Genomic DNA, 144,179 nt, shown 5'->3' with positions numbered 1-144,179 from the left:
CATTTGCATAGTTCCATTTTTACCAGTTTTCAGGGTGTGAAGTGAAATACTAGTTGTTTTAGTTTGTATTTCTCTTATTAGTGACTTTTTTCATGTGCTTGTGAGTACTTTGCAGTTCTCCATATCCTTTGGCCATTTATACCTTTATTAATTGTTTATGTAGTTGTATACCAAACCCTTCTCAAAGAAATTTGATATGAAGAATTTTTCTTCTGTTTTGACCACTTCCCTTCCCATCCTAAACGCATTAATGTTGTGCTTAAAGAAATTTTTTGGTTTCAGATAGTCAAAGTTATCTCGTCTTTTACAATTGCCTGTCTGTTATTTGGTTAAGAATATTGTCACTGTTTTAATATCTTCCTGACTTTACCATTTGCTATCTCTCTGTGCCTTCCAGAGCCTGGGGAACTGCCATTGCTTGTTCATGGGCCATAAGGACACCTGGGCCTTTCCATTCACCTTGGGATTTCTGGCCTTTCCGTCCACCCTATGGCTGAACTTTCTTTCATATGTTCCCTTCCAGCCTTACTTTCTTCTCCCTAAAACCTCCAGGCCATCCTAGAATATCTAGGAAGGCCCACTACTACTATGGGTATTCTTTCCCTTTTGCCTTCCCTCTTTGCTCCTTTCCCTAACTTTGGCCACTTACAACCCATCTAGGTTCCTTGATTTCTCATATAGCTTGGGTAAATTAGGAATCACCATCTCTATTCTGTCCGGTAAGATGGAGGACCACTAGGCCATACGAGTTGCCCTGCCTCTCTACCTTGCAGGCCCAAGTACATCTTCAGAACTTCTAGGTCTTGGCATCCTCTCTGTTACTTCACCCTTAGGGGATTTGGACCTTTCCATCTGCCCTGCAACAGAACTTCTGTTCATATATTATCTACTCTTAATAGATTGTGAGCTTTTTGAGTTTAAGGACCATCTTTTTTCCTTTTCCACCCCCAGTACTTAGCACAAATGCTTGGCACAAAGTAAATAATCAACAAATGCCTTTTTCATTCATTCATTCATTTGTCCCAGACACCATCTGACATAGATCTGACATAAGACTTTCTTTGACTTGTCATGAATGTGAATTTTGAGCCAGAACAAAAGGCAGTTTAAAGAGTCAATGTCATTATTTTCCATCTATCTGCCCACCTTTCTGAGTTTATTATGTATATCTGTCAGCAGCAGAATCTTGTAGCTTTAATATCTTATTTAGGATGACAAAAAACCTCACTGTCTCCCTATATTGTTGTTATTATTACGTAGAGAGAAGGAGAAGGAACGATTACTCTGAATCACTTAATTCTAAATCAGTGCTGTAATTGTTAAGGTAACCATATAAGTGATTTGAACATCCACAGCTTTGGGATCTGGTGGCCAACCTCCCAAGAGAGGGATAGGGAATACAACTGGCAGTTTGCCTTGCATTGTATTTGTCTAGCTACATCTAAATAGCTATTTTTCCTATTTATATCTAGACTCCCTACAATCATAGAAACTCTATAGCTGGAAGGTCCTTAAAGAAACAGGGATTGGTAGTCTGATTTCAAGAAAAGAAACTACTTTTAACAAGGATTGGTAAGAAATGTTCTTTATCAAATGATATGTATGGGTTTTGGTTCAGGCATATATAGAAATAGGGATAAAGAGAGTCACCAAATCTGTAGGTCTAGAGATAACAGGGCACGGCAGATGGAAAGCTAGCTTTGAAGTCAGTAAGACTTGATTGGATTCAAGTCCCTATTCTGTTAAAATGATCAAGGTACTAAGATCTCTCAACTCCCCAAGTAACCCTCTGGGGTTATAGATGAACTGCTGATCTGCAGTGGTGAAGGGAATTCCCACAGTAAGAGTTTATCACACCAAGAAAATCTTGCTCTGAACCCCTCTTCCCCATGAAAAGTTAATCTGTAGATCACCCAAGCTTGGTTTTGAATTCTTTAAATGAAGCCTGGTTCACTTCTTCATTTCTTCCAAACGTGAGAAGGGATTAGTGATAAGAAAGTGAAAACAAGCATATTATAGGATCAAAATAGAGTTAGGTCTGGAGAAGACCTTAAAGGCCAAAGAGTCCCTCCCTTTTCACTTTAAAGATGAGGAAACAGGCACAGAGAAGTTGTAACTTGCCTGGAATCACACAACTGAAAAATGAGGCGATACTTGAATACAGATTTTCCTGATTCCAAACCTAGCATTCCAATCCAACTCTATTATACTGCCTATATATAGACCCAACATGTAATAGTGTCTTTACGTTTCAAAACATTTTGGCATCTATCAGCTCAGCCTTGGAATAGGTAGGTAGGTCTGGTATTATCATCTTTATTTGATAGATAGGGAGACTAAAACATAGGGACATGAAATGATTGGTTAGAGTCCAAACATGTTACCTGCAGAACAAGATGAATACATCGTACAAGGGGAGAAAGTTGATTCTTGAGAGGCAGTAGCATCCATGCAATTGGAAGGACATTCAGACCCTATTCAGGTCTCAGGTAATTATGAAATTGATACTTCCCATAATTAATCCATTTCTGTCTCTCCCAAGTGCCCACTGATCCAGCCACACCTGAAGCATTAGATCTTATGCTCTATATGCAGATGCTCTGCAGTGGACCATTGCAATTACATATATCCCGTACTTCAGTGGATCTGTGATTTCATTGACATAAATGTCTTCGTCGGTGCGGATCACTACATGTCCATTTTTTTGGTTCTCTACACTTTCTGTTCATGTTCTCAAAGATCCTTCATAGAAGGACTCTAGTGTATTGAAGACCTTGTAGAGATGTGTATGGTTTGTAGGTAAAAGGGTAGATAAGACTTGGACTGTCTCTGTTTTACCACATGACCAGTTTATTTTTTTTTTAAAAGCCAGTTATATAAAGGAGCATATATTTTGAGCTAGAATAGATCATTAAAGTCATCTAGTCCAATTCCCGTATTTTGCAGATGAAGAATCCCGGATAGGTTTAATGATTTTACATAGATAGCAAATGAAAGATGCAGGGTTCAAAATTAGTTTCTCTAAGTTCAAATCCAGGATGTTTTCCATGACACCATGCTACCTTGTCTCTTTAGTAATATCCATTAAAAACTTCTTATGTAATTTTTCATTGGCAGTGTGTTGTACCATACTTGATATCCAACACATACCTTTTCATTACACTTAAGGTGATCCTTAAATTTAATTCTTCAGAATCTGTTATTCCATGAGTCACAACCATAAAACATTATTGGAATAATATAGTTGGAAAGATAGGCCACTGACATTTTGTAGTGTTGGTGGAGCTATGAAATGGTACCACCATTCTGGGATGTGATTTGTAGCCATGTCCCCAAATTCATTAAACTATGTCTGTCCTGTGACCCAACAATACCACCACAAGGCCTGTACCCCAAAGATATCAAAGAAAATAAAGGACTCACATGTACAAAAAAATTTTAGCAGCCCTTTTTGTTGTAGCAAAGAACTAGAAACTAAAGGAATGCCTATCTTTTGGAGAGTGCCTGAACAAATTACAATATGTGAATGTAGTAGAATACTATTATACCATCAAAAAATTAGAAAAACCAGTTTCAGATAAACCTAGTCTTCATGGGAAAACATGAGATGATACCTCTAAACAGACAAGTTTATGTCCGTGTATTTTTTTCCTTGGGTATTTATTCCAGAAGCTGGAGCACTGAAATCTAGTGCCTGAAACTAGTTGTTTTAATTTGAAATCCAGCCCATTGTGTTCTAGTCAGACAGATCAGAGTGACATAATCAGTCAGGTTCACCAGCCTCTCGTTAGAATAGGTCCACCTCTCATTTTAGTATTTATTCTCTCATTAATTGTTAACCAAGCAAAGTTGACTGCATTATGTTGGAAATGCCCACTCTTCCAAGGTCATATAAGTGTGAATAGGCCACCATGATCCATCTTAGGTTCATAAGTGCTGGCCAAATGACCAGTCTTGTTATTATTTGCTGGCCATAATGAATAAAATGATAAGATATATCACCACTTACACACACACACACACACACACACACACACACACACACACTCACACACTCTCTCTCTCTCTCTCTCTCTCTGATATGGTAACTTTGTCTCTTTGCTGTTTCATAAACAAGAAATTCTGTCTCCCAACTCTGGACATTTTCATTGTCTCCCATCCTTAGAATGCTCTCCTTCCTCATAGCTTCTCTTTCTTCCAGTCCCAGATAACATCCCACCTTCTATAGTAAGCCTTCCCAATCCCTTTTGATTCTAGTGCTTTCTCTCTGTTGATTATTTCCAATTTATCCTGTTTGTGGCTTGCTTGTACATTATTGCTTATTGTTTCCCCTCATTAAACTGGCACTGTCTTTTGGCGTTCTTTGTATTCCAGTGCTGTATTACACAGTACCAGGCTTTAGATGGCACTTAATAAAGGTTTGTTGACTGACAGGCTGAACTTCACAAAGCCTTTGCTAGGCTTTCTTAATCTTAGTGCTTTCCTTTTGAGACTAACCTCCATTTATCAGATACCTGATTTTTTTCATGTAATTAAACAGTACAATACACATTTATTCAAAATGACACATAAAAGCTTCAAAAGATATCAAAGGTTTTTACACAATGAGATCAGGAGAATGATGGTTGGATATACATTGTATCCAATTTGAGATAAAAATAGTAATTAAATATTTGTTTCTTAGTTGTCTGTTAATTCCTGTTCTCCTTTATAAAATACTATGGGTTTTAGATGAAATTTATCCCTTATTTGGTATATTTGGGTATCTTTCATGGTTTTTAAAATTTTAAATTTCATCCCATCTCCAGCTTTTTGTACATAGTTATTTGTATGCTATCTTCCCTATTAGAAGGTTGGTACTCTGAAGCCCATAGATTGCACAACAATAGGTCCCTGCCCAAGCTCCACTTAATGACTGTTCTCTGGACCCTCCTGGTTTGAGAGATTATCAGTAGTAACTGTTTCCCCTTCCCTTTCAGCCTGATTTAGTTATTTTTTTCTTTTCTTCCTTAAAGGGACCATTCCCTGACTACTTCTTTAAGAGGCCTATTTACTGAATTGGCGTTACCTCCCTCTGAGTGAGTACCTGAAAAGATCTTAGCCTAAAAAGGCCAAGGTCTCCATTGCATCCTGGGCCATCTCCAGGCATCCTAATGAATATCTGGTCACTGGATTCAGATGACTCAGAAGGAGGAAGTGAGGCTGGTGACCTTGCGCAGCCCTCCCTCCCTCAAAACAAAGTCAAGTTCAAGTTATGTCATCATTTCTCTGATGTCATGGTCTTTGAAAATGAAGGACGAACAAAAGACTGTGAGCTCCTTCAGAACGGGCTGTGTTTTTGCCTTTCTTTATATTCCTAGTGCATTCCTGGCACACAAGTAGCCACTTAATAAATGATGCTTGATTAACTGACTCTAAATTCTGTGCTTTGTCTACTGCATCATCTAATTTCACCCACCTGGTTTTGACTTCCTTTGATACGGATGCATCTCTTTAAAATGTTATTCATCATTGTACAGAGCAACAGTAATATTGTGTGATGACCAACTTTTAGCTCTTCTCAACAATGTGACGATCTAAGATAATTCCAAAAGATTCCTGATCTAAAATGCAATTCTTGTCCAGAGAAAGAACTGTGGAGTCTGAATGCAGCTCGGAGCACAGTATTTTTGTGGTGGTTTGGGGTTGCTGGGAACCCTGCAACATAAGAATATATTTATATATATAATATGTATATTTTATATATATATATATGTGTATATATATATATATATATATATATATATATATATATATATATATGTGTATATGTCTGCCTAGAAAGAATTTGTACACTCAAACCTTCTTCCAGTCAAAATGATAAGGTTTATTGTAATGCCAGTAGGAGCCAGCAGGGTTCCCAGTGAGTCTGAAGCTTGATGGGGTTGAAATTGATACTTATATACAAAAAAAGAACAGTGAAAAAATCTGGGTGGCTTTAAGGAATGATAAGTAGTCTGGGGTGGGTCAGGTGCAAACAATGAAAAGAATGTCAAATACGCAAGGAGCAGAACCTGAAAGGAGATCCAGAAGCTTATGGAAGAAAAGAAGGGCAGAGTAAAAGCTGACTTACTTGAGCTCTTCCCCAAACCCCTCAAAATACCTGTAAAAAATGGCTCCAAACAAATTCTAGAGTTGCAGAACTCACAAAATGATGGACTGAAACAAGTCTCCAGCCCAGGACAGCCTGGAAGGTTGATAGGGTCCGTCACACCAGGCTAGGAGCAGAGCACAGTCCAGCATGGGCTACACCATCATAGACAGGGCTGGAGCGGGCTTCATGGGACTGAATCACTGGCAGCTGGGACAGTTTCCAGACTTTTTGGCCCACAAACACTAAAGAGGTCAGTGGGAAAACTCTGTTGGGCCTGAGTAGGGGAGGTGCACAGTCTGACCCCAGCCCTGGGTTGGCACAAGTGGTAGAAGCAGTAGCAGCAGCAACAGCAGTAGCAGCACCTGCCAGAGGTCACAGCCCACAGACGGTGTAAGGATCAAGCAGCTGATCAAACAACTATTGTAGGGATCTCTTTGCTGGCACTGAGGCAGGATTCTCTAGCTTTGCCCTGCTTGGATCTAGGTCGAAGTCCTAGGTGGTGGTCTTGGGGCAAGGAGGAGCACTGATATGGTGGAGCTTGTGGTGCAGTGGAGAGGGAATCCTCCTCACCATTCCAAGGCAGAAAAGAGTGCTTGTGGTCACTCACAGACCAGGGCACAAGCCAGAAAAGGAGGAAACACCTCCCCTTTGATCATACCACATGGGAAGAACTGAAAACTTACAGGCCCCTAAAAGTAGCTCTGAAAACAGCTGGATAAAACCCCTGAAGTTTGGGACAGTACACTATCCCTCCCTCACTGGAAGCAAAGTCATACCTTGACAAAGAGTTAGAAAGTCAAGTACTGGTCTGGGAAAATGAGCAGACAGCATAAAAAAATCTCTGACTATAGAATCTTACTTTGATGACAAAGATCAAAACATACAACCAGAAGAAGACAACACAGTCAAAGCTCCTACATCCAAAGCCTCTAAGAAAAATATGAATTGGTCACAGGCCAGGAGTTCAGAAAGGATTATGAAAATCAAGTAGGAGAAGTAGAAGAAAAATTGAGAAGACAAATGAGAGTGATACAAGAAAATCATAAAAAATGAGTCAACAGCTTGCTAAAGGAGACCCCCAAAATACTGAAGAAAATAACACCTTAAAAAATAGACTAACCCAAATGACAAAAGAGTTCCAAAAAGCCAGTGAGGAGAAGAATTCCTTAAAAAGCAAAATTGACCAAATGGAAAAGGAGGTCCAAAAGCTCACTGAAGAAAATAATTCCTTAAAGATTAGAATGGAGCATATGGAACCTAATACTTTATGAGAAATCAATAAATTATAAAGCAGAACCAAAACAATGAAAAAGTAGAAGACAATGTGAAACATCTCATTGGAAAAACCACTGACCTGGAAAATAGATCCATGAGAGATAATATAAAAAATTATTGGATTATCTGAAAGCCATGATAAGAAAAAGAACCTGAACATTACCTTTCAAGAAATTATCAAGGAAAACTGCACTGATATTCTAGAAACAGAGGGTAAAATGGAAATTTAATGAATCCACTGATCACCTCTTGAAAGACATCCCCAAAGGAAAACTCTAGGAATATTGTAGCCAAATTTTAGAATTCCCAGGTCAAGAAGAAACTATTGCTAGCAGCCAGAAAGAAACAATTCAAGTATTGTGGAAGCACAATCAGGGATAGCACAAGATCTAGCAGCTTTTACATTAAGGGATAGAAGGGCTTGGAATATGATATTCTGGAGGTCAAAGGAGCTAGGCTTAAAACCAAGAATCATCTGGTCAGTAAAACTGAATATAATCCTTCAGGGGAAGAAATGGATATTCAATGAAGTAGAGGACTTTCAAGCATTCTCGATGAAAAGACCAGAACTGAATAGAAAAATTGGCTTTCAAATACAAGAATCAAGAGAAGCATGAAAAGGTAAACAAGAAAGATAAATCATAAGGGACTTACTAAAGTTGAACTGTTTACATTCCTACATGGAAAGATAATATTTGTAACTCATGTGACCTTTCTCAGTATTAGGGTAGTAGGAAGGAATACACACACGCACACACACACACATATAGAAAGAAGGCACAGGGTGAGTTGAATATGAAGGGATGATACTAAAAAATAAAATTAAGAGGCGGGAAAGGAAAATATTGGGAGGAGAAAGGGAGAGATAGAATGGGGTAAATTATTTCACACAAAAGAGGCAAGAAAAAACTTTTACAGTGGAGGGGAGAAGGGGGGGAGGTGAGAGGGAATGAGTGAACCTTACTCTCATCAGATTTGGCTTAAGGAAGGAATAACATAGACACACAGGTATCTTACCATGCAAGAAAGTATGGGGAAAGGGATAAGGGGGGAGGGGATGATAGAAGGGAGGGCAGATTGGAGGAAGGAATAGTCAGAAGCAAACACTTTTGAACAGAGACAGGGTCAAAGGAGAAAATATAATAATTGGGAGGCCAGATAGGATGGTGGGAAATATAGTTAGTCTTTCACAACATAACTATTATGTAAGTGTTTTGCATAATTACACATGTATAACCTATATTGAATTGCTTGCCTTCTCAATGAGAGTGGGTGGGGAGGGAAGAAGGGAGAGAATTTGGAACCCAAAGTTTTAAAAACAAATGTTAAATAATTGTTTTTCATGCAACTGGGAAATAAGATGTACAGGCAATGGGGTATAGAAATCTATCTTGCCCTACAAGAAAGTAAGGGGGAGGGATTTAGGGGGGTAATAGAGGGGAGGGAAGACTGGGGGAAGGAATAATCAGCATGCAAACTGTCTTGAGGTGTTGGGGAGGGGAGAGATGAGGAGAAAATTTGGAACTCAAAATCTTAATGGAAATGAATGTGGACTAAAATAAATTAATTAATCACTGTATTTATATCCCCAGGATTTAGGATGATGGCTGGAACACAGTCAATGCTTAATAGTGGATTATTTATTCTAAAGAAAAAAAAAAAAAGAATGTTAAATACGCTAATTCAGTGATCTAGATGGGCTGGAATGGGCCAGATGCCTTGGGCAGAGATGCCAGTGATCTGGGCTTCTGAAATGTATATTAAAATCCAGAGGCTGGATAGCTTTCAAAGACATGATCTTTTCCTTTTAGAGATCCAGGTCCCATCACCCCATTTTTCTCTCTCCCTTTTTTTTTTTGTTTCTTCTGTCTCATGGTTTTTTCCTTTGGTTCTAATTATTCGTTACAACATGACTAATGTGGAAATATGTTTAATATGATGGCCTATATCAGATTGAATGCTGTCTTGGGGAGCAGGGAGGGGAAGGAGGAGGAGAAAATTTAGAACTCAAAATCTTATAATAGTGAAAGTTGGAAACTAAAAATAAATACATTTTTTTTTAAAAAATAAGATATTCTTAAAATTTTTATCTTTGCCAAGAAAACCCAAAATGAGATCTTGAAGAGTCAGACATGACTGGAAAACGACTGAACAACAACTGAACAAAAATTACTCCATGCCAGGCACCATGCTAACAGTAGTGCTGGAGATACCGTATAAAAAAGGATTGTCTGAGGGACATGCTGAAGTGTGAATAACAAGTCTGATTGGATTGTATAGGACAATGGATTTCCCAAAGATGAATTTACTGGAGGCATGGTAAAGAACCAAAGAAGTTCAAAAATAAATTGTTTTTGTTGTTCATCCTTGCATTTTGAAGAGAACTGATGACAAGAAAGGGTGATGTCTTGACTTACAAATGAATTAGATTTAATTGAGGCAGAGCTATGCAAAGTCATTAGCCTCATTCTCTCCTCTGGAGTCATCAAAGTCCAGCGGCAAGACAAAAGTCAAGATGCTGGCCATGACCCAGGATGCAATTTTTAAACGGTTTTTCACAGGTCTCAGTTGGTGATTCAGGGCTAGGTAAGGATTGAGACAGAAGATGGCCTAGTTAGCTATCACAAAAGAATCAATATGGGAAGGGAAGACCCTCAGAATTTCTGGGGAGTACAGAAAATAATTGCTATTTACACTCAGAACCATCAAAACTCAATGAGCAAGAGAGGCTTAGGCTAGAACTTGTTATTGACTATCTAGTGAAAGACACAGTGATCTGGGTTTAAAGGTGTAATCAAGTAGCTCTATTTGAATCACAATAGGCTTTTGCACAGCCTGTTTTTTCAGAGCTATAGTTCAAGAAATCATAAAAACTGCATAAGGCAAAGAGTTAATTGTTCTAGCTTTTAAAAAAAAAAAGACAGAATAAATAAATAGGAAATTCAAAAAAATTTAGCCCCCATGCCCCAAGATATCTTACAAAATATAACTGACCAAAAAGCATATTCCTTTGGACAGAGCACCCGTATATAAGGGTATGACTTCTCATGTGGAAAGGGGAGCTACATGTGATGAAGGAAGAAGGATGAGGAAGAGGAGGAGGAGGAAGAAGAAAAAAAAGGAGGAGGAGGAGGAGAAGAAATAGTGGCAGCTACTACTATTCACGGATTGTCGTTCATCCTTCATGCTTGAAAAATCAGTGAATCAAGATGGAATATGAGGTTGTTGTGTTTTGTCCTTCATTCTTGAAGAGGATCATGACATCAAGATGATGACATGACTTTCAATTGACTTTGATTTGAGTGAGGGAGGACAAGAATATGAGGAGATATTTGAGGAGAGATTTAAGTATTGCCTTTGTTCATTGATTCCCTTGGACCTCTGGTTTTAAGTTTAGATTTACTCCTATAATATTGATCTACTAACGTGGTTGTTTCAGTAGAGCTATGGGCCCATGATATGGTTTACTGCATGTAGTGATTCAAATTCCAATTCATCTACATCTTTGCAAATTTTTCTGACCTTATAATCATCATTCACTCTGCCTCAAGTCTTTAAAACGCATACTGACTACTTTCCTCTATCTTAGTTTTATAATCCTATCAAGGAATATGAGCTTAGTCAGGGATGATTATTCCTTTAATAATAAATTTCAGAATTTTTCCAGGAATCATAGTCAAGCTATTGCTTCTAATGTGCAGACTCTATTCTCACCTCTTTTTTGAGAAGTCAGAGAATTTGCTTTTCTCTCATCCTATGGCACCTGTCTCCCCTTCTCCATATCCTTTAAAATCACCTTTCCTATTCTCCATGATCTTTTAAAATCAGTCACTGACAGGGTCCCAGCCATCACATTTGTCAGTTTTTTAGCCTCCTGATGATATAATTCATCTGGGCTGGGTGACTCGAACTCCTCAAAAGAAAGTAGGTATTTTTGTATCCTTACTTATCTTGGGTATTTCTCTTGATTAACCATTTTCTGTTCTATACTTTTGAGTCCATAAATTGTTCTCCTTGCCAGAGTTGGGTAACTCAGCTTTTTCTCTCTTATCCATTATTACTATCCAAATGACTTCTGGCCTATTTCTTCTTCAATCTTTCTCTTTTTCACCAACCTAACTTATAAATAAACCCTATTTGTTGTATTTGGTGTTCTTCACCAACCTCAGCTCTTACTGAGCCTTGGAAGTCTCGACATTTTTGCAGGACCATCCCATTCCTCATCCCCTGTAGTTTATATTTCCTTTATTTTTCTTCTTAAAATTTAATTTGACTAACAAGTTATTTGCGTATCCATTCTAGTTTCTTTATGTAACTTTCCCTTTTTATCTTAATCAGAATTGTTTCCCTTTGTATATTCAGAATTTCATTCTTGAGATGATGTGGTTGAAATGCTGGACCTGTAGTCAAGGAAGGCCAAGATTTGACATCCTGCCTCTGACATTTACTACCTGAGACCAGTCGTTCAGTTTCCTTATCTGTAAAATGTAGGTAATAATACCTGTCATACTTAACCATGTTGTTGTGAGTGTCAAATGAGATATATTATGTAAAACATTTTGCAAACTTTAAAGTTTTATCATTTTCTCTCAGGCTGACTTCCCCTGTAGAATTTTGGCCATGAAATACTTCTTTATCCTTTTTCTGAACCCTGTGAAATATATTCTCTTAAAATCTAGGGTGCATGTCAGACTGTACCTGGCTTTCTTCTCCTTTCAATATCACAAAATCTAAGAGGGAATCATTATTTATTCCTAAAGTTCCCCTCATTTCTACTCATTGATGGTGAGAATCAGATGTAGAAGAATGGTTCCCCTTGCTGTTTTCTCTACCTTCTTGAAGGATGAGATTATTATAGTCAAGACAGAAAATTATTGCTTCTCTGTTTTGTGCAGAGAAAGAGCTTCAGTAGATTTTCAGATGATTAAAATCCTTCATCATTCTATATCATGACTTCTCTCTCTCTCTCTCTCTCTCTCTCTCTCTCTTTCTCCCCGTCTTTGTCTCTCATTTTGTTTCTCTGTCTCACTGTCTCTTTCCCCTTCCCCATGTCCAGAAATTTTTGAATGAACTATGCGCATATTCTCTTCAAGAGCTATACTCTAGTTATTGGTCTCATTAAGTGTCATTGATATCCAAGAGATTACATTTTTACATTACCTTAAGATCTTTAGTTTAACTTGCTTTTCACACATACTTTGTGTATTTGTACATACATACACAACCTGGGTCATCCGTTGAGCAACTACTTGAGGAAGCTTATTCGTTGAATGGGTGTGTCTCACTCAAAGAGAGAATGCTGTAAGACCGTAGTCTGAAAGAGCCAGGGTCTCACATTGCATCCTGGGCCATCTCCAGTCATCCTGATGAATATCAGGCCACTGGATCCAGATGGCTTAGGAGAAGAAAATGAGGTTGGTGACCTTGCGCAGCCCTCCCTCACTCAAATCAAAGTCAGGTGCAAGTCGTGTCATCATCTTGATGTCATGGTCCTCTTTGAGAACAAAGGACAAACACAACATACAAACATTAAGTCCTGGGTTTAATTTCTTTCCCTTTTTTAGAATTTTTTTTCCTCCTCTGAAATCTCTTGATCTTTACTGTTACTTTTCTTCCTTTGATTGAAGTATTGTATAGTGTTGAAAATAGTATTTGTGTCCCAAAAGTCACCAGTTTTTTACCTGATACTTTTTATTCTTTAGCAGTGCTTTCTAGATTGCTTCTGGCAGTATTATTTGTACTGCTGTGAATGATCAAAAGTGGATAGTAGTCATTCTGATTGACTAGTTTTAGGAAGACAGCATGGCACTCTATTGTTGCTCTCAGGTTTTAAACTGTTTTATCTTTAAATGATGAGAAAGTTTTGTGGCTTCATGGTTCATTTTGGGAAAAAAAAATTTATCTGATTTATACCAAATAATGAGCTTAGTTTTCAAATAACGATCCTTATGTTGTTGTTGTTCAGTTGTATCCAACTCTTTGTGACTCTGGGATTTTCTTGACAAAGATGCTGGAATGATTTGCCATTTCCTTCTCCAACTCATTTTACAGATGAGTCAACTGAGGCAAACAGGATGAAGTTACTTGCCCAGGGTCACACAGCTCATAAGTGTCTGAGACCAGATTTGAACTTAGAAAGATGAGTCTTTTCTGCATCTTCAAGAGGTCAGTCAAATTCAGCTTCATTTAGTCTTACAAAGCTAAAAGAAATAAACAATTTAATTCAATGGATGTTGTTTTCAGTATATACTAGGTTCTAGAGATATACATATAAAAACAATGTAATCATTAGATCCTATTTGTGGGGGAAGAACATGTACACAGATAGCTGTTCCACAAAATGGAGTATAATTGATTCAATAGAGATCGAATTATCTATGAATACTTGAGGAAGGAGAGAAGACCTTCAGTAAGAGGGATTAGGGAAGGCTTCATGCAGTTAGTGGCACTTGAGAACCTTGAAATAAAAGAATGATTCTCAAAAACAGGATAAGCAATGCATGTAGGCATAAGGGATGTTCTGCATGAATGTGGAGATAGGAGAGAGTATGTCTAGTTTGAAAAACAGTTAATAGTCTACCTTGACCAGAATGTGGAGTCCATGAAGGAAAAAATGGAACATATAAAGAAGATTAAATTCCAATAAGACAAAAAAAATATAGAGTGGAACCAGAATATGAAAGATCTTAACTCCCAGACTAAAGGGTTTACATTTTTCTCTATGGGCAAAAGAAAGCCAGTAAAGTTTCTTGAACAGACAAGCCACTACATTAAGAAGATTATTTTGGTTGCTATGTAATGGATAAATTGGAAAGGGGAGAGACTGGAAGCAGGGTGAGTATATTTAATGCATTTCAGTGTTCCAGGTAAGATGTAAGGAGGGCTTGAATTAGGAGGTGACATAGTCTAAATGGAAAGATGAGAAACAGCCATGGGAGATGTTCTACAAACCATTAGACCTGGCAGTTGATTAAATATGAACAATTAGGGGAAAGGGGTGAGTCAAAAATGACTCTTGGGTTTTGATCCAGAATGACTGGGAGTATGGTGGTGTCATCAACGGAAGTAGAAAAGCTTTAAGGGAAATATGATGAATTAAGATTGGGATATGTTGATACTGAGGTACAAACAAGATCTATTCAGGTATAAATGTCCAGGCATTTTAGATGGAGGTTGAGGGGTGGAATGGTCGCTGAATCCATATGAACAGGTGAGGTCACCAAGGGAGAGAATATGGAGAGAAAATAGATGAGGGCCTAGGGCAGAACCTTGCAGAACACCCACACAGGGGGTGAGAAAAGGACCTCTAAACTGCTTAATCTGCTGCTCTTTTCTCAGTTCCCGTGCTTGGCAGGCTCAAATTAAAAAAAAAAAATTAAGCTAGGGGGAACTGGAGGATACTTGTATACATCAATGAAGGAAGAGGTAAGTAGGGATGGATAATGATGATGTGGCAGGGTTTTGAAGGAAATAGGAGGGAATGGGATGAGTGGCATAAATGACAAGGAGAAGCCAACCAGAACTTCAAGTTTGTACAACACTTCCTTCACAGCAAGCTGTATGGTAAGATCAGAAATACAAGTATTATCACCTTCATTTTTAAAATGAAGAAACTGTAGCTCTGAGAGATTAAGTGATTTGCCCATATCCACACAGATAGCAAGGCAGGATTTGAACCCTGGCCTCCTGATTCCAAGAACAGGATGTTTTACATTGTGTTATGCATGCTGCCTGCCATCCTGTGATATTGGGGTAACATAGTTAATTTTGGCATCACTCTTTCAGGGAGAGGCCTGTTACATCTTCCCCATCAGGGTTAAAAGTGTACTCTGAGACATTTCTGGGTATTTCTTATCATTGCTGTTGGCAAAAACCCCATTCCATTTCTTGAGGGCCAGTAATTAGCACTCTAGCTCAATTTAATACAGTTTAGCTTTTGGCTTGTTTCTTTTTTACAAAGGGATATTTACTTCACAGATATAGTAAGATATGTAAAAACATTTTACCCAAACACCTCAGAGGCATAATTTCCCCCTAGATCATTTCACCTCATTCTTTGGGTCTGGAGTGAAAGAAAAGATTAGGCTCAAAACTTAATTTGGTTCCTACAAAGTGCTGGCTTAACCAAGTTCATGTCCAGCTAAAGCACGACTGCCAGATGAGCTTACATCTCACTTACTTCTAAACTGGTTTCCTGAAGGTCATTCTCCAAAATTGCTCCTTGCTTCTCAGGGCATCAATGATGTGCTGGCTATGAAACCCAAATTCTGGAATCACAGAATGCATGGATCACCTCTGCACCTTTCAAACTCACACAGTCATAGGCTTTAGTCTTTTCACTAATCATGGAGCTAATGTATTAAGACAAGCAAATCGAAACTGAAGCTGACAGGGTTTTTTTTAATATCTCCACGGCCAAAGAGTCTCTTCACCATGTGGTTAGCTGTAGAAAGTCTTTGCCAGCTTCATAATCTGTCAACAACACTTTCCTTACACGTCATTGCAATATGGCTCAAGTCTCCATTTCTGTTCTTGTCTTGAATTGGACTGTTTTCTGTCTTGACTCTTTCTATATTTGCATGTTTTCTTTAACTCCTTTTCTTCTTATCTGGGGTTACATAATAGTAGTGACAGTAGTAACAATGACAGTGCACAAATTTGCCTGTTAGATGAATAATGCAAGTATTGTTATTCTTATTTTGCAAGTGGAGAAATTGAAACTCTAAGACTTGTTTAAGATATCCCAGCTGATTTTCAATCCCACCCCTACCTCACCTCCAATGTTCATCTTTTAAAATCTTCCTTTCTTTCTGTCAAGTCAACAAGCATTTATTAATATGTGAAGTAGCCAGTAGAGAGGGAGGGATTGAAGATTAGTGAGAGTCAGGCTGATAAAGGGAGGAAACTTTTGGGGAAGATGGATGGAATAGTATCATTTGTGCATGTAGAGGAGTTTGCCTTGGTGAGGAGTTTGCCTTGACAAGGAGAATGGCTGCCTCTACATGTGAGACAGGGTGAAGGAGGAATATTGGGGAAAGGCATATGAATATTGTGACATGAGAAGAAGGGGGAAAGAGGGGGATCTCAGAATGAACTTGGGTTTTTTTTTCCAATGAGATATTTCACATTATCTTCTATTTTTTCATTCTTTTGATTTTGTTTTGTGATTTCTTGGTTTTTCATAAAATCATTAGCCTCCATCTGTTCCATTCTAGTTTTTAAAGAACTGTTTTCTTCAGTGAGCTTTTGAACCTCCTTTTCCATTTGGCTAATTCTGCTTTTTAAAGCATTCTTCTCCACATTGGCTTTTTGAACCTCTTTTGCCAGTTGAGTTAGCCTATTTTTCAAGGTGTTATTTTCTTCAGCATTTTTTTGGTCTCCTTTAGCAAGGTGTTGACCCGCTTTTCATGCTTTTTTTGCATCTCTCTCATTTCTCTTCCCAGTTTTTCCTCCACCTCTCTAACTTGATTTTCAAAATCCTTTTTGAGCTCTTCCATGGCCTGAGCCCATTGAATATTTATTTTGGATGTTTGGGATACAGAAGCCTTGACTTCTGTGTCTTTCCCTGATGGTAAGCCTTGTTCTTCCTCATCAGAAAGAAAGGGAGGAGATATCTGTTCACCAAGAAAGTAACCTTCTATAGTCTTATTTTTTTTCCCTTTTCTGGGCATTTTCCCAGCCAGTGACTTGCCTTCTGAGTTTTCTTTCCACCCCCACCTTGCCTTCAGATCCACCCAGCCAGCGCTTGGGGTCTGAGATTCAAATGCTGCTTTCCAGCCTCAGGGCTTTTGGCGGGGGCAGGACTGCTATTCAGTGTGAGATTAAGTTCAGGTGCTCAGGTGGGGCAGGGCCGTCACACGGGGCTCAGTTCCCTCAGGGGATTTATGTGGAGACCTTCAACAATGAATCGGGCTCCTGCCTGCTTGGGGAGCTCCTGTCCGCTGCTGCCTCTGCTGCTGCCTCCCAAGGGGGCCCAAGCCATGGAGACACCCCGCTCCCCTCCTGGCGAGCGAAAAAGACTCTCTCATCAACCTTTGTCACCTGTGGGTGGAGGGACTTGCGTGGCTGCTGGAGATTCTGTCCCTGAAGTCTGCTGGGATCTGCTCCTCTCGGTGCCCTGCAGCCAAGGCAGGGCTAGGCTCCGCTCTGGGTCCAGTGCGTGAGGGACCTTTGGTGTCTGTTTTCAGGGCTCTCTGGAACAGAAATCTCCATTCTGTTGTTCTGTGGCTTCCGCTGCTCCGGAATTTGTTGGGAATTCTTCTTTACAGATATTTTATGGGCTGTGGGTTCAGAGCTAGCATATGTGTATCTTTCTACTCCACCATCTTGGCTCCTCCCTCCTTGGGGTTTTTTTTTTTCAGGGAAATATGTATCAAGGTTCTTAGCTCAGATGGTAGGAGAAAAGGGAGCTATGGGAGGTTTGAGAGGATAAAAATATCTGGAAAAGTCATTTAGGAAGGTGTTAGAGGATTGCCTTGCCACAGTGTGTAGTGGACCCAGTCAGCATGGTTTCATGAATTTCTCCACCTTTGTTCAGCAGTAGTTCAGAAAGTAGCCATGGTGCCAGTAACCAAAGATTGGGCTTGTCAGACAAGGGACAAGACATTTGAGAGAAGATAGTGTAGAGTTGGTCAGGTTGAGTAAGGAATCAAGATCAGGGAAGGGAAGATAGAATATCCAGTGCAGGGATGAGGCCCTGGGAAAGAACTTAGAAGTGGAAGTGACAAGATTTAGGGGTGTTGGAGACTCTGAAGTCCTGATACACAAGGTCCTGCTCAAATGAATTTGACTCAAGCCTTCTTAAAGTCAAAGAAAGACAAAGTTTATTAAAGATTCACCAAATTGGGTTGGCTTTTAAGGAGCCTAAGCGTTTGTAACGCTTGTGTTGCAAAGTGGCCAGATAGAATCTCAACTAGACAGAGTCTGTGCTGGATCCCACCTGAGCACTTTCATAGAGGCAAGATGGAACTTAAATACAGAAAAGACTATAGGAGGGATCTGGGGGTGGTATGGTAGTCTAGGGTGATGGGAGGAGGGGTTTAGGGAAGGTCTTGAGGAGAAGTCCAAGGAGGGAATGACTGGTGAAGGGTTGGAAACAGCTGGAGGCAATCAGGAGATATCAAACAGTAGAGGGGTTGGGTAGGAAGCAGGTGGGGCAATCCAGAGGTCTTGATAGGGGTGGTATGGGAATGACTGGAACTCTGGGGTGAATACAGATAGACTCTAGGGAGGATCTTGATGGGAGTGGTCAGCAGCCTGGGGAATGGGGTTTTGATGGGATCAAGAGTTGGGGGTGCAACAGAGACCGGAGCACAGTGATAATGAAAAGCCCATGGGCTTCCTGAGACTGCTGGAACAAATGGGAAGATTAGATTTGAGTAAGAAAGATCAGATTAAGTGGGAAGATTCAAGGGGAGCTCAAGGAGGATCCCAGAGTCTGAACCCCATCAGAAGAGTTCAAAGCCATGGATGAAGAATAGGGTTAGTGCTTTCAAGATGGAAGATAATATGGAATGATTAGAGATTATGATCAGATAAAGGAATTTCAGAGTTTATGAACATCAAAGTGGAACCTTTGTGGGTGTGTAGCTAAAGTGGGGTGGAAGAGGAAGCTGGGGAAAAAGGGAAGTTGAGGTGTTTAGGGGAGTATCAATATGTATATCCAAGCTAGAATGGGGGCTGTCATTTGGGACAAAGGAAAGACAATGAGCCAGGTGCTAAATCACTGAGGATCCAAAAAAGGTCAGTATAGAGCAGCTCACAGAGTCTTGACTGGGTAATAAAGATGGATTGAACTCCCTCAGAGTCTTCTCAGACATTCTTCTTTTCCTCTTCTCCTTTCTCCTCTCAGCAAGCTCAATGTACTCTCTTCATTCTCAGATTTCTCATTGCATGTAGTTTGGATCTCTCTGGTGTACTTACCACACTCAACCATGTAGCACTGCTGTTCCTTGGACTTCTTTTTTTCTCTTAGATTTTAGGCTCCCTAAGAGCAGAGTCTGGGGCAATAACTCAGTGTCCCCAATACCCAGTATAATGCCTTGCAAATAGTAGCCATTAAATAGATATTTGCTGAATTCAATTGAATTTAACTTAAAATAATCTTTCTTATAAAGATGTGGTCTAAGGTTCTGAATAGTATTCAGTGCTTTCTATAGTCTGATATCATTCCCATTTTACCTCATATTTTTATCCCTATATATTTGGGGCAGCTAGATAGAACAGTGAGTAGAATGTCAGTCCTGGAGTCAGGAGGACCTGAGGTCAAATCTGGCCTCAGACATTTACTAGCTATATGACCCTGGACAAGTTACTTAACCCCATTTATTTTAGTTCCTCATCTGTGAAGTGAGCTGGTTAAGGAAATGGCAAACCATTCTAATATCTCTGCCAAGAAAACCCCAAATGGGGTCATGGAGAGTTCAGACATGACTGAAAAGATTGAACAACAAAAAATTGGGGCTTGAGAATTGACATCCCGTCTTGGGTTTTGAGAGAACCATCCACTGGTTTTCATATGCACTGTGTATTCCATCAAAGATGAGCTACTGTCTGTATCTTGAAGACACCAAGTAGTATTGAACCTCTGCGTCTTTGCTTATGTTGTTCTCTTTGCCTAGAATTTCCTCCCCTTTTCACCCACTGAGATCCTATCTATCCTTTGAAATCCAACTCACATACCACCTCCTCTATAAAGCCTTCCCTGTTCTCTCCTGACTCCTGCGCTGGTACTCTATCCACTGCATCACCCAGTTGCCCAATTCTCTAATGTGTCATTTATATATGTGTGTATGTGTGTGTGTGTGTGTGTGTGTGTGTATGTGTATACATATTAGCTATCTGTTAACATCTCTCTGTCAGACTATATATGCTATGAAGATAAGGATTCTGTCTTAGCTATACTTTAGTATTGTATCCAATGCTTAAGTGTTTTGTACTATATTTGTACTTTGTAAATGTACTTTGTATGTGCTTAGTAAATATTTGCAATAGTTGAATGAATGTTGAAATAATTTGTGCACTAACAACTGTCCCTTATATTTTTAAAATCTCCAGTTATTTTAAAGTCATATTGCATAAAATATATAAATATATTTAAAATATATCAGTGGTCCTATGTTCTTATCAAATGTAGGCATTCCTTTATAAGATCAGAGATACCAAATAAATGGATTTGCAATTTTGTTACATTTCTTGGTACAAAATGTTCAAACCAACTGAAAATCTGCTATTGTATATAGGATTTTTCTAGGTACACTCTAATGTTAACTTACCTAAAAACTCATCAGACATTGCATTTGCAAACAAGTCAAGGTAAAGGGATGTTATTTCGTTTGTTTCAAAGCAACAGCACCTAAGAAAGCATCATATTTCTATTGTCTATATTGCAACTTACTTGTATTTGAATGAAATGTTAAAAATTTTACATTTAAAAAAAATGTAGGCATTCCCTATAAGGATTCAGATTACAACCCATCAATGTCTGTCCTTCCTGTGTAACTCTTTTGAGTAAGTCAGTTCATAAACTTTTATTAAGCATGTACTATATTCCAGGAACTGTGCTAAGCACTGGGATACAAAGAAAGGCAGAAAATAGTCCCTATTCTCCAGGAGCTGACAGTCTAATGAAAGAGACAGCATGCAGTCAACTATGTACAAACCAGCTCTATAACACAACAAATTGAAAATAATCAGCAGAGAAAGAGCACTAGAGTTAAAGGGCATTGAGAAAGGCTTCTTGTTGAAGGGTTGCATTTTGTTTGGGATTTGATGGTGCCCAGGAAAGATAGGAGGCAGATATAAAAAGGTGTAGATTTCCAGGGCTTGAGGACAACCAGTGAAAATGCTGAGATTTGTGGAACTGCAAAAGGAGGCCAGTGTCACTAAATAGGTATTTGGGGATATGGAGTGAGGTTTAAGAAGACTTGCAAGAGAGGAGGGGGTAGGTTATGAGAGTCTGAATGCCAAACAGGAGTTTATATTTGATCCTACCGATGATGGGGAGCCCCTGGAGTTCAATGAGTAATGGGGGTGACTAGATCAGAAATGAACTTTAGGAAGATCACTTTGATATCAGATGGACTAGAGTAGGAAGAGACTTGAAGCAGGACCTTCCTACCATTTTCTTCATATTTCAAGTTGTGAGGTAAAGAAGGGATATGAGGGAAATCTAAGAGGTATGCAAACAAAATATATCAATAAAAATCTGTTTTTCTAAAAGGTCCTTGATGATTTCAGAAAGAAACTTGGCATCATTAAAAGAACTGTGTATTTTGAAGATGTGGTATAAGTTTTAGAAAACCAATATAGTTTAAACCAAATATAAATACATAAATGTAAAAAATATGCTGAATACATCTTTACATTCTTCAGTGACCTCATGAAGTTCTCAATGTGGGCATTGTCTCTAACACCTAAAGGCACCAGCTATAACCCAACCATCCCTTCCCTTTCTGTGTGGTTTGTGTCCATGTCTTGCCACAAACCTTTCTTTTCTTTATATTTGTATACCTTTCTCCTGGTTGCTTGCAGAATTTGTTATTTATCATTAAATTCATTAAACTTAACTACCATAGAGTTTGAAATGTAAGGTTTTATTGTTGTTTTTCCTGGAGAAAAAAAATCTGTGAATTTTTTAAATTAGTGGTTTGTTTTCTGTATTCAGAAGTTCTAGGCAGTCTCCTATTATTTCTTGGATTATGATGGATAGACTTTTTGACTTGTAACTTTCTAGGAGTCTTATCATCCTTGAGTTATTTCCATGCCTCTTATCTTTGAGACCAATGTTTGTTCATATAGAGATCATGTGTTCTTTAAACATCATTGCTTCTTGCTTCTTTTTTTCCAGTTACTCTTTCATTTCAGTATGTTTATATTCTGAATCTGTTGTTTTCTCTTTTGTTTCTTTGAAGAAATTTTCTGTTATGGATTCACACTGTGGATTTTCTATTCTACTGATTATTTCTGTTATGGAAGTCATCAGTTTTGCTATGTGTTCCCTTCTTACTTCTTTCAAGATTCTTATTTCTCTTTTAAATCATTGGTTCCATGCTCTCTTGGGAATCCATAAGGTTTTGTTTTTTATTGTCTTAGTTCAATTTCTTTGTTATATAATATTTATTTACAGAAATTTGTAACCTTTTGAATGTTTTGGTATTCATCTCTTCTAATTTTAATCTTTTTTTTTTTTTTTTACTTATCCACTTGTGCTTTAGGATCTTATTTGAAATTTTCTTTCTCTTGATATCTTTGGCATTTTTAGCTTTTTTCTTTATATTTCCCCTTTGATCACTTTCTGATTTCTTTCCTGTGATGGGTTTATCCCTGAGACTGGACTATAAGCTTTGAGTCTCTCCTAACTCTAATCCATCTTCCGCTCAGCTACCAAATCAGAGATGTCTCAGCCTTATCTCACATTGGTGAACTTATTTGTCACTGGCCTTGGTCCCTGCCCCAAATCAAGTCAAGTAGGTTTAAGCACCTACAATGAATGAAAAATGCATTTATTAAGCCCTTAGTATATGCAAAGCACTGTGCTAATAGCTGCAGATACAGATAGAAAAATCTTTGCTGTCAAGGAGCTCACATTCTAATGGAGAAGACAACATTAAAATGAAGTTTCAGCTGCAGATCAGTGGAAGCAATAACAAAGCAGATGATGATGCCTCTTCTGTAATGTCATTTCCACTGATAAAATCATATTGATTTCTTCCTTTTTTTTAAGGAGGCAGTCAGGCTTAGCTTTCCCAGGGTCACACAGCTAATAAGTATCTGAGGTCAGATTTGATTTGAGGCCTTCCTGACTGTAGGGCTGATTCTGTATCTACTGTGCCTCCTAGCTGCTCCAAAATCATATCAGCTTCTCATGCTGAGCCATTTGACAGGGCCAAGCACTATGGTGGCCAGAACTTTCCTTTCCGAATCTTTAGTAGCTGTGACTATAACCTTCAAGAGCAATTGCCAGGGTGCATTTCATGGTTCAGGGCTGGCTTCATTGAGGTCTGAGAGGTCCTGTGGTGGTAGTTAGACTTGTCTAGCATATATCACTTCCCACTTTTCCTTCATGGTGCTTTGCGGCTTCAATGAGGCTACCCACGTGCTCTGTGGGTAGCAATTAATTGGTAGCTAGATGGGATGGCTGACCTCTTCTCCACCGGAGATGCTTCCCCAGAACTAGGAGCAGGATTGGGGTTGCTGCCACTCCTGTGCCTATCTATATACTAGGCTATGTGGATACAAAGAAAAGGCAAACAAACTAACTCAAACTAAACCAGTCCCTACTCAAGGAGCCCACCTTCTAATGAAAGAGACAACAGAATATTAAAGTAAGGGTCAAATCTTTAAAAAACAAAACAAAAAGCTAGGAACTGTCTAGGCAGAAGGGTACCCAGTTTTCTCCCCCAAATTCCTCTTTTCCCCCCACCTAGATGGGCAGAGTCAGTGTTTACTTATTGTTGCAGCAGGATTATGAGGAAAAGGAAAGGGTTGAGTAGACCATTAGAGTTCCATAGCAGGATGGAATTCTCCAAGTAGGCCCTAAAGCACAATCCTGCACCCTGCCAGAGTGTATATAGGTTAGTGCATTAGAGGTGCTGAGTGAGAGCATAATGAATTAATATTTTCCACTGTTAATTTATAATTCTATTATTTTATTGGGCTTCTTACTTATTCTGTGGAGTCAGCTGTAATTGCTCCATCTCTGACATATAATTCCTCTCTGTGTGTGTGTGCGTGTGTGTGTGCATGTGTATATGTACATGTGTATGTGTGTGTGTGCACGTGTGTGCGTGCGCGCGCGTGTGTGTGTGTGTTTAGGAGTTAGTGGAGATGAGAAAATTCTAGTTCTCTATCTTGTTCACACAACCTGGAAATCCATAATTTTTCCTTTCAGTATTCACTCTTTACACTGAAGGGTGTCTTTTAAATTTTGTTGGTAGCTGTGAAGCATTTGTGCTTCCATTGTATTCTCCATGGTACAGGATCTGTGCACTTCCCCTTGCAGTCATACATTTTTTGGCCATGTTTTATGTTAATTTTCTCTTATCCATTTACTTTTTTATTTCTACCAGAACACCTCTTACATCCATATTACCTACTTTCTACTTGCATGGCCATTGTTCTAATTCAGCCCTTAATGACCTATCAACTGTAGCCTTGCAATAGCCTCCTAAATGGTATGCCTACCTCACGTCTTTCTCTTCTCTAATTTGTCCTTCATATAGTGACCAGAAAAAGAAAATCCTGAAGCACAAATCTGACTATTTTCCTCTTCTGATCAAAAAGTACCAGTGGCTTGCTACTTACTTTAGGACCATATATAAGATCCTTTGTTTGGCATTTAAAGCTCTTCACTTAACTTCTCCAAAAAATTGAGAGAAAATAGTTGGGGAATGCAAATAGAGTATACTGAAATAAAGAACAATTTTGAAAAAGAGAAGCAAAAGTCAATACTTTAAAATTTTTTCCCACTTAATTTTCCCTCAATTATGTGTAAAGATAGTTTTCAGCATTCACTTTTATAAGATTTTGAGTTCCAATTTTTTTTCTCCTTCCCATCCTCCCGAAGACAGCAAGCAATCTGATATAGGCTATACATGTGCATTTACACTGAACATATTTCCACATTAGTCATGTTGTAAAAGGAGAATCAGAACAAAAGGGAAAAACCACAAGAAAGAAAAAAAGAGAAAATAGCATGTTTCAATCTTCATTCAGACTCCATAGTTCTTTCTGTGGATGTGGGTAGCATTTTCTATCATGAGTCTTTTGGAATTGTCTTAGATTATTGTATTGCCGAGAAGCACTAAGTTTATCAAAGTTCATCATCGTGCAATGTTGCTGTTACTGTGTACAGTGTTCTGGTTCTAAAGCAGTACTTGTTATGGAATATATGATATCTATATAAGCAAAACAGTTCAATCAAACCACATATTCCCCCTATAAAATTGCACTCCATTTCTTCACTGGCAAGAGCTTCTTCAGTACACCTGAGAAATAGACCAAGTCGTCTTTATAGAAGAACAACTTAGTGATATTGATGTTGGCTAATCCAATTACAAGGGATTTTCAGGTCCAGGAGAAGAAAAAACAACATTAAAGAGTCTATACTCAAAAAGAAGCATCATTTTAGAGTTATGGGATAGAGGGAGCTCTGAACTTTTTATTGGAGAATTGGAGTTCATGCCTTCTTTAAGCCATTTACCCTCTCTCAACCCATGTAATAATAATAGCTGTCATTTCTATAGCTCTTTAAAATTTAGAAAGCACTTTATACATGTTGACCCATTTGATCTTCATAATAATCCTGGGAGACAGATACTATTATTATCTTCATTTTACAGATGAGGAAACTGAGGGATAGAGTGGTTAAGTGATTTGTCTAGGGTCACACAGCTAGTAAATATCTGAAGCAGGATTTTAAGTCAGTTTTTCTTGTCTCTAAGTCCCACATTCCAGTCACTGTTACACCTAGCTGCCAATGTTCACTCACTTGTATGTGAAAGTAGGATATAGTATTACCTATGTCAAAGGATTGTTTTGTCAAATGAGATAATATACTTGAAGGGCTTTGCAAGTCTTAAAAATTCATATAAATACGAGTGATTATTTTATCATTGTGTTATATCATAGATACAAGTTAAGACTTGGTGTTGAGAAAATCCGGATTGGAATTCCATGCCCAACACTTTACCAGTTGTGTGACCTTATACAAGTTGCTTAACTTGTCTGAGTGAAGGCTTCTTCACTTACAAAATGAAAATAATAAAAACTACCTCATGGGATTATTAGAAGGGTCAAATGACACAATATGTTTGTATCAGGTTTTAAGGACCTGCACATGTAGCCTAAGCGGGGTCAGAAGTCTGTTTTGTACATTAGTGTAAAAATTTATACATATACATGCATATGTAAACTAAATATATAAATGTATGTAAATGTGTGTATGTATCTTCGCCGCTCTCTTCTAACTACTGGGTCATTTCTGTATTAGTTCTCTGCCTGGTTTTAAGGTAATCGACGTGTATGTTCTGGGATTGTCCTCATAAATTAATAGAAATGTACATTCTTTCCCATTAATGAATTAATTCTGAGCCCCCCACTCCAGCTCATAAGTAAATCAGAGAAGTATGCCTTCCCGTAAACTTTCTTTTCTCTCTCTGTCTCTGTCTCCATCTATCACTTTCCTCTTAGTCTCTTAGGTTTAAAGAAACATCAGCATTGCTTTATATACAATTTATTAAATATGTCACGTACAATACAGTCACATTTAAATTTTTCCACATTGTACATTTTCTACCTACTATGAGAAAAATCTCAACCAGATTCACCTCTAACTATCAACTTCAACAGCTGATTTCTTCATAAATATTGGAACTATTCTCTCTCTTTCTCTCTGTCTCTTTCTCTCTCTCTCACCTATATCCTTCATATTGTAATACCATGTTATGGTAACTAGTTCATTTTAAGTCTTAGGACAAGATAATGTCCCCTAAGTTCCAATAAATTCCCTGTTTTGAGGACATTGATTCTAGGTTGGCTGTAAAATTCATCATGGCCTCAACTCTTGGATTCTTGGACTTCACTTGGCTTCCTGTCCTGATCATTCAAATATCATGAGGTCATTGTCACCAGATTACTCTCCTTCACATGCAACAAAAAAGCAAAGAATGTATTCATGGGCTATATGTTGGGTCTTTGTGAACAAGGGCAAACAAGGTTCTTCTCTTACAGCATTGACTCTCCTTTCTCCTCTGAGCACTGGTGGTACAAGGTAGGATCCCCTCAGAGAAGAGGTTGATGGCCAAGTTTTTAAAATATATATATATATATATATATATATATATATATATATATATATATATATATATAATTAATATATTTATTTTTAGTTTTCAATATTCACTTCCACAAGATTTTGAGGTTGAATGTTCTCCCCACCCCAAGACAACATGCAATCTGATATGTAGACCAATAATTTTTAAATTGTCTCTTCTCGATCTATTTCGAGATCAGTTGTTTTATCAATGAGGTATTCTATGTTTTCTTCTATTTTCTCATTTTTTTGTTTCTGTTTGACTGATTCTTGATTTCTCAAAGAGTCATTAGCTTCCACTTGCCCAATTCTAATTTTAAACAAATTGTTCTCTTCTATTAGATTTTGTACCTCCTTTTCCATTTGGCCTATTTTACTTTTTTTTAATTAATTAATTTATTTTTGGTTTCCACAAGATTTTGAGTTCCAAATTTTCTCTCCATCTCTCCCCTCCCTCACTCCAACACATCCTGCATTCTAATTAACCTTTATCCCAGTATGCCCTCCTTTCTATCACACCCCTCCCTTCCCTTATCGCCATCTTCTCTGTTTTCTTGTAGGGCAAGATAGATTTATATACCCCATCACCTGTATTTCTTATTTCCCAAAAGCACGTAAAAACAAATTTTAACATTTGTTTTTAAAACTTTGAGTTCCAACTTCTCTCCCTTTCTCCCTCCCCACCCATCCCCATTGAGAAGGCAAGCAATTCAGTATAGGTTATATATGTGTAGTTATGCAAAAGACTTCCATAAAAGTTATGTTGTGAAAGACTAACCATATTTCCCTCCATCCTATTCTGCCCCCCATTTATTCTATTCTGTCTCTTGACCTTATCGCTCCCCAAAAGTGTTTACTTCTAATTACCCCTCCTCCTATTTGCTTTCCCTTCTATCATTCCCCCATACCCTACTTATCCCATTCTCCCCTACTTTCCTGTAGTGCAAGATAGATTTTCATACCAAATTGAGTGTTCATGTTATTTCTTTCTTAAGCCAAATGTGATGAGAGTAAGCTTCACTTTTCCCCTCTCACCTCCCCCCTTTCCCTCTCTATTGATAAAACTTGTTCTTGCCTCTTTTATGTGAGAGATAATTTGCCTCATTCTATTTCGCCCTTTCTCCTCCCAATATATTCCTCTCTTACCCCTTAATTTTATTTTTTTAGATATTATCCCTTCCTATTCAACTCACCATAATATATTATAATCCCTCCAACTACCCAAATACGGAGAAAAGTTTCAAAAGTTACAAATATTATCTTTCCATGTAGGAATATAAACAGTTCAACTTTAGTAAGTCCCTTATGATTTCTCTTTCCTGTTTACCTTTTCATGCTTCTCCTGATTCTTGTGTTTGAAAGTCAAAGTTTCCATTCAGCTCTGGTCTTTTCATCAACAATTCTTGGAAGTCCTCTATTTCATTGAATGACCATTTTTTCCCCTGAAGGATTATACTCAGTTTGGCTGGGTAGCTGATTCTTGGTTTTAATCCTACCTTCTTTGATCTCTGGAATATCATATTACAAGCCCTTTGATCCCTTAATGTAGAAGCTGCTAGAACTTGTGTTATCCTGATTATATTTCCACAATATTCAAATTGTTTCTTTCTGGCTGCTTGCAGTATTTTCTCCTTGACTTGGGAACTCTGGAATTTGGGTATAATATTCCTAGGAATTTTTCTTTTTGGATCTCTTTCAGGTAGTGATTGGTGGATTCTTTCATTATTTATTTTACGCTCTGGTTCTAGAATATCAGGGCAGTTTTCCTTGATAATTTCATGAAAGATGAAGTCCAGGCCCTTTTTTAGGTCATGGCCTCAGGTAGTCCCATAATTTTAAGCTTGTCTCTTCTGGATCCATTTTCCAGGTCAGTTTTTCCAATGAGATATTTCACATTGTCATTCCTTTGGTTTTATTTCATAATTTCTTGATTTTTCATAAAATCATTAGCTTCTATCTGCTCCATTCTATTCTTTAGGGAATTATTTTCTTCAGTGAGCTTTTGGATCTCCTTTTCCATCTGGCCATTTCTGCTTTCTAGAGCATGCGTCTCCTCACTGGCTTTCTGGATCTCTTTTGCCATTTGGGTTAGTCTATTTTTTAAAGTGTTATTTTCTTCAGCATTTTTTTGGGTCTCCATTAGCAAGTAGTTGACTCATTTTTCATGATTTTCTTGCATCACTCTCATTTCTCTTCCCAGTTTTTGCTCTACTTCTCTTACTTGATTTTCAAAATCTTTTTTGAGCTCTTTCATAGCCTGAGAGACCAATTCATATTTTTTCTTGGAGTCTTTTGATGGAGGAGCTTTGACTCTGTTTTCTTCTCTTTGCATGCTTTGGTCTTCCTTATCACCAAAGTAGGATTCTATAGTCTGATTCTTTTTCCAGTTTTTGCTCATTTCCCCAGCCATTTACTTGACTTTTGAGCTCTTTGTCAAGATAGTTCTCTGCTTCCAGTGGGGGTGGGAGGTATACTGTCAGCCACTTGATCCCCTTACAATCTGTGGACCTAGAGCTCCAGAAACAGTGGCTGCAGCTGCCCATGCTGCTGCTGTGGCTGCTGAGGGTTCCTTCGTCCCCTCCCTGCTCTGCAGCTCTGTGGCTGGAGCCAGACCACTCCACTCTCCTGCACTGGTCCCACAGGCTTTTCCCACTGATATTCCAATTTGTCCTTGGCATTTTGGGGTCCTGAAGTCTGGAAACTGCCACAGGTGTGAGAGATTCAGTCTCCCCAAGGCCTGCTCAGGTCCTGTCTGTGCTGGCACAACCAACGCTGAATTGTGCCCTACTCTTAGCATGACGTGATAGACACTTCCTGGTGACCTTCCAGGCTGTCTTAGGTTAGAGATTTGTTTCACTCTGTCATTCTGTGGGTTCTGTAGCTACAGAATTTGTTTAGAGTCATTTTTTACAGGTATTTGGCTGGACTTGGGGGCAGCACTCTAGAAAGTCCATGTTGTTACTCTGCCATCTTGGCCCCACCCCCCCACCCCCATTTTATTTTTTAAGGAGTTCTCTTCAGTGAGTTTTTGTGCCTCCTTTTCCATTTGGCCAATTCTACTTTTTAAGGACTTATTTTCTGCAGTCAATTTTTATCCTTCGAAGGTAATGACTCTTTTCAGGCATACCTCTCATTTTTTTTTACAGTTTTTCTTTTGCCTCCTATATTTGACTTTTAAAATCCTTCTTGAGCTGTTCTAAGAAGGCTATTTGGTCTTGAGACCAGTTCATATTCCCTTTTGAGGTTTTTAATGTAGGTATATTGACAATGTTGTTCTCTTCTGAATTTGTATTTTGATCTTCCCTGTCCCCATAATAAGAATCTATGGTCATTGTCCATTTCTGCTTTTTGCTCATGGTGTTTGCCTAATTTCTGGCTATTGAGAGTTGAGTTCTCCTGTTGGAGTGCAAGGGGCACTGACGTAAAGTTCTTGTCTTAGGAGCCTGACACCTGGTCACTGGTTTTGTGTGCTTGGGGTCTCAGGTACTGGCAGCTGGAGGCTTTAGGGGTCTGGCAACTTATCTGGTGGTAAACTGGGGTCAGCAACATTGGAGTTCTTAGGGTGAAGGTGGGGAGTCTAGTCCGTGGAGGACACCTGCTCATTCAGCCTTGCACTCCAATGTTTGGTGCTGGAGGATATCTGTCAGCCTGGTTTGCTGAAATGGGGCTTGTTGCTGGCTTGCTGGGACACCTCCCATCCTCCAATGCTCCCCCAGAGCAAGAGGGGCCTTTCTCATTAATCCCCAAAGCTTCCTGGGCTACAAGACTCCTGCACCCTGTCTTTCTGCTGGCTCAGCTGTTCCAAGTTTGTTCCTGGGGTGATATTTTCTGGTCTTTCAGCAGCAAATAAGGGAGGGTGATGCACTTCTTTCTCAGCCATCTTGGCTCCAGGAAATGCAACTCCAGTAGCAACGATTGCTATCCTATGACTTCTGACCTTAAAAATGTATCCATTCAATAAGTTGTTTGATTAATTGGCCGATGGCTTTGTGTAGACTTTCTCCCTGTCTTAGAATGCACTCCCTATAATCCTTGTTTCCTAGAATCCATAGCTTCCTTCAGAATCTAGCTCTAATGCCACATGAGGCCTTTCCTTATCCCCTCAGACACTAGTGCCTCCCCAGACCCCCCAAAATTACCTTGTATGTATTTTGTATCCCTCTATATGTTTACATATTATTACTCCCTATAAAATGTAAACTTTGGGAAACTTAATCACAAGCTGTCGTTGTTAAGGTAGAAATAGGTATGAAATGAACACAAGTTGTCTGTAGCCTTCTCCTCCTTCCTTCTTGCTTAAAATTTCTGTTTCCATATTTTGATTAGCTCCCAGATGTATGTTGTAAATTTCTGCGTATGTTTTCAAGATCATTATTGTTAGCTATGAATTTCATTAGCTTTTTTTAAATTTAAATTTATTTATTTAAGTTTTCAACATTCATTTCCACAAAATTTTGGGTTCCAAATTTTCTCCCCATTTCTCCCCTCCCTCACCCCAAAATGCCTAGCATTCTAATTACCCCATCACCAATCTGTCCTCCCTTCTAACATCCCTCCCTTCCCTTATCCCCATCTTTTGTCCTGAAGGGCAAGATAAATTTCTATGCCCCATTACCTGTATTTCTTATTTCCTGGTTGCAAGAACAATACTCAACAGTTGTTCCTAAAACTTTGAGTTGCAGCTTCTCTTCATCCCACCCTCCCCATCCATTCCCTTTGGGAAGGCAAGGAATTCAATATAGGCCATATCTATGTAGTTTTGCAAATGACTTCCATAATAGTCTTGTTGTGTAAGGCTAACTATATTTCCCTCCATCCTATCCTGCCCCCTGTTTCTTCTATTCTCTCTTTTGATCCTATCCCTCCCCAAGATTGCTCCCTCCTACCACTGCCCTCTCTTCTATCCTCCCCCCCACCCTGCTTATCCCCTTCTCCCCCACTGTCCTGTATTGTAAGATAGGTTTTCATACCAAAATGAGTGTGCATTTTATTCCTTCATTTAGTTAAATATGATAAGAGTAAGCTTCATGTTTTTTCTCTCACCTCCCCCCTTTTTCCCTCCACTGAAAAGTCTTTTACTTGCCTCTTTTATGAGAGATAATTTGTCCCATTCAATTTCTCTCTTTCTCCTCCCAATATATTTCTCTCTCACTGTTTAATTTCATTATTTAAAGATATGATCCCATCCTATTCAATTCACCCTGCGCTCTCTGTCTCTCTCTATGTGTGTGTATGTGTGTGTGTGTGTGTGTGTGTGTGTGTGTGTGTGTGTATGTATGTGTGTGTGTGTAATCCCACCAACTACCCAGATACTGAAAAAAGTTTCAAGAGTTACAAACATTGTCTCTCCCTGTAGGAATGTAAATAGCTCAACTTTAGTAAGTCCCTTATGACTTCTCTTTACTGTTTACCTTTTCATGCTTCTCTTCATTCTTGTGTTTGAAAATCAAATTTTCTTTTCAGCTCTGGTCTTTTCATCAAGAATGCTTGAAAGTCCTCTATTTCATTGAAAGACCATTTTTTTCCCCTGAAGTATTATACTCAGTTTTGCTGGGTAGATGATTCTTGGTTTTAGTCCTAGTTCTTTTGTCTTATGGAGTATCATATTCCATGCCCTTCGATCCCTTAATGTAGAAGCTGCTAGATCTTGTGTTATCCTGATTGTATTTCCACAATACTTGAATTGATTCTTTCTAGCTGCTTGCAATATTTTCTTCTTGACCAGGGAACTCTGGAATTTGGCCACAATGTTCCTAGGAGTTTCTCTTTTTGGATCTCTTTCCGGTGGTGATCGGTGAATTCTTTCAATATTTATTTTGCCCTCTGGTTCTAGAATATCAGGGCATTTGTCCTTGATAACTTCATGAAAGATGATGTCTAGGCTCTTTTTTTGATCATGGCTTTCAGGTAGTCCCATAATTTTTAAGTTGTCTCTCCTGGATCTATTTTCCAGGTCAGTTGTTTTTCCAATGAGATATTTCACATTATCTTCCATTTTTTCATTCTTTTGGTTTTGTTTTGTGATTTCTTGGTTTCTCATAAAGTCATTAGCCTCCATCTGTTCCATTCTAATTTTGAAAGAACTATTTTCTTCAGTGAGCTTTTGAACCTCCTTTTCCATTTGGCTAATTCTGCTTTTGAAAGCATTCTTCTTCTCATTGGCTTTTTGAACCTCTTTTTCCAATTGAGTTAGCCTATTTTTAAAGCTGTTATTTTCTTCAGCATTTTTTTGGGTCTCCTTTAGCAAGGTGTTGACCTGCTTTTCATGCTTTTCTTGCATCTCTCTCATTTCTCTTCCCAATTTTTCCTCCACCTCTCTTACTTGATTTTCAAAATCCTTTTTGAGCTCTTCCATGGCCTGAGCCCATGGAATATTTATTTTGGATGTTTGGGATATAGAAGCCTTGACTTTTATGTCTTTCCCTAATGGTAAGCATTGATCTTCCTCATCTGAAAGGATGGGAGAAGATATCTGTTCACCAAGAAAGTAACCTTCTATAGTGTTATTTTTTTTCCCTTTTTTGGGCATTTTTCCCAACCAGTTACTTGACTTTTGGGTCCTTTGTCAAGAGTAGGGTATACTCTGGGAATCTGTGAGATCTTAGTTCCTCCAAGGTGGCACAATCAAACGTGTATTGGTCTGGATGCAGAGAGGGATTTTTGTGCCCAGAATCTTAGCAGTTACCTCTCCACAGCCACCTGGCCTTCAGTTCCCAAGTCAACACTGGGGGCTGATTTTCAGATAAGCTGGATGGCCTGGCCTGCCATTCAGCGTGAGACAAAGACCAGTTCTCCCAGGGCCTCCACACAGGGCAGAGGCAAAGATCACCTCCTCAGTGCCCCCCAGGTTTTTACGTTGCAACCACGTATGTGGCTGCTGCGCCTGTGATGTAGCCTCTGAGGCAGCTGCCTGTTGCTGGAGCTATGGGAAGGCCCTTCTTCCTTCCTGGCCAGCTGAAAAAACCCCGTCACTGACCTTTGGCGCCTGTGGGTTGAGGGATCTTTGAACCCACTGCTGCTGGGACTGGGGATTCTGGGACTGGAGATTCTGCCCCTGAGGGCTGTTGGAGAGCCATGCCTTGAGGCCAAGGCTGGGCTGGGCTATCCTCCTCATCTGGTGCAACAGACATTCCCATGTGCCTTTCAGATCACCCTGGGCTGGAAATCTCCTCCATTCTGTTGTTCTCCACTTCTGCTGCTCCAAAATTTGTTGAGAGTCCCTCTCTACGGGTATTTTATGGGCTGTGTATGGAGACTTGTGGATGTGTGTTTTTCTACTCCGCCATCTTGGCTCTGCCTCTCATTAGCTTTTAACAAGCATTTCAGTTTTCTTTTAGGCCTTCCAAATCACAAAGCCTGATTGCTGTTTAATTTAGGATCACTGGAACAATAGTGTCAAAATCAAATGAAATTGGGGGCCACTAAGCTAGACAGAAGTATCCTTGCAGGCCACATTTTGACTTAGAAAACCACATTTTTACATTATCTATGTTGTACTGTATTTTTCTTTATTTTGTTAAGTATTTCCCAATGATGTTTTTATCTGATTCAGGCTCTGCTTGGGAGTACTTAGGACCATGCAACCCAAGTGTGTTTGACATCTTTGTCTTAGAAAAAAAGGTTTGAAGTCAAGATTATAGACTTTTTACTTCTTACCTTAAAAATTTCTCCATTCACTTTCAGTTGTAGTAGTCTGGCTGGGTTATTAAGGTTCTAACCACTAATATGATTTTTAAAAGTTATTCTGAATTTAAAAAGTTATTCTGAATTTATTTGCCAGATGCAACTCTGGGCATATCTTGTTTGTACAGTACAAAAGTTGTTTGCGTATTGTTTTTTCTATTCTGTGAACTTAAGACTGAGCTCTTTGTTGTTACTGTTGTTTTCTTTGCTTTTTCCTTCTCTGAACTCTTTGCTCTGAGTACCAAGCCTACCAACCCAGAAAGTTATCTACCTGAGAGCCAGAGTGACTTCAGAAAGGGTGGAAGAATGATCAATATGGTGTTTGCTGCCCAACAATTCCAAAAGAAATGCTAAGAGCTGATGAAGGCCTTTGATAATGTCAGTCGTGAGGGCATATAGAAAATTATGTCAAAATTTGGTTGCCTGGAGAAGTTTGTCAGCATTGTATGTCAACTTCATGACAGCATGCTTGCCTTGGTTCTGGATAACGGACAATGCTCTCAAGCTTTCCCAGTCACCAATGGAATGAAACAAGGCCGTGTGCTTAACTCCCATGCTTTTTAGCATGATGTTATCGGTCATGTTGTCAGCTGCACTAATGATAAATTCTTCAACTTGAAAAGGCTCTAAGCAAAGACCAAAGTGGAGGGAGTGTTGGTGCATGATTTTCTATTTGCAGATGATTGTGCACTTAGTGCAGCCTCTGAAGCTGAGGTGCAACAAAGTATGGATTGATTGTGCTTGTGCTAATTTTGGCCTAACTGTTAATACCAAGAAAACACAGGTGCTCCATCAGCCACCATCACACCATCCATGTGTGGAACCATTTAGTTATAGCAAGTGGAGAAATTTTGAATGCTGTGGATAAGTTCACTTACCTTGGTAGCATACTGTACACAGATGTACACATTGATGAGGAAGTTGGTGCATGAATTGCTGAGCTAGCTCAGTGTTTGGGAGTCTCAGAAGGAAAGTGTGGGAGACAAGAGGTATTAGATTGACTAGCAAACTGAAGGTCTACTGAACTGTTGTGCTGGCCACCTTGTTTGAATGCAAAACTTATTGCTTGCCAGAAAGACTATTTTATGGAGAACTCTCACAGGGAAAGCGTTCCCAGGGTGGTCAGAAGAAGTGATAGAAAGACACTCTCAAGGTCTCTCTTAACAATGTTGGAATTGATGGTATGACATGGGAGACACTGGCACAGGACTATTCAGCATGGTGTGGCCACATCAGAGAAGGTTCTGTGCTCTATAAGCAAAGCAGAATTGAAACAGTCCAAAGGATGTGCAAATTTAGAGTATCCACCCCAAATATTCACATGGGATATTTGTGCCCAACATTTTGAGCTAATATTCAATCAGTATAGCTGGTCAGCCACAGTGGGACACATTGAAACCGGACTCTTGCATAGTGATATCATTTTGGTCCTCTTGGAGAAGGAAGAACAACAGCCAATCAGTCAAGCTACTTAGCACTTAGTAAGTGCTTAATAAATGCTTGTTGATTAGAATAGAAGAGGATTATACATCTAACTCTGAATTTGTTATATGTTATAAATACAACTTGTTTTTCTTTTAAAATATATAATAAACTCAACTCGTTTTCAAAGCTGTTCAGCTCCTCAGTGATTCTTTCTTGCCTTTCTTCACATCTTTTCTGTTCCATCTAAAATGTTAATGGGTGTTAGCGCACATTTATTAAGCCCTGCTCTGTACTGTGCGTTCTGCTAGGTGCTCGATAGACAAAGAAAGACAGGTCCAGCTTTTGGGAGCTCCCTGTAATGACTGATAATGTGCTAATAACTATGTTTAAACAAGTGGGACAGTAATCATTTATTAAACGCCTACTATTTGCCAGGCACTGCGCTAAGGACTGGGGATACAAATGTGAAAAAGAAACCTTGACCTCAGGGAACTTAAAATCTAATCTGGGAACACAACACACAAAAGGGCGGTAGTGGATTAGGGGAAGGGATGAGCTTGGTTGAGAAGCCATAGAAGGCCAAAATGAATGTAGCCAGCTGCATATCGGAGAAGGTTATGAAGGATTTTAAAAAACAGAGGATATTTGATCCTGGAACCACTGCAGTTTTGGGGGATGGAATGGAAGGAATATGGTTAGACCTATGCTTTAAGATCAATTTGACAGTTTAAGGGAGACTAGACTGAAGTGGGGCTGGACTTGAAACAGGGAGATCAACCATCAGGAAATTCCAATAGTCTAGGCCTAAGGTGATGACAGCTTAATCAGGAGAGTTGCAGTGTCAGAGGAGAAAAAGGGATGGATGAGAGAGATATTATGAAGGTAAAATTGACAGGATTTGGCAACAGATTTGAGGAGTCAAGGATAATACCTAGGTTTTCTGCCTGGGTGACTGGGAGGTAGGTGGTACGCTAGGATAGCAGTAGGGGAAGTTAGGAAGAGGGGAAGGTTTGGGGGTAAATATAATGAATTTAGTTTTGGCTATGTTGAGTTTAAGATGTCTACAGGATATCTGACAGGTTAGGAGAGATTTTAGAACTGGACCTGTAGATCTGAAAGTCATCTGCATAAAAATAATCATTGAAAGCATGGAAGCTGATGAGATTTACGGGGTGAAATAGTGTAGAAAAAGAAGAGGAGTAGAGAGTCCAATTCACTGTCATAAAAACCTAGCGTATCAAGGAGAAGAGGGTGATAGTGGCAAAAGCTTCAGACAAGAAGAACTAGGATTGAGAAAAGGCTATAAGAGTCTTTGCAGGTCAGCATTGCTATAACCAGAGGAATTTCAGTAGTGGGAATCACAAGTAACTAGGTAGATTGGTGGAAAAGCTGTTTTTGTTTTTTGGATGGGGGAGAGAGTGGAGCTGAGTACTTTAAATAGAACCTTTCCTAAAGCCTAGCCTACAAAGGGGGATGGAGAAACTGGGACTTTCTAAGGGTGCTCAAATAAAAAAGCCAAGAAGTGACATAACCAGAAATAAGCAAATATTTTTAGAAGGCAACTGTAGTTTTGTCCAGGATGCTTCAAGTATTCATTCTAACCCTTCGCTTTGCTTTGTTTCTGTGCATTTGATGTTAATTAGGTCCCAGCAGTTAGAATGGGTCTGTTAAAGGGTGACTCACTTTTGGAAATAACTGCATTATTTATTCATCATCATAATAATAATAACATACATTGTAACAGTACTATGTATACACAATGCCTTATGGCTTTTTTTTTTTTATTACATCCAGGACAGGAAAATAAAACGTTTCTTTCTGTTTCTTGTTCACTCAAGGCGTGGTTAGAGGAGGTTAATTAAATAAGCTCAGGCTTTCTGATCAGGTGTCAAGCAAACACCTTTTCCAGAGACCTCCGCCAGCTGGAGCCCTGGAAAGCTGGGAGGGGGTTGGAGTCGCGCCCACAGGACTGGGAAGGCTTCCTCTGTGCGGATAAACTGATAAGATTTTCTGCTGGATGGGAGCGGCTGTATCGCGATGACCTCTGACTAAGATGTAAACTAGGTTGGGGCGGGTGGTGGGAGAGGAAGGCTCTTGACTCATCAGATAAAGCCGGCCTAGCTGGAAGGTTCAGAAAGACCTAGAGGAGAGGAGGAGGAGGAGGAGGAGCAGCAGCAGCAGCCGGAGGAGCAGGAGGGGCAAAAGCAGCAGCCACACCACCAGCAGAAGCTGCAGCAGCAGCAGCCACAGCCGCGGCAGAACAATAACACCAATTAACACCAAGTCGTGGCGGAGAGAATAGGAGGAATCCAGCCTGGGAGAGAGGCAGTTGGGTAACCAGGCCAGCCACCAGGCAGCAGCAGGCAGGCAGGCGGGCAGGAAGGAAGGGACTGGCTGCAGCCATGGCCGGGGACAGCGATCAGACCCTTCAGAACCACCAGCAGACCAACGGAGGGGAGCCTTTTCTGATCGGCGTCAGCGGGGGCACCGCCAGCGGCAAAGTAAGGGGGCTTCCCGCGTTTGGCTCTCCCCCCTCCAGGTTCCCAACCCCTTCCTAAGACCCCTGGGGTCCCGCTTCCCCTCCCCCAGGCGGCGCGTGTGGCGGGGGGAGGGGAGCTGGGCTGTGTCAGTTGCAGCAGGGACCGCGTGGCTCTTCGGAACGCGGTGTATCTGTTTCCCGGCCACGTTCCAAAAGAGATACTTCGGCTTCCATTTGCATTGGGAGCTCTCTTTGGCGCCCTGGTATTGGGGTGCCTTGCGAAGGCTCGGAAAGAGACCCCGATGAAAGGCTGTAAGCGGTCCTGGGGCCGCTGAGCACATGCCTCTTTTTTCCTAAAGGCAGTAACTTGGCCAGGGTCGTTCTTTGGGGGGATGTTGTTGAAATGCATCCCCCTTTTAGGTTTACGTGGCTTTGGAAAGCCGACGTGGGCGCAGGATCTAGGGGAGATCTGTCTTGTTGCCCCCACACATTCCTTTTCTCCGGGCCTTGCGTTAATCCCGCGCGCCGGAGCTGTGCAGCCCTGGTGCCATGGGCGGAGCGAGGCAGGAAGCTAGCCTGGAAAAGCTGCTGTGGTGGCGGGAATGGGGGGCAGGGGAGCAGGAAGGCCGGGCTTTTTATCTGGGTGTGATTGCAGATTTTGAGGTGAAACACCAGCGGAGCCAGGTGTGTGCACGCCCGTGTGCAGTGGCAGGTGAAAAACTGTATTTCGTGGTACCGGTTTTTTTTCTTATTGACTTCAAGAGGAAACGTGGTGGGCTCCGAGGGTAACGTTGGACGCACCTCTGGCGGATGCTCTCGTGGATCTCCCTGTGGTCCTCTTAGGAGGTCATCGCTCTACACGCCTCTTACATCCCCGCGAACAGCCAGCAGCTGGCTTTGTTTTATGCAAAAGGTCTGAGACTTATGGGAACCGCAATTCCCAGGTCGTGGGCACCGGGTTTCGTGCCCTGCAGGTGGAGACGAGTGGCGCGTTTGCAGATCCGCGCCTAGCTGTCTTTTGGGGATGTGCCTGCTAGTTTCCCCCACAGTTTTTCACTACCTCTGAACTTCATTTGCAACAATGAACCCCAGGCTGGAGCCTCTAACATGTGAGTGCGGTATTCCAGTTTGGGTGGGCGCTGGCGCCATGTGCTGTGGGCAATGAGAGTGTCACTCCTTGGTAGGCTTCACCAGTAACCCCTCCTCCCTCCATTTTGGTCCTTCATTTTTCCTTCCCAACGAGGAGGTAGATTGCTTTGGATTTGGGGCTCCCAGGCCTGGGTGCGGTGGCTGTGGAAGAGCTGATGGCTTCTGCTCGTCTCTGCGCTTCCCCAAGGCAGTATTTATTGCAGCCACTCCTTAAGCCAGCCCTAAGGCCCAGCCTCACTAGGTTGAAAGGAACACTTGTGTTCTTTTCACAGGGGATTTTATACATAGCCAGACCTAGAAAGGGTCCTTAGAGATACTCCAGAGCAACCCGCACATTTTACAGTTGAGGAAATTTAAGATTCAGATGGGGGGAATGAGCTTTTTTTCTTTGTTCTGAATCTTTCCCACAAATTTAGTTTTGCTTTTGTGACAGATGATTAGGCTTGGTGTAGTGGAAGTGCAGCGTAAAAAACACTAGACAATGTCCTGCAACTGGTTTGGAGAATCCTGGCTCCAATAGTTATTTCTCCTCTCAGCCTCAGTTTTCTTATCTGTGAAATGGGTATAATGATATGTGCCTTACCTCCCCCAGAGGGCTATTGTGAGGGAAAACACTTTTTAAATTAACTTTTATTATTACAGAATATTATAGAAATGAGAATTTATTGTTGTCATTAGAATGTAATTTTCAATTTGTAGTTTGATATTTAGAGTTGTGATGGGAAAAGCACCAAGAGGATTCATGCAGAGCTAAAGGCGGGAACTGCCTTTGTTAAAACTACATAGCACATTCTGGGTGCTTTTTAACGATTAAAGGTAATTCAGGAGTAGAAGATGAGGATTTGTAAAATGTGTTTTCATAGATTTATCTAATATTTCTTCATTACATTGTAATTCCTAATTTACATTTCTTTTTACCTTAGTACCTTTCTGCCAGGGAATTCAAAGATGTTTATAGACTGAATCCTTTGAATCATCCAGTTGGAAGGACACGAGATAGATCTCATGGATCTTATTTGAACTGGGAGAGGAGTAAGGAAAAAAGTTTAGAAGATAGGCTTCTGGAAGAAAGAAACTCAGATTGGTGTGGTTGTATAATTTGAAAGAATAAAGAATGAAAGCACCACTCTGAGGGGCTGGTGGAAGTCTTGGCTGCTGGGGGTTGTTTGAGAAAGCCTTTGTTGGGCTCCTCTTGTGCATGGAGCACTGTGCTAGGCCCTGGGGGAGAGGAAAAGTGTGTGTGACCCAGTACGCCTTCTGGTATCATACTCAAATGGAATAAGACATAAACCTGGGCAACTGTAGTAATGTTCCATGCTCGTTTTGAGCTCTGGAAAAGTGAGAGGTTACCACATAAGAAGGCGCAGAGAGTTGAGTAAAACCAAGTGCTATTTAAGGTCTGATGGAGTAGGGGTGGGGGTGGGGAGGAGGGGTATCTGCCTGGGGAGGGAGTGAAGGAGGGAGTGGGAACATTGGGGGAAGGGTGAACCTCATTCTGGCTTTCCCAGAGGAGGTGCAAGAGAGGGAGCCTCTTTCAGGCAGAACCCTGGGCTGTGAGAAAAGACAAGGTGAACTATGGAGTTTGGAAAGTTGCATAGGACTAGAAAAGACTCAGATTTGCAACACTGTGGCAGTATTTTATTGGTTTTTAATCTTATCTTGGCCCCATTGTGAATGGACTTGGTCTTTTCATGCTCGTGTTACAGCTGTAGTATCTCAGTGCTGTGAATGTCTTTGGTGCAAGTATTTTATCTCAGTCTAAACTTTTGGACTGTGAAGGCAGAAGCAATGATTTGTGGCTCCCATGTCCTTTTCTCTCCAGATTCCCCCCCCCCTTTTTTTTTTTTTATAAATTAATGAGTCAGAATCCTAAAGTGTCTGTCAACAGATAACATATCTCTGTTCAAAAGTCCATAAGAAAGTCAGTGCTACTGAAGGTGACAAGGATTTAATTCAACATGATTTTATTAAAAGCCTACTCTGTGCCACATATTGGAAACAAATAATTTTCAATAAGAATACTTAGTTTAAGATTTATAAAGTATTTTCTTCAATAACTTAGTGAAGTCATTGATACTAGCCAACTACTATTTTATTTCAGTAGGCATCTCTTAAAAAAAGTTGGCATTTCTAGAATGTTTTATAGTTTACAAAGTATTTTATACATTTTATGTATATCTTACGTGAGGTAGGTAGTAGTGGGTATTGTGCCCATTTCGCAGATGGGGAAATTGAGCCACGGAGAAATGGACCAACTTGCCCATGGTCAAGTTAGTTTTCTGTAGCAGAGACAGAATTAAAAACCAAGTTTCTTGGGTTCTATTGCTGCTCCTGTTCTTGTGAAACCTCACCTCAGGATTACTGGATGGTATTAGCCTCCTTTGCTTGTGTGATGTTGAAGAGAGCTAGAGGGAATCATAAAATCATGTTGCGTCCACTACAGATTTGTGTTATGTCTTTTCAGCTGGGCCTTTACTAAGGCTAAGTAGTTCTGCTTTTCCATTATTGATTCTCTGTTCACCACAATAGCTGTTGTAAACCTGTTCTCAATTCAGCTCACACTTCACTTAAAAAATAGAGCCCATTCGCTGGGAGTTCTCAATTTTGCCCTTCTCGTCTCACATCCCCCATGGTTTCCTTAAGTCTAGCCTTAGAAGAGGTGACCTTTCTCCTCACCAGGCCAACCTGTTTACATGTGGCCTTGACCCACACCCTCCCCCCATCTTCTCCAGGGCAGATTGACCCTATGTCTAATATTCACTCTCTCTCTGTTTTCCTTCCTTGCTATCTGCAGACATGTTCAAGTCTCCCTATCATTAAAAACCTCTTCAGATCATGCCATTCCTGCTAGGTAGGGTCCTCCAGCTTTCTTCCCCTTCTCAACTAAACTTGGAAAAGCTATATCCCTGTGATTTATCCACTTCCTGTCCTCTCTTTTGTAAATTCTTTGACGTCTACCTGTCATTCAAATGAAACTTCACCCCAGAGTCACCAATGATCTTTTATTGCCAAATCTTAGGTCCTTTAATCAGTTCTCATCCTGCTTGACTTCTCAGGATTTGTCACTGCTGATCTGATACTCTCTCTCCCATGAGTTTTTGTGACACTGCTCTTTTCATTCTCCATTTTAACTCATTTCTCTTAAATCTCCATTTCTGAATCTTTATGTCATGTTCTCTAACTGGTGGGGATCCCTCTAGGTGCTGTCTTAGGCTCTGTGTTCTCTCTATACTATCTCATTTGGTAAATTCGTCAGTTCCTGTGAATTAAATTATTTTCTCTGGAGGATTTCCATATCCATATATCCAGCCCTCCTTCTGGAGCTCCATTCCTAACTGGATTTCAATAGACCTCTCAAACCAAACACTCAGTCTGTCAATGAACAAACATTTACAAGGGCCTGTTGTGTGCTAGATAAAGGGCTAAGTGCTAGGGATACAAAACGGGCAAAAGACTGGCTGCCCTCTGAGAGCTCACAATCTAGTGGGAAAGACCAAAGGACTGTATATGATGAATTGGAAATAAAAGTGGGAATGCAGTACTAGAATTAAGAGGAGTGGGGAAAAGTTTGTTGTAGAAACTGGAATTTTAGTTGCTGCTTAAAGGAAGCTAGTAAGTAGGCTGAAATGGGATGGGAGAGGATTCTAGTTTTGGGGAACAGCCAGTGAAAATGCCAGAGCTGTGTAATAAGTGTCTTGTTTGTGGAAGAGCAAGGAAGCCAGTGTCACTGGATTCCAGGGTATGTGGAGGGTGTATAAAGTGTAAGATGACCAGAAAAGTTGGGGGTGGGTATGGGTGGGAGTTTGTTATAGAGAGCTTTGAATGCCAAACAGAATTTTGTACTTGATCTTGGTGACAGTTGGGAACCTCTGGAGTTTATAGACTTGGGTGAGTACTATGGTCTGACTTTCACTTTAGGAAAATCCCTTTGGCAGCTGAATGGAGGATGGATTAGAGTTGGGAGAGATTTGAGGCAGGCAGACCCTAGCAGCAGGCTATTTATTGCATGTCCAAAACAGACCTCGTTTTCTTTTCCCCCAAACCCCACCTACCACACCCTTCCTAGGCCCTCATGTTTACTCTTTTCATCATTCATATCTAATCAGTGTCAAGTCTTGTCATTTATTTCTCCATAATATCTGTCTTACATGGTCCTGTATTCCATTCACAGCCGCCATTTTCAAATTCTCATCACCTCTGAGCAGGGATTATTACTGCAGTCTCCTAATGGGGCTCCCTGCCTTGAGTTTGTTTCTCTTCTCTACTTCATACTCCCATACAGATGCCAGAGTATTCTTCCTCAACTGTAGGTCTGACCCCCTGACCCCTGTTTAGCACCTCCCTCCCAAACTCCTCTGTTTGACATCTAATACTCCTCACAGCTTGGCCTCATCCTCACTTTCACAGTATATCCACTTCATACACTTTGTAGTTCAGCCATACCAGTCTACTTGATGCCCCTCCAAGCAGTCTTCCATTTCCATGACTTTCCATTGGCTGTTTTCCCTGCTTGGAATGCTCTCCTTATTTCTGGTTTCTTAGGGGACTCCCGGAGGTTCAGTCAACTCTTCTGGAGGCCTTTTCTGTTCTCAGCTGCTAGTATTGCTGCCTTCTCTCCTTGTATTTAGTATATTGCCATATATTATGTATGGGTATGTGTATATGTATCTGTCCTGTATCTATGTATGTTTATGTTATAAGCTCTTTGAGGATTATTTTTGCTTTTTTTCTCATTATACCCTTGATAACAAAAGTGTTGAGCACATTAAGAGTTTTAATAAATGTTAGTTGATTGTTTTTTTAATTAAAGTAGGTAAATGTTTGGGGCAGGTCCCTTCTAGTTGGGTGGGGGAGGAACCTGGAAAGCTGCCTGGAGGATGTCTCATTTAACCTCCTTTTAGAAGCCTGAGTAGGTAGGAGTAGTGGGTAGAAGTAAATCTTGGTGGAGGTAGATATTTGGGGAGAATATTTTTTTTGAGACAGTGCTTTAGAAAACACTTGTATTTAGGATCACAATGTTTTATTGCTGCTAAATCAACAAGGGATTATTGCCCTCCAGGTGCTAGGAAAGTCAACTAGGCCATTACCTCTAGGGAACTAGAAAACCATGTGAATATATAAATAGCTAAGTGGTACAGTAGAGAGAATGTCTAGTCTGGAGTCAGGAAGACTCATTTTCCTGAGTTCAAATCTGGTCTTAGACACTTAGTAGCTCTGTGATCTGGGCAAATCACTTAAACCTGTTTGCCTCAGTTTCCTTCTCTGTTAAAGGAGCTGGAGAAGAAAATTGCAAACCACTCCATAACTTTGCCAAGAAAACCCCTAATGAGGTCATGAAGAATTGGACAGGACTGAGCAACAACTAAATGAGCATATATAAATATAACACGCATAACAAAGAATAGATGCCAGGTCTTGGGGGTAGAGGGAGGGCGGAAATGAATTATGTGCAGAAGATGGTGCTTGAGTTGAGGCCTCAGGTAAGGAAGGTGTGCATTTCAGGAATGGAAGATAGATGATACCAAAGGCGCACAGAGATGGAAGATGGAATATGATGTGTGAGAAACAGCAGAGTGGCCTGTTTAGATCATAGTGTTTGGAGAGAGGAGTTGTGTGTAGTAAGGTTAGAAAAGTGGAATGTGTCCAGGTTGTAAAGAGTTTTCAATATCCTGAGGAATTGATACTAGAGATACTGGGGAGCTGCTGGAATTTAAGGAGTGGGGAGGGTCAGAGGGGTAAAGTGATAGGGTTATACCTGCCCTTTAGGAAAATAACTTTTACAGCCATATGGATTTGAATTGATGAGAGGATCCTTGCGTTAGGAAGCAGTCTATTTATTACTGCAATACAGTCAATGAAAGGCTTTTGATCTAGAGGGATTTCTTAGTGAAGAAGGTTGTCACCATTTCCCTCTGCTCATTTTATAGATGAGGAAACCGAGGCAAACAGGGTTAAGTAACTTGCTCGGGGTCAAGAAATAGCACTTAAAACTATCACCAAGTGGGATCAGTCAATCAATAAACACTTCTTAAGTGTCTGCTGAAATGTCAGGCATTGTGTGAAGTGCTGACTATGAAAAGCCTTATAAAGAGAATGATAACAGTAACATTTATGGTTTTAGTTAAGAAATGCTTTGTGGTTGAGTTTGAGAAAGGACTTAAGTATCTGGTATCTTATCCTGACAGGCAATCATCGCAGTCCAGCACTTGATACTAATAGGTTTGAAGAGTTTGACTTAGACTTTCATTTGAGCCTTTCTTAGGTTCTGTAAATGTTAATTAATCTTCATTTTATGGGTGATAAAAGTAAGACTCAACGACTTGTTCCTGGTTATACAACTAGGAGGGGCTGGGCCATGATAAGAACCTGAGCCTTCCCGACTCCCAGAACAGCCTTCTTTCTGCTAGACCCTTGTGGTCTCCCTAAAAGAACCTCTGAGTCTAAGCCATGTGGTAGACCTAAGTTTGCTCTGCCCCTGGGCAGAAATGCTTTCTCTTTCAGCCCCTGAAGGCCTCTAGTGATGGGACCTCCAGGGCAGCACCTCTCACTTTTAAATAGCTTTAATGGTAAGGAATTTTTACTTTACATTCAGTTTGAGTCCTCACTTCTTGACCTGATGTTTCTAGTTCCGTTGACTGATGAACTGACTGACTGACTGCTGAGTAGGGCCAAGTCAAACAGTTCTAATCTTTCTTCCAGATGGCAACTTTTATTTTCTCCAGGTTTTTTTCTTCTTCAGGCTAAACATACTTATTTCCTTCAGCCAACCCTGTGAAGTGTGGCAAAGGTTTCCAGTCCTGTTACCATTCTAGTCCCTCTTCTGCACAAGCTCTATTTTGTCAATATCCTTAAATTTCAGATCCCAGAACTGAACAAGGTATTATATGTTTGCTTTGACAAGAAGCAGATTAAAATTGAAGTGGGACTTTCATTGCCTTCATGTAGGACTCCATGTTTCTATTAATGAAGCCTAATACCACATTCATTTATTTTGGTGGCTGTGTTGGGGATTGCACAAAAACCCCATGGTCTTTCTCAAGTAAACTGCTATTTGTTCCCAAATCTGAGTTTTGTGAATAGCACAGGAAAAAAATGTGTAGCCAGCCCATTTTGACACTGTTTCCAGGTGACAGTGAGTTAGTAGCCACTTCCTGGAGCTCTCTAAGCCAAGAGCCCTTGGTTCACTCACTTTCCTATTCCTGGCACCTTGATTAAACTCTCCAGCCCTGACATGATTGCACACTGTGTTCACCTTCCACCTTGCTGTATCATATGACTGGCTCTGGAAACTATTCCTTGGCCTTCCTTCAGGGAGCTCTTGAGAGAGTGCGCTAGTATAGAGTGTAAGACTGATATAAGGATGGAGTACTTAACTTGGGCTCCACAGGTGCCCCTTCCGATATATTCAATGCACCTGTGAACTTAGATGGGAAAAATATTACACCTTTATTTTCATAAACTTCCAATTGAAATTTAGCACTTACTCCAATGTGACTCTAGGCAATAAATAATTCATCTGATTACCAAAGAGGGTTCATGACACAAAAAGAAACTTGTTGTAAGAACAGCAAGCTGTAAGAACTTGTCGACTGTTGTTTCTAGGAAAGGCAGAATAAGGTCAGGGGGACTTGCTGGAAGAGTGGGCTCCCTGGCATTTAGGCAAATTAAGTTAAAAGGTGAAACTCCAATTTACTGGTGTTTCCAGGGCTATTTGGTAGGTACTGAACATAGGATCATCTCTTGAATGGAAAGGGATGTTATTCCAACCCCTTCATTTTATAGTTGAAGAAATAGAAATTAAAGGGCTTGCTCAGCCCCACAGATGGTAGGAGGACTTCAGATTCAATGTTCTTTTCATGATCCCATGTTGCTTCCCTGTTTTGGTTTAGTGTAAAATAGAATTGTCTGCATGCCAAATCCTGTTTTACGCTACACAGCTGAAGCCCCCTTATAGTCTAATTTTTTGAGATTAGTCTGAATCTTGTATATGTATGTTTGTGTATGTGTTATATGTGCATGTGTATATATAGATACATTTCAGTTTTGTGTTTTTTGTATCTTATGCATACTTAAGAAATGGCATTGACTTTTCAGGGACCAACTAAATTTCATTTTAGTTTCGTACTCCTCCGTCTTAGGCGGAATTAGGAAGGTTGAATAGTCATTTCCAGGTAAAGCTCCTTGCTCCACTGCCTGTGGTCAGACTGCAAACAAATCAGGTGTGGAATCTTGTACGTCTGATGCCCTAGATCTGTCTATTGCTTCAATTTGGCAGAGCACTTGCTGATCTGGAATTCTAGGTTTTCATGTTTAGACTTCACATAAAATTTTCTAATGTGGCTATGGCATTATGCACAAGGATGTTTTTGCCTGGCTTCTGGGCTCCTTTCTGTTGCTTATCCTTGTTAGCTCACTCCAGAGAATAATACTGTTTTCAACTTTCCTTTGCATGGGCTGGTACCCAGGCTACTAGTGCTCTTAGAAAAACTCTCCCCTTCAGCCTCACGGAATTTGGAGGCTATAGAAGGAGAGTTAGGGGATAAAGAGGAGGCTTCCAAAAGTTGGCTACTCCCTTTGTATTTGGGTAGGTCTGATTTCATTGTCTCCACAACTGTGGGTCCAGTTACTGGACCTCCATTCCCTATATTTTGATAGGGTTAATCTTACATGAGCTCCAGGTTCTTTCCAGTACTGGGCACATGCTATATTCTTCTTAACTTACTCATGAGTAATGTGGTAGTCCTGAGAGCTAGCAGGTTCATGCGGCTTCAGATGTCACCTTTATGATGCCTCCATTTTCCATTGGGCTTCTCCACCAGGCCCTGAGCCAGGTCCCTGCCCCACATTTGTCAGCTTTCTTTGCTGTATTGTTTTTCCCCTTTGTGTCTAAGCTTCTTTTTAAAATTAATTTTAGTTTTCAACATTTACTTTTATAATATTTTTGAATTTAAATTTTTCCTCCCTCTTCCCCAAGATGGCATGCATATACACTCATATTAGATTTTATTTCCAACATTAGTTGTGTTGTGAAAGAAGAATCAGAAAAAAAGGGAAAAATGATGATAAGGAAAAAAACCTCAAAAGAGAAAATAGTATGCTTCTATCAGCATACAGACTCCATGGTTCTTACTCTGGATGTAGATAGCATTTTTCATCCTGAGCTCTTTGGAGTTGTCTTAGCTCCTTGCTGAGAAGAGCTAAGTCTATAAAAGTTAGTCATCGAACAGTGTGACTGTGGCTCTGTATAACGTTCTCCTGGTTCTGCTCACTTCACTCAGAATCGGTTCATGTAAGTCTTTCCAGGTTTTTTTGAAGTCTGCCTGCTCATCATTTCTTATAGCACAATAGTATTCCTTTGTATTCATATACCACAACTTGTTCAGCTATTTCCCAGTTGATGGCATCCCCTCAATTTCCAACTCTTTGCCACCACAAAAAGAGCTACTATAAATATTTTTGTGCATGTGGACTCCCACTTACTCTTGCATACAAAAATCTTTGAGTGACTTCCTATACTACAGGTAGGTAGGACACTGGAAGAGGGAGCATGGTGTAGTGGTCAAGCACAGGACTTGGTTTCACATTCCATCTCTGACATTACCTGACTTCACTGTGGCCAAGTCATTTAAACTCATGCAAAATTTTTCCAGAAGGGCTTCAAAAGCCAAACTGGATTTTATATTTGATCTTTATATAGTCTTTGTGGAGGCAGCCAAAGCATTCTACTTTGGGGTAGTTTTATAATTATTAGAAAATTTTTCTTTATAAGGTAGGATAGAGACCTGTGCCATTTCAGTTCAGTCATTTTTCAGTTGTTTCCAGCTGTTCTGTGCCCCATTTCATTTTGTCTTGGCAAAGATACTGTAACCATTTTCTTCTCCAGCTCATTTTACAGAGACAAACAGGGTTAAGTGACTTTATCAGGATCACACAACTGGTAGTGTCTGAGGTTGGATTTGAACTCAGGTCCTCCTAATTTTATCCACTGTGACTCTTAGCTGCCCCATCTATACCATTAGCAATAATCAGTATTTATTAAGTACCTGATAAGTGCTGGGGTTACAGATATAAAAAAGACAGTCCCTTGTTTCAGGGAGCTTATGCACAGGGGAATGACAACTCACAAAAGAAAACTGAAAAGTGGGAAGTGGGGAGGCCAAAGAAGTTGAAAATGAATGAAGCTGGATGGGATATGTGAGATGTCAGAGTGGGGATACAGGATACGGTGTGGTCCACCCTCCACTTCTGCAGTATTACTAAGCATCTTCTTGCAGCTTTGCAGTGCTTCCCAGGCCATTCATAGACTAGAATGCTTCAGAGCATCGTGATCAAGGCTGCCTGATCTACCACGTTTAGCTAGTTAGTTCCTTCCCTAGGCACAAACTGCTCGCAAAGATTTCATATCCCCTCCTTGATGAGAATTCTCTAAGCCTCACTTCCTACTTGGTTTAGGGCAAATGAATTGTCCACCTCCTGGCAACAAAATGAATTGTTTTTAGCTCTTGTTTCTAGCAGCTAGCAATAGGGTCATGCAGATGCTCCCTATCACTGAAAGTCTTTACACGTTGGTTGAAAGACTGCTTGTCTTAGAATTGTATAATTAAAGGATTTGTCAACTTGAAGAAGACCCTTCTTAACTATTTCTATGATTCTTCCATTTTATGGTAGTTGCAGATTTGTCTCTCCACAAGGAGGATTGGGAACAGTTTCTTTAATCAGAAGAGAATGGCTTTGTATAGACCTTCATAATGCATAGAGATAACCTCAGAGGATTGATCACTTTGCTAGTTAGTTGTAAGGTCTTCCACCTGAATCACAGAAGTAGTAATGTTTCCTCTTTTCACTCCCCCCATCCATACCTTACAGACAAATAAAACCATGCTTTAGAGGTTCAAGAATGGGTCTCTGGTTGGGCATCAGTGGGAAGACAGAAACTGTAATTTGGGTCTCTTGACTCAGTCCATCAATCCTTCCATTGTTTCCTTTGGTCTCTTGTTCTTTTACTTGTCACAGATTTGTGCTTTCATAAAGGGCATCTTTGAAAATAGAAAGTTGTATGAAAAAATACTCTTGAGCTCCTCTAACAGTAGCCCATCTGAAAAAGGCACAGACTGATTCATGAGAGCCTGGGCTTTGGAGATGAAAAATCTTAGAAATCTGTCCAACTTCTTCATTTTGCAGATGAGGAAAGTACTTGCCCAAGGTCATATTAGGAAGTAAATATTTGAGCTGAAAATACTCTGTTGTTGATTTTTGGAAATCTAGAGGGAAATTCCTTTGCATGTGAGAGAAGGGAAAATGGATTAGGGAGAGGGAATAGAAAACTTTAATAGCTTTTTAAACAGCTTTCCTTCCTTGTATATACTTTTATAGGTAATTCCTGTGGAATTTGCTGTATTGCTTCCGCAGCCATGTCTGTCCTTGCCTCTCTCCCTCCTGGAATCTCATCCTACTTCAGATCTTTCCTCTGATTTGTCGTCTCCTAATTTGTACTCTATTTATCTACCACCTGTCTTACCTCAGCTACTAAAGCAAGCTTCTTGAGGGCAAGGATAGTGTTGAATTTCACCTTTGTAGACTAAAGCTTGGCCCAGTAGTCAGCATCTAGTAGGTATTTAATAAATGCTTAAATGGACATGATTGATATAGACCTTTTTGAGATGGTAAGGTACCCAGAACGTATCTTCCATCAGGAAGCCTTTTTATGCAATGTATTTACTTTCAGAAACTCCCCAGTAGACTGCAAAATCTGATGACCTTTTGTGGTTTTTTGCAGTTCCCCTGGCTGTTTGCCTTATGGTCATAGTCAAAAACCTCTTCTTTACATCCTGACTTCCTTAAATTCCCCCTCCAGTGTTGGACGTGCCATAGCTTTAAGGGAAGTCTTTGTTGCTCTGCAGTTGCTAAAGGGGCATTGTCTCTTTCCCTGACAGGAAACCACATTTGTGGGCGAGATTGGTTTTTCCCTGAGCCCACTCCATAAGCAGAATGGCTCTACGCAAAAGGTGTATAAAAAGTTTATACTATAGCTTCCTCATTCTTTTTGTCAGTGGGATGCAGCAGACCTTGATCATCATATGGACGGAAGTTAGGGGGTGCGCTGGATAGAGCTCCAGACCTAGACTCAGGAAGACCTGAGTTTGAATCTGGTAGGCACTTAAATGTTTATTCCCTTCTCTTTTCCTACAGTTTTTGTCTTTACCATTATAAAGTTGGCCCTGTTACCCAGGGATGGATAAATTCCCCAGATGCCAGGTCATTGTGTCACCTTGAATGTTTGAGTTCTTGCTCTAAGTCACAGAAGTGTGCCATGTTCTAAATAGATCTTTATTACTATAACTTTACCTTCAACTAAGCTGTTGTCCCAAGCTAAGTATCCTCAGCACTGGACAGCACCAGCAGCAATGGGGGACTCATGTAGCATAGAAGTGTCAAGATATTAGGCTCACAGCATTCCCAAGTGGAAACTGGTTCACTTTCCTTGGGAGGTTTAATTAAACAAAACAAAATGGCCCTGGGGAAGGAACCCCATTACACAGAGAGAAGCCTAAGTCAGGTCCTATCACCTTGAGGAAATTCAGAATTTTATTGGGAAGATATGAACACAGAGAATGCAATTAGAAATACAGTGTGTACTGAGGACAGCATGGATGGTGTAAGCTATCAAGGGACTGAGAAATTTGTTCTAGTTTAGACCCTTATTATCATGTCTGTCCAGAATTTGTTTTAACAATTGAATCTAGTCTTTTTCCCTTTTCATACCATGCAGCATCCAGCTATGGAAATAATCTTCCAAAAGTACAGGTTCAACTGTATCACTCCCTCAAGAGTTTGTAGTGGTTCCCTGTTTCCTTTGAGGATAAGATGCAAGCTCCCCTGTTTGACATTTAAAACCTGAGCAGTCTGCCCGTGGCAGACCCTTCCATATTGGTTCACACCTCTCCCCTTCACGTGTGCTGAACTGACCTATTTATCATTTGCTCTCTGTCCTGTCCTCTGTCCTCTCTGTCTTTGTACAGGCTCTCACCTGTGCCTGGAGAGAACTTTGCCTTTATTTCTGCCTCTTAAAATCCTTAGCTTTCTTCAAGGTTCAGCTTGGGTGCCACCTTCTGGGATAGGGGGCTTATCCGCCTTCATTAGTTGTTGGTGCTCTCCTCAAATTATCTTTTACTTAATTTGAGTAATTATATCTCCTTTCCTCCAGGACAGTAATAGAAAAGTAGTCAGCTTGCAGGCAGAAAGATGGGAGTTTTTCATTTTTCCCTTTTGTAGTCAGCACCTAACAGAGTGCTTTGCATATAGTAGACATTTAGTAAATACGTGTTGAATGAATGATAATTGTTGAAGGCCAAAGGGATTTGAAAAAGATGGCATTGAAATATGATTAACTTGTGGGAAATAAGTTGAATTAAAGTAGGAAATGTCCCTCGCATTACTAGAGACAGGTATTTCTGTTGACTTGTCAATGTTAACTGATTTCCATTAGAATCAAAACAAACAGGAATACAATAGTAAAGTGTGTGTGGAGTTCTAGGTAACTGCTATGTAGCTGTAACCTCTATTTAGCTGTAACCTCTACAAAGAGAGCTTAGTAAGTCCATTACAAGGGTAGAATCCTCTATACATGTTATATTTTTTGTTATTGCTGAATTGTTTCAGTCCTGTCCAACTCTCTGTGACCCCATTTGGGGTTTTCTTGGCAAAGATACTGGAATGGTTTGCCATGTCCTTCTCCAGCTCATTTTACACATGAACAGAAGACAAGTGGGGTTAAGTGACTTGTCCAGGGTCACACAGCTGGGAAGTATCTGAGGTCAGATTTGAACTCAGGTCCTCCTGACTCCAGGGCTGGCATTCTATCCACTTCACCACCTAACTGCCCGTATTATACTTTGGTTTATTGTAATTCCCTTTTTAAAGAATCATTATTACATTTGGAGAAGCAGTTTTCATATTTTATTTTACCAGACATCACCTGGAGAATTTGAACATGGTAAGGGGACATGCTTATGTCGACTACATGGCTTCAACTCTTTGCTCTGTGTTTGGACCACACTGGAGACTGGTTTTAGGAGTAATAATAGTAATAGTGCCAGAAGTTTCCAACTACCCCCAACATTTTAGAAAGGGCTCGAGCAGTAGACAGTGCAGAAGTTGGGACTTTGGGTTTATGTGGAACACTTAGTGTTTTGAATCATGTGGGATACTGTCCTGCTGAGAGACTCATCAAGCAGATGTGTTTAGATTTGGAAATTCAGTGGTGTTGCAACTTCTGATTTAAGAAGCTTGCTTTCTTCTCTATCCAAACATGGTATGAAACCGGAAGCTGGCTGTTCTCTTCTGCCCTTACAGTTTTGCTCTCTTTGAAATTTTAGCAGTGTGTAGGACAGAGGGAGGCAAATTTGGTCATAGAGCAGACCATGGCAGGATGTATTCCTCTATCATTTTGTAGGATTAGGTGAAAAAACTGCTTCTTTTACATTTTGTATTTGAGAATTTTCAGCTGGTGACAAAAAAAAAGCAGTTCTAAGTGGCCACAGAGAACTAACTATGCAGTTTTTGAAGTGGGACAATCCAAAGAACCAGGTTCTGGTCCCTGCTCTATTATGAACTAGCTAGACTTCAGTGTGGGTGTGTTGTCCTTGTTTTCCTCCTCCCCTTTTTTAAACCGAATTTTGAGTTGGAGCTCCTAACTTCTGCCATGAACTAGTTATATGACCATGAGCAAGTTAGTTTACTTCTGGATCTCAGTTTCTTCAGTAAATAAAGGAATCAGACTTGTTTTCTAAAGCTATGCCCCTATAATACGTATTTGGGGGGGACTAGCACTGGAGTCATGGATTATAAACATTTGAAAGCAATCTAACCCTGATTCTGAGATACTGCCTAAAATTGGTTGGAAAGGTTCTGTGTTAGGATTTTTTGATTCTGAGTCCATGATCTTGACCTAGCCTGGGGCACAGAAAATGGAGGGAAGCAATCATGGTTGTGAAGGAGCAGTATATGATGAATGGGGTTACATATAGTGCTGTGGATCGGCTTTCCAGCGTGCCTGGGGCTTTCCAAAGAAATCTTTATTTCTTCTTGGTTCATCTTCAGAAGACCTCTTAAGGGCCCTCTCTGGGCTATGACTGGTATGCTTCTAAACCGTCCCTTTATATGCCGCAGTGCCAGATGAGTGATACGCAGAAGCAGTACTGAAGAGAGGGGAGATGGGAGCCATCAGGGCTTCACTGAGAATGTAGCAGAGATTGACCTTCGAGAAGAGGGGAAGGTGAAGAGGTAGGCTTGGGAATGGTGTTTGTGTTCTTCTAATGTACATGAAGTTTCTGAGGTGCTATAAAAACACCTGAGGAAAGCAAACAGATTTCTCTTTACAGGAAACAGTTATAGCATCCACTATCCATTGAAATGGAGTTTAAAAACTCCCCAGTCAGGTTCTAGGGTTATTTGTTTTCAGACTACTCTGATAGTACAGTTGTTATTTTACCCCTCTCTCTGCTCCAGAAGAGCATGAAGCGGCAGAAGAGCCAGCCTTGACTTGGCAAAGCAGCCGTTTCTTGCCCGGCAGCAGGGTGAAGGTTGGCTCTTCTTCGTACTCAATGGAAAGACTAAAGGAGGATGGGGAGGGTGACGCTGGCCAACCCTTCTCTGTTGTCACTGTGCCTTTTAGTCCCATCTTCCTCTTGTGGTAGAGAGATGTTACTTAATTACTTTAAAAAGACTTAGTGGATTGACTGAAAGGTAAGGCAGAAGATGGGAATGTTCTTTACTTACCCATGAGGAAGAAGGGCAGGCAGAACCAGCTCATGAATAGGCTGTTTCAGCAGTAAAATTTGAGCATTATGTTCAGTAAACAAAGAAGATGGAGTGATAGCAGAGAGCCCAGACTTGAGGCAAGTAGACTCAAGATCCTTCTTTGGAGGATCCTTGGAGTTGGAGTGTCAATATTGATTTACTGCCATTTAATACTATTTATCCATAGAGAAAGGGCAAGAAGAAAAAAAAAACTCAGAAGAGAAGTTGTATTATAATGTAAATCAAATTTTTGCCAAAAGAGGGACATGGAAAGAGGCCTTTATAAGTGAAAGCAGGCATCCTTCCTAGGCACTTGTTTCAGAAGGAAAACACAGAAACCAAGGTGAGCAGGAAGCAGCAGCAGTAATTTAATAGCCCTGCAGTGCTCTTCATGACTCAGGGTATAAGCTGCTTGGCATCAGGGGTCAGGAAGCATCTTGAACTTGGCCTGCCATTCAGCATTTGGGAGATGGAGAGTGATACGGGCTGGCTTAACGCCAGCACCCTATTCAGGTTAGATGTACCAAGTTATGGTACTTGCCAGTCATTGAATATTTAGCAAAAGGAGATTTTCTTTGCTGTAACTGCACAGTTATGCAACAATAATGCAGTGACATTTGGTTTCTCTGGATGTGGCCTTCCTTGTTTCCCTATTGACTACTCTGGCATTTAGAAATCCACCAAGTGGAGGAGCACTGACCGTGGGTAGGGTTTTTTTATGTCCTTAAGTGACTAGGGAAACTGCCTCAAAAGAGAAGGGAGTACTCAAGTCCCAGAGTTGCTTTTAGGATAAACTAAAATAGGTTGGGGAAAACCTTAGTCAGATCCCAGACTGAAGGACATAGCCTTCCTGAAATAGCAAATGCCTGTTCACTAATTACAGCAAGTTGCCCAGTTTAGTGGTTTGGTTTGATCTAGAACCCATCTGATGAGTCAGCAAATATTTATTAAGTACCTATTATATGCCAGGCACTCTGCTAAGCATTGGGATACACAAAAAACAAAAACAGTCTCTTATCCCAAGGAGCTCACTCTTTAATGAAGAAGACAACATACAAGCAACTGTGTGCATACAAGATTTATACAGGGTCAGTTGGAAGTAACTTCAAGGGAAATGAACTAGCATTAAAGGAGATTGGGAAAATCTCCTTTACAGAAGGTGCAGCTTTAGACTTGATGGAAGCCAGGAGGCACAGATGAGAAAGGAGAGAATTCCAAGCATGGAGGGACAGCCAATGAAAAAGCATGAGTCAGGAGATGGAGGATTTGGTGTCAGGAACAGCAAAAAAGCCAGTGTCTCTTGATGGTAGAGTACATGTAGGGAAGTAAAGTATAAGAAGATTGGAAAGTTAGGAAGAGCTTTAAAAATCAGAAAATTTTATACATTTGATCTTGGTGATAAGAGGGAGCCATTGAAGGATGGATGTGGGGCTAGAGTGTGGAGTTAGGTTGAATGAATTACACATTCATTGAGTCAGCTGTGTGACTTATACTAATGAGCTGATGGACTACAGTATCAGAAGTTGCATGCGGAGAACAAGCCAGGTGATAATGCAGATGTGCTCTAAGGCAGATTAACAGTGGTACTGGGTTCAGTTTTGGTGTTAAATTTTAAGAATGTTAAAGCTGGTCCTTGGTACTGCTAGGTGGCACAGTGGATAGAGTTCTGGGCTTGGAGTCAGGAAGACCTGAGTTCAAATTAGGCCTCAGGTACTTACTGGCTATCCAAATCTGGGCAAGACATGACTAAACAACAACAAAAGAAGAAATAGCACTGATATGAAAACCTCCCCAGCGGTCATAGTGTCCTTCATCTAATAGACTTGTGCAGTTTTTAAGGGGTTTCCATATTCCTCACACAGGAGTAGTTTAACTTCAGCGACAGAAGTTGAAAAGGAACTTAGATGAGTGAGAAAAAAGAGGCATATGATTACAGGTCAAAGATGATTTTACAAGTTTTGCTCTCATGTACCAGACTGATTCTCAGATCTGTTTATCCAGCTCTCACCTTTCTCCTTGCTCCTTTAGCCTTGCTTCTCCATCTGCCTGTTGAATGTCTTTCATTGGGTGTCCAGTAGACATTTTAAATTCAACATGTCCCCAAACAGAATTCATTCCTCTTTCTTTCCCCTCCACACAAACTTACTCCCTTCCAGATTTTCCTATTACTGACAAAAGATCCATCCTCCTTCCAGTCACCCTGGCATCTCCACACCACACCCCTCCCCCCCCAATCCAATCTGTTGACAAATCCTATTGATTTTACCATTACAACATCTCTTGGATGTGGCCCCTTTTCTTCTCTGACATTGCCACCACCTTGGCATTGGCCCTCTTCACCTCACACCTAGATTTCTGTGATAACCTGGGTGATCTTCCTGCCTCAGTCTTTGCGTTTCTCCATCCTGTCAATTTGATCTTCCTAAACCTCAAGTGTTCTCATGTAACTCCTGTCCTCCAGTTCAATAAATTCCACAGCTTTAGCAATCTCCACACAATTAGCAGAAACCAAGAGCAATAGCCGCAGCAGCACAGAGGCCACTGTACGATTGCAGTCCTAGTGGCAATGCCTGTGAAACATCTCAGCCAAGGTTCTTTTCTAAGGTAATTATGTTAATATATTAATACCTAGAGGTTGGTAGGATGTAATCAGGCAAAGTATCTTGAACATTCCAGAGGAGAAAGTGGATATGAGACACTGCCATAACTTTTAGCCACAATTCACCTTTGGGGAATTTCCCTGATTATCTTGGAGATCATTCCTGCATGTGTACTGGTGCTCCCTCTCAGCCCCACCTTGTCCCACACTCCTCTTCCATTTATCTTAGTTCAGAAAACCTGGTGTTGTTGAGCTCAGGGAAATGAGGTAGGCATAGGTGTTGTGATTTGGGGATAGAAACTTTAAAATACAACTATGACTTGTTATGTCTTAGGAGAAAGTACAGAGGGAAGTAAGGGACCCCAGGGAAACGAAGTGGGAAATTTTTTAATGACTCCACCTAAGGAGAATTCTGAAAGTGAGCCCAATGGCCAGCTACCCGAACCCCCTGAGACTTTAGGGAAGGGTCAGAAATCTCATAAATATCAAACATTTTTCCTAAAGTAGTCCTAATATCTAATGAACCCCTTTCTGCTATAGCTTCTCATTTTCTCCTCTTTATCAGTGGATTTTGCTATTGTTTGGATCACTTGAAGTGAGTTGTCTTCTCTTGGTCCCAGCTCTAGTAAAAGCTCCCATATACAACACAGGCTACTGAGCCAGGGCCCTACTGTGTCAGGCCTTCCATCTGCCAAGAGGCGCCAGGAGAAGCCACCTGCTCTTTCTGCTCTGGCCTTGATTTTTTTCCTAGGCCTGGTGGGAGTCTATGGGGAACTGGAAAAATTGGGGTGCCTGCGAGCCTTGTGAGTTGTGCCAGCTCAATGCAGCTTATATTTTGTTGGCCATTATTTTTAATGTCTTCTTTTATTTAAAAAAATTTTTAGAAAGTTCTACTGTTTTTTTCATTGACATGCTGGGCATACTAAGGGTTTTCTTTCTCTCTCTCTCTCTCTCAATTATTTTACCCTTTTTAAAAACACACATAGACCTGTACCAAAATCCAAATATATTTTTAAGTAGGTCAGATTTGGAACTGCCTTCTACATTCAGTCTTCTGAGCAGACTTTGCACAAAGAACCTTTTTGAAAAGAACAGTTAGTGTCTATAGACAATATTTGATTATTGACATTTTCCAGACATGAGTTAGGGTAAAAGTACCTTTGCCAATTGTACTCCCAGATGTCTGCTCCCAATGTTTGCTTCTTTTTTTTGAAAGGCATCCCTTTTTAAATGTCTAACTGTATTTTATGAGTCCCTTTGACTTCTACTTTTTTCTAGTATTGAGATTAGAAATTCTCATTTGAGATAAGGTTTGGGAGTCTGGTAGTATCCGGAATTTTATTCCATTCACATTTCAACCCATTATTTTTGTTTCTTTCTTTTGGTATGTTAGTGATGGCATAATTGGACACACATACAACTTAAGAGCTCAGGAAAAGACCTTGGAGGACTGCTGATTTAAGACTCTGGAAGAGTAAATCTCTGGACTCTTTGTGTTCAATTTGTCTTTAATCCATGTGTCTTTTTTTCAGGCATTTTAGCTGTTAGGGTAAAAATTGTTTTTTCTCATCTCCTTTATTAACAAGTTGAATTTTTCATAGGACTTAAAACTGGAAGGTACACAATCTAACTTGGAAGAACCCACCTAATGCAACCTACTCCTGTGCACAAATTTGGTCTCCAGTATCCAAGGCAAGTGGTTATTCAGTTTTTACTTCCAGCCTCCAAAGACATTGTGATCACTACCTTCCAAGGAAGCCTTATCCACGTCTTCCTTAACTAGTTGATAGGAGGTTTTTCCTAATTAAAATGGAGCTGAACTTTTCTTTTCAGTAACTTTCACCCATTTCTTCTGCCCTTTGGGGCCAAGTAGAAGTCTAGTCACTGCCTCGCCCCTCCCCACTGTCCCCCCAAGCCTTGCAAGTGTCATGTTTTAGGATCATAGATTTAGGGCCAGAAGGGATCTTAGAGGCCATCTGGTGCAACTCTCATTTTACCAGTGAGGGAAACTGAGTCTTGGAGAGGCTGTGACTTGCCTAAGGACATGTCAGAAATGACAAAGTGGAGATTTTAACCCAATTCCTCTGATTCCAAATTCTGTATTCTTTCTGATCCTCACTACCCCCCTCTCACCACTAGCCTTTTTCTAGCTCAGACATTCCCAGCTCCTTTAAATAGTCCTCATAACATAATTTTAATGCCAGTCTCTATATCCTGGTTCTCTTCCTCTGGATGTGGTTAAAGTCCTCATAAAATTTGACACTGTAGATGTGGCCTTGAGCTAGGGAGCTTATATTGTGCTATAACCTCACAGCCATGTGTACTCTGGCTGTTTTAATGAGAGCTGAGATGAAATTCTCTTAATAAAAATCCTTGTCTTTTTTGGCTGTCATGTTATACACTGCCGACCCATCAAGCTCAAAGTTCACAAAGATTCTCTAGTTCTTCAGATGAACTGATGCCTAATTGCTTTGCCCCAATCTTGTACTTGTATGTAAACTTGATGTTGACAATCCTGAGTTCCAGATCATTGATAAATGTAAAATAGCACCAAGACCTGGGACATCATTTAGGCTCCAGGACCAGTAATCTCTCCACTCCACCCTGTTGTGAGATGTCTCTTTCCTAACTCTCTGATGCCTAGTGAGAAATTAGGAGTTTAAATTGAAAAGGATTCCATTTGCCATGCGTTTAGCTTTAGGGTGAGAAGGGGATTTATGTAAGAGAGGATCATTTCTCTCTGGGTCCCCTTGACTCTAGAGTCCACCCTGTCTTCCTTTTCTGTTTATTTCCTCAGCACTTGGGCAAGTAGGAAGCTGCCGCAAAGGAGGAGAGGACAGTCAAGTCCCATAGTTGCCTTTGGGAAAAACTAATTTCTGTTTGGAGAAAGGTTGGAGAAAACTCTGGTCCGAACACAGACAGAAAGGAGATTCTGCTTCTGGAAATAGCAGATGTTTGCTCACTAATTACAGCAAGTTGCAGTGCCTGGCAAATAGTAAGTGCTTAATAAATGCTTTTGGAAGATTCTGGGAAGATGACAGAATATGCCAGAAAATTCCAAGCTCTCAAGATTTTCCCCCACAAAAGAGATGAAATAACACCTTAGGGTGAACAAAATGCAGATAAAAATAATTAAGAATAGGGGCACAACCATGGTCTTCCTGGGACAGTTTGAGAAGAGCTGAAGAAAAATCCCAGGACAAGGTTTTGGTCCCTGTGAAGAGTAAACACCTCCAGGCTGGGGTCCACTTCAACCACAAGCCCACAAGCCCTTGGGTTAGTTGGTTGGAGTGACTGTCCTGGCCTCAGCCACAGGAACTTTTCTTCTGGGGAGAGTGAAGGGAGTTGGGTGTCTGAGCCCGGAAGATCAAAGGAAACTCTGCTGACAGGGAACACCAGACCCAGCTGTGCTGTGAAGAGCAGGGGTGAGAAGGAACCACCAGCACATGCCGGTGATTCAGAAGTAGTGAGGCAGAAAGTCCCTGGCTTTGGGCATTTAGAGGAGTTTGGAGGTTTGGCTTTGGCTCCAGGCAGGAGGGGCGAACTGAAGATCTGGAGCAAGAGGCACCATCCCCTTTACTGCAGGGCTAGAGGTGATTACAAAAATTAAGCTTATTACCACAGAATGCCCAGCCAGATGAGAAAGAATCCAACCATAGAAAGATATTATAGGAATAGAGAAGACCTGAGGTTCAACTTCAGAGGAGGATATGGAAGTAAAGAAACCCCCAAAGAGTTATAATATCAAATGGTCACCTGCCCAAAACGAATTCACAGAAGTTCTTAAAAAAGACTTAAAAAATCAAATGACAGAGATGGAGGAAAAAAATAAAAAAAATAAGAATAATCCAAGAAGATTATGAAAGGAAAATCATCCAATTAGAAAAGGAGATCCAGAATCTTAAGGAAGAAAATGACACCTTGAAAATTAGAATTGGGCAAGGTGAAGCCAGTGAAATTATAAGAGATCAAGAAATAATTAACAGTATGAATAATGATAAAAAAAAGTGAATCATAAGAAAAACAACACATCTGGAGAATAGATCAAGAAGAGAAAACAAAAATAAATCAGAATAACTGAAAGCTATGATCAAAAAAAGAATCTTGATACAATAATATGAGAAATAATTAAAGAAACTTGTTCTGAAGCATCAGAAGAAGGGGGGAAAGTAGAAATAGATAAAAATCCATTGATTAGCACTTAAAAGAGATCCTATGAGGAAAACTCATAGGAATATTATAGTCAAATTTCAAACCCCTGAGCTCAAGGATAAAATATTAAAAGCAACAAGAATAAAACAATTTAAATATAACAGTGCCACAATAAAAATCACACAAGACCTAGCAGCAGAGACATTAAAGAACTGCAGGGCTTGGAACACGATATATATTGAAGAGCAAAGGAACTGGAGCTCTGGCAGAAAATATCATACCCAGCAAAGTTAAACATAATCCTGAATGAAAAAAATATAGGACATTTGATCAACTGTCAGACTTCCAAGACTTTGTTTAAAAAACAAAACTGGAATTTAATAGAGGATTTGACATACAAGAGCCAAGAGAAGAAACATAAGGTACAAACCAAAGTCTGAGTCTGAGGTATTCAATAAGGATGGACCATTTACTTTTTATATATGTAAAATGCAAAGTGTATGATTCTTAGTAGTAATTGGGTAGCTCATAAGAGAGATTGGGGTAAATCTGAGTATATGGATTTAAAAAGTAAAACCATTTAGGAACAGCTAAAAAGAGTAATTATTTTATACCACTGAGATACAAGAGGAAGACTTAATAATAGAGGAACTAGAAGGGGGAGGAGGTCTGGTAGTTCTGGTGTCCTACTTTCATCAGAGAGAGAGAGGTAACCCAATTAATTAAAAATACACCAAAGTTTTCTTGCTGGTAAATAGCTTGGGACACAGACATTTTTTCTCCTTTATGACATGCATGCAGCATGGGCTAGTATTGTTCTTTCTTTGGGAATATCTTTGTACCTCTAACTTCCTTCCTCATTCCAATGATAATGCTTCTCATTTATACCCAGGTTCTATGAAGAAGTTTGCATCTTGTGTATCCTTTCATCCTTATAATCTCTCTTGTGAGGGCCAAAGCACACAGTAGGTGCTCTATAAATGCTTATTCCCTTCCCATCTTACAGATGGAAAAACTGAGGCTCAGGGAGGTTGTGGTGGTGCTTGGAACTTTAAAAACTATTTTCTTCATATAACCCTGTGAGGTAATTCTTATAGATGAGGAAAATGAGACCCAAAGTCACACAGCTAGTCAGTACCATGGCCAGATTTCGAAGTGTGATCTTTTGACTTGAAGGCTGGGGTTCAGGCTTTTTCCTGCCAGATTTGGCTGGTTAGCCAGGCTTCCAAGGAAAGAATGTTTGTAAAGTGCCCAACATATTAGGTGCATCATAATGCTTGTCCCTTTATCTTCCTTTTCCCTTGCTATTTTTTGAATTTCTTTTTTCGTGATGCTCATTACACTTTACAATGACTTATAAAATTTTAGTTCTTGAGCTTTCTTTCCCGAATATGGGACCTACTATGAAAAAGACATTGGTTTAATTGTGTGTGTGTGTGTGTGTGTGTGTGTGTGTGTGTGTGACACAGAGAGAGAATATTTAAGCAGGCCTATTTTTGATTCCCTTATTGATTTGAGAACATTAAATTCTCCATACTCAGGTTATGAAAGGATGATCATTTTTGTGACATCATCCACAAAGATCTCTGTACAGAGTAATGACCTCTTGTCACTGCATTGTCTTTTTGGGAGAGGAAAAAATGCAAAAATATGTTATCACTTTTCTGTCAACTTTGTACATAGGTATGAGTAGTCTCATAAAGTGGGAAAGATGTTGGGCCTGAAGTCCAGAGGTTTGAATTGAATCAGACAGAGCTTTAACACTTATTAGCTTTGGGACCATGGGCATATCATTTGACCCTGAACCTCAGTTTCTTCATTTGTAAAATGGGGATAATGATAAAAGTATTTACAGAGTTTTTGTGGGAAGGCATTTTTTGATTGATTAAAATGTTATAGAAAATATTTTTGTTACTAGAAACAATGCCATTTTTTCTCTCATTTCCTTTCTCTTAAATATAAATATACTTGTAGGCAGGTAGGTGTGTATAAATACCATAGTCTGTCTTTTGCAGGAGAGACATGCAGCGTGTAAAGGAAAAGGGCATTGTTTTCTGCCCTCTTGACATACAGTGTTAATCTCTAGGTTCAGTCAATAAGGAGTTATTAATAAACATTTATCCAGCATTATAGGGTCAGCCATTATTCTATCTAAATTTTCCAAAGCTATTCCTAATAGATAATAGTCCATGTTGGAATTCTCCATTATCTTCTGTAGCAAACACATGTAGTTTCCATGTATGAGAGGCTGATAGGAGCAAAGAGCTCCCATTTCAGTGCTTGGTGGAAATACCTTTGTACTGGGAGCCTGTTCATTTAGTTTGAGCCTCAGTTTTGCCACTAGCTGCGTGACCTTGGCCTAGCAAATCACTTACCTTTTCTGATCCTCTTTTCCTAGTTTATAAAGTGAGGATGTTAATGTTTGTACTACCCCATTGACAGGACTGTTCCTAGAAGAGTGCTATCTAAGCTGTCAGGATGTTATATGAGTTATCATCAACCTGAAACCAAAGTGACTTGTTAACCACCTTTTGTCTTTACAGATTTTTCTGGAAACAGATGCAGGTTCTCTCCTCCCTTCCCCCTCCCCCCAAATACATACAGCAGCTCCCATCCAATGCATATTCATACATTTGATTCCATCTAATAAAGATCCTCTTCTTCCTTTTCTCTTTATTAGTTTGGTCCCATCCACCAATAGAGGACCCGAGTGGAAGAGAATCCTTAAGGTTAGGCTGCTTGTAGACACAGAAAGGAAATCATTGGGTTTGAAATTGTGTAAAGCGTAGATGAAGTTATAGAAACCCCGAGATGTCTTTTGATGCTAGAGAGAACTGTTGTTTGTCTGCCACTTAGCACAGTGCGATTGATTGATTGGTTGTCAGTGGCAGACCTAGAGTCATCAGTGTTCTTCTGATTCTCTTACGCATGGTCTCTTAGTTGACCAGACTAAGAATCCTCAGTACTTCAAGTATAAACATTTGGTGAATTATTTCCAGCAGCAATGTGTGCTGAGAGAAGGCCTCAACTTCTACCCTGTAGGCTTCTGGAGGCCTTGCCATCCTTTTCTTATCTTCTATGTATTTAACCACTTTACTTGTTCTTTATTTTAGGCTTCTTAGGCAGTACCATTAGGCCCTTGGTATGGTAAAGGGGAGCCAGAGTCTCTTAGGACCAGGTACTAAAAGTTATATCAGACTGTGCCACAGGGTATGAAGAGGTTGTTTAAATGGTTGAATTTTTTCAAGTTCTTGATTCATCTAGTTGGAGAGGCTTAATAGATAAATTAATTTTGACATTTTGCCAGAGGAAAAATAATAATCTTTCTACAACTACTGATTTCAGCTGGGATGATATTCAGATTATTTATTAACTATCCACCCAACCTTCCATTTCCTTGAAGTTTTTATTTTACTAGGCAGTGTCATGTGAGTGGCACAGGGCATGGATGTAGAAAAAAAGGGAGTTATAGTCACAATACTCATATCTCATTCTTTGGTGGCATTCTCTTTGGTTCTGGAGTAATAACAACTAATACTAAGTTACTTTTTCATAGTGCTTTAAGGTTTATAAAGATCATGACTTAACAGCAAGTGGAAGTGTTATCATCCCCATTTTACAGATGGAAAAATTGATGCCCAGAGTGATTAAGTGAGTTACCTATGGCCACACAGTATATACTAGAGCTAATGAGGCTGTGAAATCAGGTCTCCGGACAAGGCTATTTCCAGTAAACATTGTTGTCTCGGAGTTTGGGGCTTAGTTAGTTGCCCTCTCCATTTAGATTTTAGGAAAGAACATCCATTCATGTTTCAGAGATGTTAATAAGTTAATAAGTGACTTGCCATGGGTAATCAAATTTGGTCAGGAATGGATAAAAAAAAAGGTTGATAACTAAGCTAAATGAGATTGTAAGGAAGAATTTAGCTTCTTTTGATGACTTCACATCATCAAATCCAACCCAGGCTTCTGCAGGAACTGATAAATAGAATTTATTGACTCATTATCAGAGATTTTGCCTTTGTTCTCCCCTATTAGTTTTCAACTTCTTGATCAGGGATTGTTTTTGCCTTCCTTTGTACAACCTGACACATGGCACATGTGTTTAATAAATGCTTGTTGAAGTGTTGAAGTGACTTAAAGTGCTATAGGACTGGGGAAATGTAAAAAGACCTTTAACAAATTAAAAAAGAAGAAAAAGAAGGGATTGTAGCATTCAGATTATAAACTTGTGAGCTTGACTTTGATTCTTGGAAAAGCTGTGGAACATTATGAAAAAGATAGTTAATGCATTTCTAGAAAAGGAACCAGGGTTCAGTTATAAAGAGCCAGTGTGGCTTCAAGAATTGGTGCCACAACTAACTGTATTTGTTTACATTTTATTAAAAGTGATGGATGAGAGGAATGATGGTAGCTCCAGTCCCTCATGCTGTACTTGTAGAAAAATTGGAGGGAGATTGTCATATAATGAGCTAGATTTGCAGCAGATTTAATGGATGGATGCACAGACTAGTGATTAATCGTTCAAAGACACCATGGAAAAAAGTTTCTAGTAGAATGCTCAGGCATTTCTGCTTGGTCCTGTGATTGTTGATAAAAATGTCACTGTCTTGGATAAAAACACAGAGGGAATGTTTATCAGATATGCTGATGATATCAGCTTCCAAGGGATGACTAAAATATGTAGTAGATGAGAGTCAAGATTCAACGAGATAGAGAGCCTTCTCTGGTCACTACGTGTGGGAGGAGAATTGGTCTCCTGTGTTTTTGTTAAGTGTAAGGATAGAAGTTCTTGATCCAGCCCAGCAGAGTCTCTGGGGTTGTTCACCAGAGAAATCTCAGGTCAGAATGTATCAAGACCTAAGGTGTGTTTGGATAGATGTCTTGGCAAGCTTCATAACTTTGCTCTGCTTCCTAATGTAACTTGTTGGTCTCTCTTCTGAATGTATATGATTTTTTTAGTGAAAGAAAATGCATTCTGACAGGCAAGCGAGTTGCTTGCCTACAGGGTTGTAGAGGCAAGGAAGGACTTAGCATGTTGCAATAGCAACTAGCAGGAAAGAGAGCACTGGGCTTAGAATTAGGAAAATGCATCTTCATGAGTTCAAATCCATCCTCAGACACTTACTTACCAGTGTCTAGAAGGAAATGGCAAACCGTTCTAGTATCTTTGCCATTTTGACATCTACTGTGGCTTATCTAGTGCCCTGCTGCTGGGTCCTCATCTCACCCTGAGGCTTACAATTTACATTTCTGCTGCATACTCTGGAATTTCAAAGGATATTTTCTTATCAAGCCTCTGGGGTTGATGTTGTTCCTAGTATTGTTATTTAGGTTCTGTGAAGCCAATGAGCACCTTCCTTCAGCTTGTTTATCTTAGCTGAACACACAAGTCCTCATTCCAAGGGTTTTCCTTGTCACTACAACTGCACTCAAGATTACAACTTTTCTCCAGATGAAATAAGAGCAATGACATTTAAATCAAATAATGATTTTATATTTATATATTTTCATATATAAGTTTTATATTTATGTGTATTCACCTGCCCAGTGAGGGAGATAGAGCAGGTATTTTTATCCCCATTTTGCAGATGACAAAATAGACTCTAAGAATTAAGATTAATTAAATTAAATTAATTAATTTAAGAATTAAAATAAGATTCTTTAAGAGAATCTAAGGATTTTGTCTGAGGAAATAAGCTGCAGAATCTGAACACAGGTCATCTCATATGTAATCATTGCATTTTCCATATCTCAGCATCTGCGTCTGTATGAATTGGTTGGCTCCTGCAAGAAGACAAGGAGATGAGCTCGAGGCTAAGCAGATTTCTGAGCAGCCAGAGTCCAGTGATAGCAATTGCTCTTTGGTGTATTTATCATTCGTAGACCTTGAGTGGTTGTTTTGCTAGCCACAAGGGTGATGAAAGGTCTGGGTAAGCCGTGAATCATGTTCCTGTAGATTGGCATCTATCTATGAGCTAGATGAATCTTCCCACTGAAACTGTTCTCGGTGGCTGCAACTGCCTAGTAACTGTTTTGAAGGGACCAAATGATAAGTTGTAAAACTATTATACAGGATACAAAATGTGGTCATTAAATCTATATGTAAAAAGAAGACACTTTGTGAACTCTAACTTCTCAGGAAAAGTTTTCTGAGCTAGTATCATTACCTATTACTGAAAATGCTGAAGGAAGCAGGAGAGAGGACTTACTTTCAAATCTCTGACCTTGATTTCCGGGGAGGTAGGGAAGGAGAGATGAATATTCTTCTTCCTGCCACCCCCCTAGCCCCAAGACTGTCAGCTCCCCACCTGTTTTTTTTTAAATTTAATTAATTTGTTTTCAGTTTTCAATAATCACTTCCATAAGTCTTAAATTATCTCCCCCTCCCATTCCCCTTCCTCTCCGAGAATGCATGCCATCTTGTATGGTTTCTACACATACGTTCTTGTTAAACACATTTTCACATTAGTCATGTTGCATAGAAAAATTAAAACAAATGCCCCCCTCCTCCATGTTTTGAAGAGATTGACTCAACAACCCTGTTACCTGGCTGAATTCTGCATTCAGTGATCCTCTGTGATCTCTCTACGCTAGCACCCTGCACAGTATCAGGATCAGTGGTCCTATGTAGGTAGTTGACAGCCATGTCTGAACCATATCCCTCAGGAAGGCCAAGGTGCAAGGTCTCTCTGTAGGCATGTCTCATGTTTGAGTGGCTTCACTATGACCTACTGAATGAAAAGGCTTTTGAAGAAGCCATCACTGTTCTCTTGCCATTAATGCCAGAGACAGTTAATTGATCTGCCACCATCCTTTGTGGTGTTTTTGGTGTGGTAGTTTTATTATCGGCAAAGGGTCTGCAATATGGTGGAAAGAACACTGAATTTGCAATCAGAAAATAGGAATCCTAACTTTGAGCAAGTAACTTCATGCATTCTTTGGACCTTAATTTCCTCGTCTGTAAAACCCAAGAGACTTAGCCTGAAACCCTTCTGATTGCTGTGGTGCCACCAGTTCTTTGCTGTTGAAGCTTTGTTCCAAATTTGGATCATCTCTTGCTCAGATTGTTTAAGTCTCTAGGCCTTGGATTCATTTTTCCTGACTGAGGGAGTGGGCTTAGCTGAACACTTACTGGTCTCAAATTATTATACTTCCTATTCATCTGACTCCATAACAACCTACTCCTTTACTGCCTAAATTGTCTTTTCTATTCATTGCTTTAGGGAATTCCCTGAATTGACTCTTCCCTCTAAAAAAAAAAGTAAATGTTTTATTAGAGACTTGACAATGAACATCAACACAGACGCCAAACTTTTAGTCACTATTTACATTCAAATGAATTCATTCCCTCAGAGTCACTGTTGAGTTTTTTTATCCATTATCTTATGACTGTACTTACTGTGTACGCCATTTTCCTAGGTTTTGTCTTATGTCACAAAGGAACTTTCCAATTTCTGTGTGTGCATGTGTGTGTGCGTGTGTGTGTGCGTGCGCGTTCCTACTTTTTGGTCTTAATAGCATTATGATAATCTATTACATCGAAGTATTGCAATTTATTTAACTACCCTCCTAGCGTTGGACATGTAGGTTGCTTTAGTGTTTTGTTTTTAAATTATAAACAATGCTCCTCAGAAAATCTTGGAACAGATTTGTGTTATTGTTTGTGCTGGCATTTTTAGGTAATATTGCCTACAGTGGGATCACTGGGTCTTATTAACTCCTCAGCTCTACCCCTCCACCTGTTATCACTATTACCTGTGTCCGTATTCCTGACTTTCTTACTGCTACTTCAGAAGGGGAGAAAGAAACCAGGGGAAAGGGGGTATGGCTCATTTTAGTCTCCAGTGGTGGTGAGGATATGTGGGGGAACAGAACCTAGGTCTAGCCGAAAGTCCCTGGGGAGATTGGCCTTCAGCTTTGTGCAGGATTAGAAGAGGGCAGGTCAAAATGTATCAGTAGTTACTTGGGGCAGATGAGGGCATAAGGAGAACTTCAATAAACATCATAGTTCCAGAGCCAGGTGCTACCAGGGACAACCTCCTCATTTTACAGGTAGGGCTCAGGTGGCACACCTGCGATAGCATACCCAGAGATGGGATATTCCAGGCCCCTTCACAGTACCACACATTCATGTTTCTTAAGCATCAACATTCAACATAAATTAAAATGATTCTTTATTCAGTCTTATGCTCCAATTTTAAAATAAGATAAAAATAAAATAAGTGGAAAGAATCCTGGAATCTGGAGACTTGAGTTTGAATCTTGGATGTGACACTCATCACTTTCGTGACAGGCAAGTTCCTTAACTCTTATAGGCCTCAGTTTCCTCATCTGAAAGGAAGGGGTAGTAATCCTTAGACTACTTACATGAATGCAGAGGTGGCATGCTTATTAAATCTGTATTGTACAAAGCTATAAGGAAGACATACTTTGGATGCCAAAATCAAAATCTCAGTAAGTGAGACTGAGGAATCCTTAAATCAATAATCCTTACCTTCTTGCAATATTTAACTGAGGTGATACCCCAATGGGACATCTTTCCATTCTTAACTTTTTTTTTTTTTTTGCAACATGGACTCTTCCCACAACCACTCCACCTCCTGCTCCAAATGCTGGAAAAATTTGGGAACCACTTCTCAGGAGAATAGTTTTAAATCCATACACTAAAATACCTTGGGTCACAAAGGAAACCAATTATATTGAAATAAAGATGGATTTTTTTTTTCTCCATTTGATTTATGGACCTGCTGAAACCTCCAGGGATCACAGGTTTAGAACTTTGCTGAAGTTGTTAGTTCTCTGTATCTTAAAATGACATCTAGATTCAGGACCAGAAGGACTCTATAGGCAATCTAATTCAATTACTTCATTTCTTCTCATCAAATGGTATTGTATTTATCTGTTAAATGATGCCCTTTCCCTGATTATTGTAAGCTCCATGAGGATAGGAACTTCCATTTTTTTCTCTGTAGACTCAATGTTATTAGCATATTACCTTGAACAGTGCAGGTACTTAATAAATGCTTGTTGAATACTATGAAATAGGCAAACATTGTCTTAGATTAAGACAAAAAAAGTAGGTATTGGAATGGGGAGAAGGGAGGGTTTAAGGTTTATTTCATGTGAGAAAGATTTTACTTTTTAATTGTTTCTGTTTTTAATAGTATTTTCTCTCCTCATCACTTACTCTCAAAGGGAAAAAAACAAAACTCTCATAGAAAATGTGAAGTCAGATCAAAGAAAATCCCATGTTTTCCCCTGTCCAAAAATGTATATCTCAATCTGTGTGTGGAGTCACATTCTTCAGCATTTCTTTGGGATCATTATGTTGGTCATTTGATTGATCAGAGTTTTGACTTCAGGGTTTTTAAAAAGTTGGCTGTTAAGTCAGCAGAGTGACTTGGCTGCTCCCAAAGCTTATGTGATTGTCACAGTAGTAGATGCATGGTCCCCAGAACAAAGGAGATCACGGTACCACTGTACTCTGCACTAGATAGATCACATCTTTAGTGCTGTGCTCAGCTTGGGGCTCTCCCTGTGGAGAAAGATAAACTGGGCTGTGTCCAGAGGAAAGTGCTGGTATTGAAGGGGTTTTGAAATAATGTCATATAAAGAATAGTTGTGGGGATGTTTAATCTGAAGAAAAGAGTTGGAGTGGTGAAGGGCATTAAATATGTGAAAGGCTGTCGTGGAAGTAGGGATTAGATTAGTTCTGTCTAATTAAAGGACAGAATTAGGGCCAATGAATGAAGTCAACAGGATTTTTTTTTTTGTTCTGGATAAGAAACAACTCCTTAGCAATTGAGTCATTAGAAGTAAGATAGTTTTCCTTGCAATAAAACAGGAGTCCTAGGACCATACATTTAGTTAAATCAGCAGACATTTATTAAGTATTCCAGACACTAACGTTAAGCCCTGGGGACATAGAAGAGGTTAGACTATATGCTCTCAAAGAGCTCAGTCTAATGGGGGAAGGGAGTGAAGACAGAACATAAACAATTATGTACAAACAAGATGTTTGTAGATAATCTTAGAGGAAAGGCACTAAAGTTCAGGAGGATCAGAAAGAGATTCTCACATAAGTGGGACTTCAGCTGAGACTTCAATGAAGCCAAGGAATGCAGGAAGTGGGAGACAGCCAGTGGAATAGGGAGATACGTGAGGAGCAGCAAGGATGCCAGTGACACTATATTGTAGAGTACTTGGAGAGGAGTAAGGTGTGAGAATCCTAGAAAGGAAGGAAGAGCATTAACAACCAAATAAAAGCTGTTATATTTTAACCTGCACGTAATAGGGAGCCCCTGGAGTTTATTTAATAGGGGAATGACTTAGATTTAGAGCTGGAAGAAACAAAAGAGGTCATCTGGTCCACCCTCATTTTATAATGAAATCAGATGACTCAAGGAAGTGAGGGTATTTGCCCAAGGGCACTAAGGACCTTTGCCAATTCCATCACTTTCCATCTTGACGCACTGCCTCTTTATTATTAGAAAGGTTCGAATAGTGCCTGAACACTTAAATACCTGTTAGGGATAATATGAAGGGGATTTATTCTTGGGATTGGCAGTTGGATTAGATCCATCAATCAGTAAACAAATTATTAAGCTCCTACTATGTAGTAGACAATTGCTACAAAGACAAAAAGGAAACAGTCCCTATTTCCAAATGGTACTACCTTACTAAAAGCCCTCTGAGGGATGGAAAAATATATACGGTAGTGTGCCTTCAAGGATAGGGGGGAGAGAGTTATGTACCACTTGTATTTAAATTAAACATATATTATTTCAGTGCCCTCAAGGAGAATTCAGTTCAGCAAAGTTCTGTGCATACTGTGTGCAAAGGGTTGTGGTATTTTCTGAGGATTAGAAACCTACCACATTTTTAAGCAACCTAACAGCCTAAAGTGGTTGGGAGAGTGAGATTAGTTTGGATAAATCCCAACAAAACTATGAGATATTTAAGGAGGGAAATAATGCTTTATGTGGTGGTGGTCTTCAGTTGGAAATTAGAATTGGTAGTGAGGACAGTTTGTATTTATTTGTGTTTGTCTGGTTCACTAGGTTTACCACTGGGTTAGCCTGACAGTCTATGTAAATGTGTGTTTTTTCTAGCGCTTAACTCCATTCTCCCCATCTTCCCCCTTCCCAATAAACTGTTATTCTCCTGCCTTCCTGGCAATAGACGTTGTTTCATGTAGTGTAGAATTCTTGACTTCTGTACTAGAGAGAATCATTGGAGATCCTGTCAGACCAGCTGCTGCACAGGTGCAATTTGTGTTCAGTTGGGGTGGGGTGGAGTGGGGGGAAGGGAGGCTTGGCTGTACAGTGTCAGAAAGGGGAATGGCTCCCTTGGGAAGTGTGGTATCTCTTGGCACAAAGTGTAGCAGTTGAAGAACTAACGGTTGTTACAGACTTAATCTTACTCCTCTTCCTTCCCCCCCACCCCCTGCCTCAGGACAGTTGATATCTTATTCATTCATCCTTTGTTTTGTGAAAGTCAGAATTTTATAGACTATCCTCTTTTTTTTTTTTTTAACAGTGCCATTTTTGGTTTCTCTGAAATTTGAGGGTGGAGGCAAGTTTGGATCAAGGCTACTTCTTGCTGTTGCATCTGGTATCTGCTTTTGGCAGATCTACCACAAAGCTGTAAGAATCCTAGGACTCAGCTCTGAGTTTAGGCAGTATTTCTAAGTGAAATTTCTACAGCTGAGACAATGAAAAAATGAAAAGGGAAGAGGATTCTGTCTTCTACTGTGTGACCTTAGACAAGTTGTTTAAGTGGTGTAAGCCTCATAGAAAGTACCTTAGAGGTCATCTAACCCACAGGGCTAAAGAAATTCTTTCTGCAGAGTCCCAGACAATGCAGCATCCTTGCTAATGGGCAACAGTTCAAAAGACTTTTGAATTAGCCATCGGTTCAATCTGTGACTGTTCTGAGGGCCCAGAGATTGGGTATGTTCTTGTTTAGACAGTCAGATTCACCACTGGTAACCAGAGGAAGTGTTCATGTTTGCCAATGCCATTCTTGCTGTGGTCTTAAACTGGGTTAAGCCACTGACTAGCTGTGACTAACTCTTGGGCAAATCACTCACAGGGCACTACTCTCTAAATCTGTAAATGGTATATTGGACTCAAAAGTCTCAGCTCTAAATTTTGATATTTTCCATAGCCAAGTGACTAGGAGTTAAGAGTTAGAAGGGACCTTTAATGATTCTCAAGTCTATCAGTTCTGAACCTGGAATCTTTGAGCTTTTTTGACAATTGTATCTCAATGTAATTGGTTTCCTTTGAAATCTTATGTATTTTATTCCATGCATTTAGAAGCATGATCTGAAAAGAGGTCCATAGACTTCACCAGAGTGATCTCCAAAGAGGTTCAGGACACTGCTCTGGTCTAAATCCCTTATTTGATAAGAGAGGAAACCATCATTTATCAGTCTAGCCCTAGCCTGTTTTCCACTTCCCTTTCCCTTTTTTGTTCCTTTTGTCCATCAGAGCGCCATGACTAATAAATGTGTGCAAAAGGGACGATACTCTTACCTCAACCACTGATTCCTTAAAAGTGAGAAAGCTGCACCAGCTGGGGAGAGGGAGAGATTACTTTCTACTAGCTTGTGTCTTGCATGGAATTTTTTTCCTACTCATTAGACACTGGAGTCTGGGGGGTAGGGGTAGGTGTTGCTGCTGCTCATTGAGAGGATGAAGAAAGGGGGAGGAAGGACAGAGACCAGATGGAATAAGCTTTTTTGGGTCTGTCTAAGTGAATATTGAGTACATGCTGTGCAGTAAGCCTTGTATTAATCTCTCTATATATAGTCTAAAGAGTTCTTCTAGCTCTGAATTGTCCCAGATTGTCAACAGTAGGTGCAACAGTGGTATTTGACTTTATTTCTTTGGAGAGTGAAGGTGGTAGGTGAGTAATGATGATTTTGAAATTCTGAATGAAGCTAAAGGTGACATCCACCTCTGCCTCCATGCTACTTTTGCAAACATCTGTTATGCCCTCCTTGAAGAAGAGGTATTGCTTAGGACTCATCTTTTCCTGGGTATTTGCTGAAATGGGAACTATTGTGGTATTTCCTTCAACTTCTTCCAGTTTCCTTGGGAGGCAGGAGGTTTTCTGCTTTCCCCATCCTGAAACGAGAATAGAGTTAGAGTTTTTTAGCACGTTCCCTTCCTTAGGGTTGGACTTGGGGAAGTTGCCCTGAGGCAAGTGTGTGTATGTTTGTCACCTGTATGCTCTTACACCACTTTGAGTTCAGTGGTCACCAGGGTGATTCAAGAGGACAAACATGATATTTAAGCTACAGTATTTTCAAATTCCTGTTTGGAGAGTCCCCCCAAATCCCTTTAAGCCTACTTTTTTGTTTGTTCATCTCATCTCTTCCCTCTGCTTTCTTTTTTGAGCTTACTGTTTCAGCCATATGGTAGGGTCGGAATGAAAGAATCATTCACCTTTAAGAGAATGCCTTGTGTGAAGTAATAACACTCTAATTTATTTTGTAGAGAAGCTGCTAAAAACTGCTTTTTGCATCTAGAAAAAAAAATTAGGATTTTTCTTTTTCTTTTTTTATTAAATTTATTTATTTAACTTTTAACATTCATTTTCACAAAATTTTGGGTTACAAATTTTCTCCCCTTTTATCCCCTCCCCCCCCCAAACACCAAGCATTCTAATTGCCCCTATGACCAATCTGCCCTTGTCATCCCTCTCTGCCCTTGTCTCCTTCTTCTCTTTTGTCCTGTAGGGCCAGATAGCTTTCTATACCCCTTTACCTATATTTCTTGTTTCCTAGTGGCAAGAACATTACTTGACAGTTGATCCTAACACTTTGAGTTCCAACTTCTTTACCTCCCTCCCTCTCCACCCCTTCCCTTTGGAAAGCAAGCAATTTAATATAGGCCAAATCTGTGTAGTTTTGCAAATGACTTCCATAATAGTTGTGTGGTATAAGACTAACTATATTTCCCTCCATCCTATCCTGTCCCCCATTACTTCTATTCTCTTTTGATCCTATCCCTCCCCATGAGTGTCGACCTCAAATTGCATCCTCCTCCCCATGCCCTCCCTTCTGTCATCCCCCCCACCCTGCTTATCCCCTTATCCCCCACTTTCCTGTATTGTAAGATAGGTTTTCATACCAAAATGAGTGTGGATTTTATTCTTTCCTTTAGTGGAATGTGATGAGAGTAGACTTCATGTTTTTCTCTCACCTCTCCTCTTTATTCCTCCACTAATGAGTCTTTTGCTTGCCTCTTTTATGAGAGATAATTTGCCCCATTCAATTTCTCCCTTTCTCCTCCCAATATATTTCTCTCTCACTGCTTGATTTCATTTTTTTTTAAGATATGATCCCATCCTCTTCAATTCACTCTGTGCACTCTGTCTCTATGTGTGTGTGCGTGTATGCATGTGTGTGTGTGTAATCCCACCAAGTACCCAGATACTGAAAAGTTTCAAGAGTTACAAATATTGTCTTTCCATGTAGGAATGTAAACAGTTCAACTTTAATAAGTCCCTTATGACTTCTCTTTGCTGTTTACCTTTTCATGGTTCTCTTCATTCTTGTGTTTGAAAGTCAAATTTTCTTTTCAGCTCTGGTCTTTTCATCAAGAATGCTTGAAAATCCTCTATTTCTTTGAAAGACCAATTTTTCCCCTGAAGTATTATACTCAGTTTTGCTGGGTAGGTGATTCTTGGTTTTAGTCCTAGTTCCTTTGACTTCTGGAAAATCCTATTCCATGCCCTTCGATCCCTTAATGTAGAGGCTGCTAGATCTTGTGTTATCCTGATTGTATTTCCACAATACTTGAATTGTTTCTTTCTAGCTGCTTGCAATATTTTCTCCTTGACATGGGAACTCTTGAATTTGGCCACAATGTTCCTAGGAGTTTCTCTTTTTGGATCTCTTTCAGGCGGTGTTCTGTGGATTCCTTGAATATTTATTTTGCCCTCTGGTTCTAGAATCTCAGGGCAGTTTTCCTTGATAATTTCATGAAAGATGATGTCTAGGCTCTTTTTTTGATCATGGCTTTCAGGTAGTCCCATAATTTTTAAATTGTCTCTCCTGGATCTATTTTCCAGGTCAGTTGTTTTTCCAATGAGATATTTCACATTATCTTCCATTTTTCCATTCTTTTGGTTTTGTTTTGTGATTTCTTGGTTTCTCATAAAGTCATTAGCCTCCATCTGTTCCATTCTAATTTTGAAAGAACTATTTTCTTCAGTGAGCTTTTGAATCTCCTTTTCCATCTGGCTAATTCTGCTTTTGAAAGCATTCTTCTCCTCATTGGCTTCTTGAACCTCTTTTGCCAATTGAGTTAGCCTATTTTTCAAGGTGTTATTTTCTTCAACATTTTTTTGGGTCTCCTTTAGCAAGGTGCTGACCTGCTGTTCATGCTTTGACTTCATGTCTCTCATTTCTCTTCCCAGCTTTTCCTCCACCTCTCTAACTTGATTTTCAAAATTCTTTTTGAGCTCTTCCATGGCCTGAGCCCATTGGGTGGGCTGGGACACAGAAGCCTTGACTTCTGTGTCTTTGCCTGATGGTAAGCATTGTTCTTCCTCATCAGAAAGGAAGGGAGGAAATGCCTGTTCACCAAGTAAGTAACCTTCTATAGTCTTATTTCTTTTCCCTTTTCTGGGCATTTTTCCAGCCAGTGACTTGACCTCTGAATATTCTCCTCACACCCACCTCGCCTCCTGATCCTCCCAGCCAGCGTTTGGGGTCTGAGATTCAAATGCTGCTTCCAGCCTCAGGGCTTTTGGCGGGGGCAGGGCTGCTATTCAGTGTGAGATTAAGTTCAGGTGCTCAGGTTGGGGCAGGGCTGCCTCTCAGGCTCAGTTCCCTCAGGGGGTTTATGCACAGACCTTCAACAATGGATCCGGGCTCCTGCCCGCCTGGGGAGCCCTGGTCTGCCGCTGCCTCTCAGCTTCTGCCTCCCGAGGGGCCTGAGTTATGGGAGCACCCCACTCCCCTCTCGACCCGCTAAAGAGACTCTCTCACCGACCCCCGTCACCTGTGGGTGGAGGGACTTGTGTGGCTGCTGGAGATCCCATCCCTGAAGCCTGCTCGGATCTGTTCCTCTCGGTGCCGCGGCCGGGCAGGTCTGGGCTGGACTCCGCGTCTGCAGTGCGACGGACCTTTTGCGAGAGGTTTGCAGGTCCCTCTGGAACAGAAATCTCCTTCGCTCCACTGTTCTGTGGCCTCACTGCTCCAGAATTCGCCGTGAGTTACTTTATACAGATGTTCTATGGGTTGTGGGTTCGGAGCTATGTGTATGTGTGTCTTTCTACTCCTCCATCTTGGCTCCGCCCCCCAGGATTTTTCTTTAAGCTGGTTCCCTCCCTAGGTACCAAAATGTTGAATGCAAAGTCTTTTTTCCCATTATAATTTCACTTTGTCACAAGCATTTTTGTTGCTTCTTGGGCTCCCTCGCGAGGTCTAGTGAAATTCATTCCAATAGAACTCTATTCCTTCCTGTTCTCCCCAGTTCTTTGTGAACTCAAGATAGCTGGCATGTCTGCCTTTTCGTAAAGTAGAGAGAGACCAGACTCCTGGCTGTTCTTTTGTGATCTGGGCAAGTTTGATCCATTACATCAATTGAGGAGTCAAGGAGACTTCTGTCTGTTCTATCCTCCCAGAATCCTTCTTTGGGCAGAGTTGGAAACATTGACTAGGAGGAATGGAAGTTTTAGGCCATTCTGGTTCGGACAAGAAAAAATGAGAATGTGCTTTGATGTTCCATTGAAAGACCACTGGTTAATCAATATAGGCAACTCTTCTTGCTTGAGAAATCTGTTCTTTCCTGCTGTTGGTTATGGAGAGGGAAAGTAAAGGATGCTAAATTACAAGTAATTTCTGGTCAGGCATCTTTCTCAGCTACCATGAGAGCACTGATTATGAAGTAGTATAATAAATAGTAATGTCTTCTTGGAACAAAACATTAATTATTTTTACTTTTATCATGTAGTATCGGTTTCTCAGGTGTGTTTGGTAACCTATTAGATGGGGTGCTTGGGTGCCTGTGCTTGGAAACCCAATTCTAAATTTCCATTTCTCCCTAATCTCCAAACACTGTCCTGAGGACAGCCTGCTTTAGCAAAACGTTTATCTCTCTTCCTGATACAGTAGCCAGCTGCACCTATAGGATTTATTAGTGTGAACCAACTGTGTACTGGCTGAACTGTCTGTGTACTGGATCATAATGACATTTACTACTCACTGACCTATGTATCCTAGACTTAGACGTGTATACTTCCTTATGTTTATCTTGTCCAGCAAGACATTGATGGTGGCAGCCTGGGTATTTCTCAGTCAGTCCTGACTGTTAGTTGACTAAGTGACTTTTCAAGCCTAAACCACACCTCCATGTAGCTCCACTTTGGGCTATTGCCTGGTGAACTCTGGGTAAAGTATCTGCTCAGTGGATTCTAAGAGTGCAGGCTTCTTTAAGAACTAACCACTCCTTAACCATTCCCTAATCCCACCTAACATATTTTACTATACAATATTCTATATAAACTTTTCCTGTGCCCTTTTCAAATCTCAGGTTCCCAAAGAACTTTGCCCACCGAAAAGCGAAATAATAAATCTTTATCACCTTGACTTTAAGAATGCTTGAGTCTGAATTTGTTCTAGACAGCCCTCCCCTGTACTCTGATCTTTGGGGGAAGAGTCTCAAAATTTGCCCCCCCCTTTCCAATCCTCTTCAGTGTGGTAAGGTAACCTATTTAACAGACATAAAAGAAGTTGATAGATATCTTTTAAAAATTACCTCACTATGCAGTTGATTTAGAAAGTTGCATGTAAATGGAATTTTGCGAAAGGGAATCTTATTTTCGTTTTACTAAAAAATTTCAAGCAGAATGTAACTCTTAAATACTTATTGTTTTAAAAATTGGAGAATACAAATACTCTTTGAAGTTTTCTGGTGCACCTTAATTGATAAATGGTCAAAGGATATGAACAGGCAGTTTTCAGAGGAAGAAACTAAAGATATCTATAATCATATGAAAAAATGCTCTAAATCACTTTTGATTAGAGAGATGCAAATCAAAACAATTCAGAGGTGCCACATCACACCGATTAGATTGGCAACAGGAAGATGATAAATGTTGGAGAGGATGTGGGAGAGTTGGAACACTAATTTATTATTGGTGGAGCCGTGAGCTGATCCAGCCATTCTGGAGAGCAAAAATGTACATACCCTTTGACCCAGCAATATCACTTCTAGGACTCTTTGTGGAGGCCAAAAACTGGGAATCAAGGGGATGTCTGTCAATTGGGGAATGGCTGAGTAAATTATGCTATGTGAATGTAATGGAATACTATTGTGCTATAAGAAATGATGAACAGGAAGACTTCAGGGAGGCCTGGAAAGACTTATATGATCTGATGCTGAGTGAAAGGAGCAGAACCAGGAGAGCTTTGTGCACAGCAATGACCACAGTGTTTGAGAGTTTTTCTGGTAGACTTGGAACTTTGTAGCAGTGCAAGGACTTAAAAAAAAATTCCCAATGGTCTTCTAAGGCAAAATGTCTTCCACATCCAGAGAAAGATCTATGGAATTCAATCGCAGAATGCAGTAGATCATTTTTTTGTGTGTGCATGTGTATAGCGTTTTGGTTTGTTAGATGATTTCTCCCACTCATTTTAATTCTTCAACACAGCGTGACTATAGTGAAAATGTATTTAATAGGAATGTATGGGTAGAACCTATACAAAATTGTATGCCATCTTGAGGAGGAAGAAGGGAGATGGGAAGGAGGGAGGGAGGAGAAAAATTCTAAGTTATATGGTAGTGATTGTAGAACACTAAAAATAAATGAAATTAATTTTAAAAAATTCCGAACGGTCTTCTAAGGCAAAATGCCTTTCACATCCAGAGAAAGAACTATGGAATTCAGTCGCAGAATGTAGCGGATCACTTTCTTTTGTGTGTGTATTACGTTTTGGTTCGTTATATGATTTCTCCCATTCATTTTAATTCTTCTAAGTGAAAATGTATTTAATAGGAATGTATGTGTAGAACCTATATAAAATTGTATGCCCTCTCGAGAAGGGAAGGGGGAAAATCTAGGTTATATGGTAGTGATTGTAGAACACTGAAAATAAATAAAATTAATTTAAAAAATTTAAAAAAAGATTTTCTGATGCATTTAAATTTGTTTTCTTCAGGTCTTTAGTATTTTTCTTTTATTCTTTAGTTTAAAGGGAAAGGGAAGGGAATACGCATTTACACAGCAGCTGCTAGGTGCTAGGTACTGGGTCAAGCGCTTTACAAATATTGTTTGATTGAATTCTCACAACAACCCTGTAAGGTAATTGCTGTTCTTTTTCCCATTTTATGGTTGAGAAAACTGAGGCAAAAAGAGGTTAAGAGATTTGCCCTGTGACTGGATTGAACTCATATCTTCCTGACTCCAGGCCCAGTTCCTTATCAGTCTGCCACATAGCTGCCCAAATTAAAATAAAAATAATGGTTAGCTTTTATATGGTACTTACTGTGTGTCAGGAACTGCGCTAAAGACTTTTCTTACGAGAACCCTGGGAAGTAGATGCTACTATTTTATTATTCTCATTTTGCACTTGAGGAAAGTGAGGCTGACAGGTAAAGTGACTTGCCTAGGTCACGCAGCTAGTCATTGTCTTAAGGCTGGATTTGAATTCAAGTCTTCCTGACTCTAGGCCCAGCACTCTATCCATTGCACCATCTAATAGCCCCTCAATTTAGCAGACATTTATTAAAATAATGGAACTTCTATCCTAAGTGCTGGAACTACAAAGGTGAAAGAAAGCTTCCTTTGCTTCAAGGACCATATAACAGTTATATGTTGAGACATGCATGCAAATCCAAATGTGCACAGTTTCAAGGAGAGGTGGAAGTGGAAGCATTGGGGAAGGTGGGAGACCTGTGGTGGCTAGGTGGACCTTTGTGCTAGATTAGCTGCTGCTGCTCATTTCTTCGCTTGTGGAATAATACCTTCTGAACTTGACCCCTGGGAACCATCCCCCCAGAGCCTGGCAGAATTAACCCATCCAACTTTTGGACTCCAGGCTGCCTTGATTGATGAGCTGAGTGAGTGCAAATCCATCTTAGCCCCCTCTGTCTTATCTAGCTGTTCCCTCTGGGCCATCTTATCGTCTGGTTTTCCAGACCCATCTCCACCCCCACCCCAGTCCTTTACTCTGGGCATAGTAATCAGTTCGTCTTTGCTCCTGGAAGGGGAATATTAATCACTGAACACTGAATTAACTCCCTCATCCCTGTGACTCCCTGGACCAAAATTCCTTTTCCCAGCCACCACTTCCTTACATGTTTTTCCTCTGTTACAGAGCTTCTTAATCTGTTTTGTGCCAAGGATCCTTTGACAATCTGAAGCCTCCAGACCACTTCTCAGAACAGTATTTTGTTGTTATAAGTAATAAAGGAAATGCTTAATTTCAGTTAGAGTTTAGTGCAAATAAAATTTTTTTCCCCACATTCCTTAATCTATCCATGGTTAAGAAGCCGTGCTGTATTAGAATATAAGCTCTTTGAAGGCAAAGGCTATATCTTCCTTTTAGATATATGGACTCCCAGTAGTCCCTGGAATATAGTAAACATTTAACAGCTTTTTCAGTAATTTAGGGAGTGAGTTCAACAAACAGAGGTGTAGAGAGGGAGACCATTTCATATGGAGGATGGAATGATGACAGAGTGGGGGAGGGGAGATGAATGAAGAGGACAGTAGTGATTTAGCTTGACTGGAATGTAGCACCATATATGTGTGTCTTATGAGAGGAGGCTGGATAAAGGGTTTTAAGGGACTGCATTTTCGTAGAGTAGGGCAGTATCTGTATATTTAAGAAAATAATGTAAGCCTGTTTTAACTACTTATCAACCAAAATTTTTATTAACAGGCATCCAAGTCATCAACATTTTTAAGTCTTTTAATGTTTAAATATTAAACATTTTTAAAATGTGCCAGTCACTGTGCTAAGCAGTCCTACACATTTCTAGTTTAGTGATGATCAGTGTTCATGATGAAGACTGAAATGCTGGTATATCCTGAAATGCTTTTTGAATCATTAAAGAAAAGTACCATGTTCAGTTGAGTTTCTAATTAAGTATATGGGGTACAGCTAGGTGGAGCAGTGGATAGAGCTCTGACCTGATTTCAGATCTGGCCTCACACACTAACTAGTTAGTTGTGTGACCCTGGGGAAGTCATTTAACCCTGTTTGCCTTGGTTTCCTGATCTGTCAAACCACTCCAGTATCTTTGCCAAGAAAGTCCAAAATGGAATCACATAGTGCCTGACACAACTGAAAAATGTCTGAACAACGATATAATATTAAAATGTAGATGAGTTCTTGGAGGAGGTAGTCCATATTTGCCTTATTAACCAGAATATTTTAGTGCAAATTAAAGACCATCCCTTAGCCACTCAGACAACAAAGTATTTACCATAAAGAAAAAAGAAAAAGCCAGTAAGCCTTTATCAAAGGGTCTACTACGCACCAGAGACTGTGCTAGGGTTTGGGGATTCAGATGCTTCCAATCCATTAAGTGCAGGTTGCAGGAGGTAGTGAAGCATCTTAAAGAGATTTGCTATTGTTAATAATAGTAACAGTATCTTATTTCTACAGCACTTGTAAAGCTTACAGAATTCTTCCCCCCCAGTTCTCTGGTGCCGGCCTTATCCCCATTGTATAGATAAGGAAATGGACACTCACAGGGTTAAGAAATTTGTCTATGATCATGTAGCTAGTAAGCTTCAGATGCAGGATTTTTGAACCCAAGTTTCCTGGGTCCAGATCCATGAGACTTCCCTACTCATTTCACTGCATAGGCGCCTGGCTTTTTTGTAAGCCAAAAGTACATGACGAGTTATCAGAAAGAGAAGAAACAGATTGACTCTTCCCTCAAGTCTGAAGAGGATGGGAATTTTATATCCTTAATACTTTTTTGACTATCAGAGTGGAATGAGAGAGGCCATGAAGATGAAGCCTTTGAAAAACACTAAAGAGAAAATAACAAAGGATAACTTGACATCTCTCCCTTTAAAAAGGAAAGCCAGCCCCATGTGTGTGTTTCACCAGCTAGCAAGAGGGAGAAATTGAGGGTTGAGTGGAGGCTTGGTTTATGACTTTCCTCTTGGAAATCAGTGAATCAGCCTTATTTATGAAACCTCCATATGTAAAGGACTCACCAGTCCTCTACATGGATAAGCTTACTGTTTCTGGAGCAGATCTGTGTGAGAGAGGGCCTTAGAGCTGAAGTAAAGACCACACATTTTCACAGTTCTAAGGGGAAATCTTTCAGTGCAGGAAGTGATGATTAGTGAGGAAGCTTGAGGTAGAGTTGAAGAGGGGGGAAAAGGTCAAGAGGATTGAGGCAGTTGCAGAGGAAAGAAATCAGTAAAGAAGGGAGCAGTGAGAAGAATAACATTGCTTTTTGCAAAGACTTCCAGGAAAGACAAGAACCTTGGGCTCTCCGAGATCACTTCCCCAACTGCTGCTCTGTTGTTGAGCGTTTTTTAGAGTCAAATGTATGTTGCATCATCATCTTGGTGGAAGTCCTCTTCCAGAATGAAGGACAAACACAGGCAGGCTGGGGACAGAAGAGGAGACTGGGGAGGAAGGACATCTATAAAGCTCAGGGAAGGAGTAGGATTTTGTTTTGTTTTTGTTTTTTGGCAACTCACTCCCCTATTCTCTGTCTCAAAAAAAAGTTTTTAAACTGGTGAAGCTTATGCACCCCTTTTCAGGATGTTTTTTAAAAAATACATAGGACTGTACAGCAACATTGTGCAATGACTAGTTTTGATAGAATTAGCTCTTCTCAACAATGCAATGATCTAAGACAGTCTCAGAAGACTTATGATGGAAAATGTTGTCTGCATCCAGAGAATTAGCCATGGAGTCTGAATGCAGATCCCGAAGCATACTATTTTCTTTTTTTTTCTCTCTTGTGGTTTTTCCCTTTTGTTCTGATTCTTTCACAACATGACTAATGTTTAATATGATTATACATGTATATCATGATTATTTCAGATTGCATGCCCTCTTGAGGAGGGTGGGGGAAAATTTAGAACTCAAAATCTTAAAGTGAGTGTTAAACTAAAAACCAAATTAATTTAAAAAATAAATACATAGGATTATAAAGGAAACCAATTATATTGAAATGCAGTTATCAAAAATATATTTTTAATAATTCCCAGACTGCAAGTTAAGAACCCCAGTTTTGGGGGGATATGACACACTGACAAATTATATATATATATATATATATATATATATATATATATATATATATATACACACATATGTACAAAGTAAATTTCAAGAGGGAGAAAATGCTGATAACTGGGGAAGAGGGAGAGCGGTTAGGAAGACTTTCAATGGGCCTTAGCTACCTTCTCCAGAAAAATTCATTGGATATCTAGCTGCTACACTGTGGGTTCTTCATCACAATTTTAGCCACCCAGAAACAATGAAAATAACACACTTTTTAATTTTATTTCTTAGTTTAATTTCCAAGAAAGTCTGAGAGGTCTAGGGCTAGGTCATTGTTTCTGTAGCAGGTTTGCAGTACTAGGTTGAAGATTTTGTGTTTTATCCCAAAGCATTATAGGGAATGAATGAGAAAATTGTAACTGGGGAGATAGGTGGTAATCATCTGTTCAGATCTGTTTGACAGCCAAGTAGAGATTGGGTTGGGGAGGGAAAAGGAAGAAGGAGAGGGAAGGAGATAAGTGAAGAGGCTTTTGTGATAGTTCAGGTCAGAAGTGATAAACCTGAACTAGGGGATAGTGGCTGAGAGAGTGGAGAGAAGAGGATAGGTGGAAGAAAAGTGTGAGAAGACAGGTTCAGCTAATTACACTGGACAACTAATTGGACCATAAAGCCACCCTCTAAATGTCAATTATTACTAGAAAGTCTTACTTCCTGTTAATACATTATTCTGATCAACAAGTATCAAGTACCCACTGGTCACTAGGTATCTTGTTAAGTGCTAGGGATACAAGTAAGAAAGTACTGAAACTAGTACTACTATGTGCCAGGTACTTTTCTAAGAGCTTTACAAATATCCCATTGGATTCTCACAACAACCCTATCTGCTATCCCTGTTTTACAGTAGAAGAAATGGAGGCAGAGGTGAAGTGACTTGCCCAGGGTCACACGGATTTGGATTTGTAACTTCGTGACTTAGGCACAGTGCTCTTTCCATGGACCTACTTAACTGCCTGTTAGATGAGCTTGTTGAATAGTTTCCTGAGTTTGGGGAATGCTTTTGGTAGAAAAGATCTGTATAAATGTCAGCTGTTATTACTGACCACTCTAAAGTTTGAGACTTCAAAATCAGCAGGTTAAATTATTTTGGGGAACTCTCTGTGTATATATTTGGCAGAATTCTGTAGACTTCCCTGTCCACCCTGGTCATGGATACTGCATCCCAGTATAGCATAAACCAGTGAGTATTGAATTCAACACTGTAGGCACTTTGAAAACACTGACCTACTTGGGGCCTTCCTACTGTTTTTTTGGATGGGAAGGAAAGGAGTCTTCACTAGCAGTCTGTGAAAACAGGTTGGCTACAACTGAATGCAGAGGGAAGTTTCTGTGGGCTTAGTAAGTGGCATTGGACATGGTGAGCAAGGCAGGCAGTGAACCTTAGGAACAGAACTACATATGACTTTCTTGGAGTTAATTAGGAGTCTTTCTGGTGTGATAACATTGTACCATTTGGGGCTGGTCATGGTGGCAGGGCAGTCCGTCCATGCCACCAATTGCAGCAGCAGCTGTTATTCTTCAGTAACACAGAGCCTGGAATGAGGGGAAGAGTGGGATCAAGGTAATTATGGAGCATAATCTGAAGGAGGGGAAGGAAGTTCTTTCTTTTGGACTCAACCATCTCCTGTAACTCCAAGTACTAAGATAAGGAGCATAAGGGTGATCCAGGGACAGAAATCAGGTCCCAGCACCTGGGACATATGCCTTCTTCTGATATTTGACCCATTCCATGCCTGTATCCTAATTGTTTGTAAGCTTTGGACTGCCACATGAAATAAAGATAATGTAGGGGGAAGCTGTAAGCTATTGTTATTTTCCATTATCATTGCCAACGAGTAACTTCTTTTGCCTGTTTAAAGTACGACCCACTAAAGAATTGGGGCATGTTTTAGATGGAAGAACCTTAGGCATAATTTGGTTCTACCCCTCATTCTAGAATGAAATGAAGGCCTTGAGAGGTTAAATAGTTTGTCCAAATTGACTTGACTAGTTCCCCTTCCTTCTTGGTAGAATTTATTAACCCTCTGGTAGACCCTTTCAAACTCTGGAGCTGTTGTGCCATGATGATTCAATTGCCTATCTTTTACTGCATCTGCTATGGGCAAATCTATACCTTTTCAATACTGATATCAGATAACAATTTTAAGCAAGATTGTGTTATCTTGTCCTCAAACAGTTGCATGTGAAACAACCTTGTATGAATCACTTCTGATTCCTTTAAGGTCCCTTAGTTATCTCCTATTTAAAGTAGTTGAAGCCCAGAGAGGTTTAGTCACTGCCCCAGGAGAGCTTAACAGGTGATGGATGGATGGATTGGATGGATGGAAGGAAGATTGATTTTCATATGTCAAGCACAGGGCTAAAATCACTTACATGTATCATATCATATTGTTTGATCCTAACAACAACCCTGGGAGATAGCCCTATTTTATAGTTAGCAAAACTATGCAGATATGAAGTGACTTGTTAATGCGGTAGGTCTTTGAATCCATATTTGAACTCAGGCCCTCCAAACTCCACATCCGGAGCTCTCTCCCAAATGCCAACTAATTACCTCAAGGTGTAAAAACTTATGACAAATTCAGTGTTGTCAAATTGAAATAGGTTGGGAGTGGGGGAGTGGTGCTAAACCATAGACAATGTTCCCTGCATGCTGACTTAGAAAATAAATCATTAACATTATCTGTGTTTTATTGTACTTTTTTTATTTTGTTAAATATTTCCCAATTACATTTTAATCTGGTTCTGACCCTTTTGGTAGTGGGTTGCATGGTTGTCACCTTTGCTCTAATGGACGGGCTTTTGGGGGTTTTTTGGTGCTTCTTTAAAAAAATTTTTTTTATTTTTATTTTCAGTGCCAAATTCTCTCCCTTTGCCCCATTCCCACACATTAGGAAAGCAAAAAACAAAATCTCATACCCATTATACATATGAAGTCTTATGAAACATTTCCAAATTATGTATGTTGTGGGAAAAGGAAAGAAGAAATAAGTAAAAAGTGCAGACTGAAGCCCATCACTTCTGTTTCTGGAGGTGGGTCTTTTCCAAATCTTGCACAGTTGATCGTTATTACAATATTTCTTCTATTGTGTATGCTATTACCAGATTCTGTTCACTTCACTTTGCTTTTCTGAAGCTGTCCTCCTCTTAATGTTGATATTTCCATGGCAGTTCCTGTGAACCATTTTGATTGGGATCCATAGCTGATAATTTACCAATTGCCCAGTCAGGAATTTGCAGCTCATGGCCCGTTGATGTCTTTAGCCATATTTCCCAAAGGAAACATTCTTAAGAAGCACCATTCTAATTCCAGATACCCAGGATGTATTCCTAATTTAGTTAGTGGTTTGAGAGGCTGGGCTTTGTTCTCATCCCCAGGTGAATTGCACACATTTTAGGTGCCTCAGTTTCCCTGTGTCTGTAAAATCTTTAACCTAAGTCCTTCATAACCCCTCTTTGCCAGAATGAAGTAATGTAAGGAAGCATGGCTTGAATTTCCTTTGAGATAGTTACTGTGTAAACCATTACTTGATAAGGACAGAGAGTGCTAATTTACACAGATTTATGGTGCTTATACATAGTCCCCTCATTTGGAGAACCTGTAAAGTTAAGTGGGTATCTGTCTGCGCAGGACAGGGGGTGGCGAGTGGAAGAGGAAGCTGCTTTTTAGAGAATTGTCTTTTGGGTTACTCAGCTGCAAGATAAAGGTAGCATAAAGAATGAACCTGCATTTCCAGTAGCAAGACAGATGATAGGGTTAAAGGAGGAGTTTGCTTGGCCATTGTAGGTGCATGATCCAGCATTTCACGCTGAAATCTGTGGCACACTGGCTGACTATTTTAAGCCCTGAGCCATGCTGTTGCAAGTTTTCCTTCATCAGACAGAGCTTCTGCCTCTGATGCAGCTCCCTCTGGGTGTGTCAGCCAGACAGAATCCTGAAAATGCCTACTCAAAGGAGAAACTGGCCCTTGCCCTAGATAGCTCTCACCCTGCCTCTATTCCTGCGGCTCATGGGAAATGCCAGCTCAGTTCTCCCACAGCTAGACTCAGTCTACAATCCCCTGCAGGCCTGATCCCTGAGCTGGTTTAGCTTTTCCCTTGTCAGCACTCTTGAGCAGTGACTGTGAAGAACATATAGACTGAAGAAGGCTACCTGGCAACAAGAGCTGAATCAACCATTTCCATTTTGGGTCTGTTCAGCAACATGGAATCTGAAGAGGTAGGTAGGGATTGTTCTTTTGAGGGCTGTGGAACATGTTTTTAAAAAATATTTGGACTATTTCAATAAAATTGGTTTCCTTTGTATTATGTATTTTATGCATTTAAAACATTCAAGGAAGAGATCTGTTAAGAACTTCTGTTCTAGGGGGATGTCCTCGTGAACAACCTCTTGCTCTACTTAAATCACTTTAGCTTAGCACATAAATGAGAGGTGCCAAGGAAAAATAGAGACTTAGAAAATAGAAGCTTAGAAACTGGCTATTGAAGAGGAGTATTAGTGTGGTAGAAAATAACAAGAGAGACCTGGGTTTGAGTCTTGCCTTTGACGCGTAGCTGTAATTAAAGTCATTTAATCATTCTGAGTTTCCTCATCTGTAAAATAAGGGTAAGTAATATTTACTTCCATGGCTGTTGTAAGAATCGAACACTTTCCAAAACTTCGAGCAATTATGTAAATATCAGGTATTATTATTGGGCCCTGTTCTCCTGCTGACTTTGAATGAATGAATGGATACTTATTCATTATGTGAATAGATTAACAAACATTTATTCACCTTATGTTTGAATTCCCAGTACTTGATTGTGGTGTTGTTTTTCAGTTATGTCAGACACTTTGTGACCCCATTTTGGGGTTTTCTTGGCAGAGATACTGGAGTGATTTGCCAATTTCCTTTTCCAGCTCATTTCATAGATGAGGAAACTAAGGCAAAGAGGATTAAGTGACTTGCCCAGGGTCACGCAACCAGTAAATGCCTGAGACTAAATTTGAACTCAGGAAAATGAGTCTTCCTGATTCCAGGTGCAGCACTCTGTCCACAACACCACCTAGCTGCCCCATCTTAGAGCAAGTTATTTAACCTCTCTGCTGCCTCCATTGTTTACAGTAAAGCTAAAATGAGGGAGTTGGAGTGGCCAGTTTCTGAATCTCTTTTAACTTAGATCTTATGTTCCTAAGTATTGTCAGCCTGGGCCATAGTAATGGACAAAATATCAACATATCAGAGCTTGGTACCCCATGGTTCAGTACATTCAGCGGAATGACCTCAGTCTATTATGAAACACAAACATCTCTGTTTTTTTTTTTTAGAATATCATAATTCATTTCCTTGCTTCCAGTAAAACAGTATGACTCTGTCACTCAGCATGGTTGAGTCTCCTTCCCATGAGATTTTTGCGACCAAATGATACCTTTCCTTTTGCTACATATTCCTGACAACTGGATTATTCTGAGCATAGTAAAAAACCAGATTGCACAAAATAACAAATAGATACTTCTTCATAATGTCTGTATGCTAATAGCTGGAATCTGATCCTTTTACATGTCATGTCTACTTACTCATTTTTAGAGAGGCACATCAGATGATGACAGTTTCTTGGATTTTAGAGAATGCTTTATCTTCTTAATATGCAAGGCAAAAACATAGCTGGTCCAATTTATTCCCCCTTCAGAGGGTCAGTTAGTCATTTATTATGGAAACACAGAACTTCAGAGTTAGAAGGGACCTTAGCAGTAATCCAGTCCAACTGTAACCTACAAAAAAATCTCTCCTAAAATGCCCCCTGACAAGTGGTTGTCCAGTCTTCACTTTTGGACAGCTCTAATTGTTTTGTTTTTTTTTTTCACATAGCAAGATCTAGGACAAAGAAGAACAACATCTCTTTCACATACTGTAAAACAGTTAGTACCCTTGAGTCATCTTTTTGGGGATGGGTGAAATGCCTCTGCCTCTTCTGAGAGGGTGTGTTTTCTAGGTCCTTTATCATCCTAATTGCTCTCTCCTGGACTCTTTCCAGCTTTTAATCATGTCCTTTATTATCTCCTTCTTATTCTTCTCCCTTTCATTTCATCTTTTTAAGATCATCAAGACATAACAGAACCACTCCCAGGCTCTCTAATTAGATTTCCTCAGGATTGCTGATAGTGGTAACATTCAGAAGGGAAACATGTATCATCTTCTCATAATAGAATGTAAACAGTTTATCTTTATACTTGTTTGGTCATTCTCTTGTATCTCCATGGCTCTGGTCTTTTCATGAGGAATGCTTGGAAGTCCTCTATTTCATTAAAGGTTCATTTTTCCCCTATAGGATTATACTGAGTTTCGCTGGATGTTATTCTTGGCTGTAAGCCTATCTTTTGCCTTCTGGAATATCATATTGCAGGCTCTCTATACCATTACAGTGGTGGCTGCTAAATCACGTGTGATCCACCCAGAGAAAGAACTGATGGGAGTCTGAATTCAGATCCAAAGCATACTGTTTTCATTTCATTTATTTTTTGTGTATTTTTTCCTTTTGCAAAGTAATTGTTTTGCAAACTGTTTCTTTTCACAACATGACTAATATGGAAATATGTTTTTACATGATTGCTTCTACATCACATTACTTACTGTCTTAGAGAGGGGTAGGGTGGGGAGAGAGGGAGAAAATTTGGAACCCAAAATTTTATAAAAAATGTTCATTGTCTTTATATGTAATTAAAAAAAAAATACTGTTTTAAAAAATCATGTGTGATCCTGACTGTGGCCCCTTCCTACTTGTGTTCTTTATTCCCAACTGCTTGCATTATTTCTTTTTTGACTAGGAAACTGGATTCTAGCTATGATGTTTCAGGAAGTTTACATTTGGGGGTTTCTTTCAGGAGGTGATCAGTAGATTCCTTCTTCCACTTTGCCTTCTTTTTCTGAGAGATCTGGCTAGCTTTATGGTTTCTTGGTGTGTTGTTTTTGTTTGTTTTGGTCATAGCTTTTCAGATAGCATAATGATTCTTTTTTTAATAAATAATTTTATTCCCAATTGCGTGTAAAAGGTTTTCAATATTTGTTTTTAGAAATTTTGAGTTGTGAATTTTCCCCCTCCCTGAGATGGTAAACAAGTTGATATATATTTCACATGTAGCATAATGATTCTTAAATTTCTCTCTCCTAGATCTGTTTTCCAGATTTTTTTTTTTTTGCTATGAAATGCTTTTCTTTAACTTTTCTATTTTTTCATTTTTTGACTTTTGTTTTTAATATTTCTTATTGTCTCATGGAGTCATTAGCTTCCTAGGTGCATTTTAATTGTCAGGGATTTTGTTTGGTCAAGATTTTGTACTTCTTGTTCCAACCTTTTAATTTCCTTTCCAGTCCCTTCTACCATAGTTTTAATTTTTTCCTTTAGCACTCTTATTTCATTTATAAAAAAATTTTAAAATTTTTTTTAACTCTTTGTTTCATCTCTCCCAAGAATTCTACTTAAATTTGTGCATCCAAACCATATTTTCCTTAAAGGCTTTGCTTGTAGATATTTTGGTGTAATTCTCTTCTGGGTCTGTCTGTGGTGCAACCTTGTCACCACATTAACTTTTTTAGTGGGATTTTTTTTTTTCTCATTCTCCTAGTCTGCTTCCTGACTTTGGACTTAGTGCATAGAGCCCAACACTAACATCTTTTGGGAATGTCGGGGACTGGCCCTCCATTGCTTTCTTTAGGGACATTGTGTTATTTCAGGATTTCAGGGACAGTGCAGGCAGGAGTCCTTCCAAAGTGGTCTGAGCCACAATTTCTGGATCAGAATTTGGTCTGGTGCATTTTTTTAAAGATCTTTTTGGAGGAGGGAGGGCGAGAGGACAGGAACTTCCTGTTACTCTGACATCTTGGCTCCACTTTGTGTCCTTCTTTCCTCATTGCCTATTCTAATTCTCCATTTCTTTTTCTACTTTTATTGCTATAGCTTCTTTTTCTAGTACAGTATTGAATAATTGTAGTGATAATGGGCACCCTTACTTCACCCCTGTTCTTAGTAGGAAGGCTTCTAACTTATCCCTATTTCAGATAATGCTCACTGGTGGTCTTCGATACTGCTTATCATTTTAGATAAAAGTTCCATTTATTCCTATGCTTCCTAATGTTTTTAACAGGAATGAGTGTATTTTATCAAAAGCTTTTTCTGTATCTGTTTACATAATTGTATGATTTTTGTTGGTTTTGTTGTTGATTTGGTCAGTTATGCAGTTATGCACAGTTATAGGCTATGAGCTCGAATTAGCCCTACATTCCTGGTATAAATCCCACCTGGTCATAGCAGTCTTTGTGATATTTTACTGTAATCTTCCTTGCTAGCAATTTATTTAATTTTTTTTGCTTCAATATTCATTAAGGAAATTAGTCTGTAGTTTTCTTTCTCTCGTGCTTTTCTTTCTATTCTGGTAAATAGTAATTTTTTTTCCTATTTCATCTAAAGATAGTTTTTAACATCATTAAAAAAAAATTAGAGTTCCGAATTTTCCTCTCTTATTCCCCTCCCCCTTCCGGCAAGCAACCTGATATAGGTTGTACATGTGCAGTCATATTAAACATATTTCCACATTAATGTTGTTGTGAAAGAAGAAACAAAACAAAAGGAAAAAAACCACCAAAAAAAAGAAAAGTGAAACTAGTCCACTTAGATCTTCATTCAGAGTCCATAGCTCTTTCTCTGGATGTGGATAGCATTTTTCATCAGGAGTCTTTTGGAATTATGTTGATTATCATATTGCTGAGAAAAGCTAAATCCATCCTAAGTGATCCACATCCCAAGTGATTGGTGGTGTTCTTTTCTTAATGTCCCTCAAGATCTCTTTAACTTTGTTGGCCACAACCTTTCAGATCTTTTGGAGACATTGAAGTCTCTTTAATTCACTTAACAGGTATTTATTAAACACCTAATTTATGCAAAGTTATTGGGGATGAAAAGATTAAAACGAAATAACTCCTGTCTTCAGCAAACTTATATCTTCCTGAGGAGGATAAGATCGATGTATCCTAGCTAACAGCTAGCATTTATGTAATACTTAGGGTTTAGGATATTGTCTCACCTGATCCTCACAACGCTCCGGGGAGGTTGGCGTGTTATTGTCCCTTTCTGCCTGTGTTTTCATCTGTAAAGTAGGGGTAATAAAACCTACCTCACAGCTAGTAAATGTACGAGACTATATTTGAACTCAGGTCTTCTTGATTCCAAGTCCCCCCTTACTGACCGAGTCACCTAGCTACCTACAAGCAGATAAATATATAGCATACACAAAACAGTCCAAGTATAGAACCACATGTAATAACTAGGGAGATTAGAAAATACTCAATGTGGGAAGTGACCTGAGCTGAGCTTTGGGAGGGATGCAAAGGGAATTGATACTAAAAGACAGAAGTGACGAGGGACTGTGTTCCAGACGTGGGGGACTGCTTATTCAGCAGCCCCATATTTATTGCTTCTTTTGTTCAGATTACTGTGCCAGGTAGGAGATTTATTGAGGAAGAGTAAAAAATTAAATCCTGTCTCATGGAACTTGCCAGAAACCAGGTTGTAGGATCACTGCTCATTGCTGCTAGGATAGAGGCTTTAGTGTCTGTAGAATACCAAGTAGATTCATGGAGAAAGCCAAGAAAAGAAAAAGACCTGTTCTAAGAAATGCTTGGTCTCATCCCTAGAGAATATTTTCTGTTTTTAAAAGCTGACTTCTACATTGTATGTAGCATACCGTCCATAACATTGATTCCCCAGTCCATATAGATTCTTTCTTGGATCTCCCCACAGGCACAGAATAGAGAACCATTCTCTGCTATTGGTCTGTTTTAAGCTGTCTCTGGTTTGGGGACAGTAGGTTAAGCATCTCCTTAGAGAAGACTCCTCTCTGCCATTGTGGTGGTAGGGGAGTATAGGACATTCCGTTTTGTTATTTATTCTGTATTAGTTCACAAAAGTCTTATCATATTTCTTAGAATTCCTCATATTAGTCATTTCTTATAGCACAATTATAGGCCATGACCTTTAATTCCCCAAGTGATAGATGATACACAGGGTCACAGGATAAGTATATATAGCAAGCAGAGAAATACAAAGCAAAAATGCTGGGGGGGGGGGGGGGGGGGGGTTGTCCAAGAAGGCAGTATTGATAAAGATGATCAGCAAAGGCTGTGTGGAGGAGGTGGCACTAAAGAGATGGAAAGGAGGAGGAAAGACATTTCCTTAGAGTCAGGGTGCTTCTTCTGATGCCCTATACTACTCAGAGAGGAGTCTTCTCTAATGGGATGCTTAACTTAGGTCATGGCTACTGCCTTAAAATCAAGGACAATTTAAAACAGACCAGTAACAATAGCCACTTTTAGCTGAGCAGTGTCAGGGAAGAGAGTAATGTAAAATAAAGCTGAAAGGTAGCATGGTGGTAGATTTTGGAACTCCCTGCTGCTCAAGTAAAGGTGTTTTGAACTTGGTTCCCTAGACAACAGGAAACCACTGAGGATTGTGAGCTAAGCAGGGACAGTGACCTTTAGTCAACAAATATAATAAGAACTGGGTGGAGATACAGTATTGCTTTAGGTAGTAACAGCAGCTTGTATCTCACTGCATTGTACAAATGGTAAATGCTGGCTGCTTTGTATTTCCAACTAGGACAAGCCTTTGCCATACATAGGTACATATGTAGTATCATTATATTACATTATATGTTATACATACACACATACGTGTAGATGCAACTAAAAATGTGCACGTATTTTCAGTAATTAACATTTCGGTATCATATCATTTATGTATATGTATATATGTATATAGGTACACAGTACATATACAGGTATGTATATGTATGCACATACTAACACGTACAATACATAGACATTTGCACACGTGTATGTATATGTGTGTATGTTTATACTTGTATATGATAGTGATTTGTACTATAGAAGGTATACTGGCATCTGTAAAACCTAGCTAGATGTCACACACTAATTCTCTCCTCTTCCAGCCTCTGTTTGTCTTACTCTGGGTAACGTTTGTGCCATTAAACTCAATTCTGCTAGTCTTTCTACAGATAGCCAGTGAAAAGGCATGGAATCAGAGTGCTTTGTGAGAGGAAAGGTAAGGAGTCCAGTGTCTTCCTGTGCTAAATCTAGTCTTATGCCTTTGGTGTATTTTTAGAAACGAACCCACCTTGTTTGTGTTAACAAAGGCAATTTTATCTGAACTTTACTGGATCTCATAATGAAGTTCTCAAAGGAAATCAAAAGATAGCTTTACAAGTGGGATTATAGAATGAGGTCTTTGCATCAAGTCTCCTTTGATGTCCATGATAGACACCAATTATTCCTCAAGGCATAACATACATAGGTGTCTGTAGTGTGGAAAAGACACTGGATAAGGGATCTTATTTCCAGACCTGGTTCTGGGATTATGTAGCTTGGGCTTCAATGTATGCCAGTTTTCTCATCTGTAAAATGAAGGGAGTTAGGTGAGATCAGTGATTCCTAATCTGTGTGGGCTGTGGACCTTTGGAAAGCAAAGCATTAAGCATTGACTTATTACAAGATGTCCATTTATCCAGGGCATCCCAGTAGCTTAGTGCAGTGAGTATGGTCTGGGATGAGGTAGTGGTACTGTAGACTTAGAACTTCACTAAGTCTTTGGGAGATAAACCTGTGTTTTCTCGAGTTATTGCTTGGAAGGGTGAGGAATGTCTGTTAAAATGGCTCCCCTGCTCACAGACACTGAACTACGCAGTCTCTGGTTCTTTTAACCTTCAAAATAACATGATCCTATGTGAACATTATGGAAGAGAATTAAGTGAATTAAATAAACAGACCCAATCTCACTCCTGCCCCTCTAGCCAACACCTGGACATGACTCAAATGAAATTTCATTTCAGGTAATGTTTTGGTGTTCTAGTTTTATTCTGATTCAACAGTTGAATAAAACAGATTTTGTTCCAGTTTGAATTTATGCACTTGGTATTGTTTGTTATAGAGAGTGCCAAAATCCTGACTTAAGGTTGTTTCTTAAAAGTGTTACTTGGATTGGACTCTATGGATTGATTTAGAGTTCTGTGTATTTGTGCTGTTGATTTGGGCTTTTGGTTTTACAACTGGTCCACTTCAGGTCCCTGATTAACAAAGATAAAAATACACAGAAGTTAGCAGGTTGGTGTGGTGACCGAGTCAGGGTATTATGACTTTGTCCCCAAATGATTAAGGTTTAAGGTTTGTTCTAGTACCATAGAATGTTTCAGAAGAAACTGACCTTGTATTCTAGACCTCAGGAGCACAGGGGCTTTTACCAGCACAAAAGAATTATTCGGCTACATGAGCAAGGACATGAATAAAAATGTTCTAGAGAGGGGTTTCTGCAATACTCTAAGTACTTTCTGGTTACCTGGGACTGATTGTTCAGTTGGCACATTTTTTTTAGGAGTTTGCCCGTCTCTCTGCTTTTTTCTTTCCCTGCTAAGAAATTAGTATGATGTAGTCAAAGAACGTTAGAAACCAAGTCAAAAGACCTAGGTCCTAGGTTTTTAAATCCTACCTCAGAATTTAATAATGGCGTGATCACAGCAGGTCACTTAACCCCCTGAGCTCTAGAATTCTTCATTTCTTCACCTAGAAAAATGGGATCATATTATTTTATTAACCAAGTTCTGGTGGGAAAAGAAAATTTGCAAATCTTAAAGCATGGATCTAAATGTCAATTATTTCCTTCCCTCCTTTGTGCAATTTCATTGTTTTTATGTCTCTAGCCAGAGGCTGACAGAGAAGAAAGATAAAAGGCAGTCAGTCGAACCAAAATGAGATTTTTTTTTTAAAGATTATTTTTGTATTTGTTATCTATACCATCCTGGTTATGGGTTATTGAGATCCACATGTTAATGAAGTAGGGAATAAGCACCCATAGGTCCTAACTTCCAGTACCCCTAAGTTTGCCCTCCAAGCTAGGGAGATGGAGTTCCCTCAACCTGTAACTTAACTACCACCTTTTCTCTTTGCAGTCTTCAGTATGCTCTAAAATTGTGCAGCTGCTGGGCCAAAATGAGGTGGATTATCATCAGAAGCAGGTGGTGATCCTGAGTCAGGACAGCTTCTACCGGGTACTGACCATGGAGCAGAAGGCCAAGGCTCTCAAGGGCCAGTTTAACTTTGACCACCCAGGTAAGGAAGTGTCACTGGCTAGTTTGGGGCTGAGGTGGGGAAGAGAGAGAGAGGGGGAGAGAGACATAGACAGACTCAACCCCTCCACCCCCAACAGCACTCATGAAGAAAGCAGTGTTTGGCTGCCCTCTGGGCTGTCTACGTGCTCACAGCAGCATTCCCCGGCCTCTTGCAGCCTTTATCAGCACCCAAGTCCCACCCCTGTGGAGCCTGCTGATCGGGATAGAAAGGAATCGATTAGCAAAGTAGTCTGGATCTTTGCCAAAACATTGCTCCTCTAGCCTCACTGGCCCTATTGGCAGGGATTCCAATTTCTATCTACAGCAGTGCCCTTTGGGTAGATCTGTAGCTGGTGGAGAAAGGGGAAGGAGAGCTGGAATTTTAAGAAGAGGAAAAAAAAGTTTAGCAGGACTAACTGATATATTCCCAAAGTCCGATGTTATATGCAGTGTTCCACACTCATATCCACCAGCTTCTATAAAGAAGGGGGAAAGAGAGGAATGCAGGCAGAATGCATTACATATGCCTAAAGTGAGAACCCACTTGTCTCTGTGTGCTGGCTACCAAGTGCCTCATTATAGGGAGAAAAGTCAGTAAACTCCCAATGCTTGTGGCTGTCTGTCATTTCGAAATATTATTAGGGCTTTATGGTGTGTATGGCTGAGCCAGGAGCACCTCTCTTTCCTTAGATGCCTTTGATAATGAGCTCATCTTCAAAACCCTCAAAGAAATTACAGAAGGAAAGACGGTTCAGATTCCTGTGTACGACTTCGTCTCTCATTCCAGGTAAGAGACTTCCTCCCTTGCTCAGGGGTGGGGAGGTTTGTGACTGGGTTTGTGATAGGACGCTTTCATCAGCAGCACCAGTGCTATGGGCATACGTACAACCAACTTCATTAAGCCCTCCCTAAGCTGGTGATGGGTCACATACTCCTAAGATCCTATATCAGAAGGCTGGAAGTTAACAGGGAGAGGGAGTGTAAAGACAAGCCCTTTTCTATCCTTCTGACGTGGGGCAGTGAATAGCAGGCATCGCTGCAAGGACTGGAATTGTTAGGCAAAGACTGGCCGGATAAAGAATCAGCCTATCCTAATAGTATTTCCACCTTCTCCCTCCACCTAGGCAGCTAGGTGTTGCAGTAGATAGAGCACATTATGCCTGGAGTCAGCAAGACCTGAGTTAAAGTCTAGCCTCCTGCACTAGCTGTGTAACCCTGAGAAAGTCTCATCCCCTCTGTCTACCTCAGTTTGTTCATCTATGGAGTGCGAATAGTATTAGCATCTGCCTCTGAGGATTGGAATGGGGATCAACGAATGTGTGGAAAGTGCTGAGTGTAGGGTCTGGCATGTAACAAAAGTAACTTTTGTGAGTTATTATTTCTCTTGTTGTTATCGTTAGCTTTCCAGTCCTGTTCAGTGAAAGCCATATCAGATTATCAGATTAAGAACTAGGAAGAAAGTCCTTATGCAGACTCAGGACTTAATTCTTGATTCTTAGCTGCCCTAAAGCACAGAGTCATCATATAAACTCTTACTTATGGGAGCCTTTTACTTTAGCTCTCCAAGTAATTAGCTTCCTGGATATCAGCAGCCATTGTAACTCTGCCTAGGGGTAGCATTTCCCTAATTAAAACTTAGTTCTTCTGATTTAAGCATATATAAAGCACTTACTGTGTGCTGCTCACTGAAGATAACGAGACAAAAAAGATCCCCCCCTCCCCACTGCCAAAGAGCGTTCGTTCTATGGGGCAGAAAATGCATCCATATCCCAGACAAGTACAAGTACAAGGCAGGGACTCTGATGCTTCAGAGAAGGCTTTATATAGATAGTGGTACTTGAATCACTTCTTGAAAGTCAAGAGAGTAATTCTATGAAAAGGAGTTGAGAGATGGAGGATGGCCAGTGTGAACATGTATTGATGAGCCATGATAGGAGCACAGAAAGAAGGCCAGTTTGGTTGTACCATAGATTTTGGGAGAAGAATACTATATAATGAGGCTGCAATGGGTTGGGGCTGTATTGTGAAGAGTTTTAAAAACCAAACAGAGGAGTTCATATTTTGTCCTAGAAGTGATAAGAATGGAGATTATTGAGTCGTGTAGTGACATGGTCGTATCTACACTTCAAGAAAATCTTTTTGATAGTCATGTGGAGGCTAGATTGAAATGAAGAAAACCTTGAGGCAAGGAGTCCAATTAGGAGGTGGTTTTGCAAATAAAGATAAAAGATCAGAGTCGTGTACAGAGTACAGTAGTGGTAGAAACGACAAGCTCTGATAGTTGATTGGATATGTGGGATGAGGAAGAATGGACAATATGGGGGCTATGAACCTAAGATATTGGAAGAATGATGGTGCCTTCAGTGTAGTTAACAAGCATTTATTAAGCCTCTGCCATGTGCCAAATACTGTACTAAGCATTGGGGAGACAAAAAAAAAAAAAGGAAATAAGACCCAACAAAGGATCCTGAGAAAGAGTGGACAGATAGGTAGGAGGAGAACCAGGGAGGGTCAAGGAAAGGAAGGTGATTGGTAGCCTCAGAGCCTACAGAGAGGTCAAGAAAGATAAGGGTTGAGAAAAGGCCATTGGAATTCAGCATCTTTAGAAGTCATTGGTGACTTTGGAAAGAATAGATTTAGTCAAATGATGAGATTAGAAGCCAGGTTGCAGAGCATCTTGAGTTGAGTGAGAGGAGAGGAGTTAGAAGTGCTGATTGTAGATGATCTTGTGAAGTTGTTTAGGCTTAATGCATAGTTGCTGAGGATGGACTAATTCAGTGAGGGTTTCTTGAGATTAGAGGTGTGTTTGTAGGTAGCAAGGAAGGAAAGATTGAAGATTAGTGAGATTGGGATGATAGAGGGAGGTGGTCTCTTAAAGAAGATGGATGAAATGAGACAACTTGTGCATTTAAAGGAATTTATCTTAGCAAGGAAAAGGGTCAACCCCTCATGAAGGAGGAGACGTTGTTGGAAGACATCAGAATGATGTGAGATGAGCAGGAAAGGAGAGAAGAGAGCTCCTAGCAAATGGCCTCAGTTTTTTTCAGGGAATTTGAGGCAAGGTTCTTAGCTTGATGGGGAAGAGATGGGAAGTTTGAGAGATAAGTTTTAGAAAAGCTTCTGGTGTTGAATGGGATAGTGAATCACTTAGGGAGATGTAAAAGGATAGTCTTGCCATGGTGAAAGTCCAGTTGAGATTGTGTTTCATAAATTTGTAGTGGACTCAGTCAGTCTAGTTTCATGATTTTCTCCAGCTTTCTTTATCAGCATGTCAGTAAGAGTGAAGAACACATTGGATGGTGAAATTAATTTAAGACTTTAGACTTGGCAGGGTAAGATCTTCAATAGGAGAAGTGAGTCACAGGACTCTTAAGGAGACAGTGTAGAGAAGAACTGATTCAAGATGGGGAAAGGGAAAGTGTATAGCCAGTGCAGGGTTGTTGATGTGGGAAAGAAATGAGGCTTAGAGGAGTGGTCACAGTCAAAGAACAGGGTTTAGGGATTGCAAGCAAGAAGGAGAGGGGAAATAGAGGATTTTGGAAGATGAGTGGCTTTATGGAGGGAATAATACTGAGTTTGAACATGTTGAATTTTAGATGTATCTGGGACACCTATTTTGAAATAGGTAATTTGTTATACAGGATTGAAACTCAGGTAAAAGAGTTAGGCCAGATATATAGTTTTATGATCTATTTGCATACAGATGATAATTAACCCCATGAAGGCTGATGATATCATCCATTAATCAAACTTAATTAAATTTCTTAAAATCCAAGGCAGTGTGGTTCAGTGAAAAGAAGAGTGATTTGGGAAGGTGAAGACTTGATTTTGAATTCCACTTCTGCATTTATTTATTTGCTTGACTTTGGGCAAGTTCCTGTAAAATGAGGAGGAGGTTAAGATTATATGGCTTCTGAAGGCCCTTTTTGCTCCAAAACTAAGATTGTCTGATTTGGATTTGAATTCTAACTTCCTTACTTCCTGAATGATTTTGGACAAGTAAATCATTTACTTTCTCTGAACCTTATCTGTTTCCTAATCTGTAAAATGAAGGAGTTAGATTAGATGATAACTCCTCCAGCTCTTTATCTGATGAGCTTTTCCTATAGCTGGCACCAATGATTTCTCAAAATTTGGATTAGTTTGTATCTTCTTAAATCCTTCCTGTTTAACCACTGATTGACTTGTGCAAATTTTAGGGTAGTCTTACAGTGTAGAGTGACAGAAAGTATACTGAGTTTGTAATTGATATTTCCATTCTTGATGCTGCTACCTATAAGCTGTGATCTTGTAGAAGTAACTTAATGTGTACGAGCTCCAGTTTTTTCATCTGTAAAATTTGGAGATTATATCAATTTAATTTCTAAGGTGGGTTATTCAGTAATGTTATATACCACTAAAGTGGATTTATAACATCTATATGCTATATTATTAAGCTGAAGACAGCTTCACAATTATATTGATTATATTACGGTTGTGTAGCTAGGTGGCCTGGTGTTTAGAGCACTGGGTTTGGAATCGGGAAGATTCATCTACATACATACAGGGTGTGTCTGTCTGTGTGTGAGTCTGTGTGTGTGTGTCTGTGTCTCTGTGTCTGTGTATGTAATGTGTGTAGCATGCTGGCCCTAGAGTCAGGAGGAATTGAGTTCAAATGTGGCCTCAGACACTTACTTGCTGTGTAATCCTGGGCAAGTCACTTAACCCTGTTTGCCTCAGTTTCCTTATCTGTAAAATGAGCTGCAGAAGAAAATACAAACCACTCCAGTATCTTTGTCAGGAAAACCAAATGTGATCACAGAGAGTTAGACACAACTGAACAACAACAACACATGATATATTCCAAGTTCTTGATTTCACCTAGGTTCATATCTCAGCTCTGTCACCACATGGCCATGCTTTTGCCAAACCAGACTTCTGGCACTTCCTATGTAGTTCTTTGCCGAGCTCTTCCCTATACTTGTAATGCCCTTCCTTCAAGTTCTGGTTCCTCCATGAAGCCTTCCTTCCTCAACCTCCCTGATACCATGTTGGACCTTTCTTTTCTTCTTTAGTCATAGGATCACAGATTGATTTATGGAAGGAACCTCCGATCATCTAGGTCCTCCTACAGTGCTTTGTACTTCTTGCATTTGAATTGTTATTTTCTGCATTATGGTTGTAGTGAACGTATAAATGTTGTATCCCCTTCTTCAGATCAGTAGACCAGGGACCATATCTTAATTAGCTTTGAATCCTGTTCAGTTCCTAGTACAGCATTTTGTGCATGGTAGGTGCTTTTAGGATCATATCATTTCAGTTTGGGAAGAGACCTTAATCAACTTACCCAAGTTTCTTCATTTTACAAATGAGTAAAATTGAGACTTAAAAAGTTGAAGTGACTTTCCCCACAGTCATAGTAAGTAGTAGAACTAGGGCTTGAACAAGCCCATGCCTTCTGACCCTAAATCCTTTTCTCTCTTGTGTCGTACTGCTTCTCCTTTAATAAATGTTCACAGAATTACTGTGTGTTCAGCTCTAATATTTCTTGCTGTTCTGGGCTATAGGAAGCTGCTTAGGAAAAATAATGTTGTATCCCTTCCTACAATTACCTGATTGTTGTTCAGTTGTTGCAGTTGTATCCAACTCTTCGTGTGACTTCATTTGGGGTTTTCTTGGCAGAGATAGTGGTGTGGTTTGCCATTTTCTTTTCCAGCTCATTTCACAGATGAGGAAACTGAGGCAAAGAGGATTAAGTGACTTGCCCAGGGTCATACAACTATTAAATATCTGAGGCTAGATTTGAACTCAGGGAGAGGAGTCTTTCTGATTCCAGGCCTGGCTCTTCCAGCTGCCGTCTAAAATCCCAGTTTTGTCTGACTGTTCTTTTCTTTTTCTCTCTGCCTTTCATCCTTTAATTTTGATAATTCTGGGCATAGAACATTCATTAACATTTGTGAAATGGAATTTATTTACTTTTCAGTTAGAAGTTAGCTACCCTTCTTCCTAAGGGTCAGTTATGCACAGTCAGCTAAGGGACTAATAAGGTGTGTCTCTCTGTTACTAAAGATTCTAATAGGGTTTGTCCCTGATCGTTCTTCTTGCCCAGGCACAACATGGGAAATTTCTGGGGAAATCTTTGAGGATTTTTATTTTTATTCTCTAACAAGCAGGGATCTAGTTTTGAAAAGAGGGAAATCCAAGAAGAATGAGAAGAGAATTGAGGGTGAGGGAATGATGAACACTGTAATTCTACTTGTTAGAGGCCCCACTTTGAAAAGTTTTATGCTTTCCAAAGAACATTCCTATGTTTGTTATCTCCTTTGGGCTTCTGTTGACCACTCTGTAGGAGTGAATAGTTATCATCACTAGATGAGAATGAGAAAAGGAGAGGTTAAGTCGCTTGCCCTGGATCCTACAGTCAGAGAAGTGATGAAGCTGGGACGAGAACCCAAGTCCAAAGTGATCTTTTCATCCAAACGGATGTCAGCATCTCTTGCTACGCTACTCTGTCTGAAAGAAAACACTGAGTTCCTATGTTGAAAGTTCAGAATCAGGCAGTGACCAGTGCCAAATGTCAGCTCATTCCTAGAGAATTAGCTTTCCCTATCTTGCATGCACATCCCATTTATCCCTGACCTCTTAACAGCTGTCTCCTAGTCTAAGGTGAAGGCCTCTTCTTTTCTTTTGCTTCCCTCATCATCCACAGGACACCACATTTTGTTTTATGTTTTTGTTTTGTGGTGGTGTTGTTTTTCAGTCTTGTCGATTCTCTGTTACCCCATTTGGAGTTTTCTTGGCAAAGATACTGCAGTGGTTTGCCATTTCCTTCTCTAGCTCATTTTACAGATGAGGAAACTGAGGCGAACAGGGTTAAGTGACTTGTCCAGTGTCATACAGTTAGTGTCTGAAGCCAGATGTAAACTCAGGAAGAGGAGTCTTCCTGCTTCCAAGCCCATTGCTCTGTCCAACCCAGTTGCCCTTATTAAGTGCCTCCAATCATTTTAGAAGAGTCTCTCGTCCCAGTTGTGACTGCACTGCTCCTGTGGGTCTCAGAAGGTGTCCTGAAGCTGTTTTGGCTAAGCCCTTTCCTTTGTCCCTAGTGGAAAGAAGGTGGCCAGAGAGTGTATGATCATGGGATCGTAATTTTAGACATAGAAGGTACTTCAGATGCCATTGAGTATAACCTTATCGTTTTGCTAAGGGGACAGCTAAGTCCCAGAGAGGTTAAGTTACTTGTCATATACGGGCAGAATTTGAAACTTTGTCCTCTAGGGCTCTTTCCAGAAGTTTGCCCTCCTGACTTAGAGTTTGGCAGAGAATCTTACCTCTTTGTCAGATGCCCTCCTTCCTCCTTAGCCTTTTCTCAATACTCTCTCCACTGTTCTGTCTAACCTTCTTCACTTTCTGCCTTGTGCCTGGCAGGAAAGAGGAGACGGTGACTGTGTACCCTGCTGATGTGGTGCTCTTTGAAGGGATACTAGCTTTCTATTCCCAGGAGGTACGAGACCTTTTCCAGATGAAGCTCTTTGTGGACACGGATGCAGATACTCGACTCTCTCGTAGAGGTAGGTCTGGAAACCTCCCCTTCATATTGTAGTATGAGTGTCGTTGGCTTTGGATCCTTCTTTATTTCCTCCGGGAATGCATAGCTTGGATGTGATCACTTTTAGGCAGAAGAGCCCACTTCATTCCAGAATGTTCTTGTGGGGAAATGGTTCTGGTGACATTAGTCAGTTGTTCTGTGCAGGACAATAAATCCCCTGTGAGGTCACTGTTGAGTAACCTAAGAGGTTGGCATTTGGGCCTCCAGGAAAGGGGTTGGGCTGAATGCTCAGTTCCAAATAGTATCCTTGTGGGAAATTCAGAGTAAGATCAGGGCATTTGGCTTCAGAGCATTTTGAATCAAGAACAGTGTCCCTTAAACATTGATCAGAGAGTAGTTCTGCCAATTTTCCCTTATAGCCAATATATTTTTTCAGATCATCTTTTAAAAAATGTTTTCTCTTGATGTCTTTTGTTTTTGCTTCCCCTTCATCTTCCAGTATCTTTACCTGTTCCCTAATCAGAGATCTGTCCCTTCTAACAAAAAATAAACAAGAAACAGGTGGGGGAAACAGCCTGAACAAGACTGACAGACAAGTAGAGCAGCCAAATCCAGTAGGGTTTCACATCTCTGCAACGAAGGGTGGGAAGGAGGGGCACACTTTCTTGTATCTCTTCTTTGGCACAAAGCTTGGTCTTTATAATTATGCCATGTTAAGTTTGGGGTGTGAGGGTTTTTTTTTTTTCTTTCAATTTACATTGTTGAATTAAGTGTGTTTTTTCCTGACTCTGCTTGTATCAGTTCCCCTGAATCTTCTTTTACTTCTCTTTGGCCTTTCTTTTTGTCATTTTATATCACTCAGTAATATCTCATTGCATCAGTGAGCATCAACTTTATTTCTGTTGTTTTGTTTTCCCATGATAGAAATGCTGGTTTAAATATTTTGATGTAATTGAGATCATTCCTTGTGTCTTAAGGGGATATCAGAGTCACTTTTAAATACAAAGTACCATCTCCTATATGAGGACTTCTCCGATTTTCCCCCTCCCCCCAGCTGCTTAGTGCCCAACTCTTGAAAAATGACCTTGTATTTAATCCCACATTTTTGTTTTGATATAATGCAGGGACAGTTTTGTTTTACCTTTTGTGTCCTCATACCTAGCATAAGAGGCACATAGTAGGCACATATCCTGGCCCACAGTAGGCACTTAATAGATGTAGGTTGGTTTGTCGATTTTTAAAGTGCTATGAAAAATGAATAAAGTGATATAAAATATGAGTTTTAATTCTGTCTAATAACCCAGGCACTGGGTCAGTAATATTGCCAGTTTTATAGGAGAGGGACTGGTAAGCACAGATCCTGTGGCCTCTACAAGGTAGCAGCAGTCTCCGAATCTGTCATTTTGATTCTCGGGGCCCATGCAGATTGCTTTTTAGGCAGATGAAATGTTGATGGGATCATAGCTTCACAGCTAGAAGGCAACCAGTCTACCTATTCATTTTGCTCATGAGGAGTAAGAAGGCCAGCAAGTTTCAGTGAATTCTTCAAAGATCATACAGTAGTGAGCATACCAGGAGGATGGGGACCCAGCTACTTCAGAGAGAACCCACACTCTCTCCCTTGGATTCTGTCACCTGCCAAAGTCTTATAATTTGTCTTTTGCAATGACTATTAAGTTCAGTATCCAGATTGGAAAAAAAGAGACATTAGGAGATTGCAGGGAAGTGAATGCATGATTTTTCCCTTCCTAGGGGCATTGTCATCCGTAATAGGCGACTCCGCCAGGGTGGTAGACTAGAGTTGGGAGTTCTAATCTGAGGCCACTATTGAACCTCAGTTCCCTCTTTGTAAAATGATCTCCAGATGTAAAATGATCTCTCGTGACTCTAACGTTCCCTGATTCTGTAAGCCTGTGTTTTTAAAGCTACATTGCTTAGGGGTAAGATACGGTGAGCTTTATTTTTAATGATGCTGCTACCCCGATCGAGTTAGGAAATCTTTTCCTATTTCTTCCCTTTTCCCTCCCACCCTGTGCTGCTGCACTCTGCCCAGTCTCCCCCCCTGCCCCCCACCTGCAGTCAGTGAAAGCATGAACTTTACCAACAAGGCCTTATATTCTTTCCTTAATCTTCTTCGTATTCAATTTGTGCCATGGTTTTGTGTGTCCTCTGCCAAGAGAAAACATCAGCATCTACAGAGGACGGGTGTGTGTGTGTGTCTGTGTGTGTGTCTGTGTGTGTCTGTGTGTGTGTGCGCCCTCCCTTACCCTGTTGTGCTCAGAGGTCATTGGGCCTTCCCGTTAGGTTTCCTGCCATGATTACTCACAGATTCCCAAACGTATTAGAACATGATACTGGGCTGAGTGACCACAGACCCAGCCCATGCAGTTGGGGATGAATCTAGAATAATCATAGGGTCACACGGTGTTAGAGGTGAAAGCAACCTTTGTGCTTCCACTCAAAGAGCAGATCCCACATGTGCTTGTTGTCCAGCAGGACAGATATGTTTATATCTTGCAAATATATAAATACTTATTTGCATACTCAGGTCACTGAACAGGATACTTTCTGTTGTCCTGTTGATAAGTGTCAGGGAATCTTGTATGATCTTTTTATTATTATTATTTTGTTTTCAGGGTTCTACAATCACTTCCATGGATCTTAGATTTTTCCCCTCCCTCTCCTCCTACCCCCCTGCCTCCCCACTCCATCCCTGATACAGCATACAGTTTTATATAGTTTCTACATATACATTCCCATTAAATACATTTTCACCTTAGTCATGTTGCATAGAAGAATTAAAATAGATGAGAGAAACCATGAAACAAACCAAAACATAATACAAAAGAAAATGATCTGCTTCATTCTGTGATTGAATTCCATAGTTCTTTCCCTGGATGTGGAAGGCATTTTGCCTTAAGAGACCATTGGGAATTTTTTAAGTCTTTGCATTGCAATGAAGTAATAAATCTATCAGAAAAATTCCTCACACACTGTGGTTGTTGCTGTGTAAAAAGTTCTCCTGGTTCTGCTTCTTTCACTCAGCATCGGTTCATGCAAGTCTTTCCAGGCCACTCTGAAGTCTTCCTGTTCATCGTTTCTCATAGCACAATAGTATTCCATTACATTGGTATACCACAATTTATTCAGCCATTCCCCAGTTGATGGGCATCCCCTTGATTTCCAGTTTTTGGCCACCACAGAGAGAGCTGCTATAAATACTTTTGTACATGTGGGACCCTTTCCCATTTTTATGATCTCTTTGAGATACAGTCCTAGAAGTGGTATTTCTGGGTCAAAGGGTATGCACATTTTTGTAGCCCTTTTGGCATAGCTCCAAATTGCTCTCCAGAATGGTTGGATCAGCTCACAACTCCACCAGCAATGAATTAGTGTTCCAACTCTCCCACATCCTCTCCAACATTTATCATCTTCCTTTTGTCATGTTAGCCAATCTGATAGGTGTGATGTGGGACCTCAGAGTTGTTTTGATTTTGTATCTCTCTCATCAATAGTGATTTAGAGCATTTTTTCATGTGACTATAGATAGCTTTAATTTCTTCCTCTGAAAACTGCCTATTCATATCCTTTGACCATTTATCGATTGGGGAATGACTTTGTATTCTTGTACATTTGACTCAGTTTTCTATATATTCTAGAAATGAGGCCTTTATCACAGACACTAGTTGCAAAAATTCTTTCCCAATCTTATATGATCTTAACAGGCATTAGCAATCCATGGTTGGAGGAGAACTCTCAAGTTCCTACGGAGTCCAATTCTTTTTTGTTATTTTATTCCCAAGAATTTTGTAAAGGTAATATCATGTAGCTGGCAACAGTTACTGATGTCATCTTCCTTTGTGGGGTTTGGGATGGAAAGATAGTAATTATTGTCCCCTAATTATATTTGACTATTTTGGTATCTTCCCCTACTGAAATTATCTTGTAAAATGGTACCTTGATGCTTCCTAGGTTTCTACCTCTAGCATATTTCCTCATAGAAATAAACTTGAAAAAAGTTCTATTTCATCATGTTTCTTTCTTCCTTTTTAGGCTTTCTGGTCACTCCTTCTTTGGCTAAACTTTCCTTCGTAGTTGTTGCCTTTTCCACATGTCTTTGTCCAGCCTCTTAATCAGAGTCCGGGGTTTGGAAGTAGGGGATCCAAGCTGGAATTGCCAGTTCTGTGACTTTAGCCACGTGACTCAAGTCAAGTCTCATAATTTCTCTTAAGTCTCACTTTTATTTGTCAGGGAGAAAGTGGGTTGGAGTCATGTTTCAGGTTCCTTCTAGCTCTGAGTCTTACATGCAGTTGTCTGAGTGACATAATCAAGGCGTCCTCCTTCTTCACTTGGCTTGTAGAGTAGACTTTGTGTCTTTTTCCTTATACAACAAGATATATTGTGCATACATCAAAGCTTTTTCCTTGCTAATCCTTTATAGTTTCTGTGATTCATCCGCTGGTACGTGAGATTTCCTAGCTTTCTGAATCACCCTCTTACAACATACAGGGTAAGGAAGAAGCAGTGATCATATGTAAAAGTATTATTTGAGACTTAAAATTCATCTCCCTTCTCTGTCTTCATTTTTTTCTAGTTTGTTTTTAAACCTAGCTATGTACTTTCCCTTTTCACTGCCATTCCAAGGGGATACCTGATCAATCTCTGTGGACAAATGCCCTTACAGTGGCATTGATATCTCTTCATCTAGTGACATATGAAAAATGCCAATTAGACTTAAAGGAACTAATACCTGGCTCTTTCTGAACCTTTCCTTCCCCAGAACGTGAGGTGTGGGATGGGATCCAGATTGATGTCTTGTGGTATCTGTTTGCTTACCGATCCCTGAGCCCCTGACTTCTTCATTGTAAATATGAAATATGAAAAAATGCTGGGATTTCTTTTTAACTTTTTTTCTTCCTTTGTCATCTTGAATCAGAGAGAATTAGAAAGAGAATCCTAGGTAGGATTGTAGATGTGCACCTGGAAGAGACACCTGAGGTCATCTAGTATGAGAAAACAGAGACCCAGAGACATAAAGTGATTTGCCCTGGTCCCAATGTCAGTCCCTGGCAGAGCCATTATTTGAGCTTATCCTCTGCTGCCTGTCTTTTAAGGTCCCTTCCAAACACTGCCTCTTGTGCAAAGCCTCCTGGGACCTGACACCCTTATTCTTCATCTTCTAACATACTTGTCACATAACACCTCACCCTGTAGTTAATTGTTCTTGTGTCTTATTCTTCTGCTGGATTATAATTAAAGTTCATGTCCTGTGTAAACTTTGTATCTCCATCAGTGCCCAGCACAGTGCTCTGTGTATAATAGTTGTGTCTTGTAAAATATCTGAATAAACAAAGAGCTGTTTGGAGGAAATCATTGTAAGCCTAAATAGCCCTAATGGTTCAAATGACATGCCATAGTTTTTACAGAGAGCAGGATAATCACTATGGCTTGACCTACCCTCCTGGTTCATGCTGTATTCCCCCAGCATCCTCTTGTCCTAGTCAAAACATTTATTCCATACGAATCTATTAAGGCTAGAGAAAGGAGGGAACCAAGTACTTATGAAGCACTTACTATAAGCCAGGCAATTGTACTGAGTGCTTAGGGATACAAATAAACAGAAAAAAGAGGTGTCCCTACACTGGAGGAGTTTATTGTTCTAATGGGGACAAGGTGAAAGTACTTGGTGGGAACAGAACATGGTTTTAATCCAGGAAATCAGGACTAGGGCTGGGAGAAGAATGAAAACAGGCCCACCAACATTACTCACCATGAGAAGGGGGATGAGGCCTCCCCTTGCAGAGGGATATCTGGGGTGAGCCTGCAGTGTTTAGGCTTAGAAGGGATTCCCAAGTGAGGAGGCCGCAGGTGCTGAGGAAAGTTCCAGGAGGAAGCTGTAGAGAGCTCATGGCTTTTATGTGGACGTCCCGTCCTTTGGATACATGGTAGGGCAGAGATCAGGACCAAACCCACCAAACGACAGCCTTTCCTGTTACCTTGACGAGGATGCATACCTTTTCCCTTGGCAGACATAGGTATTTTGACTTGCTTGCTGGCCGTCTCATGTTTTCGGTTCTGTACATTTTATCAGACTGGAAAGGATCCATTCTAAGCTGCTCCAAGCAGCCGGTGCATTCATTCCTCTTCTGGTTGTCAAATTCTCCTAGGAGAGTTACTAGACTTTGTGGTTATTTCATGTTTCAGTGTCTGGGACTATTACCTTCTTTCCTGAGCTGAAAAAATAAGTGCTTTTGCAGGGATTCAGAAGTGATGCTAAGTAGGGGCACTTGGTCCTCTTTCTTTCTTAACCTTCTGTTCTACTGTACTCCCATCCCTCCTCCCCTCAGAATAATGCAGATGCCTCTTTCTTCGTTCAGCTCTTTCACAGGTCTGTTTATAGTGAAATGCAGCCTAATTTTGCACTCTGCAATGAGTGTGGTGCCTTATAGGGATTTGTTGGGGGAAATGAGTACACCTTGTGCAGTGATAGTGGGTTTCAGTGAAATATCAATAGGAAAATCTAAAGAAGATGAAATGCATCCCTAGTAAGGGAAAGAGAGGTTTAACCAGAGGTGATTTGGGGCTGTCATCAAAAAAAATCTCATGGTAATCTGTATTTTCCTCTATGCTGCTTTTTAATCTATGGGAAAATGTGAGGACCAGAGAGCCACAGAATAAGTGAGAAGGTCAAGCTTGTTCTTTGGCTTTTTCCACCCCATGAGTCTTTCTGCACCCCTGCTCCCCAATATAACAAGATTTTCTTGATGAAAAGTAATTTAATAAAGTAGTCAGGGAAAGCATGCGAACCACCGTTTTCATGAACCTAAGGCCTGATGTGCCCTTCTGTTCCACTCTTTTGGGTCTGGACCTGAGAACAAGATGGGTGAGTTTCACTCTGTCCTCCTAGGATTCATTTATTCAGTCTACTTTGTTCACTGCACTGTGACCTCAAGATGCTTAAAATTTAGTCAGATTAATGGCAAGAAGATGTAGCTGGAAAGGGCATGGGACTTGAAGTCAGGAGTACTAGGTTTTAAATTTTACCTGACATTTACTAACATCTTAACACAGAGCTGCCAAGTGATGTCATCTTCATGCAGATTCTGTGTTCTCATCTTTCTGATGGAGAAAGTGTATCTGTTTTATAGCGTTGTTATGAGGAAAAGGACTTTAGGAACATTCAGGTGTTATGAAAAAGTGTAATTTGTTTGTTGTAGTTCTATTTGACATTCTTGGTAAATCTGGACAGGTCATAATTCCTTTTTTAAAATGAATGTTATTAATATTTTTTTTGTTTTTATATTACCTTTGTCATCCATTGTATTCCTAGAACAATCCCTGGAACAAAGAATAGAGGGGAAAAGACAATTCAGGAGAACTAACCAAGTTGCTACACACTCAAAATTCAAGGACAGCCTTACCCCCTCTCCCCCTCCCTATCCCATCCTCCACTTGCAGAGGAATTGGGACAGGAAGTCTTTTGATGTATCAATTTCTTGTTTTATTTTATTTTGTAATTAACAAGCATTTACTTTCTCTCCCCACCTCACCTCCCCCTATCCCAGACATTCCTTAATTTTCCTCCTTTGTCAAGTATATTTGTGAATGCTGGAGTGTCAAAAAGGGCCTCCTTTGAGCAAAGCTCTTGGTTTGTGACAAGAAGTGACAAGTTGAAACTGCCTGTGATGGAGTTGTTATGAGGACAGAATGGGAAAGTTGGGAATAATGAGTTTGTAACTGACATTTGGTACTTGGAATTCTGGGAAGAGCACCGAGCGGATTTATTGAGGATGGATGGGATAGACTGGAGGTTTGTTAGAGAGGATGGGGGGGAGTGGGACAGGACAGGATGGGGGAGAGGAAAAGCTGGTTTCTCTCCACTCCTTGCCTGACTTTGACATGCAAGCAGGAGCAGCTCATGACCTTTCTAAACTTACTCAGATCAGATCCTAGTAGAACAGATTCCAGGTGACTGACCAGGGTCTTTTTTGTTATTGTAAAATATGAAAAAATGTTGCGTAAACAAAATAGGGTGCTCGGTCAGTCTTGGTGGTCCTTTGTATTATACAGGGATTTTCTTGGTTGTAAGACATCAGATGCAACTTAATGTTCCCCAGATTGCAGCTGGCCTGTTCTTTGAGCAGTCTGATGGACCCTGTGTGACACAGCCCAGAGCGCCTCAAAGTGGGGAGGGAGGCATTGGCTAGTGCAGCATTTTCTTGACTGTTGTTTTTCCTTCTCTTGTAGTGTTAAGGGACATCAGCGAAAGAGGGAGGGACCTGGAACAGATCTTATCTCAGTACATTACGTTCGTCAAACCTGCCTTTGAGGAATTCTGCTTGCCAGTAAGTTCCCTCCCTTCTCTAATTTACAAATTACAATTTAATAATGCAGACAAAGCTTACTCAAATTGATATAGCTCTGGTTTCTCTGAAACTAACTTCCCTCTCTTCCTCTGCTTTATAGATGCTTCCCTTCTTGAGGCCCAAAGAAAGACCCCCTCAACCAGTTGCTTGCCTGGCAAAGCTAAATGTCCCCACCCCAAGAGGCATTCTGGGAGTAGTTCTGTCTTACATCCCTTTGGCATGGGATCTGGTATTCTTCTTGCTGCCAGATCTCAGGTCAGCTACCAGATACTCAGCAGCCTCTATTCACTCAGCTGATTCACCCAGCATGATAATTTTATCAAGCTCCATGGTTTCGTATCGGTCTGCAGTGTTGGGGAGGGTGGGAAACTTGTACACCACAAGATCTGTCCCCCTAATGAAGTTCCCACAGGTTTTTACCTCTTAAGGTTTTTCTTTGCTTCTGACTTTGTTCTGAAACAGCTGGTTTAAATTTGGGAGGGAGACATAAAATAAGCTTTGTGCTGTGAGACTTCTCTCAGATGTCCTCACTTCCTTCTTTGGCACAGAGCCGCTGGCTATTTCTGTGGCAGTTGTCCTGTGAAGTGGCTCTGGAGCCTTAAGGAGAAGCCCAGCCCTGAGGTGCACTCATCTTCCCTGAGACATGAGGGAAGGAGACAGGAAGAGACAGAGGGAAATGATCTGGAAAGAGAATCATGCAATGTAGGGATTTCCTCTCTTTCATCCCAATCACGCTGTTGGCCCTTGGGAAAATTTAATGATTTCCTCCTCACCATTCTGGCTCCATTTTATTCAAACCGTTATGAGACGGGAGTTTGGCCTGGCTCCTGAGGGACGTCTGTCGGAAACTCGTGGATAGACGTGCTTCTTTCTGAAGGGTGACGAGGCTGTTTGGTCTGTGGAGCCAAGAACTGTGATTGTTGTGTTTATCCCTTTAGAAAACGAAGGGCAAAGTTTTCATCTTCACTCCTACTTCCCTTCCATAAACTTGGTTAGAAAAATGTCTTCCTGTCTTCAAGTCTGATTAAAGAGATACTATTTAACTTGTAGAAAATTATCAGAGCCAGTTCTAATTTCAGGTAGCCAGCCCCAGATCCAGAAATAGGGGAATTCTTAAGGATTCAATTAGGGCAGCAGGTGCCCTGGTCCTTTTGGGGATCAGGTCAGGTGGTGATAGGCAGAGAGCACCAGGTAGGCCTTGGGAGCAGAGAAACAATGAAACTTCACAGTGGCAACCCTCTGCCATTCTGTCTCTAATAATAGAGATAGCTCAGTGGCTAGAGCTCTAGGCCTGCAGTCAGGAAGACTTGAATTCAAATCTTGCTTCAGGTACTTATTAGTTGTATGACTGTAGGTAAGGCACATCTCTCTCTGTTTCAGTTTCCTCAACAGTATAGAGGGCTAATAATACCACCTACCTCCCAGGGTTGTTGGAAGGATTAAATGAGATAATATTTAAAAGCAATTCAGTGCATGGCACATAGTAGGTGCTTAACAAAAGCTTGTTCCCTTCTCCCTCTCTGTAAGTCTACCATGTTTCTGAATGTAAGCATAGGTAACTCTGGGTAATTTTGTTTTCTTTGTGATTTTTTTTTTTTTGCCCAGCACATTGGTGAAAATTAGAATTTGGGGAAGTCTGTTTCTCCAGCCACCGAACTCATTCCTCCCTCTCATCTAGCTATTAGGAAAGCCAACACATTCCACTGTAAGCCAGGAACTGAGATGGAATGTCTCTTCAGTTTGGTTCAGGATTGGCTGGGGAATATTTTTATGGAATGCTGTTCTGATGCAGCAGTCTTAGAAGTTTATCTTAGACCTTTTAGGATTTTTACTTCAAGTTATTTCTCATTGTGCTCATACATCCCATTCTCCGTTCTTGTTCAAACTTCCAACTCATAGTCAACCAGTAGATATCTATCCCTTATTATATACAAAAAAGTACATATATACTAAAAGGTGTAGAATTCCGTTTCTCAAGAACGTAGAGCACAGTCTGTCTAGGGACTGTGTTTGTTTCAGTGGATCCATGTTATATTGAGTTAAACCACATACAGAAAGAACATTTTGCTTAGTTTTGGAACTCAGGTAAAACAGAATTAAATACTTAGTTTTACAGTTCAGAAAATTAGTGCAATTTGTTCTTTAACTTTTTGTTCCTCATTGAATTAAGTTCCTGTTGTGAGTCTGAGCAGAAAGTAATTAGGAAAAATATCTCCTACTGGAATAATTGTTATGTAGTCTTTGGCACAACTGGAAGAGCTTTGGGGGCAGATAGAAGCCCCAAATCACTTCTATTTAGCTTTAGAATGTACTTTGGAGTTTCCGGGTGAAGCCAATGTTTCATATTCACAGCCCTCATTCATTTGGTGCCTCCCTTTCTATAGTTCTCCGTTTCTTGCCTTAGGAGGAGAATAAACTGTAATCTGAGTTTTCTTCTTGAATCATCTGTGTGAAGTATTAAGCAGAATGGCTCCCTCCCTGCTTGTTTGTCCAGTTTTTCTACTGGACACATCTTATACTTTTCCTTTTTTGCAATAAATCATATCTGGTGAGCAGGTAATAAACTGTTTCCCTTTCTAAGCTAAATTCTAATGTGCATAGCAAGTGAATATGTAGAAAGTGTTACATGGCAGTAATGAATTTAAGGAGAGGAATTGATTGGGCAAAATGAGCTTGAGATCAAGACTAGATCATTTGAGTACAGGTCATTGAAAACTGACTTTTTTTACATTTAATTTTTATTTTTCTCAAGTACATGTAAACAAAATTTTGACATTCATTTTCAAAAAAAAAAACAACCTGAGTTCCATAGTCTTTCTTTCCTTCTCTCTTCTCCCTAAAATTGGCTTAAAAAACAAAAGCAGTCATTTATATTGTCTATACAGCTATCCCATTGCTTGGGATAGCCACATAATATCAGATATAATTCTTGGTTTTTTGTGTTCAGCCAATGCATATTTCTAAATTATTTCCAATCTTTTCCCAATCAATTATGTTTCTACCAACCAGGGCTTGTGTTTAATTTTTGGAGAAATCTTTACCATAAACTTTTAAGATAGATCATACACACAACTTGTGAACTGTTGTAACAGTGACCTTTCATAGTACCATCAATGAAATGAGAGAGAAGCCACTCAGTCTGTTGTTCAGGATGCAAATTACATAGACAGTGAATTGAAACTAGCATGTAAAACGGAGGTGTCTTTACTCCCCTAAGCATCAATCTGTTTACAGTCCCATTCATAATGTGTTTCTCATGGAAACAATCCATGTGACTGGCCAGAGTTTGCCTATATAAAGCTCCTGGTTCTAAACTGTAGAATTCTTAGTAAGTACCACAAAGGAAGTATTGCATAAGAATTTATTAAGAGTACCATAGGTTGTTAAGCCGAAAGGGATCACCTAAGCCCTCATTTGAGAGATACAGAAACTGAGGCCCCTAGGAGTTAAAGAATGCAATTGCTCCAATTTATACAGGTATCTAAAGACAAGATCAGATTATAACTGAGGTTCTCAGCCTACAAAGTCCCAGCGGAGCACCTTCTCTCATTCCATGCTGTAGGAATAAGGCATGTTTCAGAAGGTCCAACTTCTCTTGTGAAGCTAATTCTTAAAAAATCTTTTTTACAGACCAAGAAATATGCTGATGTGATTATTCCCAGAGGTGTGGATAATATAGGTGAGTCCTGGAGGGATGTGGTGACGGTGAGGGGAAGAACAAGACAGGGAAGGAGAAATGGAGTGAGGAGAGGGAAGAGGAGGATGACTTTGGACTGTGTTCTGAGCCCCCTTGTCTCTTCCTGGGCCTCCTAATATTTTGTACCTCTCTGCTCCTACAGTGGCCATTAACCTCATCGTGCAGCACATCCAAGACATCCTGAATGGAGGACTTAGCAAGCGTCAGACCAACAACTGCCTCAACGGCTACACCCCCTCCCGTAAGAGGCAGGCGTCGGAGTCCAGCAGCCGGCCACACTGACCTCCTCTGCCCCTGAACCCCACCCCTTATTCACCCAGGAAACAGAGGAGGAAGGGCGAGGTGGCACCACTGATCTGTGTATATAGTGTTTCCAGTGACATGACTGTATGTAAGAAAACACCCGTGAAGATGAAATGCCTTTGATTTTTGTACTTTGGAATGGGCAGGGTGAAATGGAAGATGAGCTGAGTTTAAGCGATAAACTGTGCCAGGAACTACCGGTGATGCTGAATGACAAGTCCATCGTGTAACCAGTTATAAATATATACATATATATATAAAAATCTATTTTTGTGTAAATGTAGAATAATGTAAAGCTGTTTGCCGTGAGTATTTTCCAAGGGGGTATTGTGAGAGCTTGTGCTTGTATTTTCCAGGTAGGTGCTTTTGCCCCAACAGAGGGAGTTTGTTTCTTACATCCAGGTAGGATACATCAGTAGGTCAAGCATCTGTCAAGGAGGAGTGATGCAGGGGGAAGAACAGCTGATAAACTGTCTTGAGTGCCAGTGGATTTCTAGAAGGATTAGCTTCTGACATTCCTCCCTGTCCCTGCTGTGCTGCTCTCTTCTGACAGATGCTGTCTTCTGGGGCTGGTCCTTAAGGATATGAGAAGGGAGGGGAACTCTGTCTTTGTTTTAGTGGGAATGAGGGAAGGTCCCAAAATCATACTCAGGGAAGGAAGTGCCCTGCAGAAGAGAGTAGGTCTTGAATGTTTTCTCTGCCCCCTCCTTTCCCCACATCCAGTTAGTCTGTATATCCCTTTCTTTTTTCTTTCTTAATCTTCTCAGAGAGTCCAAGAGTGCCTCTGGTTCCTACCAGAGTGAGTAGGAATTTTTTGAGATTGATGTCACCACAGAAACAGAGCAAGAGAGTTTGCTAGTGGTCTAGGGACCTCTCGAGATACTGGCTTTAGATGGTACCTGGAAAGGCTTGAGTGATCTGCATTTGGGATTTCCCCTGCCCTGTTGTTATACAGCAGCTGAAGGGTCTGCGCTTCTGTGTATTTCCTTTCTGACCAGTGGCTCTGACTCTCAGACCCTGCCACGTGGCCAATTATCTCAGTGATAGGAGAGCCAGTGCAAAATGCTTAAGCTATGCCTTCCCTCTGACAAAGGGGTAGCTTTGTTTCCTTCACTCTCCCCTCCTCAAAAAAAAAAAACACAAACAAGAGGACACATGCACTTTCAGTAGGATGAGCTCCATCCGTCTCCCATCAATGATTTTTATTTCCAATGTGACAACCAGGATAAAATTGCTGTTACCACAGAGAAGGAAACAGCTCCATCCTGTGCCTTAGAGGTGCTAGAAGGAGGGGATTGTGAATTTTCATCTTTAATAACTGGAACTTCATCTCAATTACAGGGAGGTAAACCCCAGCCAGGCCCCTGGTGATGCCTTTTTTCCTGGGATAAATTCCTAGCTGACTTCTTGGGGGGAGAAATCAGAACTACTGGAGTCATGAGATGTGATTTTAAAGTAACATGACTGATTTAATTTTATTTTGTTTTTTATACACTTGCCAGATCGTCTTTATTCAAAATTTGTGTGATTCTTCTAAGTAAATCACCTGAGGGATGGGGGGGTGGACAAGGACAGGGGGCCGACAGCCTATTCAAGCATTTTGGGAACTCTGCAAGTGGCCTTCAAAGTCTAGTTTGAGTCACAAAACCAAACCACTCTCATCACTTGGCCACAACTTGTCTTTTAACTCCAGATGGCATCATCTGGCTCAGTCTACCCCTTCACATTCACAGACTTGGCTCCAAGGGACTTGGATGCTTCTCAACTGAATTTACCCCCAAGGACAGAACTTTGCCAGCCCTCAAATGGTGCCACCTTTTAAAAACAAACACACATTTCTCTGCACAGAGAAGGGCTCTCTGAAGGCTGTTCAAGAGAGAGGAGTTCCCAGAATGTTTTAAACCATGGAAGTGTCATTGATTCATTGTATCACCCTCTTGAGGTGTCCCCTTTGAGGGAGAATGACAATGCTTTTGTGTGTGGAGGTTTTGGAATCTTTTTCTTAGGATTCACATTCCTTTGTAGTCACAGCTCAGAGAGTTCTGAGGCATGGGGAGGGGGGAGGATAAGACAAGGCCAGGAGCCTCAGGACAGGTGGGGCCTCAGCCCCAGGGGGGGCAGTCTCTTCCCAAGGGAAGTGTGTCTCAGAGAGTTTTTGCCTTGCAGCGGGTAATTTACTTGAAGCTCCCAGGTGCCAAACCATTTAGTGCCTTGGCTACCTATCCCACTGCCTTGTAAGACAGATTCTTCTGTTGTCTCTGACCTTTCTACTTAGTTGCTTCTTCATCTACATGTGGTATTGGGACCAAGGCCATCCCCTGAGCAGGTTCTCTTCCCTACATAACCACCCCCCTCTTCCCCCAGTCCCTCTCTCCTCTGCTGCTCTACCCTCTGGCATTTTCCGGTCACAATCGTTAACAGGCTCAGCGGACAGGCAAAGGAGACTGGATGGTTTTTCCTAGAGTTTGGCAGGATCCAAAGAGGACCTCCCCAAAACTGTAGCGCAGAGCAGAGATTGCCATATTGGAAGAAAGGAAGAAGTTCAGGGGTATGATCCAGGTCCCGGAATGCCCCAGGCAGGGTGCCATCATCTACAGGCATGGCACATTCTTTCATTGAGCTTCTCTTGTCCTCATATGCCCCTGTGCAGACATTCGGATGCAGACAAAGATGAGCACAATGGAGGCTTCTTCAGACCACCAGAAGGTGCTAAGTTTCTGCCTTGAAACTCAGGACCTGCAGCCTTGTAACTGGGATGATCTCATGTGATGACAGTCTGGCTTCACTCTAACTCCTGAACCAGAGAACTCCTGCCTCCTCCATTCTTCATATCCCACTTAATCCAAGGAAAGATGAATTGTGGGGTAAGGGTTCTGGGAGAACTAGTGAATGCTATTGGGAATGTAGTTGGTCCAGCCCAGACTGTGGGCCAGGAGAGGTAAAAGTGGCAGATGTGACAAAGCCCTCCCAAGAGTTCACTATAGCCACATATTCTCTAGTGGGGGTGGTTAATCATGGGGAGCATGTGTTTCTGCCCCCATTGGATTCTAGGTCAGACAGTTGCCTGAAGAATTCAGAACTTCCTTATTGGATCAAATGTGGTACAAGAGCCTCTTACGGGGATGAGTGGGTTAATCTTATAGGATTTATGGTCCTGGGTTTGGATGGGAAATTAAAATTCCTTAAGTCCAGTCAGTGTTACAATTAAATAAGTGACGACCTTTTGGTGTGGTCTCTTGGAACTCTCTTGGCCTGGCAGCAAAGACCTCAGTTAATGAGAGGTTAGGAGCACGTGTTCTTGTGTGACCTACAGCCCCTCACCTTACCTTCTGCACATCAAATATTCCAATCCCCAAAGTGGATTAGATAAATTTTAGCCCACAAAGACTAAACTGAGTCCATCAAGATTGTACCTCTTTATAGAAAGGACAAATTGGATGCTTGCCACTCTCTACTTGGCCCTTATAAAATTTTTCTTTGGGCCTAGTAGGCAAAGCATGCTTTATTAACTGGAGTGGTGGTAGTGAGCAGGTTCTAGGCAGGAGAGAAAGCTGTGAAAGTGAATTGAGAACATGAAGCTCCCTTTACCCATCAGTGGGGGTCACTCTGTATCAGGCAAATGGTTAAAAATGTGCCCTTGCTAATTCAAGATCTCTCTCTGCCTTTGTGTATATGATAGGAAGAGGCAGTAGCTGCCAGTATTGCCTCCAAATTAGGGTTGGGTTGATGGTGAGGGGTTAGATTTTTTTTTTTGTTTTAAGTTTATACATTTGCCTTTTCTGTTTTGTTTTAGTGATGAAATACTCTTGCCTATGCGTATTCTGTCCTTCCCTGGAAATAAAAATGGAACCAAAAGGTTGCAGCCTTTTCCTTTGCCTTTATATTTTTTTGGGTTCAGAAAAGCAGTTTTTAGCCTGGTGTGAGGGTGACCTTAGCAAGCCTCTGTAGAGACGTGCTGTAAGGTCTACAGGAACTTCTGGAGTCTAAGCTCTTCTAGAGAAGGAAGACGTGTCCTCTGCCTTCTGAACACCACAGGTTTGTAAAGAGCTTTCACAGATAACTCCTTTGATTCTCATGATAACCCTTTGAGGTGGGCAGGGCATGGTGTGTCCCCTTAACCAAAGAGCAGTCTGAGGCCCAAAGAGATTAAGGGACCTTTTCACGTCCACCTGCCTGCTTACTGGGAAGAAGCCAGTTCCTCCTGCTCTTGTCCTAGTGTGTTCTTTGTCACATCTAATCCAACCTAGCCTCTGTGAATTGGTTGCTTTGCCTATGATTCTCAACCCTTACCTCAAGCTTGAGCCTCTGCCAGAAGCACAGGAATCATTTTTCCTACCTGAGATAATTCTTCAGAGGTAATTTCTAGTGTTCCTACTCTGGCCTTATGGGCAAGAGGTGAGAAGACATTGGGTTGTCCAGGTGCTAGTTTAATCAAACATAAGGAGTCAGGGCAACTTAAAGAGAGAAGCTCTAGAAAATGATTATTTCAATAGTTTCTTTTGTAATTCAGCATTGAAAAACAGGTTTCTAAGTAGAGGTCCATAGGCTTCACCAGTCTGCTGAGGGAGGCCATGATCCCAAAAGGCAAGAACCCCTGTATTAAAGGGGATAGTGAAAAGGAAGAGGCTCAGCTTGTGGTGCTGGGTCTCTGCGGTACTCACTCAGTGTGAACCCAGCCATGAACTTCAAACCATTAAGAACCACGCTAGTTTTATGAACTTTGGATTCCACTGGAATATTTATATATATGTGTGTATGTATCTATATATCTGTATGAATGTTTATATATACTTACATATTCATACACACAAGTACAAGTTAAAAATTTGAAACCCTAAGTGAAATGAATTAGTTTGCACAGGATCCAGATATTGGAGGCATTGTGAGGTAGTTTAAAAAAAAAAAATGCTAGCTTGTAGTCCCAATCCTGGCATCATCTTTCCGTGTAAGCTTAGGTAAATCACTTGACTTTCCTGGGCCCTAGTTTTCCCATCTATAATCCATTAAGGGGAGTTACACCTCTAAAACTGAATTAATTCAAAAAACTAAGTGCCTACTATATGCAATCCACTATGCCAAGTGCTGGGGATTCAAAGTTAAAATAGACTTTTAGTAGGTGCTTGTGCTGGGCTAACCAGTGGACATTGAAGGAAAGGCAAAAGCAGTCCTTGCCTTCCAGAAGTTTAAGGTGTAAGGGGTGGGATGATATAAATAGATATGAAATAGAGACACGCACGCACACACACACACGCATACACGCACACACTGGATGAACAATAAAGAGAGGAAGGCTCTAGCACCTGGGATGGACCCAAAAAGAACTTGTGTAAGGTGGGGCTAGACGACAGAACAGCTAGTGCAAATAGAGATGGCAGATACCATGAACAGTAAAGAGACCAATATGGCAGACTCAGAAAATGCCTCGATGAAAGATGGCAAAAGCTGTACAAAGACTAGAAAGGCAGAGATGGGCCAGCATATCAAAAATTTTAAATGTCAAGCAGAGGGTTTTATATTTGACTCGAGGCAATATGGAGTCACTTGGAGCTTATTGAGTAAGGGGTGACTTAGTTGGGACCAATAATTTGAGACTCAACTGGCATGTTTGTGGAAGATAGATTGGAGTCGGGAGAGATGGGGAAGGGATTTGGCTTTGAATCCCAAACTGGTATAATTTATGTGACCTTGGACAAATCACTGTGTTTCTGGACATCAGTGTTATTCTTTGTAAAAACGAAGGAATTTAATGAGATTGACTCCAAGGGCCCTTGGGACTCTAAATCAAATTCTTACTATGATCTTGTGTATTAAGTATTTGAAATAGCAAAAGCCAGAACACTAAAGTATCTGAAATGAAGTGATTTTTCAAAAAAACTCACAAAATAACAACAAAAGACTTTATTTGTTAAGTTTGTGTGGATCTACATGTCATACCTAGATTACGTAGGGGCTCCATGTTCTGCTGTGTTTCTGCTTAGTGGCAGGGTTGTTCTGAGGATCAAACATATATATAATATAATATATATATATATTAGGTCCTTAGCACAGTGCCAGGTATATTCTAAACACTATATAAAGACTTAGTCCCATCCCCCTTCTGCCCTAGTGCTTTCTACACCCCTATTAAATTCTCATGCAATCCTGTGCCAGTGCCAATATTTGTGTTCAGGATTCCACATTATCACTGCTGCGAGCGCTTTTGCTGAGCTTTCTGTAATGCCTTTAGGTTCCTACATGTAACCAAATCATATTTAATGGGGACAAGAGTCATGGACCATCAGTGGTTGCAATGTATGGTGGAGTTTAGCCTATCCCAGTAATGAAGGTGATGGTGTAAGAATCCTCTCCTTGGCTAACTTTTTAACAAGTGTGCCCCACCTAGTGGCCACATTCTCCTAGCTACCTGACAGCTGCTCTTTGCTTTCACATGGTTGTTCACCATAGCTTCCAGGTATCTCCAGAGACTTCTGTATATTCTCCCTTTTGTTTCCAGAATAGTGTGCCCTTCCCTTCCAGCACCAAAGAGGAAAACTTAATTCTGTTTTACACCCTGGGTGTGTTATAGAATTCTAGAATTAGAAAGGATGACCTAACGAGACTGTCCAACCTCCTTTATTTTATAGAAGAATTAAATGAGCTATGTCAGTTACACAGCAAGTAAGAATGGTCAGGGCTTGAATCCAGGTCCAGCTCCTGGCATGTACACTATGCATTGTACCATGTTGCCAAAATGCCCACTGTAAACATACTACTTTGAGCCTGATTTTTTTTTCTTTTTTTGTTATTTAAAATCTATCTAAATTGCGTTTCCCTTTAGCCTACAGAGTACACTGAGTCATGGATGCTGGCAAGAGGCCACTCACTTTCAGAATCCCAGGATTTCTGTTGAACCACAAACCTTCTGCTCATTTAATCCAATCCCTTCATTTTTCAAATAAGGAAATCCCAGGTCAGATGGTTTGCCAGGGCCAGGACTGGGACTAGAATCCGGGTCTTGTGACATTCAGTCTAGCATCTGATTGGCCGCAACAGGATGCCTTACTGATAACCTAGCCCTCTTTGTGTGACTCATGTTCCTTGGTTAAATTGGCAGCCCCTTTCTTCCCCTCTTTCTTGCCCAGTGTTTCTCCAAACATGACCCAGTGGCAGCAGGTGTAGTAGCCCTAATTAGGCAGAATCTTAGGCTCAGGGGTTCTTGGAATTTCTTGGGCTTGAGAGTTCTCTGAACATGCAGCTTAAGGAAGGACATATGAAAAGGGACCTTTGGCTATGTTAGGTACTCAGAGAAGGGCATTTTTATAAAATCTCATGTTTATATAGCCATTTAAGGTTTACAAAGCTCTTTCACTGTTTTTTACTTTTAGCCATATCCTCATTTAATAAATGCCTGATGATTTAAGTTGACTTCACAATAACCTTCTAAAGTGGTAGGTAGTGCAAACATTAAGTCCATTTTACAGTGGAGAGAGGTGAGACTCAGAGAGGCTAGGTGACTTTCTCAGTCACACCCAGCCATCTTAGTGACTGGGGCCTGAACTGAGATACTCTTGGAGATGACACTGTGTCTTTTTATTTTTTCAGTGTGCTTTGGGTCATTGGTATTTACTGAGGACTGTGAAGTGATCCTGTGTTCCCATTCTTGTGAATTTTAATAGCTTTGAACCTTAGCTGCATGGAACAATATGGTTTCATGTTTTAATTGAAATGTATGGAGAGAACATAGCACATGTGTGTGGCTCCTCCTAGGGAGTCTGGAGCAGATGGAGGAGGCATGAGAGCTGAAATTTCCCTTCTTCTGGGATGCTTTGCTTGCCAAGGTTGTAGCCCCTAACTCAGATCTGAAGGACATAATCAGGTAGAGAGAGCTCCTCATTTACTTGAGATTAGCCCAAAGATCTTTAATCTTGGGTCAGTATCTTGTTGGATAGTCATGCCAAAGGGAGTTGGGAATCTTTGGCTAGGAGTTCATCTCCTGTAACTCTTGAAACTCATTTTGCTTAGAAAAGGTTTTTGGAAATAACCTCACACTGAGCAGAATTTCGAGGTCTTTGCTGAAGAACACTTTGGGACCCTTTTCTTTCCCCATCTTCACTGAGTGGAATCTTCCTGATCCCTTGGTGAGGAAAGGGGAATAGGGACTGTGGGGAGAATTGTGGCACAGTGGATAGAGTGCTGGGTGCTGGACTCAGAGTCCTGAGTTCAAATCCATCCTTAGATTCTTAACTAGCTGTGTAATCCTGAACAAGTCATTTTACTTCTCTTACTCTCAGTTTCCTCATCTGTAAAATGGGGATAATAGCACCTACCTCACAGGGTTGTTGTGTGGATCAAATAAAATAACATGTGAAGTCCTTTGCAAACTTTAAATGCTCGTTGTGTGACTCCAAATGGCCTGGTCCCCTAAAGATTCTGATGCCGAGGAGTCACTGCCCTCTTTTCCTCTAGTGCCATTTACAGTTCATCAAAAAGGACCAGTTGGGAGCCAATCAGTGTGACTGTGTTGAGGAAGCACACACCTGTTTTCTATTTTGACAGGTTTGGGGCCAATCAGGATAAGAGGTACATGTTGGTTATTTGTGTGTGACATTTCTTCCTACTAGATTGTGAGCCCTGTGCAGGGCAGGGCTTGTGTTTTCTCTAAACTATGTTATCTCCTTCAGCACCTAATACAGTGCTTTGCACACAGTAGGTGCCTAATAAACCTTTGTTGAATGGAATCAAATTGTGTTGGAATCTTTCCGGATCCAGCTGCCCAGACTGAGCCCTTTGCACATTCTTCCATACCTGTCCCAGCTGGGCTGGGGGAGGATGGGAAGGACAGTGTTAGGCACATACATCCCCTTATGCTAGCGCTGTGTGCAGGAGTCTGAGGAGAGTCCTGACTTTGGTCTTTTGGCTTTCTTGTCTGAGGGAGTATGAAGAGGTTCTTAGCAGGACCACTAGAGCAAGTGAGAGGGGTAGGGAGCTGGCAAATGTGGCTGGGATGGGGGAAAAACACCACTCAGCTGGGGGGAAGAATCGTTACTGACAGATTTATGACAATGAAATGAGCCAAGGAAAGAGAAAAATCAACAGGGAGCCAGAGAAGCAGTGTGCTACTGCTGTGGAATGAAGCTGGGCTCTGGAGTTTGTATTTCTGATACTCTCTCCTTGGGTGATCTCGGCAAATCATTTAATCACCCTGAGCCTCAGTTTCCTCATCTGTATAATGAGAGAGTTGGAACAGATGGCCTTCTTGGAATCCCTTCTAGTACTGGATCTATGGTCCTGTGAAATCTGGAGAGGCAAGAAAGTTGAAATGAATGATCGGAAATAAAAAATAAATTTGTTTGAGAGTGTTGCTGACCAAGAGAAAAGTGATGGACAATCAAGAAGAAAAAACAACCACCAAGAATCCTTTAGTTCTTTAAAAACAAGTAAGAGAGAATCTATCCAGGAAATGAAGTCTCAGCAATCTGTAAAGAGAAAGGGAGGGAAAGAATAAGGGAGAATTGTTTCATGCGGAGTCATGGAGAGGGTCTGGTAGTTGGAAAGGACAGGATATAGTCCCAGTTTTGCTTCCACCTTGTCCAAATGACTCTTCCTTTGTATTTCTAAAGTTCTTTAGTAAAATGGAAACAGTAATCTCTACTTGCTTTCCTCAAGGCATGGTTGTAGTGGACATATGAGATCACAGATGTGAAGATGGCTCGTAAAAATGAGCAGTGCTAGAAGGGTAATAATTTATTTAGTGTACCATAATGGGAAGAGCCAGATTCCCAGCTCTGACACCCAACCACTTTTCTCCTTGCATACAGGTGGAGCACATGTGACCAGCGGGGTAACTTCTATAGGAAAGCCACATGACACAGCAGATAAAGTGCTGGACCCGGGAGACAAGAGCCTTGGGTTCAGATCCTGGAGCCATCACTTACAAGCTGTGAGACCTTGGACCAGTCTCTCTGAGCCTTTGAAAAGGCTCATCTATGAAATGGAGGTAAAAAATACTTGTATCCATTATCTGAAAGGGTGGTTGTTGTGAGAAAAGTACTTTGTATATCTTAAACAACTGTATGAGTGAATGAAAAAATGTTTTCAACCAAATCAACCAAAATGATTGGTTACTTAGTACTAAGTTCTAGAAATAGAAATACAAATGAAGAGAGCCCTTGCCCTTAATTTACAGCCTAATAAGGAGAGACATATAGGGGAGTGGTGGCTAGAGAGGGATATTTTGGTTTGGAAAGCTACAAGAATGGTGAATGGAAACATAGGAGAGTAGATTGATTCACCTTTTCTAGTAGTAATGGCAGTATTGATTTGGTTCTGGTTCCATAACTGGAAAGTAGTTGGGGGGGAGGATTGGAGAGGAGCATATACTTTGGTGAGATGATGGATATTGAGTAAAGCAAAGTAGCCTGGACCTACCTCAATGTAGGACAGGGCCTCATGAGGCACTCCCAAGTCAGGACAATGACACTCTAGGTGAGAGTTCCAGAGTGTACATGCTTCAAGGCATGGTCCCTGGTCCTGGTAGTGAACTAATGTTTATTTTTTGCAACAAACTCAAGTAACCAAAAGCCACCCCCTGGGAATTCAGCAGGTGAATGGGAAGGAGGGATCCATTTTAATTTGGCAAATATTTATTAACAGCTACATACAAGTCACTGTGCAGGGTGTTGGGAATACAAACACAAAAATAAGAGTCTCAACTCTCAAGGAATTTATATTCTACTGGCAAGGCATTATAAGCATAGGAAACAGTATCAACAGAGGCATGATTAACAGATACGAAGGAGACATGGAGGCAGAGAAATACAGGGGATAAAGAGTAGTCAAGCTTGGTCAGAGCATTTCATGAATGGGGTTGGGCTTGGGGGGGAGCAGGGCAGAAGGAAGCAATTTAGCCCTAAATGCTGTTCTGAGGTGTTAGTATCAAGGGTGGCAGCATGAGGGCATCATAGTAAAAAGATCTGAGACATTGTGACCAATAAAGCCCAGCAATAAACTGTGACCAATAAAACTCCCTTTAAAATAATTGTAGACAGTATAAAATACTTAAGAGTCTACCTGCCAAGACAAATCCAGGAACTGTATGAACACAATTACAAAACACTTTTTACACAAATAAAATCAGATCTAAACAACTGGAAAAATATCAATTGCTCATGTGTAGGTGGAGCCAATATAATAAAAATGACAATTCTGCCCAAACTAATTTACCTATTCAGTGTCACAGCAATCAAACTACCAAAAAATTGTTTTATAGTGCTAGAAAATGTAACAATAAAATTAGTCTGGTAGAACAAAAGGTCAAGAATATTAAGGGAATTAAAAAAAATACAAAAGGAAGATGACCTAGTAATACGAGATCTCAAACCTATTTTATAGAGTTGCAATCAGCAAAACTATCTCGTCCTGGCTAAGAAATAGAGTAGTGGATCAGTGGAATAGATTAGGTACCTAAGATGCAGTAGTCAATCACTATAGTAACCTATGGTTTGATAAAGTTTTGGGGATAAGAGCTCATTATTTGACAAAACCTGCTGGGAAAGTGGAAAAAATAGGACACAAATTAGGTATAGACCATCATCTCACTATATACCAAAATAAGGTCAAAATGTATATATGATTTGGACATAAAGGATGACACCATAAGCAGATTAGAAGGACAATAGTCTACCTGTCAGATCTATGGGAAAGAATTCATGACCAAATGAGATAGAAAGCGTTACAAAATGTAAAATAAGAATTTTGATTATATTAGATTAAAAGACTTTTGTATAAATAAAACCAATGCAACCAAGATTAGAAGGAAAGCAGGAAGTTGGGAAACGATCTTTACAGCAAGTAGGTCTGATAAAGCTCACATTTCTCAAATATATAAAGAATTAAGTCAAATTTATTTGAATACAATTGATAAATTGATAAATGAGCAAAGGATATGAAAAGGCAGTTTTCAGATGAAGAAACCAAAACTATCTATAGGCATATGAAGAAGTGCTCTAAATCACTTTTGATTAGAGAAATGCAAATTAAAACAACTCTGAGGTACCACATCCATACCCATTAGATTGATTAACATGATAAAAAAGGACAATGATAAATGTTGGAGAGATGTGGGAAAATTGGGACCCTGATGCATCGTTGATGGAGTTGTAAACTGATCCAACCATCCTGGAGAACAATATGGAACTATGCCCAAAGGACAACCAAACTGTGCATGCCATTTGACCCAGCAATACCACTAGTAGGTCTGTATGCCAAAGAAATCATAAAAAAAGGGAAAAGGACCTAAATATGCAAAAATATTTATAGCAATATTTTGTGGTGGCAAAATATTGAAAATTGAGGTGATGTCTATCAATTGGGGAATGACTGAACAAGCTGTGGTATATGAATGTAATGGAATGCTATTGTGAAATAAGATATGATGAACAGTTAGATTTCACAAAATCCTGGAAAGACTTGTATAAACTGATACAAAGTGAAATAAGCAGGACCAGGAAAATACCGTACACAGTATCAGCAACATTATGTGATGATTGTCTATGAGAATAAGTTCTTCTCAGCAACACAGTGATCCAAGACAAGTACAAAGGTCTCACAAAGGAAAATGCTATCCACATCCAGGTGAAGAACTGATGGACTCTGAATATAGATCAAAGCATTTTTTCACTTTTATTTTTTTCAAGTGTCTTTTATGTTTCTTCTTTCACAACTGACTAATATGGAAATAATTTTTATATGATAGCACATATATAAATTCTATCAAACTGCCCACCATTTTCAGAAGAGAGGAGGAGAGGGAGAAAAATTTGGAGCTCAAAATCATAAAAAGGAACGCTAAAAATTTTCTTGACATGTAACTGGGGAAAAATTAAAATACTATAAAAAAAGAAAAAAGAGCTGGGACAATAAAATATCAAGACAAGGTCAGAAATGGCTTGTATTAGGAGAGTTAACATAAACTTTTAACAGGTATTCAGTAAGTCATTGGCCAAACCACTCAGGTGGTTGGTACTTTCTATAACCGATAGGCAGAAAGGTCTTTCACCTTGAATGACTGGACCAGGGTGTGAAGGACTTGTGACAGGTTCTCCATCCCTAGACTGGAAATATATCTTCTCAGGTTCAAATCCCATAAGAGTTTGAAAGGTGATTCCAACATTGTTTACAGTTATTAAATTCTTCCTGTTTACATGGAATTGTTCTAGGCCCTGGGTCATTAGCTTTTGTCATTTAGTTTGTATATTGAACAGAATGCCAGGAAACCTGAGATGAAGGGTAATTCTCCAGGGAAGGGCCTAGATAGAACTTAGATAAACAGGGAGGAAAGGAGGTGAGGAGGATGAGATGATTATCAACAGAGGTGGGAGGGCAAGTATGTGTAGTATATGTATAGACAGTTACAGTATTGGATTTGTGTAGGGGATTAATGGGAGATAAGGTTGGAGATACAAATAGGGGATTGTGAAAGACCTCAAAAACTACCATACAGAGTTTGGAGAGCCTCTGAAAGTTGTTGAGCAGGACTGTAACGTTTTAGGAAGAGGAATCAGGAGATAGTATGTAATTTGAATCAGAGGGATGAGAGAGTTATAGGGAGGAAGATTTTTATCTCAATACAGGAAAACTTCCTAACATTTAGAGCCATCCAAAAGAGGAATTAGCTATTTTGGGAGATACTGCTTTTCTTATTACTGGAAGTCTTTTAAGTCGGAGGATGGAGGACCACTGGTAGAAAATGGTGGAGAAGAGATTGTGCCAGACAACTTCTAAGGTCACTTGAAACTCTGACAATGCAGTTTTATGAAGGGAGAACAGATGGAATTGAAGCAGTAAGTGACAAAGAGACTGAATTAGGGTGCCCCAGTTAGAAAGAAAGGAATAGAACTGATGATATCTGTAGCATTTCATTTGTTGATTTAACGTTAACAGTGTGTGTGTTCGTCCTTCATTGCCGAAAAAGACCATGCCATCAGAGAAATAATGACATGACTTGCACTTGACTTTGTTTTGAGTGAGAGAGGGCTGTGCAGGTCACCAGCCTCACTTCTCCTCCAGAGCCATCTGAATCCAGTGACCAGAGATTCATCAGGATGACTGGAGATGACCCAGAATGAGACAGTTGGGGTTAAGTGACTTGCCCAAGGTCACACAGCTAGTGAGTGACAAGGGTCTGAGGTGAGATTTGAACTCAGATTCTCCTGACTCCTGCACTGGTGCTCATCCACTGCACCACCTAGCTGCCTCATTTGTTGATTTATTCACCAATGCAGAGAGCTCCTGGCCTAGAGTCAGGAAGACCTAATTTCAAATCTGGCTTCACACACGAACTAGCTGGGCAATTCATTAATGCAGTTTGCCTCAGTTTCCTCATCTGTGAAATGAGCTGGAGAAGGAAATGGCAAGCCACTCCAATATCTTTACCAAGAAAACCTCATAACGAATCATAAAGAGTGGATACAACTGAACTACTAAACAACTTTGAAATGGAGGTATTGTGATGAAGGTCTTCTCCTCATCCTTGCAAAATGAAAATTCCTCGAGGACAAAGACTTCATTTATGTCTTTGTATCCCCTGTGCCTAGGATAGTGCTTATATAACAGGTGCTTAATAAATGCTTGTTGATTGATCGAATATTACCTCTAACCAAGTCCCTCATTCCTTCTCCAGTGCCTGTTAATTCTTCTTCCTTCTCTTTCCACACCTAAGAGAGAACTGATCCTTTCCCTCTCCCCTTTCTCCCCATAGTAATAAAGCAGGCTTGAGCACTAAATTGAAAGACGAGAGCTAAGGGTTGAACTAGAGCAGCTGTCAAATTCATGTAGAAACTGGGACCCGGAAACCATACCTAAGCCTCCTTGTGGGCCACATATTGACTTAGAAAACCACAAATTAGCATAATCTATGTTTTATTTTACTTGCAGTTATTTATTTTGCCAAGTATTTCCAATGGCATTTTAATCAGGTTTGGCCAGTGCTGCCTTGCTGACCAACATGTTTGACATCTTTAAACTAGGAACTAGCTGACATTGACCCTTCCAGTTCAACATTCTGTGGATTCAAATTAATTCTCAGCCATACAATTGTAGCATGTGACTACCTGTAGGTCTGGGGGACCCTCATAGTACTGGATATTAAGGCTTTGAAGTGTGGACATAACTCCTTCCCAGCAGTCCCCCATAAGAACTTTATCCCTTTGTAAACAATGAGAGTCTTTCTGTGGGTGCCACATGGTGATATGGCAAGAGAACTCCCTTTCCTGGGGGTTCTTGAATATTTCAGCAACTATCAATTGAGTGCTAGTGCCTGGTGCATAGTAGGTGCTTAGTAAGTGTTGATTAATAATTAATATTATTACTTGCCTACTTAATACTTGATAAGTATTAATTGATCACCTACTAAATTAGAGGCAGCTGGTGGCACAGTGGATACAGGGCTGGGCTTGGAGTCAACAAGATGTGAGTTCAAATGTGTCCTCAGACCCTGGGCAAGTCACTTAACCCTGTTTGTCTCCATTTCCTCATCTGTAAAATGAGCTGGAGGAGGAAACAACAAACCACTCCAGTATCTTTGCCATTGGGATTTAAATCCCAAATGGATATGAAGAGTCAGACGTGACTGAAAAATAACCTAATCACAAAATCCTCAAGGATCTCACTAACACAAGAAACAGTAAAAGTCAGTTCAACGTTATTAAGTACCTACAGCATACAAAGTGCTGGGAATAGGAAAGTGATTAAGACACAGACAGACCTTTAAATAACTCTAATGGTACAAGTTAGAACAAAACACTGAAGATAAAGCCTGGGCAGGGTGTACAGGCACACCCTGAGCCTGCATTATCATTGGCCCTTCTCTTGGCTGTAGTATTCCACACTGCTTAGCCCAAGGTGCCAATGGTAATATGGAGCCAGGGTGTGCCCACACGGCACCATATTCTATGTACACCTATGCGCCAGATCCACCTGGACATCCTGATGACATCTCAAAGTCAGCAGACATTTTCCCCTTGCCTTGCAAATATGGCCCTCATCCCAGTTTGCTTTTTAAAAATTGTCACCACCATCTTCCAGTTACCCAAACTTGAGTCATTTTTCACTTCTTCTAGCACATCTAATCAGTTACCAATTCCTAATCATTTTATGTCTGATACCTTTCACAGGCATTCTCTCCTTTCCACTCACACAGCTGTCATATTATCGTAGTCTAGGACCTCTTCACCTCTTGTTAAGACTATTGTAAATGACTCCTAACAGGTCTCCTATTGCCTGTTTCTCCCCCTCTTTAACCTATCCCTTCTAGAGATGCCAGAGTAGTCTTCTCAATATGAATATTTGCTGAGAAACTCTTGCTGTTTGTCTGTTACCTGTAGGGTAAAATTCAAATACTTTTGCTTGGCGTTTAAGGTTTTAGATTTTCATCCTACTTTACAGTAGAAATCTTTCACAAATTTCTCCTTCATTTATTCTCTCTTCCAGTCAAACTGAACTATTAGTTATTTCCTGATCTTGTCTTGCCTTGTAATGCTTTTGTGTATTAATTAATGTAGGGAATCCCCTAAGGCTGACATGTACTCCCTTCATCTCTGCCTGTTGAAATCCTCCTCTTTCAAGTTCTACCCACATCCTCTATCAAAGGCATCAGATACACCTTTGGGCCATGTAAACAAACCAGATTAAAACGTAACTGGGAAATATTTAACAAAGTAAATAAAAATATAATAGAATGTAGATAATATTAATGTGGGGTCTTCTAAGTCAATATGCTGCCTACAGGAGTCCCTCTGTACAGTTAAGTGAATTTGACACCACTGCTCTAGGATATCTTGCCTGATGCTCCTCTCCACCATTTTCCCCAATGAAAGCAATCTCTTCTTATTTCTTAGGTCACTTTGTCTAGATTCCTATTTTTCTCTTATCGCATCCTGTCTTATAGCATTGCCTATTTGGGTGTTCTAGGAGAAAGGGAGTTCCCTAGGATGTTCTGTGTATTTCCTGTCTGGTCTCTAGTCTTCCCTGAAGAAGAGCCAAACCATCCCATCAATCTTCTGTTGCAGTGATAATGGGAGAAGGTGCCAACCCGTAGTACAGCATGTCTCCTGCCTCGTCTTGAGCCTCCTTCAGGAGAGAAGAGTCGTACCAGTCTCCTACTGCTATGGTGATGGTAGAGAATAACATTCCAACCATTCTCCCACAGCTCCTTGCATCTCCAGCTACTTATGGCAAGAGGAGAAGCATCGTTCCATCATACCAGTCTCCTACTGCTATGGTGAGGGGAGAGGATGCCATTCCATCCAGTTTCTAGCATGGTATCCTGCCTTGGGAGAAGGTGAGTAACACCATTCCTTTTGCTCCAAGTACTTACTCCCTTGGCCAAGCTACCCAAGGCTCTGAAAAGGCTCCATCCTAAGGTCAAATTATTTGGAGAGATCAGCTTTGGTATGGCAAGAGGAGAAGTGGAGACCTTGCTTGTAGCTATCCTTCTGGAGGAGTATAGCCACAAAAGGCAGGAGAGATATGAGATGATGAAAAGTACTTGTGATGGTTTTTTTATCCCTTTATGTTATCTCAGTTGGTCATCTCATCAGCTCCTGTGGATTCGGTTATCATCTCTATTCTGACAGTTCTTAACTACTTATTTAGTTCCAACTCCTCTGCTGGCTGTCAGTCTCATACATCCAACCGCCTTTCAGACATCTCAAACTGGATGTCCAGTAGACACCTTAAGCTTATAATTTCCAAAACTAAACTCGTCCTTTTCCCCCAATTTGCCCTTCTTCCAGACTTCTGTTACTGTTAAAGTCACCACCGTCCTCCTAGTCCTTCATAATCAAAACCATAGGGTATCATCATTGACTCCTCACTATCTCTCACCTCGCCCCCCAACCCTCATAATCAATTTGTTGCCAAGGCCTGTTGATTTTATCTTCATAACATCTCTTAAATTTTCCCCCTTCACTCCTCTGATACTCTGATACTGTCACCACCTTGGTGCAAACCCTCCTTATCTCACACAAAGACTATCATAATAACTTGCTAGTTGGTCTACCTGCAATTAGTCTCAGGTGTGACCATGTCATATCCTCCTTGTCACCTCCAGGATCAAATATAAAATATTCTGTTTGACATTCAAGGCATTTTATAACCTGACTCTATCTAGTCTTCATATACTCTCCCCACCCCGGATATGGGGGTATTCTGTGATCCAGTAGCACTGGCTTCCTTGCTTTTCTAGAAACAAGACTCTCTATCTCTCTACTCTCAGCATTTTCTCTGGCTGTCTCCTATGTCTAGAATATTCTCCCTCCTCATCTCTGCCTCCTGACTTCCTTCAAGTCCCACCTTCTACACTACAGGAAGCCTTTACCAATCTGTCTTAATTCCAGTCCTGCTGATCATGTCTTATTTACCTTGTATATGTCTTGTATATACGTCATTGTATGCATGTCATCTCCCCCATTAGATCATGAGCTCATGAGAGCAGGGATGGTCTATTGGCTTTTTTGCATTTCCAGTACTTAGCACAGTGCCTGGCATATAGGGGCTTAATAAATATTTTTTGACTGACAATATTTTGTTATATCTCCAGTATTAGACTGAAAGTTCCTTGGGGTCAATGACTATGTTGTTTTTTGTATTCCCCAGAACATTCCACAAGGACTTAGCAGGTGATTGTTGAATTGAATCTGTTGAATTGAGATACATTGACAGAAGAGAAAAAGATGGTTTGTGTACAATCCTTGTGTCAGAACTTCCCTCATGATGTGAAGGGCTGAGGGTCATGTTAGGAACTTTTTCCTGTCACTTGTCACCTCATCCTTGTAGAACCTTAGAGTGCCAGTGTTTGGTATTTCCCTTTGCAAAGGTTAAAAAGTAGTTCTCCTTATAAGTGCTCAGGCTCACAGGTCTTTGCATGTGTTTTATTTACAAATGGGTGGACTTGCATCCAAGTCTCAGAGAGTCAAGAGAATTCCCAGTGGGCAAATTTTTCTCTCAAAGACCTATATAATATCTGAGACTGACAGTGCTTTCCTGGGCAGCAAGGAGGAAGACTGGGTTTGCTGTCCCCGTCAGTCTGCCTCCTGTGGTTTCCTCAGCCCCTAATAGGTGGTGAATGAGCTTATATTCTGCGGGGGTGGTGTAACATGTATACAGGTAAGGATAACACGAGGAAAATTCAACAAGAAGAGCCTATTAACCATTGATCTAGAAGGAAGTTTTCACAGCTGAGTCAAGATCTGAGCTGATTCTTTGAGGAAGACAGGGATTTGGAGAAGTAGTGATGAGAAGGAAATACATTCTCACACTGCAGCTGTATCATTTTGACAGAATATTGGCATGAAAAAGATGGACCTTTATAGTGGAATGGGAAGAACAACCATGAAAAAAAGCCAAAGTCAGTGTTTCAGAACTATAAAGAGCAATTATGCCTCAAAGGAAGAGATATGAGAAGACATTCCCACCCCTTCGCTTTGTGGGAGACCCATAAATGCTGTACATTGAGGGTATTTTTAAACTATTTTAATGAATTTACTAATTATAATATTTCCCGCTACTTTTTCTTTGGCTCTTTTTGTCTTTTAAAAAAGTCATTTATTACATGAAATGGCTCTATGAGAAGAGGAGTATTACTGGGGGAAATTATGATATGTGTATACATATATATATATATATATATATATATATATATATATATATATATATATATATATATATATATATATATATATATATACATATATAGATGTACACACACATACACATCAGTAAAGACTTAAAAAACCAAAAAAAGATGATTTTTGTTTCAAGGAAAAGTTTTGTTGTTGTTCAGTCATTTCAGTGATGTCCAGAGTGGTTTGCCATTTCTTTCTTCATCTCACTTTACAGTTGAGGAAACTGAGGCAAACAGGATTAAGTGACTTGCCCAGGGTCACATAGCTAGTAAGTATTTGAGATCAGATTTAAATTTAGGAAGACGAACCTTCCCGAGTGCAGGCCAGGCACTCTGTACGCTGTGCCACCCAATGCCCAAGGAGAAATTTACAGTCATTAAAAATTCTGGGAAATTTCTCCAATGCAAAATAGGATGCTCTCTTCATTCTCTTAATCCTGGTCTCAATTTCCTGCCCATGCTTGTCTCATCCATTTGTTTTTTTCTCTCTGGTTGCTGAGGCTGAATCCTGGAGGTGATTATAGATCTCATTTTGGAGGTTCTGTAATGTTCTAGGGCTTGATACAACTGACAGTGTCATCTATCAGTAAGATCCTCTGGAGAATCTTATCATCTTGGGAAATTCTTTAGACTCTGTGTTCAATGATGGTCACAAATGCTATTTCCTATATGGCTCAACTTCTTCATGTGTCATGACATACGAAGATATGGAAACCGCACTTTGGTGTTCGTGGGTTGACGCTCATGTTACATGGTTCTTGTTTCATGACATAAATGACATTTTGTGTTACGTGTTTCATGAATTCAACATGCGAGATTGCCATGTGACACATGACTTTTGCGTGACAACACATCACACGAACATATGTAAATGTGTTTCACAGCGTGCCGCTTGTGGTACGTTACGGATCATGTAACACATGATGCGTGTGACATGACACACACAACACATGTGACACAGCACACATGATAGGACATGTGTGGCCTGACACCATGAGTATGTTTTGTAGTACTTGGCTTGTTCATGGCACGTTGTACATGTATTCCCTCACCTGCATTCCATGTTAAGTGTTGTGGTTTTGTGACATATGACATGCATGACAACACGAACATGGAATGTGCTATGTGACATGTGGCTTATCACTCATGTTCCATGCTGTATGGTTCATGACAACACATATGACACTTGTCATGAACGACACACAAGGTGCTACAGGCACATGTTCTACGATGTGTGACACATGACACCCGAGTCGTGGCATATGTGGCACATGATTTGTGTGACATCATCATGAATATATGGAAATGTTTTGTGGTAGATGACTCATGGTACATGCAACATGGCATGCATTTCCTGTTCCATGTTTACTGTTATGTGTTTTGTGTTACGTTTCATGGCATATGACACATGGTACACAATACACGTGGCACATGAGACGTGCAACAGGACATAATATAAATGCATGTAGTGTGTTTCATGGTATGTGACTTGGGGCTTGTTGCTCATGGTACATGGTATGTATTCCATGGTATGTGCTCCAAGATCCATGTCATGTTTCATGATGTGTGATGTATGTATGTATGAGATGTGGTTCATGGTTCGTGGCAAGTGTATCGTAGTACCTGACTTGAGGCTCATTGTTCATGGTACATGGTACATGTTCCATATTCCACATTAAATGTTCCATGGTCCATGCAGTGTGTTTCATGGGATACGTGACACAACATGCATGACATGACAATGTGACTAGAAATGTGGTTAGTGGTTTGACGCCTGCGGTATATGCTATGTGTTACGTGTCATAAGTGACGTGTGACAGTCTGCATGTATGCCACGTGTGACATTGAATGTGGCACATGGTGTATGTGTGACATGACATAAAGATATGGAAATGTTTCATTGTTGCTCATCATTCAATATTTTTGTTGCATGTTATACATTGCATGTTTTGGGACACATGACAAATGTGATACTTCGCATTTGTGTGACATGATATCATGACTATATGGAAATGTGTTTCTTGATTCAAGGTACATGCTTTATTGCATGTATTCCCTGCTCTGTTAAGTGTTACATGTTTTGTGACATACATGACAAATGTGATAGGACACAAGTGACAAACAGCAAGTATGGCACGACATGTGGCACATGACATGTGACAGTGACATCCCATGAATATACAGAATTGTGGCTCATGGTTTGCTGTTCACATTATGCCATGACACATGTGACATGTGACTCATGACATGTGACATGTTATATCAAGATATGGAATGTATTTTGTGGCTCTTGGTATGAGGCTTGTGTTATGTGGTGCATGGTAAGTGTTCTGTGTTTTATGACATGCATCACATGGTGCATGGCATGTGTGGCGTGACACAACACATAAACACAGACATGTGGGTCCAGGTGCACATCTCATGCCACACATGACATATACAACACGTTGCATATATGACATACATGTGACACGACATTGTGGCATGATGTGTATATATGGCAATGTAGTTCGTGGTTTGGTGTCCATGTTATGTATTACACATGTTGTGTGTTTCATGGGATCAGGACTGACCAAATCAGACTGCACAAAGCAGTTAAGGTGTGTTCTCATGATGCTAGACCACTGGGCTGAGTTTCCAAGGGTTCAAGGCACTGATGTTCCCTTTGTTCACAAGTAATGTTTTGACAGGAAAATAATAAAAAGCATAGGCCTTATTGCTTTCTAGGGGAGCCCTGCTCTGAAGATTAGAACAGAAAACTTTAGAAAGCATGTAAGCTCACTGAGGGCAAAGACAGTTTTATTATTTTTTTCCTTGTATTTCCAGTGCCTGGCAGATAATAAAAGCCCTGCTCCTACTAAATGGCTGAATGAATACTTGTTGGTTGATCAATAGATTGATTGATTGGAAAAGCCATTACATAGCCATTTGCTCATTTTCTCTAGAGAAATTTTGCTATGGAACAGATCAAACATCATTTATTTTAGGAATTCTTCATCCAGTTGCGTGTGGTGTGCCCAGGGAGTGGGGGCATTAGACTATTACAAGGATCAACTAGATTGTTTCCAGTTGTACTGTAAAGCTTTTTGAAGGTAAAGGGCTGTCTATTGTACCTCCAAAATTTTGTACTATGGGTGCTAAGGAGGTGCCCAATAAATGCCTGTTGGTGGGTTGAACCACGCTCCATCTTTCCAAGGACTTTTCTGACATCTGAACCTAAGAAGCTTCCTTCAATTGAGGGAAAGTAATGACCTAGGTGTTGGACCAAGCAGTAGGCATGAATCCAGCCAGCCCAGGCTGGGAATGCCAGATGTGCTAAGCCAAACTCACCTGTGTGTTTCTATGTAGACCATTAGATGGTGGTAACGAGCTACGATAAAATGCTGCCTTGCTTTAACCTTAGCTAGCATCTAGAGGGCTCTGAAAGCTTTCCAGATCCATAGAGGGATTTTGGCTACTTCTTAGCGAGAGTCATGATAATAGCTGGCATTTACATAACATTTAAGAGTTTGCCAAGTGCTTTGCGACTCTCATCTCTTTTGATCCTCCCAACTACACTGGTAGATAAGCAGCTGCAACTCAATAAATTAATCAAACAGTAAGCATTTATTAAGCATCTACTGTGTACTGGCAGTACAAAAACAAAGAATGAAACCCTTACATAATAAGAGCTTAGATACCAATAGGAGAGACTACATATATGTATGTGTATATATACACATGCATATATACACACATGTATACATGTATGTGTATGTATATTTATGTACCGTTATTCCTTCCACATGAAGGAGGGTTAGGGGCATGGTAGCCCCTGATCTGGAATATCTGTATAATTTCTTTTGGCCCTCCCCTTGTACCAGAGAAGTCTGAATTATTATGATATTAAAAGATAAAATAGGCTGATATTACACAGTACTATACATATATTTTTTGCATTTCTGAGTTTCTAAACTGTTTCTATGTCAACTGCTAGCCTTGGTGTGTTGTCTGCAACTTCTATAAAACTCCCCCCGAATTCCCATTTAATTTTTTAAGCCAACTTGTGATATATTGAAACCATGATGGGGAAAGTTGCAATGTGGAAGGAATAACTATATGTTTGTGTGTGTATGCACACATATATGTATGCATACATGTGTATGCACACACCAATATATAATATATATAGTATATATACACCTATACGTATGTATACAAAATTAAATATAAAGAGAATCCCGTGCAGCATTTATTAAGTTTATGCTGTGAGCAGGCTCTGTGCTAGGTTCTGTTAAAAAAAGATAAAAAACAGAAGGGCTTTTTACAATCTATCTACTTGAGATGAAGGAAAAACATGACTAGTATATAAAAATATGATACAACGAAGAATGTGACAAAGGACAAATACAGGAGAAAAAAATACTCTAGGAAAATTAGGGGAAGGGGAAATCTCAATTTGGGTAAGAATGCAGGAGGGAGTCAGGAACAATGAGTAGTCTAGGTTGATTGAAATGTATAGTGCATGAATATGTCACATACGCCTTTTACGTCACACATGTCACAAATACTTAGCATGAAACAAGTAACACGAAACACTCGAATGCATTCATGTGATGTCATATCCATGTCACACAGTCATGGCACCCATGTTACATGTGTCAACTGTATCACATATGTCATACAGCACAAAACATAAAACTGAACCGTGCAGCATGAAACATGTAACATATTTCTTATATCCATATGATGCCACATCACACATGTCATGTCACACATCACATGTCACACAGGTCATATATACCACACAAGCCATATGTCACATGTCATATTGCCATACAACACAAAAACCAAACCAAACAAGAAACAGTTTAATACATTTTATATGATGTCATGTCACACATATGCCACGGACCTCATATGGCACGCCGCATATGACACGTGCAGCACATATGTTATACATGTCATGAAACACGAAGCAAGTAATACACAACACATGTCCACACACTCATGTCATTCCACAACATGCCATGCATCACATGTGTCACATATGTCATGTGTGCCATGAAACAGGGCAACATCACACCCGATATATTCACATGGTGTCATGCCACCATGTGTCAGATGTCACATGTGTCGTGCATGTCCCATATGCCATACATGTCACAAACCATGAGAAGCACGTAACAGGAAACACAAAACACATGAAATAAATTTGGAAAGGTGGTTGGGAACCAGATTATAGAAGGCATTAAATGTCAGACAAGGAAATTTGTATTTTATCATCTAGAAGTAGGTTCCCCACCCCTGTTTCTAGAGCCAGACAAGTATCCACTGAAGGTTTTTGAGCGGGACATTTTCTTTGGTAATCACACAATGAGTTGCTTCTGCCTTTCTCATCGGAGGACTGGAGAGGAGGGGTCCTCCCTTTATAAAGGGCTCACAATCCCAGCCCATCTCTTCATTTGCTACCAGTGGCCATGCTGGGTTTTCTCTGTATGGAATGTAAACTCCCCCAGGGGAAGTGAGTGGGCCTATAACTGGTTGAAGTGTGTAGGCATGTCTCTCATGATTAGGGAAATACTTGGTCTAGAATGGCATTGCTCTGTACAACAGTGTGGGCTAAGAAGAAGGTGTAGGTAGAACAGGAGCAAAGGAGTAGCTCAGGAGTTTGGGGAAGCTTCTCAGCTTAGGCTCCCTCTCCTTCCT

At 40.3% G+C, this 144,179-nt stretch overlaps 1 protein-coding gene across 3 annotated transcripts; it reads left to right on the top strand.

Moving 5' to 3' along the window:
* The first annotated feature begins 38,053 nt into the window (after positions 1–38,053).
* Positions 38,054–122,686, top strand: UCK2 (uridine-cytidine kinase 2). Of its 3 annotated transcripts, XR_011975678.1 has the most exons (8): positions 38,054–38,830; positions 98,782–98,941; positions 99,631–99,727; positions 106,345–106,487; positions 114,713–114,810; positions 118,462–118,510; positions 118,671–121,695; positions 122,625–122,686. XR_011975678.1 is itself a non-coding variant. In XM_072648758.1 (7 exons), the coding sequence occupies exons 1-7, from the start codon at positions 38,732–38,734 to the stop codon at positions 118,808–118,810; spliced, it is 786 nt and encodes a 261-aa protein (XP_072504859.1). In that variant the 5' UTR covers positions 38,054–38,731; the 3' UTR covers positions 118,811–122,686. The 3 variants fall into 3 exon arrangements, 2 of the variants coding, with proteins under 2 accessions (XP_072504859.1, XP_072504860.1); XM_072648758.1 differs by having other exon boundaries at positions 118,671–122,686; XM_072648759.1 differs by lacking the exon at positions 38,054–38,830 and adding an exon at positions 96,609–96,884 and having other exon boundaries at positions 118,671–122,686.
* The last annotated feature ends 21,493 nt before the right edge of the window (positions 122,687–144,179 follow it).

This window comes from Notamacropus eugenii, chromosome 2, assembly GCF_028372415.1.
Source record: "Notamacropus eugenii isolate mMacEug1 chromosome 2, mMacEug1.pri_v2, whole genome shotgun sequence".
NCBI classification, from domain to species: Eukaryota; Metazoa; Chordata; class Mammalia; order Diprotodontia; family Macropodidae; genus Notamacropus; species Notamacropus eugenii.
Note: the sequence above shows the minus strand (reverse complement) of the source record. Positions and strands in the feature narration are given on the sequence as shown.

What these genes read in the sequence shown, in the direction of transcription:
- UCK2 (XM_072648758.1), top strand. Translation starts at nt 38,732, where the DNA reads ATGGCCGGGGACAGCGATCAGACCCTTCAGAACCACCAGCAGACCAAC. An exon ending in GACTTCGTCTCTCATTCCAG is followed by an intron (nt 99,728 to 106,344) that starts GTAAGAGACTTC and finishes TGTGCCTGGCAG; the next exon opens with GAAAGAGGAGACGGTGACTG. An exon ending in TACTCGACTCTCTCGTAGAG is followed by an intron (nt 106,488 to 114,712) that starts GTAGGTCTGGAA and finishes CTTCTCTTGTAG; the next exon opens with TGTTAAGGGACATCAGCGAA.